The sequence below is a fragment of the Gymnogyps californianus genome, chromosome 3, assembly GCF_018139145.2.
Source record: "Gymnogyps californianus isolate 813 chromosome 3, ASM1813914v2, whole genome shotgun sequence".
NCBI lineage: Eukaryota > Metazoa > Chordata > Aves > Accipitriformes > Cathartidae > Gymnogyps > Gymnogyps californianus.
The window spans coordinates 65,899,183-66,027,920 of NC_059473.1; the positions used below are offsets into that span (position 1 = coordinate 65,899,183).

Consider the following 128,738-nt stretch of genomic DNA (forward strand, 5'->3'; position numbering starts at 1 on the left):
TTTTGTGCACAGTGTCAGGCTGTGTTTCCATCTGCTTTAGGCTGTATTTTACAATTAATTTTACCTCTAGAAAATGTTATCTGAGTGTCCTTAGTGTCTTTCTAGGATCTAACTCACTCTCTTAAAAAACATTAGTTACAAATCCAAGAAACCGGTTCCTTTCTGTTAAACCTTTGACTGCTTTCTGTAAGTAGTATTTTGGGAAATGGGCCTTGATAAACATTTTCATTTTCTCTCAGTTTTGCATGTTTATACATATCTGCAGATATGTGTATATCAATGACTTCATTGTTTATCAAGGCAAAAAAATCAACCAATCTGTGTATTAATGATCTTGTTTATTCCTACTCCTTTTTGACTTGTGATCCTGGTGGGACTTGGGTTTCTTTACTGTTTTATTTATAGATTATGTAAACATTACAATTTTCATTGTATTTGCACCAACTCCTGCAGAAGTCCCGTAAGTCTCAAAATAAATAGCTTTCTGTGTGTTGTCAAAACACTATTTAAAGCCAGGTTGGCATTTAAGAGTGGTTCACGTTTACTGTCTTTCAGTGACTTCCCATCACTTTTCCTCAGTTTAAAACCAAAAGGATGCTGGTGGTTTTAGCTGTCAGGTCAATGAGCTGTTTCTTGGTTTGAAAATAAGGTAGAGTTCTTCCTGGCTCATGTATCATCACCTCTAAACCAGTCCCAGTTGCAGTAAGACATTAATGTAGAAAATGAGGGAGATCTTGAGAAGCCCAAATGCCAGGAAAGCACCACAAGGTGCAAATCATTTATAACAACGAGGCATGTTATTTGTGGTAGGGTAAGTGGCAATGCACAGGCATAAGATTACTAGCCTCTACTTATCAACCATACACGACCCATGGGATTGAAAGAAAAACAATATTTTACCTGTAAATGGATTAAATTTTTTTAAGCCAGAAGGAGACAAAAAACATGGCCTACACCAGCATTTTTAGAGAAATACTTCAGAAGTTAGACTTCAGTCTAGCCATAAATACATCGGTCTGAGAGAAGGACTTCTCTCGCTCTTCATGAGTATCTACTACTATCTAGCAAATACAGCGAATCCATCCTTGATAACACAGTTCACTGTTATTTTCCTTTCGCTAATACATGTATCATTAGGCATCACTACATTTGTCTGTGTTCATGTAAGAGGTCTGCGTTTTAATATCTTGAGGTTTCCTGGCAAATGCTGAGGTGAAGATGGGCAAAGTAGTTCAAGCGAAATAGAAGATCTTTGCCTGTTCTTAAAATCAGTACTGCCCAAAGCTTGCCTTGCTTCCTGAAATGTTAGGTTGGTCTTTTTTACAAATGTTTTCACTTTTGTGCTTCTAGGTCTGGGATAGACATGGAAGTAAATGTCAACATTACAAAAGAAAAGCTGAAACTGTGGTAGTGCCAACTGGGACCAGAAATATTGGAAATCTGTTGAGAAAGCTTTCTATTCAAATCACTTCCTCTCCAATTTTGCAGTATCAAGACATTTGACTTATTCAGATAAGGTTTGGATAAGAGTCTGGGCTCTCCAATGTGTGTCCGAACTGAAAACAAACTAAAGTGAAGTTGCCAATATTTTGGGACAAAAATATTTGGGCACTGGGCAAGTTTAAATCTTATAGGGAGAATTTTCTAAAAGCTCCAATATCTATCTGCTGTATTGTTTGAAATTCCATCATCAGTCAACTTTTTGCTAAATGGTTGAATAAAACCTGAATGTGAAAAGAAATCTCATTAATGCAGTCCCTGTACGTACTCTGGGAGAAGTGACTGAAATCTAGGGAACACATTATGAGGAAAAGTCCTGCTCAGAGCTCTAGGGGGCATAGACTGATGCTTAGCTAGGAGTCTCTCTAGTGACTGTGTTGAATTTTAGATCGGCCCCTCAGATGTCAGTTTATGTGTACCTTGGAATATAAATGCTATATAAATGCATGTGTACACTGTGCCTCAGGATCTGCAAAAGTACAGATCAAAAAATACAGATTGGAGAGAAAGACAAATGTGATGGTAATTAAGTCAGATGAAACTAATACATTTTCCAGCCGCAGTTAAGAGCTGTTAAGCAAATGGCCGTTACATATTTCCATCTTTCTAACATGGGAATGCAAGTATTTTATAGCTGTTGAAAGACAGGCTTTATAAACCACATTGTCAAAGTATGAGCAATCAGTTTTTACTTTAATTTTCCCAAGGTTCTGCCTTTTCACAGGAACAGCATAATGGTTCTTTGGGGAAAAAAAAGAAAATAAAGAGTTCAGACTGCTCATCTAATAATGATAGCTTAGACATCAAATAATATTTTATAATTATAGATACAGAGTAGAGTTCTCATGTTAACCTACTTTGTGGAGTCAACAAAAATATCAACACTAAGTTCAGGGAAGTTAACAGAAGCCAGCATTTTAAAAAGCTTTTTTTTATAACTCAGTCCCTAGTTCTTATTATTTGCTAGTTCACAGATGAATCTAATATTGCTCCCTATTACTACTGTTGTCTGAAACGTCACATTTCAAGAACTTATTTTCTGTTAGTTAAAAGTGTATCAAACTGAACTTTTGCATATGGTATATCTTCCTCAAGATGAACGTTTCTGAAATGTTTCAGCAAAATCTATAGGGATGTTCCTGAGAATATGCAAGAACTTAGAGACACAGTGCTTTTGTTCTCCTGACCAGACTCATTTCACAACTTGGTCATGTTTCAGCTGGAAGTGGCTGTGACTCCCAAACTCAGTGCTGTGGGCATGTGCTAGGCACGCTAAGCTATTGCTTACAACATCCAGTCCCTTTGGACTTAGGCACGGGGCTGCTTAGCTTACAAAAGAGCAGAAAGAGGCCATTATCTTCAGACAAGCCAGCGAAACCCCCAGAACTGAGGCAGCTAGGGATGTTTTGTGTTGGCTGCTCAGGTGCCTGCAGACTCTGCCCCAGAAGACAGGCCACTTCTCACAAATTGCTCTGACAGCTACATGTCTCCATCCTACCTGAAGTGAAATTTAAGTCCATTTGTGCATCTGAGATGTGAATAAAGAGCAAGATGTGTAATGAACAAATACCAAATTGCTTCTTATTTAGTAAGCCCCAGCCAATCTGTGTTTCAAATGGAGCAGGACTTCTCTTGCATAACAGCATGTGAATGTCTGCTGCATCAAAATGTGGACATGACAAGGTGCTGAACTTAAAAAGAGTGTCTGGATACTTCCTAGCTTGCCCTTGACTTTGCATCTTTTGCATAATAACAAATTGTCACATTGTGGGTGTTTTCTTGGGTGGATGATGTAACTAATTCATTTCCTTGTTTAATGTTCTTTGTGTCAGTATGCTTCGAACCATTAGAAAGTCCATAGTTACTCCACAATTACTTTAGTCTGTAGAACATGAAGTGAACGTAAACAGAGAAGTGAATTGTCAGTGATGTATGTCCTTTCTTTGAATGCAATCAGGGCAGTATCCTTTCTGTCAGACTGAAAGTAGGCAAATCGTTATCCCCCCTGCACTGTTATAAGTCAGCTCAATAACATGAGGTTTATTCCCAAAGACTCATTGAAATGTGAGGCATGTGTTGCACACCTGAAGATCAAGGTCTGATTATCAGTATTTACTCCTCTATTCAGAGTAAAAACATATTAATGTCAGCATCAAGTCTGTTGAACAAGTTGCAAAAGGGTTCCAGGAGGCATATCCCCTCTCATGAAGAGCTCTAAGACCTTTGTTACAATTCCAGGAACTGCAGGAACTGCACCAGATGTAAAAAGACATATTACAACCAGGAGGTCCTGTATTACTCAGTTACAGTCCCTGAATTGTCACTTTATAATTGTCAAGCAATTGTAATAGCTTGAGTCATTTAGAAAAAAAATATTCCAGAAAATACTTCTTTTGCTTTTCCCCACATCCAGCAAACTGTACTGGTGTTAGAGTCATATGAATGTCCTGCAGATGACATAGACAAGTTGTCTTCTGCATGCAGTGGGTCTCTGAAGCACCAACATTAGCAGAAAGGTGATCCAGCTGTTCCATTTTACTTTTTGTTAGAATTCAGTTTTAAAAACAGCCCTCTACTGTTTGTTTCTTCTCCTAATTAAAATCTTGCACTGCAAAAATGTGATGACTCACCTACTTCTCCCCTTTGCTACAGTAAGATAGAAGAGGTTGGCAAGTGGCTGCAGAGCAAAATGAAATCAAGAAGAGAAGCCCATTTGCCTGTCCCATCACAAGCAGGATCTAGCAAGTGCTGCCTCTGCAGACCTTTTCTTCAGGTGACTCAATCTCCCACATTGATTGTGATCCTGGAAAAAGGGCTCATGCCAAATAACCATCCAGATAATGCTGCAAATTCCAAGCTAATCAGGGAAATTGCCTATTCACTTGAACAACAGTCACAGGCCTGGGAGACGCCAGCCTCCAACTGCAGTCATGCCTTGGCTCATTAGTCCTATGTGCCCCTGAAACTAAACTGTCAAAGGGGTGTTGAGTGCACAATGCACTGGGCAGCATCTGAATTAAATTCCTGTGCAGAACCAAAAATAGAACACTTTGAGCCCCTTTTCTGTTGTGGAGAAAAAATGCCTGGACAAAAAAATGCTTTTCTTGGTATTATTTAATGTGTTTTTCTGTCTAAAAAGCTAAAGATTTTTGGCCTCAAGGGGTGCTAGCCTGTTACCTTAGAGACTGTTTCTTTTAGAGGCAGTGGAGTGGCAGAGGGCATGCCTTTGCTGCTTACCTTGGCAACCATGAATTGCTAAATGCTGTTCCCATGAATGCAAGCCTTTCACTGCCATTAGCGCTTGCCCACAGGTATAAACATTCCTTCATGAGAAGGTCCAGGGGAATGTACACTACCTCGATAAAAATCAAGACGACAAACAAAAGCATATTATATAACAGAGCAGTTATATAAAATTAGATTTTAAAACAAGACGTGTCTTTAATGACATTGATCCTGGACGCGGTCAAATTTCCTGTTCCATTTATATTCCCTACAGCCATACCAAGCGGTGGCAGTGGGGAAGGGAGGAAAGCGAGGAAGCTCGACAGGATATTCTTGTTTCTGTAATTGCAAAATGGAAGACCACTGCGTCTGTACTCAGAATAAACGTGCTGGATGGCTTCACAGGAATAGTACGACTCCAGCGGTCTCCCTCCCTGGCACTGGGGCAGATGGAGGCAGGAGGAAAGCAGAACTCGCCGGGGCTGTGCAATGGCACTAGCTCCCCCCGGCTCACAGGAATTCTTTATGGTCTAGCTGGGCAAACACTACAGGCAACATTCTCAACATGTTTACCTGTATAAAGGCCTTGTGCTGCAAAAACAAGAGATTTGTTGTATTCTTCCTGTAAATGAGGCTGTTGAGCGTGGAGGAATTAAGTGCTAAACTTAATTCTCCCCTCCCTCCCTGCCCCCCGGTCTCCATTTTGTAAACTGATGTTTTTTAAAAAACAAGATTTTCATTCTGTTATCAGGTCAATTCACTTTCTCAGGTCTCATCTGATAGTCAGTACTTCTCACAAAACCTTGGCTCATCTGCGTTTTTAGACTGTAGTGAGGTGTATTTGAGGAGAATAATCTCTTCGAAAAATGGCTCCACTACAAGACATGTCTCTAAATGTCTGTCAAAGGGGAGCCAGAAGGCAACTGATGGCTGACGTGCACTGAAAAGCTCAGACCTCAGCAAAGCACAAGGAGGCTATGGTCTTGATCTGCCTATACAATAGCAACTTTGTGCAATGATATTGGGGTATTGTCCTACAGCAGGTTTGTTGGGCCAGGAGAAGACTCCTCTTGCTTTGAGAAAATCCATGTAGCAATGGTACTTAGCACCTCCCCTGTGAGCAGAGTGGGCTGGCCTTGCATCTCCCATGTGCTGTGACACCTGGCAGTCAAATGAGCTCTTGAAAGCTAAGCCTAATGCAAGGGCACCATTGCAGAGCTTCAGGGTCACCACTGAGCCAATGGCCACATAGCTGCATCCAGTTAGCCACATGTGTATGCAGACAGACCGCTTCTTCTGAAACCTTCGTGTGCACCCAGATGTCAGTTGAGCACCAGCTCTTAGGATACCATGTAATAGAGCGTGTCCAGGCCAAATCCTTACAGATCCCCATTGATGCCAGAAGAATGACCAAGCTATTGGTGTTGCACGCAGTGCCCTGATGCTCTGGGTGTCTCTAATCTGTTCAAAGAGTTTAATTACATTAAGAATCAGATCCCTTATTTGGTTTAGATTTAAAGCGTATCTAGATTCTCCTTTATAATGTAGTACAAGAAAAAACATGCCTTACTGTATGGGCTTTTCTTTCTTTATAGATCATGGAATCATAGAATGGTTTGGGTTGGAAGGGATCTTAAAGGTCATCTAGTTCCAACCCCCCTCCCATGGGCAGGGACACCTTCCACTAGACCAGGTTGCTCAAAGCCCCATCCAACCTGGCCTTGAACACTTCCAGGGAGGGGGCATCCACAACCTCTCTGGGCAACCTGTTCCAGTGCCTCACCACCCTCACAGTAAAGAACTTCTTCCTTACATCTAATCTAAATCTACCCTCTTTCAGTTTAAAACTGTTAGCCCTTGTCCTGTCACTACATGCCCTTGTAAAAAGTCCCTCTCCAGCTTTCTTGTAGGCCCCCTTTGGGTACTGGAAGGCTGCCATAAGGTCTCCCCAGTGCCTTCTCTTCTCCAGGCTGAACAACCCCAACTCTCTCAGCCTGTCTTCATAGGGGACATGCTCCAGCCCTCTGATCATCTTCGTGGCCCTCCTCTGGACTCTCTCCAACAGGTCCATGTCCTTCTTATGTTGGGGGCCCCAGAGCTGAATGCAGTACTCCAGGTGAGGTCTCACAAGAGCGGAGTAGAGGGGCAGAATCACCTCCCTCGACCTGCTGGTCACACTTCTTTTGATGCAGCCCAGGATGTGACTGGCTTTCTGGGCTGCAAACTCACATTGCCGGGTCATGTTGAGCTTCTCGTCAACCAACACCCCCAAGTCGTTATCCTCAGGGCTGCTCTCAATCCACTCATTGCCCAGCCTGTATTTGTGCCTGGGATTGCCCCAACCCATGTGCAGGACCTTGCACTTGGCCTTGTTGAACTTCATGAGGTTCACATGGGCCCACCTCTCAAGCCTGTCAAGGTCCCTCTGGATGGCATCCCTTCCCTCCAGCGTGTTGACTGCCACACAGCTTGGTGTCGTCGGCAAACTTGCTGAGGGTGTGCTCAATCCCACTGTCCATGTGGCTGACAAAGATGTTAAACAGCGCTGGTCCCAATACTGACCCCTGAGGAACACCACTCATCACTGCTCTCCACTTGGACATTGAGCCATTGACCGCAACACTTTGAGTGCGACCATCCAGCCAATTCCTTATCCACCAAGTGGTCCATCGGTCAAATCCATGTCTCTCCAATTTAGAGACAAGGATGTCGTGTGGGACAGCGTCAAATGCTTTGCACAAGTCCAGGCAGATGACGTCCGTTGCTCTTCCCTTATCCACCAACACTGTAACCGTGTCGTAAAAGGCCACCAAATTTGTCAGGCACGATTTGCCCTTAGTGAAGCCATGGTGGCTGTCACCAGTCACCTTCTGATTTTCCATGGGCCTTAGCATAGTTTCCAGGAGGATCTGCTCCATGATCTTGCTGGGCAGAGAGGTGAGACTGACTGGCCTGTAGTTCCCCAGGTCTTCCTTTTTACCCTTTTTAAAAATGGGGCTTATGTTTCCCCTTTTCCAGTCAGTGGGAACTTCCCCAGACTGTTACGACGTCTCAAATATGGTGGATAGTGGCTTAGCCACTTCATCCGCCAGTTCCCTCAGGACCCGCAGATGCATCTCATCAGGTCCCATGGACTTGTGCACCTTCAGGTTCCTTAGGTGGTCTCGAATCTGATCTTCTCCTACGGTGGGTGGTTCTTCATTCTCCCAGTCCCTGCCTTTGCCTTCTGCGTCTTGGGTGGTGTGGCTGGAGCACTTGCTGGTGAAGACTGAGGCAAAAAAGTCATTGAGTACCTCAGCCTTCTCCATGTCCTGGGTAACCAGGTCTCCCGTTTCCTTCCAGAGAGGGCCCACATTTTCCCTGGTCTTCCTTTTGTCACCAATGTACCTATAGAAGCTTTTCTTGTTGCCCTTGATGTCCCTGGCCAGATTTAATTCTATCAGGGCTTTGGCTTTCCTAACCTGATCCCTGGCTGCTCAGACAATTTCTCTGTATTCCTCCCAGGCTACCTGTCCTTGCTTCCACCCTCTGTAGGCTTCCCTTTTGTGTTGGAGTTTGTCCAGGAGCTCCTTGTTCATCCATGCAGGCCTCCTGGCATTTTTGCCTGACTTCCTCTTTGTTGGGATGCATCGCTCCTGAGCTTGGAGGAGGTGATCCTTGAATATTAACCAGCTTTCTTGGGCCCCTCTTCCCTCCAGGGCTTTATCCCATGGTCCTCTACCAAGCAGATCCCTGAAGAGGCCAAAGTCTGCTCTCCTGAAGTCCAGGGTAGCGAGCTTGCTGTGCACCCTCCTCGCTGCCCTAAGGATCTTGAGCTCCACCATTTCATGGTCACTGCAGCCAAGGCTGCCCTTGAGCTTCACATTCCCCACCAGCCCCTCCTTGTTGGTGAGAACAAGGTCCAGCATAGCACCTCTCCTCGTTGACTCCTCTGTCACACGGAGAAGGAAGTTGGCATCAACGCACTCCAGGAACCTCCTGGATTGCTTATGCCCTGCCATGTTGTCCCTCCAACAGATACCAGGGTGGTTGAAGTTCCCCATGAAGACCAGGGCTTGTGAACGTGAGGTTGCTCCTGTCTGTCTATAGAGGGCCTCATCCGCTCAGTCTTCCAGGTCTGGTGGCCTGTAGCAGACCCCCACTATCATGTCACCTGTCCCTGCCCTTCCTTTAATCCTGACCCATAAGCTCTCAGTCGGCTCCTCATCCATCCCCAGGCAGAGCTCCATGCACTCCAGCTGGTCAGTGACATAGAGGGTGACACCCCTTCCTTGTCTCCCCTGCCTGTCCTTCCTAAAAAGCCTGTATCCTTCCATTCCAACACTCCAGTCATAGGAGCCATCGCTTTCTTATCCCTTTTTTGGTGGAGCACAGAGAATTTTTTCTTTTGTGGTATTAGCCAAGCTCACCCCATGCATTCTCTTTCTCTCCCTCCCCTGCAGGTGATTAAACGGTGGGCTCAGCAGTGTACGAGTGGCAGGGAGGGAGACTAGCAGGGCAAGGGAATCTCTCAGTCAGCTGCAGGCCCCTTATTTATTAGATTAAATTGTTACTTTTTTCCAAAATTTCAAGTGAATCTTTCCCCTCTTTGTACAAAGGGGAAATGCCCATTGCTGCCAAACAAATGGCAGCAGGGCCAGCAGGTCGAGAGAGGTGATTCTCCCCCTCTACTCTGCTCTGGTGAGACCATACCTGGCGTGTTGCATCCAGCTCTGGAGCCCTCAGCACAGGAAAGACGTGGACCTGTTGGAGCGGATCCAGAGGAGGGCCACAAAAATGATCAGAGGGATGGAACACCTTTCCTATGAGGAAAGGCAGAGAGAGCTGGGATTGTTTAGCCTGGAGAAGAGAAGGCTCCAGGGAGACCTTACTGCAGCCTTTCAATAATTAAAGGGGACTTATAAGAAAGATGAGGACAGACTTTTTAGTAGGGCCTGTTGCGATAAGACAAGGGGTAATGGTTTTGAACTAAAAGAGGGTAGATTCAGACTAGATATGAGGAAGAAATTTTTTACGATGAGGGTGGTGAAACACTGGAACAAGTTGCCCAGAGAGATGGTAGGTGCCCCATCCCTGGAAACATTCAAGGTCAGGTTGAATGGAGCTCTGAGCAACCTGATCTAGTTGAAGATGTCCCTGCTCATTGCAGGGGCGTTGGACTAGACGACTTCTAAAAGTCCCTTCCAACCCAAACTATTCTATCATTCTATAAAAACATGAGGAGCACTTCAGCAGGCATAAGCAACAGCCACACACCAGGCAAGCACGAAGAAGACAAGCCGTCACGGGAGGAAACCAGGCCTGTTCGCCATGCTCTGCCCTTCCTGGCTCTTGGCAGGGTGACCGGAGGCTGAGTAGAGAGGACGTGCAGAACGAGAGAACCAAGCCTGACCAGGAAACCAAGAGTGGCCTTTTCCTTTGCTCCTGAAACCTGTGGGTTTGACATTTTCTCTCTCAAAAGAGGAAATGTTACACTGACAGAAAAAATATTCACAGATGTCACTTCTTAAGATACTTCTCTCCCACTTTCTCTCTCCCCCTTCTCAAGTGCCAGTCAAGTGGTTCTCAATTCTTTGCTGATAAAGTAGCTACGTTTTTATTTTCCTTTGCCCCCATGTTGTAGTACTGTCAGAGGGTGAAGCATGCAGTAGAGGCTCTTATCCTGGCAGGGCTGGCCAGTTGCCCCCAGAAGTCCTGCCTCAGCATCTCCCCTCACTCTCCGACCTCCCCATGTCCCCTCACCAGGCCTGGCATCAAGCCATGACAGCCACAACAGAGCCGGGGATGTTCCCGGCACCCTGTGAGTGCCAGCCAACAACCCAGTATCCTCTCCCACTGCAGTGGCACAAGGTTCATGCCCTCTGACCAGCTAGTGCTATAACTTTGGGCTTCTACTGGTGTTACTGGGGGAACAGCTTTGTGCTTCTTTCTGCTAATCACACCAGTGATCACACCACCACTGTCTCCTTGTAGGAATGGGGTCTTTACAGATTTAAGTCATGTGCTTCTGTGAAACCACTGCCTATTCTACTAGTTTCTACACGCACCTTTATTGACATTTCCACTCCTGGTGCAACATCAAGAGAATGAGGAACCTCCTGGTCTGATGCACCGGGCAGTGCCCGTGGGCTCCACAGCCCCAGGGGCTTTCAGAGGCGTGGTGAGGGTCTAAAGACCTCATTTTCAGAGGTTTCCTCTCAAAAGGAAACCAAAAAACTTGTAGAGTACAGGACTTAGTCCTGCTTGAATTCAAATCTCACGAGAGATTACCAGCATCCATCTGTATGCATATAAACATAAAACCAAACCAAAAGAGGCCAAGCTCACCAGGAAAAAATAAGCATTAAAAAGGACAAAACAGTACTTACACTTTTGGTCCCCAAAAAAGTAAATGTTCTTCTCAGCAGCACTAAATGCAAAAACAACAACAAAAAATGAGAGCTATTCCTTGGCTTCTTGGTAGAAACAACCTTCCTTCACAAAACAAATAGTATCGCTTTCCAGGTGTTTGTCAAGTGAGAGACAATGGTAGTTAAGGGACATTTCTACAATCCACAGCTCCCAACTGAGAAAAATGGAAAAGACATTTGCTTTATGAGACATGAAGCAGTTGTAAAGCAATGCAATTGTGAAATCCATTAGTGCAAACATCTTTCAAGGAATACTAAAAAACTGGGGATACATAGATGAAGCTTAGCAACTTTACAAACTCAGAATGTTTGCTATGTAAGAGTTATGGTGCAACTCAAGAAAACAAACAAAAAAAATTTCTTTATGATTTTTTTCCTGGTTTTTCCTGCTTTATCTACATACATGAAAATATTCCAAGTAGCAGAACATGTGTTCTGCTCAGTTCAAAGGAGCAGAATAGATAATATGTGTAAATAGAATAGATTAAGCAAAAAAGTCATAAACATTTCTGAATTGAATATGCACTTAAGGAAAATATTCTGTATTATGGTTCTGTGTTCAAAAACTGTTGCTCAGGTTGGTTTTTGAAGCCCTTAGTGTGCTGAGAAGGCCAATATGAGCTCTGGCATCTCCTTCAGGGAAAAAAAAAAAAGAAGAAGAAGAAGAAGAAGAAGAAAGAAGAAGAAGAAGAAGAAGAAGAAGAAGAAAGGAAAATAATCAGCAGGGCTGGAGTATCTGTAAGCATCCACCATCTGGCAGCTGAACTGGTAGCAAGCAGACGTTAATATTTAGAGGCAATTAAGTCTTTTAGTCAAAACCCATCAAAATTCTGTTTCCTTTTAAAAGTTTGGATGATTCAGACTTGGGGTCCCTTCCTTCCGCTACCCGAAAGGCACCCTCACCTTCCTCCCTCGCCCAACTCTGTTATGGAAGTGCAGGCCCATGGCTGCCGCTGTTTCTTTGCTGGCATGGAGCAACAATAACCATTTACATCAATGAAACATAAATCTGGGCACATAATGTCATCAGATATCAAACAAAACAAGCCAGCTATTAAACAAACCTGAAGACTTGTGGGGGAATAAAGACAAGATCAAAGGCTACAGTTACCACTTCAATGTGAGTTTTTCCACTGCTTCCCAGTCGTGCCATTACTGCTCAACGGAGTGACAACAGCCCACTGCGTTTCAGAGCTACCAAAGAAATTTCCACTACAGGAAACACACAGAATAAGGTCAGATACTTCATTATTTTAGTTTTCCACCATCTGTGTCAGGTCACATTTAGATTTGTTTAGCTGAATTTCCTGCATCTGGGCTGTAAATTCTTGACATATTCAGCAGTTCCTCCATAACTACAGCCCCCAGAATAAAATGTTCTTGCCTTGCCATGCCTTGCCTTGCCTTCCTTCTCTTCCCACAAAAACTCTCCTCTTTCTCCAAGACAGGAATTTGGTGTGGTTTGGTCACCAAGTTATGACACTTCAGGTTTTGGAGGGTGGCTTTCCCCAGGTCCGCACTGACCTCAGCCTGCCTGCAGCCGGCCAGCCGGTGGTCCTGGAAGGCAGCACAGCCCTAGCCTTGACCCAAGAGCATCTACATGATCACCAGGTCTGGCATCCCTCCCTGTGACATACAGAGCTAGCTTCCAGGGTATAATAGTCTGGGTGGGTGAAATCAAATAAACTGGTATAATTTCAGGGGAAGCAAGTAGCAGTGGCTTTGGTTCACTACACTGAATGTGTTAAAGGCTTAGAGTTGCCAGGAAAAGGACTATGCAAATTAAGGGATATTTTTTTCTGCAACATGGTGAAATTAAAGAAAAGCTAAAATTAGCACTAGCTTCACAGGTCCCAATTCTGCCATTACTGAATGAATGCGCTGAAATGTGGGGAAAAAAAGACTCTTACTTCTGGCAGGGAGCTGTGAAATGCTGTGATTATCAGGGAGTAGTGGAAAAGTTCCCTGGAATTAGCTAGCAGTCATGTACCAGGCTGTTTCAACTCATACCTGAACAGCTCATACCTACTGTGAACACACCAAGGGAGCAGCCCTCATTTCCCCCCTCCAGATTTTTGCTGTGGGCTGGATGGTCCTGATCATTTTCTTCCTCTGCTTACAGCAAACACACTCTAATTCATCCACCAACATAACTTGTCAGCTTCTCTTGTAAAACAGTGGTCACAGTTTGAAGGTATCAGTACCGGTGGCCCACAGTGATCCTCTTACATTGCTGTACCAAAGTCACCATCAAACATTCCTCATTTGAAAGCAACCATAGCTAATTGTGTTGCTGATTTATGTCACAAGTTATTGTACTACCTAGTCACCGTTAAAAACATGTCTTACTCTGAAAGTTTTGGACTAACAAGTATTTCTGATGGTAAATACCACAAGAATATGCTACTAATTTTTACTTATCCTGTGGTTTACTTTAATCACTGCCTCTATAATGAAGTCACTGCTGGGATGGTGGACAAAAAATATGTAACAGTACTCAATAATGCTATGCAAAAGTGTAGGGCACAAACTGAGGAAGAACACCATATCCAATTGAAGCGGCACAGGAATGCAGTAGGCAGAATGTAATTACTTGTATGAGAATTTGCCTAGGAAACTGAAGCGAACACCTCCGCTCCTTTGAAAAATGTACTTTTTAGCATATAATCAGCTAAGTTTCTTTGCTAGGTGAACATTGCATTGTTAGTGTCGGCAGGAAAGTTAGAGTGGAAAAAAAAAACAAATACAACAGAAGGAATGTTTCTTGAATGTCTATTAATTTCAAGCTGATAAAAGAAAAAGATGCCATAACTGTCTAAGGAAAGCAAAATGGAAATCAAGGAAAAACAAGGTTTGTTTTGAGCTTCACACATTTCTGAACTTCTGGAAGCCAGGGCCAGAGGCAGAAAGAACCTGGGATACTTCTGACCCAGGAAATGCTAAACTCCATACGAATGCCTTTTTTTCGATAGGATTTAAGACCTGGGCCTAGACTTACACTTGGAAACTATTGAAATTGGTTTGGCAATTTGCTATGGTTTTGATGAGAGCACTCAAATTTTTAAAAAAATAGCCTAGGATCTTTTGGATGCCCTTAAGTCCTGGAAGGAAGGCCTTAAGTCTATACTCATCAGTAAGAGCAAAAGTCTACATCCAGAAAGCGATTCAGAGGCGGCACCGCGGGGATGCCTGGTGTTTAGAAAGCCAGCACCCAGCCCTGCGATGCTGGGCTCCTACTACCAGGCACTGTGCAGGGGGTGGCTACGGGGAATCGCATCCACGCTGTGTGCTGCTGAGACTGAGTAGAGAGCCTCTCCGGCTAGCAAACAGGGAAACCATGAGGACAGGCACAGGTTTTAACTCTGTCCTCAATGGCTCGCTTGTACTCAGAGTTACTGGAAGGCGCCTTCCTCTCCTCGAACCAAAGTCCCAGCCTGTAGGAAAACAGCCTAAACTACAACACAGAGCAGAGGTGTGCAGCCATGCTTTGCAGAAATGACCTCAGGACAGCCTACAGTGGCCTGGTCGACATTTGCAGTTACATGGGAAGTGGCTGACTGCTACTCACCTTGGTCCTTCAAAATTGGGAGAAATGGGCGCTGCCTTTCCCTATATCTTTGGAAAACTCCCAAACCAGCCAGTAACAGGCATGTGCCCTCCCGCACGCTCAGACACCCTGTGCAACAGAAGGACAGATGCTTTTGGACAAAGGGAGAGCAAGTGGCAATTTAAACACTGTGTGCAGAGGATGAAGAGCAGTAGCTCTCCATGTTAACCTTAATCCCTTGGGCCCTGGAAGCAGCATAGCTAAAAAATCTAATTAGCTGAAGCATAGCACCATGCAGAGGAAGCAATATTCCCTTTCATCCAGAAGCTAACTTGGGAGTGCAGGGTCTACATATCCACTGTAGCCAAAGGAGAGAGGGGATAAGGATACTTGGCTTCAATCACTGCTCTGGTTATCCATTTGTTCTGCTGTCTGATTTTCCACAGGTGATAAAACCGGGGTGTTCTAGTATCTATAGGGGCTGAAGACAAACATTATACATTGAAACACAATGGTATACAGCTGCAGCAAGAAAGAAAACAGAAGAGACTGGGGAGATGAGCTTCAAATATAAAATTCACTTTAATGACGTATTTTAGGCCGGCCTCCCTTAACAATGTTCCACAAAACCAGTCTTAATAGAGACGTTTACAAGCATGGAGTATAGATTTGGAGGAAGCAAAGACCCCTTTTATTCCAGGAAATTGAGAGAAACTTTCCACGCACACATATGCACCCATGCACTCACAAAATCTCCTCGAGTGTAACTTTAAGAGAAGCAGCAGCATTGCTCAGCTCGGATCAGCCAGAACCACTTCATTTTGATTGAAGAGAGGAAAAACAACAACAGTAAAACTCAAACCGCTGGGTTCAACAACTTGGGCCAAGTCCTAAAAATAGAACTGCTTTCTTATGGAAAGAAATACCAAAAAAACCCCAATCCAAAACAAAAAAAAAAAAACTCCAGAAGATCTGAACTGTTCTCAAAATTGTCTGAATTTGGTGCCAAGCACACAGGGCAGCCTAATACTTAAGAGGCCGCCTGTGCCAGCTCTGAATCCCTCCAGTAACTAGAGACGGCATATCCAAGACTGGGAAGTGACTATGGAAAAAACCCCTGTTTTCTAGAGGGCAAGCTGTCCAGCCATTTTAACCGTTGCCTGAGTGCTTGCCTTGAGGCCTCACGATGCACCGTCTTTCCCTGGCAGACTGCCTCCAGCTGCCAGCGCTTGCGGCCTGGCATGGCACTGTGGTCAGACCAGCCTCCGGCACCCACTCTGCGGCAGCGTGTGGGGTGAAGCAGCAGCTTTACCGCTTGCGAGGAGAGGGTTCGGCCCCACTGGCAAGGCCAGCAGCTCCAGCCTTCCCCGCTGCCCGGGCCGGGCGTCTTTGGTAGCATCCGTCTGCAAGAAGGGAGGCAGTTCAGCCCGAGGCTCCAGCCGGAGGGTCCTTGCATAGGCTCACCCCGACCATGCCCACTGGGCACAGAGCAGCCTGCCAGCTTCCTCCCAGCAGGGAACAGGGCATCACTGGTGGAGAATGGATCTGCTTTTGCACAGCAAATCACTACTGTGAACTATTTGCCCAAAATTATCGTCATGGAGCAAGGCCTTGCTGTGCTTGGTGCTGTACAAACTCAGAAGTGTTTCTGTAGGACTGAAAAGGCACAGGGGATGTGCTCTCAGTGGCATGTGAAATAATTTAAGAGGAAAGGCAGTTTTCTGTTTCCCTGCCTGCACTGTTCAGAATGGGCAAAACACAAAAAATAATGTTAAGAAAATAAGTAACAAAGCAGCTTACTTTTATCCCCTGTGAGACTGCCTATTATCTTCCTAAGAACCAGGCAAAAATACAGCTCCTTATGATTTTGCTTTCATGCTTTGCCTAATCTCAAAATGTATGGTACTAAGAGAATGTATGCCCTTCAGGGACAGAATATAGGAACAAATGCTTTCTGCACATTATACTGGCAAGAAATATGGGTCTTCATTATCCATGCAGGAAGGCAGGATTCTGGATTTTCACAAATCACCTGAGAGCTTCATGCTAAACCACCTAAAATGTCACTACTGACATCTGGCAAACGAGTTATCAAGCGTTATCAAACCTGCACCACCTCCTCTTTCTCTCTAGACTGATGGCCTAACAGGTATTTGTCCAAAACACCTGAAGATGCTGCCTGCAAAGACTCTGGGAGGGCAACTCCACCATCTCCCTCTGCAATCCTCCCTGCTGTTCTTGCGAGGCATTTCACTTGTGGTCCAAGGCAGTCTCTGTTATTAGTGATTTTGACTTTTGCCTTTGGTATAAAAAAGTATTAAAAAAAAGTGTATTACAAAATTCTTAATACTACAATGTTAGTTAACCTTCATCAGTTTTATCGCTGCTAAACAGGCTCCACTGTAGCTCCACCAGTTTCCACTTGAACTCCCGATCCAGTCCTAACTTCAGTTTCCTGAAAACCTTTGTTAGGGTGGCAGGATAAGCTACTTTCTTCCACTCCACATGGCTGAAATTTGTGTAAGGAGCAAGAGAGGCCAGGACATTTAAGGAAGAAAGGTCACTTCTCTTTTCATGTAAAAAGGGTTTTTATGAAGCCAGGTTCCCAGCTGAATTTTTGAATGCCAAATACAAGAAATATAATATGAGAGAAACAGAAGTGCTATTTTGGGTCACATAAGTATCATATTCTGAATAATCCTTTTATTAGCAGGCAGCCCTTTCCTGCCTCTTCTTTCTCTCCAGCATTTACAGACCTCAGGCTCATACATCTCCATCACTGCTGTGAGGAGGGCATTTGTCAACTTCCTGTCCCTTAAAAAATATAAGTAAATCTGAACTTAAACTTAGCAAGAAGCACATCACAAAGCACAGAGCAGCAGTTCTCATAGTTGTTTAAAAATGTGTTTTCAAGGAGAAGGTCAATATTTTTTATATTAGATTTATCTTCTTTCTAAATGCCTGACCCAAATAAGTAATCAAAGAGAATGAAAGCCTAAGGCAATCAGTTCGAATTTCATCATGTGATTCTGGCCTGGTGTGTAAGAAAACACTCCATTAACTTAACAAGCAAAGTGTGCATTGGAAATATTATTCTAAGCATTTAATGGAGTTGAATAACTCTTGTGTGTTTGCTAGAGACAGTAAAAATAGTCAAGAGAAACATTTTTTTTCAATAAAAATGCTTTTTTATTTTAAAAAACAAAAGTTGCTTATGCTTTTTACAGACATTTAGTATCAAAGTGTTTCTGATAAACATTATCAAGGCTCTTCAGGTAACATGTTTAATAAAAATACACATTAAAAACCAGTCTCTTTTGAACATGGTAAAATAAGAATTGAAACTTTTTTTTGCCAAGTTTTGCTTTCCAGACAGCTATCATCACAAATACTTTCACTTCAGAGTACAGAGTGGTTAAATTTGTTTATTCAAGAGTCTGAATAATTAGGGTATTTTCTCCTACCCTGTCTTTTTAAGTTTAACCCTATGTATAAGTTTTAAAGCTTTCATGTGATTTGGACCAATTACAGAAGCCCCCTGGAACCGAAGTTATGCCTGTACTAGGCATGTCTCCGACGCCGAGGCCAACCGAGTGAGTGCAGGAGCATTTTTAATTACAGCACCACCCTATGCATTTATGATTACTTAAGTGCACTTGACCCCACCAGTTGTCTAATCCTTCCTTTTAACTTCTCCACGGTCTATTAAACATCCCCATTTACAAGACTCTCTGCTGGAATCAAACCCTTGGTGGTTGCAATGTCTGCCTTTCCCGCTTACAATGTTCTGACAGCCCTTAACATATTCCAGTCCAGATCTGACCTCTCAACGATACGTGTCTAAATTGAGTCGATCTCACGGACAAAGATCAAACTGCTACTTAAAGTGTCTCGTGGCTAGATTTCCTTCCCAGCAGACCCACAACTCCAAGCGAAGTAGACATGAAAGGCTGCATGCAGCTGCAAGCAGTGTTAGGTAGAAACAGTGCAAGCCTCACATGACCTGAGCAGCAAGTGCTCCTGTGGCAGCGGTACGGGAGAAGGGAGGGGAAATGGGCAACAGGCTCCTGGCCCTAGAGTAAATCCATGCCTAAAAAGCACGATGGTGATATACTCATCCATGCACGACGGTGATACTCACCTGCCACACTGCTCGTGCACAACGATGATACAGTCAGCACTAATAAATAGGTTCTCTGAATAGAAAGGAAAGATTTTATGCTATTCCCCTTCTTTGCAGTGTTGCTTGATTCATTTGTACTTACGGCTCAGAACTTTTCACAAATACCATCTGGAAAACCAACTTCCCTACAAATCCAGGAAATCCAGCAGTACAATATGCAGTATAGGTCTTCTGCATGGAAAAAAGATTTGCTGCTCTCAAGTGCATAGAGTAATTAACAAATGCTGTCCTGAAGGTGATTGCCAGCTGACATTAAAATAGAATAGAGAATACAATTCCTACTCTTTTCCACTGAAAAGTCACAAACAATGCAGACAAAACCACTGCTTTTGCAGGGAGATGAAGAGGCTAAGCAAAGAGCTATAGCAGCTACAGTTTTATCTGTGTTTTCCTTATTTACTTACAATCGGGCATTTCAGTTTCCTTTGAAGTTATATCCTCTTCTTTAGGACAAGTATTCTAGCAGGGAGAGAGAAGAAAGCTCTTGATTTCACTTTCCTGAAAAGGCTATTTTGCCATTAATATACTGGAAAGCAGCCAACAACTATCTTCCTGCAGGGCCTACAGAAACAGAACTAGTACAGAAAAATAAGTCTTTGAACTAATTCTTGCAATACCAATGTAAAAGAAAATCATGTGCTTGCCAGACAAGTTCTTTAGGTCTAGTACAGCCAGAATGTGTACTTTGAAAAAGAGAATCTATTTCCCAGATAATAATGTTCTTTGGAAACCGTTCCACGCTCCTAGAAATTAATCTGTGAAGTTTATTTTCTGGCTACGTGGGTGGGGGAACACAGATCCAGGAAATACACTCATCATTCTCAGTGGATTAGAAAAGTTAATGCCTGTCTCGCACAACTCTTTTAACCTTCCTTGTTCCTCTCCTTATTTTCCTAGCCATCATTTTTCCACTCGGTCCTACAGTGACTCTGATCTCACTGAATGCAAACTTGTCACTCCTGGATTTCTTTATCTATATCCCATTCTTGAAGAAACACATGGAGCTGTTATTCAAAACCTTCTTCTAGTGAGTCCAAGCACCAAGGAAAACAAAACCAGAGGCTTGATAAGATCTCACTGGGTGATTCTGAGGGGTTGGGACAACTAAGGTTTTCTCAGGTTCAAGTGCTAAAAAAAGATACCTCTTATTGTTCTAGTAATGGAAGGGAGAAATCAATTAAATTGGGGGTTTCAGAAAGCAACCCAAACAAATTACTTTAGACTTTGTTCTTATAAAACAAAAATGAAACCAAGAAATGAGTAAGATCCCAGCTATCCTGGGGTAAATAGGTGAATAATCGTTCTGTACTATATCCTAGCAGTGAGAAAACCGCCATCTCATACATATTTATATGTGAAACACATATGTAGGTATATATAGCAACCACTGATACACTATATCCCCTAAGAAATGCTTCCTTCTTCAGGTATTACACAATGGACTGAAGGGTTTTAATTATCCCCTCCCAGCTTTGTACTAGCTCTCCTCCCTGCCAGGATGAAAAACCCTGTGGCATTTCAATTCCACTCTGCAGCTAAGCATTTGCAGTACACGCTGTATGCTTCTTGCCTTGGGTAACAAAATCAATTTGTTAATTCAGTTTTTAATTCAGGGGGAGAGGAGTGCCGTTTCACAGCTTCTGTGTAATTCTCCATCCCTTAGCTATGTCTGGTTGTCTTCCAAATATACTGCGGGGTTTGGAATTTGTAGTAAAGATGAGAAATTATTCTAGGATTTGCTTTTCTTTTCAAAAGGTATTTAAGTTGAGGTATCATCTGGCTCGTACTTGGCAATTATTACTTAGAGAATGAAGTTTCTTGCTAAATCCTGTGTTGCACCTGGTGCAATACCCTCAGTCACTGTGCTGAAGGAAAGTGAGAGTATTTCTGGGGATTCCACTAGAGATGTGTGAAGACTTAAAATTTCAACGCACACCACGTAACCAGTTCCTATTGTTTCTGAACTCCACATTTCAACAATACCATTGTCTTTCCTGCCCGCTACAAAATGACACAGGGTATAATGACAGTTAGCACTTCCCCTTCTCACAGGATAAAAGGTGATGGCATCTGTCTGTAAGCACACACATAAATCTGCTGGAATTGCGTATTATGAAACATTTGAGGCAAGGTGTCCAATATCTCTAGTATGAGCATATTGTGCTGTAGAAATAAAATGCACAATAGGATTAACAGTATCTAAGACACTTAATGAAGGCAGAGATGAACTAGCATACAGATTTCTTTGCACTCAGTATGACTAAGTCTTTGACTAATTTAAGCATTTTAAAAGCATCTCATGTGTATCTCATAATTCCAGGAATACAGAAAGCCTTTTGCTGCATTGCTGTTTGGATGTTTTAAGTGGTAAATCCTGTATGCCATGTAAGCATCTGCTTCCATTACAGTTGTTCTGGTTCCCAAGAAACAAAACCCTCTGATTTAAAAGCTTCCTCTAGTTTCTTTTCAATAATTTTAATAAAACTTGTGGAATATATTTCATTTGCATAGAATTACCACATACATTTTTCTGTGCCTTCTTCCTGGGAGCATTATTTTTGACTGTGCAAAAGCAAAATATTTTTATTTTATAGTATTAAACTCAACATAAACCGTCAACATACCAGTCAATCTCTGACCTGACCTTCTTTTGTCAAAAACAGGACCACAATAATCTACAACTCAACTACTGAGCTGATCTTCAGGGATTTCATTCATTCTTTGCTGGACTCCTGGATAGGACAGAAATAATAATTAATACACACCACAAAAGCTGCTTTGATAGTTTTGACAGTTAGACCCACTGAGGGCAGAGTTTTCTGACTTGAACTTACACATCTTATCTGAGTTAGCTTTCTTCCATCTGAAGGCTGAAGAACGTTCGTGGATCTGTGAGGCAAGGCCTTTGTTGGTATGAATTTTCATAGTTCTTCCTTTTAGCTCTCACTTCTTATAATAAAGTGTTAATCGAAAGCTCTGTTCAAACCCTTTCTGCTCTTCTCAATAAGTGAGCATTCAAGTAGCTGATTGTATTGGAAAAATGGTAATTACATAGAACAGTGCAAAAACTTACTACTTTCTATTTTGATAAATACTATACATATCTATTCCTTGAAAAAAATACATTGCAAAATTTCCAGGTTCTTTGGCCAGTTCAATTTGCTGTCATTGAACTCTCTAATGATATTCTTTGCCTGGGTCTTTTTCTCCTTCCAGCCATTTTGTTCTGTTTCAAGGGCCTGTGCTGCTTTGCTCAGTTAATGTTCTCCTCTGAGGAACTCAGCTTTACCCCAGCTGCTGAAATACAAAACAAGGTAAACAAAAAGTTGTCTTGGTTCCTTCATATTTTTCTGCCGCTCTTCTCGTTTTCTCTTCAAGAGTCTTCTTCCACGCCAAGACAACAGAACTTTTCCATGTCATGAACCACAAGAAGCCCTTTTTCTTCCAACACCCCTTCTCCCTGTCCCTAAATCCCTTCTTCCTTTTGGGACAATATTCCCCTTTGAGCCTCCTGTCTATCTGCCCTGCACTGAGACTGGCACACAAAAGTTGCCTCCTGCTCACCTATGCAGTATCTCCTGTTCCAGCACAAGCCCTCCTCAGCTCCAGTGCTACTTCTTCCTACAAAAATGCTCAGTTTAACTGGTTCGCCAGGGAAGAAAACTGTCAGATATATTACCTTCAAGGTGCAGTTTTAGCACAACAGGCGCAGGGGAATCATCGGTCCTGCCTGAAGAATGAACCTTCAATATTCACATTTTCACAGGAACTTTCTTGCATGTTGTAAGTGCTTTTTATACATGTTCCCTATTTGCATTTCTGTCTAGGTCTCAAGTTTAGGATTTAGCTGAAATAAATTAGATCAAATCAATGAACAATTTGCTACGATGTGTCTCACAGTCATTCTCAAAAAAACCCCCAAAGTTTTGTCAGTGTTTTCTGCAGACATAAGAAAGTAATTTGGCCTAGGTGATTCATTGTTTATTCCTTTCCAGATTTAGTGCTCACTATGAAAAAATAAAGATCTTTCTTTTAAATGCCCTGCAAAACAACAGTAGCTGTTTTCACAGACTAAGTATTGTACTCCTAAAGAAATATTGATATAGGAATTGAATTGTTGAGACTCTCCTCAGTTTCTTGTATCGTGCACAAAACTTCAGCAAGTTCAAAATACACCATTTAAATACAGAACATTATTTAAAATGAAGCACATGCAGGAAGGAGCTCAACTGACTGAGTCTGCAGAAGCACAGCTCTGAAGAAGAATCCTGCTTTAGTGGAGATTGTGTCTTATCTTTCCTAATTATTGCTAAGGCATTAAGCACTGCAGCTTGTAAAGGCAAAGCAGAACATTTAAGACAAAACATGATCATATTACACTTACAGATCTCAGGTACCACCCTGACTTTCTTATTTCTGGTTCCACAGGATCGTGATGCTTTTTGTTAATCCTGAATATATCTATAACTGACTTCAGAAGTGGGCCTAACTGGGACAAATTCTCACAGGGCACCTTGGCAGGAAGAATGCAAGAGCAAAACCTTCAAAAAAGGTTTCTCACTGCATGTGGGGTTGTTACGTGGGACTTTCCTCTAGGATGGGATACAGATCTAAAGCAGTCTGGTTCTTAATATCCAGGCTAAATCATCGAGAACAGTACAAACCATGGTATTTAAATTAAGAAGAGTAAACAGCAATTTTCAGTCATGTTGTTGCTCTATTCTAACATGCTGTATGCTGTGGCTGAACCATCCAACATCTGGACTGTGAATATGATACTGCCAAAGCTGTACTCGGTGGCTGCCAAACTGCTGAGCCCATGTGTGGCTTCACAGCTTGACATCCAGAGAGCTCAACTATGATTCAAATTCTGAAAAATCACCAGGTCTATGGTTGCAATATGATTCAGCAGTCTGGAGGAGAGCCTTAAGGAAAAAAGAAAACAGCAGCAAAAAATCCCACAACTGACCATATATGGCATACAACTCTTAACAAAGAAGTAAACTCCTTGAACACCTTCACTTCACAGCAAAGCTCCGTAACTTGACTGGTTGGTACAAAATACGGCTCATCACAAGCATCAGGGGCCAAATTCTGCTCCCCCAACAACCGTGCAAACTTAGAACTTCACTAATTTCAATGGTACACAGCCTGTTTAAATATGAATATACAGAAGCTCCTCGACATGCTTCTTACTGGCGCTATTTGAGGTAAGCTTGAAATCATTAACCAGGTAGAGAGCAACTTCCTTACCCAAGAAAGCCTCCAGTGGTATTCCAGGAATGTAGCTAGAGAGAGGGACTCAGTCCCCACCACACAAAGATACTTGATTTGTAAATGAATTAAGGCTTGTGAACTGACAAGGAACAAAACCCCAGGTTCTGCACACATAGAATGCACTGGGAACCTCAGTCTTACACTAATTGCTCTGTGTGCTCCAGGGATGTTTACACACACATAAAAGGTGACCATAGCTTGCCAAAATGAGGTGCCTACTGGCCTGGTACATGGAAGAGTTCAGCTGCTAATTCACATTGCAAAGCCCATTCCTCAAACTTGGCTCCTTGCCTTCCTGAAGATAAAAATAGTTAAACCGTGATTTTTTCTTCATTTATTGATCGTTCAGGTGGGCCAGCACTCCACCAAGCCATGAGAGCGCTGAGCCCTCACGCTGTGCTGCTCAGCCCTGCCTGGTCAGACACTGTCCATCCATCTGTACTGCCCTCATTCTTCTGGTGACGATGCCTGCGCTTCCTTTGCCAAGCAGAGAGGCTTAACGAATATTCTCTAGTCCTTACAAAATATGTGCTTGGTCATTTGGGAAATAAAAAAAAAAAGTGGAATAAATGCTGCTCCCGTTCAAGTTGAACAACTTGTTCAGCACTACAAAATGTTGCTTTAGGAAAGCTTCCTTTTCATATAGTACATGAGACAAATGGAGCCCTTTTTTCTCATTCCCTTCTCTTTAACAGTAATTGAATGAAGTGGAGATTGTGAGGTAAAATCAAGCACATCTGGGTCAATTAGCATGGAAAGTCAATTCTTTAAAACCTGATGGATGCCTCTGGGAATCGTGCACTTCACAGCACGAATCTCAGCGCAGTGCCGCACTCTCAGCAACTCAACTCAATTAAGCCATTACGTGGTTCTTTAAATCTGGGGATCCAGGGGAATTGGTTAATTGTCTGCTTGTCATGGTTCCTCCTCAGGGAGCATGTAAACGTCTTCTGTTTCTCCTATAGATGTGTGGTGCACATAAGAACAATCCATTTTAGCTGACTTATTCAAAGCTTATTTCTCCCGTGGGAAAATTAATCTTCCTCCTCAAACACTGCCCAGAAGAACAAAGCTCTCCAGTGGAAACAAACCACGCCATCAATACAGAATAGGTTTTCATTGACTACAGTCAAATTTATATTTCCTTTTCCTTGCAAGACTCAACTATTTCTCCCTGTTTTCACTTGTTCATAGCTTTCACAACCAAACTCCTCAGGCCTGTGATGGGGTTTCACTGTTCTCCGCAGCTATGAGCAGCTCTGCCACACTCTTGGACTTACCTAATGCACCATAGGTCACCCACTGCTTTACAATCAGCAGAGCCCAAGCAAGCTGTCTAAGCATTTAAAAAGCACTTTACTCCATGGACAGAGCTGAGTGTCTCTGGAGGATAACTCATCCCACATCCGAATAGGTGGGCAGGATGACCCGTCGGGGGATGCTCATCCGTCCCCACTGAGAGCTGCTCCAGATCCACTGAACCAAGGGGTCCACTAAAGAGATCTTGAACAACCAGCCTAAGGCAGACTTCCCATTTTTAGACAGTAAAATTAGTGAGATTAATCCCACCCACATCTCCCCACTGCTGTGACTGGGACTGTGACAACCACCCATGAAAGACAGACTGCTGTCCCTGTCTCACCACACCACATCAGTGAGCTCCTCTTCACGGGCACACAAGCAGCTGCTTTCACTCTTCTTTTGCTTCATGTTTCAGCCTGCTGAACACCCAAAATCTCTAGCTGGCCTCGGCGGGAGACAGTTACTGGGTGCTCAGGATTGTGGAAAACAAGTCGCCCCATTTAGCCCCTAAATATGGATTTAGAAGGCTAACTTTAGCTTCGGATTTTTTTTAAACTTGGCATGGTATTAAAATCCATCCATGGGGCGAGTTAATTTTTTACCATCAAAGAGAAGTAAAACAACTTCTCCAAGGTCATATAGCAGGATGACTAGGATTAGAATGCCACAAATTCCGTGTGCTATAACCAGAAAATTATTCTGTTTCCTAAATGTAACATAATTGGGACATAGTCTGATAAATGGAGACTGAGTAAGCCACACTAAATCTACTGATGTGTTCTGCAATGTCTGGATGTGTCCCCAACCCTAGCTATGAAAGGAAATGTAATTATGGTAATGGGAAAGTGCAGTCCACCCATCATTTGGGTTACCACACACATACGTAACTGATTCCAAATATAGAACTGCAGTAACGTCTCTTACACTCTTATCTCCCTTGGATACCTTTTCCTTAAGTTATAAGCTTGCCATCTTTTCCTCTGACAGGAGAATGTGTTACATTCTGATGTCTGCACGCCAGCTAAAGGGCTGTCACGTCCTTCAGGACACAGGGAATGGCTGCTCGACGTTCACCAGAGAGCTGCCATTGGGGGCAGACACCTTCACTTGCCCACGTAGATGTAACCAGAGTGTTTGCTCAAGCGCGATGCTGGGGATGAAGGAGGTAAGCTAAGCCTGAGGAAGAAAGTTCAAGGAGGAGAGGAAGATCAGGAAGCCAGAAAATTTTATAAAGCACCCCTGTGTTTTGGAACCTATGCCAATTTTAAAAATGAGGCATATGTCTCTTAGTGCAGTCTCAACCGTGAATGCAGGGCAGTGTAGAGATTCACAAGCCTTATTTAAACAGCCTAGTTTGGCTCTGGAGAAGCAGAACAGCATAGCACACCATCCAGGCTAACTCACACAGCTTCTGCGACGGCAGTTTAGACCAGTCAGCTCCTCGGGTGTAAGAAGGTAAATTTACATTGGTGTCCTTAGCATGTATCATTCACTTCGTTTACATCATCTGGAGGACCTGTCTTCAGAAGTTGTGCAATACATATGCGTAACAAAAATTTCAGCTGCAGCCCCAGAGTACGTGCAAGGGATCCTGACAACAAACTTTCTGGCTCTCCTGCCTGTCTGCAATCCAGGGACACAATGCCAGACACTTTTCCTCCTGTAGCAGGCTGGCACGCAATTATTTTTGTGCACCTCAGCTTGCCTTGTTCACAGAAAAGAGAGGAAATACTTTATTAACTTTCATCTCCTAAGCCAGAGTGTGGTAGATAGCTAGACTTCCAGTTTCACCAAGTTTTTGTGGGCAAAGGAGAAATGGCTCATTGCCAGGTGTCTATAAAGGCATTCAGAGGTATCTAAAGTTGAAAGAGTTCAGACTCTAACATGAAAATGTTAGTATCTTTAGGCTGTCATGCCTAGATGTTTACCATGAGTTCAGGAGTATAATCAGAGGCAGCAGAGGCAGCAGTGAGAAGAATCAGAGAAAGGGATTGTGACCTGCACATCCCCACACAAGGCTATCTTCTTGGAAGTGCCTTGTTCTTGCGCTGAGCAACGGCATGTCGCAGCAAAGTAATCCCAGCCATGGCAGGGGCAGCCAGTCCCAGCGCGTTGGTGGCACCTCCTTCAGCGTTCAGTGCTTCTGGACAGTCACAAATCAGAGCTTCACATCGAAGGGACTCTGTTCACTTTCCACCCACAACCAAAGCAACATGACAGCTCTGTTCTCAGTGAAAATAACACTGATGCTCATGTATGTGCGTCTGGACCAATCGTCAAGCTGTTCTAGATTCAAGATACTTTAATTTCCTTTTTAGAAAAAAAGAAAAAAAATCAGCAAACTATCTCTTCTGCCTTCTGTCTTTCTTATTGCCTGGAATTCACCAAGATGGTGCCTGATCAACCATGGCTGGAAGAAGAAAAATAGGGAAGGACTAGAGTAATCACAGTAAATTCAATCCAACCACGTCAACAGCAGCTTGAAGCCTTTCTAGATGCTTCACAACCCACATGCAAGGGGTTCCCCCAGTCCACTTTCTGCTAAAACTGTATCTGCATCCCAAAGCTAATGCAGATAGAGTCCAGCAGCAGCTGAATTGCTTCCTGACCATAAGGTACAGTAGCCCCTACAGTTGAATATATGTTATATACATGTTAAGGAAGGGACAGACTATTGCATGGCAAGTGCATGTAGCATAGCCAATTCCTCACTGCCCTGCATATTCTGTGCTGTAGTCTTCTATCCCAGTTCAGAGATTGTGTAAAATGCTGCTACCATGTTTATGCTGGCTTCACTGTGATGCAAGGGACTACATGAAATGTCACAGACACAGACAATAAAGACAGGCCTTCTTCTAGAGCTGTCAGCAGCACCTTTGAAACGTTGTATATGCACCTTAAAAAAAAAAAAAAGAAAAAAGAAAAAACAAAAAGGAACCATCTGCAATGAATAAGAACTTGCTTTTCTGACCCTTCTTCAGAAACAGCTCTAGCATCCTCCAACACCCAGGGTAGCACAAAACCTGGTACGTTCACCTTGACATTATAAATACATACACACACATGAACATACATAAACATACCTACACAGACCCAAAACCTTCTCCCCAGGAACGTGGCCTTCCCTTTTCAGGTACATACCAGCAGGAATGCATACACTGAAGAAACAGAGGCGGAAAACAGTCATGTTTTTTCACACAGTCGTTTTTATTCTGCTTGCAGCAGTTCCTTCCTTTTCCAGCCACAGGCAAGGGTTGAATCCAGATGAGCCAAAGGCAGTCTAGGCGGGATGTAAATGAGACCACACCTTCCAAACACCCTCCAATCATAGGGGAAGAGCATGGATGTAAATAAAACCACACCTTTGCTGGACCAGCCTCCTCTTCTTACGTAAGAACAGTTTCCATGTAAATAAGACCACTCCCTCAGATGGCCTGCCTATTTCCATTCGTGATGAGAGGCATGTAAGCAAGGCCAATCCTTTTTACAAACTCTTAAGCAAAACTGAGAGGAGTGTAAGTAACTTTTACCCTTCTCTTGCTCAGAGAAAAGCTAGTTCCTTCTTTGGAAAGCACTTTCTTGCTGTGCGTGGGATACCATGAGCCAGCACAAATCTTTCCTCAGTCTTCCTGTCAGGCATTGAAGACTGCTTTATGAACAAATTGTTTGCCTATAGGACATGGATACACATTTTAAGATGTAACTTTTACCTTGCACTGACAAGCCTTCTCAGCCTTTATACCAACATTAGATCGGTGCCTTCCTTCCAACTGGGCAAAATTAAAAAAATACAACAATGGAAACAGTGAGATCCTCCTGCATTTTCTCTTATATCCTTCTTTCCACATGCACATCCAAAGCTGATTTCGAGATTTCCAACCCAGATCAAATGCAAGAGGCTTGTCCCAAAAGGTAAAGCACTGAACTGCAGCCAGGCTTCAGTATAACTTTTTCCAGATGTCAGAGCTCACTACAATCATCTCTAAAATCGATTCTGGTTTGGGCCAACAAGGAACATAAGTATCGGTAAAACATTACTGTCACTGAGAGTCATTTAACTACTTGGAAACACTTAAGATGTCTGGGTTAGGAAGGCAAACAACTTGAAGGCATTCTGAGAGGAAAAACACAGTTCTCATCTATGCTCCTCACAGTAAGAAAGTCCTGGCGAAACGAAATAGGCAGAACAACTTCCTAGAACAAGATATATGAGAAAGAATGAAAGTGCTTGCAATGGCACACACTTTAGCCAGAAAGGTGGTTTTTAATAGAATTGGGAAAGGGTGTACTGCATTCCCACAGAAATGGTGGAAACACAGATGTTGTCCAAGTTTAGGAAAACAAAATTGTCCACATTTTTTATGTTTGCAGCAAAGGAAAAACTACCGCTTTGAACATTTGATGGAAGACTATTAAAGGAAATCATTATTATTATCATGGCTCCCACCAGTGATACAAGAGGCCAGGATCTGTCAACATTTTCCTTATAAATCCATCTTTCAGTAGAGTCTAAATTGGCCTGAAATAGCTAGTTGGGACCAAAATCTGGATTGTGAGATCTCTGGAAGCAAAACTGCATCTGGCTGTTTACAAAATTCTAGTCTAGAGAGATCGTGAGAGTGGAAGAGGGAGCATTTTTAGTGGTTAAAGCTATCTTGTTTGTGCTGCTTTACAGTGCTCATCAGTGATCAGCAATCGAAAAGGAAGGTTGGCATCAGTGCTGATGAGCATCCAGAAGTCCGCATGCACTTTCAGCCATCTCCTCCAACATTTTCTTCTGAAACATGCAGCTGCCACATAACACTGGTCATCTCATGATATATCTGGAGCTCGCATTTCCAAGGACATCCTGGACAAAACCCAGCGAGGACCACAGCAGGAAAAGACAGATTCCCAAACATTCTTGATTTTCAGCAAAGAATCATTTTATGCCTAGGCTTAAAACTAGGCTATGTCTAAAGCACGATTATTATACTAATTTAACGAACCAGTTCATTAGGCTTAAAGGGTAGCACTCAAACCAAAGGATAAATGCAGTTTTCCTTTTTGAGCCAGCCCCCACAAAAGTGCCTACCCCAAAGCTGTACACTTTAATGGAAGACAGAGAGGAAGGAAAATGAGAAATGCAGTTATAGGGCAAGTCCGATTTGGCAGATATTTAATTTTATGGACTGAGAATACTGGTTCCCATCCACTGCTGCTGCATCACTGCACTGTTCAGTGGCCCAGGCCACTCTCACGTACATGTAGCACATCCCAGCTTTCTATTTGCTTCTACAGCTTCCTTCCACACTTCAACTTCCATAGCTGTAAAAATGAAAAGAGTCAATTGTGAAGTCCCTTGTTTCCTTGTACCAAGCTAATTAGGCGTCAGGCAGACCAGCAATGGGCCCTGGTACAAAACCTGTCACGGGCTACTCTTTCAGTCATCCCTTCATATGTTTTTCTGCTTTGCAGTTTGTTGATGTTCCTCTCAGTGTTTTCCTTTCTTGCCATTTCTGCTCCAGTTTATGCCGCACACCTCCTCTTCCTTACTCTTCCTTCTTCATAATGCTCAGCTCCTTTCCAGTCTCCATGCTCTGGCTACTATGGTCTTGCACTTAACCTCCACTCTCCTTTCAACTGCAACACCCCTAAAGTCAAATCGCCTTACCTGCATTCTCAGGAAATACCCATCCCGGGTTATCGGTTTGTCCTGGTTTCAGCTGGGATAGAGTTAATTTTCTTCCTAGTAGCTGGTATAGTGCAGTGTTTTGGATTTAGTATGAGAATAATGTTGATAACACACTGATGGTTTTAGTTGTTGCTAGGTAGTGTTTATACTAAAAGTCAAGGATTTTTCAGCTTCGCATGCCCAGCCAGCAAGAAGGCTGGAGGGGCACAAGAAGCTGGGAGGGGACACAGCCAGGACAGCTGACCCAAACTGGCCAAAGGAATATTCCATCCCATATGACGTCATGCCCAGTATATAAACTGGGGGGAGTTGGCCAGGAAGGGTGGATCACTGCTCGGGAACTAACTGGGCATCGGTTGGCGAGTGGTGAGCAATTGCATTGTGCATCACTTCTTTTGTATATTCTAATTCTTTTAGTATTATTATTGTCATTTTATTATCACAATTATTATTATTTTCTTCCTTTGTGTCCTATTAAACTGTCTTTATCTCAACCCACGAGTTTGGGCTTTTTTTCCGATTCTCTCCCCCATCCCACTGGGTGGGGGGAGTGAGCGAGTGGCTGCATGGTGCTTAGTTGCCAGCTGGGGTTAAACCACGACATGGTTCTCCCCTATTTTACCACATTTTACAAGCTCTTTTATACAAACATGCTTTTAATCTGTGCAGCACAACTGGCAAAATTGGGACCCGAGCGTGGTCTCTTCAACACACAGGCTGTGTTTTACTGTGCATTCCTGCAACACTCCGCACAACTGGTATCCTTTGCACAATAGTTTACTATTAAAAATGTATTACCCCATCAATTGTGTCTTAAATTTACTAGTTCAACAAATTATATAAATCCTTTACATTTTAATTAGCTAATTAGTTAGATCCTTTAGGAAGACCGTCACTTAAATTCCTTGGCTTACAACAGAATTATTTCGTGAACAAAATCCATATAACAGTATCTGAGAGAAACTTTGAAACAAAATATTACAAGGGAGAAACTGCAGTTGGTGAGAGACCAATAAACACACTGTAAATTCTGAGGGTTTGCACAAGAAACACTGAGTCGTGAATGACTATTCCAGAAATGGAAAAATAGAGAGTCTCTTGACATCCAAATAGGGTGAGCAGGCAGTGCTCCAACAAACAAATCAGAAGTGGAAAGAGAAAAAATGTCTTCTTGGATCCAAATAGTTTTGAAAACGAAAACAGGGATTAAAAAAGAAGAATTAAAACATGGGAAGCTGAAGCCTATTTCCATATTTTATTGCGCCACTTGAAAGAAAGCAAAATGCAGGCTCTGTCCTCATGAGAAGCAACATCCTCTTTTTTTCTGCCAATGTTAGATAAGACTCACTGATAAAGATGGGGTTTAAAATAGAATGGGATTTAAATCAGTGCACAGAAAGAGAGGTCATGCTGCTTCCCCTTCTTTTTTTAAATGCAAGGATGACTTGTGCACCTGGGAGGTGGTAGATCAGGTAGATAAGGCTCCCACATCAGCTCTTCCCCGTGCCAATCTGCAAAGCAGTGAGTCTGAAAGAGCAACTGCTGTAACGCTGACAAGTGCTGAATGCTACCGCCCTTTGCTACGAAAGGCAGGAAAACCCCTGAAAGAATAACCTGCACCAGCTCTCAGACCTGTAGGCACTGGCAATGCAGCCCACACTTGAGCCCTCTGAAAATGTCCTTGGCACGTCACCCTTCTGGGAGATGCTTGATGCTTCTGGTTATGGCAGAAACCCAACTACAACTACTTTGGAGAGCTGTTCAGTGTTAGATCCGTTCTGTAGGGCCACTTAGATGAAACCTGATAAACACAAAATGGTCATGAAGCAGCTGTGAAGGAAGGTAAGGCCCTCATGTGTGAGTGCCATCAGGGAACGGTTTAGCACCCTCAGGTCTCCAAAGGAGCTCTCACTAAACTCAATCCCTCCTGCTCTGTGTCTCAGGAACTCCCCCTGCAACCCCAGCAACAAAAAAGTACAACACGCAAGTACCACTTCTTTACAAGCGGCGAAGCTTTAGCCAACACGCCCAACTACAATGCGTACTCAAGCACAGGACTCAAGGAAAAGCACAGAAGATGCAGAATGACAGCTGAAGGTCTCCAAAGAAGTCATCACTGATAGATCCCTACCTGTTGGACTCACTGGCCTGTTATCCAACACTGAGCCTTTGAACTACCCAATCCAAGGCTCCATACTGCAGACATTCACGACAATGGGATTTGTTTTCGGAACAACTACAGCGATAGAAAACAGTAAAACTGCATTACCAAAGCTGCCTTTACACAGTAGGCTTTATTGACTCAAAACGAATCATAGAATATTTTTGAAGTATTCCCTGATGTGGGCCAGAAAATGGATATTCTGCTCCTTGAAAAATACTGGGTTTCCAAATGTCTCTTCAGCACCACTTACAGTGACAGACATTAAGAAAGTCCCTCAAAGTGAAAATTTTAAGTGTTTTTCAGGCCAATCAAGACCAGTAGGTCATTGACACAAAGTGAATTTCAAAATAAACTCCCCCAGTGTTTTTCTCTTCCAAAATCAAACCAGAACACTGACATGTTTAAAAAAAAAAAGAATTCCAATTTTTTTCTAAGCTTCATTTTGCTGGAAATTAAGGCAAGTGATGCACAGGGTCTATTTCATCAAGATGCCTCTTTCTAATGAAAACAAACTTCAATTAAAGCTTCCCAATTGCCCTAGAAATTTAAGGAGAAAAGACCAGAAATGTTCCTGGTGACTTTTTCTCTCAGTTGAGAAAATGATAGGCTGTATAAACTGTGTAAGACAGATTAATAGATAGGCAGGCAGATGCCCTCAAATTTTAACACACACCAAAAAACAAAGTCCCGGAGATCTGAAGGGGATTTTCATAGCCTGTCTGTAGTTCTGACTGGTTCCCTAAGAGGAAAACAAAAATCTGACTGCCTCTTATACTCTTGAAAAAAAAAATCCTGTCATAATTTTTAAGTGTGTTGATCATAGTTTATTTTTAGATCTGACAAACCACAGAAACATCTCCAAAAATATTCTAAAGAAACACAGTGACCTTTCCAGCTTGGAAAGCAGATATGTTTTAACAACATCATCCAAGCTACTGTACGGGCTGAACAAATCTGTAAGACCCCTCCATGGCCTACCAAAAAGCCTCCCACATTCACCTATACGCTGGCCCATAACAACTTCTCCCCTAGGCTAGCAAAGATAGTCTTAACTACCAGCTCATACTCAGAAGCAGATCGAGTCACCTATCGAAGAGGGGAGCATTACTCCGAAGACAGAAAAGGAGGTTCGTGGGAACCCGAGCTGAAGGCGATGAGGGGCGACAGCTAGCTTTACCTCTGTGCTTGAGCGGAGGCAATTCACTTAAGACCCAAGCGAAACGGCGAAAGGTGGTGAAAAGCAACTGAGACTCAGACTGCTGTAGGAATGGGAAAATAATGGTCAGGAAAAGGAGAAAGCTTCTAAAATGAACAGGGATTTGATACACAAATGATGTGAAAGTGAATACTTTGCAAGGTGCAAAGGGCAGAGGCGGGCAGGGAAGAAAGCTTCACCCCTTGTGCTCTGGTGATGACGTTACAGCTGGTCAGGCAGAATGTCACCACTGTCCTATGGTCAATCTGCTGAAGCTATCTATAGCTGGGCATTCTATTACATCTAACAATTATCTCAGCCCCTACGCTTACTGATTGATTCAAAACATACTTCCAAGCAAGAGCAGTCATTAGGCAAGAGGATCACAGACCTTGGGTCTGTTTTCACCAGAAGCATCAATACTGTGGCCCCGTATCACGCAAATTATGGGCACTGTACCGTCTTAACCTTCGGAGTTTATTTCTCTCCACCTTCCCTGTTATTCCCATCTTAGTTCTCCCCAAAACTCTAACGCATTCGTTCACTTAGTCTGGGAGTATCAAATATGCTCCAAGTCCTGCAACTATGTTCCTGCTTGGCTTTCTTGGGGACAGAACTTCTTGTTACCTTGGCTTTTTTTTGTTGCATATTAATTTTTTTTTAATAATTAAGTGATGAGAATGTACTGCTTTGTGTTGGTCTGTAGGAAAAGTAGGACAAATGAAGGAATTCTGAGCAAAAAAGTAACTTTGGCAGGATTTGCTCTGATGGCCTTCAAGAAACAAAAATTTGACGTCTCATCCATTCATCAACTAATTTGGCTTGAAACACAGCATGTGTGGTTTTCTTGCTGGAATTATATCGTAATAAAATAACCTTTTTCAAATGTCAGAAGTACATTATGAATCAGCCCTGAACATAATGTAAAATGAAGTCTCTGCAGCAACAAACCTGTGACCTCTAGCACCAGAAACACACATCTATACCTTTTCAACCAGAAGAATGATTCACTTACTTACACTACAGTAACTATGCTATCCATTCATTCTAAGCCCCGATGAAGAGTAGAAATAGAAGTGCTAACACATCTAGCCAAAGTGTTGGATGTCTTAAATCCTCAAAAAGGATTGCTGTAATTTCCCTCAAACTTCAGAATCTTTTTTTTTTCCTGAAAAGAATAAAGTGATGAAAATGGAAAAGCCATAGAAAGGGTTCTGGAATTACAAACCACATACATAATGCTTGTTTTGCTCTTGGTTTTGTCTTTGTACACGTATTGATTCTTCAAATGTTACGAAACACATACTATGTCCAGAATGAATATCTTGACACTGTACTTTGCAAAAGCGCTCTAACCAGGGTCTAGGTTTTTACATTGTTAGGTGCATGCCTTTTTATTCTCTTCTTTTACATACTCACACTTTGCTGCCAATTTCCTCAGCAAATGTTCTAGGAAAAAAGCTTCAACAAATCAAGCTGAAAGTGCTTTGGGAAGAGTGGGACAGAAGTGTAGGTATCTTTAAAAGTGATTTATGTGACACTGTGACACTGACTCAGGTCAGCGTTCTCCAGGTTTTTATCAATGCAAGAGTCCAGGTGAGTGCGATGAACTGTGGTACAACCTTCAGTATGTTTCTGACTTTAATTCCTTCTATAATGCATGCATCATTGGAATGAAGGGAAAATTTCAAAGTTGCTCTGAGTTTATTTAATTTTATCTTTTTCTGTTTGCATTTTTATCTCCGGTTAACTCCCTGAACTTGTAACAACCATCCCTAAGAAAAAACAAGAAACGTGAGGTTTAGGCACAAGTTTGCCAAATGTATAAATGTTCTTGTTATCTTAGATGTTTATTGTTGAACAAAACCAGCCTTGCATTCCTTCAGACTTTCAATATACTTAACATAGTTCCATTCAAACCTAGATACATTACCTCCCAAAAGCATAAACAAATTCCTTATGTCTTACTTGGAAACTGGACCATTAATTCTCTTTTTTTGTGTATGTTAGGCACAAGGTCGTGGAACAGGCATTGAATTTATCAATATACTATACACAAAGAATGTGGATTTCTCCCAGGTTCCTTCTGATGATAGTTCAACAGTCCAGAAATCACAGACGTACAAAAAGCACAGAAAAATTTCACCCAAAGAATTGTCTTCCTTCCCATCCTACTTTCGCCATTAAAATCAAAAGCAAAGACCTGCTTGCCATATTTTCTTCTGCATTCTGAAATAACACATTTAGCAAGTAATAGACAGCATTGTTATTTCTCATGATAGGTTACAGAAACATAAATATGATTTTTACATTTCTCCTTTAATTCTTCCTTTTTCCTCACTTACTCTATCTCATTACAGATCTGTGCACTCAGATCTGGAGGATTTTATAAAAGAAAATGTGCCTGATGATTCACTCCTTTCGGTTGCTTTCCTGATCATTAAGTAGTTCCTGAACATTACTTCATTCTTTCCCAAAAATTGTCGACTAGATTGTCCAATGATAAAACTCCCTAACACAGACCCAAAAAGCAAGAAACACATAGTCACTCCACCGTGCCCCTCAACGCAGCCGGCTCCTGAGTGCAGTGGGGCAAGCAAAAACGGAGACTGGCATCTCAAAGGTGCTCAGAACAGGAGCACCCAGACTTTGCTGCAGACACATCTCCTCTCTTCTTCTGGCAAATGAGTTCGCCCGTGGTTGAACAGACCTGTTTCTCGGTGGTAAAACGCTGTGAAGGCGGTGGGAAGGAAGCTGCCAAGCCCACCTCATCCTTGGCTGGTTCATTTACACCGCTCTCCTCACACACCATTTCCTCCGCTTCCTTCTGTGTCCTCCCCATAACCCTTCCCACACAAACACATACATGCACCTCTCTCTTCAGCCCTATTTACCTGTTCCCACTCAGCACCACGGCTGGTTGTCTCTGGGTACAGGCTCAAAGCCAGCACGTGGATGGGAAAGTGACAGGAGGGATAAGCCCCTTTCCACCCTCTTGTCATGCTGCACTACTGCAAAATGCCAGCCCACTCCTTCCGCTCTCACACCTACATCCCCATCTCTGCCCACATCCCTCCTCCTCAAAACTCCACCGGGCCCACTGGCAGGGCAGGACGGTAGCTGACAGCCGCGCTGCTACCGCAGACCACGTGCTGCAAGAGCAGCTGCGGTCAGACACGGGATGAGAGAGTAACCCCGCAGCCGGGGCCAAGGTGAGAGGAACACGTCCCCCTTCCCCATCCTCACTGCACAGGACCCGCAGAGTCCAACTACTCATGCATTAAGCAGACAGAGCAGATTTCGCCAACACTAACAGTCCCACAAGAACAATCCTTTTCTATCAAGTCGGCAAAACTTTCCTCGCTGTGTCCTCTGCCTTGCAAAGATGCCTTGCCTCTGCCTAGCATTTTCTCACTAGCAAATAGTCCTAACGTGGGAAAAGCCTTTCGTCAGAATGACAGGGATTTTGCAAGTACTGTACAACTCCCACATGTCAACTTCTCTCCTGAGGCAGGAAAACAATTCAGTCACATTCCCCTTACATCTGGACAGAAAAGCTGGCTGGAATGAATAAGAAAAACAGCGTGGTTTTGCGATGCAGTGAACCATTCAGCTTGTCCCAGCTGCAGAAACCCTCCAGCTCCTTCCTCCAACCAACCCTTTCATTCCTAGCACATCCACTCTTCTTTTGCACCCGTTCTTCTCCCCGCAAGGGACTGGCCGGGGTACGCACGTGGAATACAACACTTGCCTCGGCGGCTTCTTGGGCAGTACAGTCCTTTCCAAACTTCTACTCCCCCCTGTGGCAGCTTCATGGCAAAAAAGAAATACAACGCACGCTTCCCCAGTCATGTACTCTACTGTCACTCTTTGCAAGCCATTTATGAAGAAAAAAAAAAGATATGTGAAGGCCTAGGTGAGGTCTCACTGAATTTAAGATGGTAAAATAAGAAAGCTGTTCCCGGGGAATTTGAAATTCAACCCTCTGTATCTTGTGAGTGACATAAGGAGAAAGAAAAAGATGTGGCTAGTTCATATATGCTTTTAAAACTCATCTGAAATTTTTGTATTACAAAGTTCCTAACTCACAGGGTGAACAGTGGTTAGGACAGTTCTAGGATTTTCAAATACCTTGCAAATCTTAGGTAATGAAAAAAGGCAATTGATGAACTGTCTTTTCATCCCATGTCATAATTGAATCTTAAATAATCATACAGATCTACCATGCCATTAAGGTTAGACTTTTCCACAAGATCCATCACGGGTAACTTCCTCACAAGAAATGCACCACAAATAACTCCATAGACTCAATCTTCATAAAGACCCCATTGTCCAAAATGGTCAAAACAAACACCTAGGTACAGTAAAAACCTAACCTTGATTTCTATTTAAAACCCTTTAATAAAAGGGTTATAACTGGAATAATATGCTCAGAAACACTTGCTGTTAATGTGAGTCCTACCACTTTTACAACTTCATGCTTATTACTTAAAAGCCGCTCATCACCAAGACGTTTGTAGCAACATGGCTGTAAACTCTAGACCTGGAACCATTGCTGTTTAAAACAACTAAGTTTCCTCAATTAGTTCCTGCAGGAAATCAAAATATCTTAGAAATGTCCCCACTTCCCTAACAATGCACATTTCTTGGAGTATCTGCTTTTCTCGGCTCCATGTGAAAAATGGTCTGACAGAGAATTTCCCACCGACACCAGAGAGATTAGCATTGTAAGATGGTTTTCAGACCTGGTCCGGTAGTTGCTAAATTTCACACACATCCGCGGGTCAATAAGGAAGCCACCTTGGCTGTTGTAGGTTACATCCTAGTTTCCCCGTCTGCGTCACTTGTACAGATGTATTTACACAGGTCACATACCACACATCACTTGCTGAAAAAACAGCCAGCCAAGCTGGCCGCTGAACCATAGGGAACCATTTTCCTGAAAATCAAGCAATCTCTAAAATCCTATGTTAATACGTTAAGGACATTACGTTCCTTTGTAGGTCAGCTGATGCAGTGTGCTTATCAAGTCCTCCAGAGGCATTAGAGACCTATACAATAACCCAACTCCTCCACTTTCTCAGGAAGGCCTGTGTAAACAGAAAAGCCCATGCTACACTATACCAAGGTCAGTGAACTCAGGTTGCATCAGAAAGGGGGCAAATTTTACAGACGGTGATCTCTCTCTTTCTCTCCAAAGAAAACACTCTATTCATCATCCCTGAATGTACAAATATTGATCCTACCCTACTGGACAACATGGACAAATGTATCCCACAGGATTCTTCACAGGTCTCTACTTCTCCACAGCAGCTACAACATAAACTAAGAGATCCCATAGTTTACGGCAGAGCAAACTCCATTTGTTAAGTGAAGCCCCTAATCTGGTGAAGTCTTAATTAAACATCGATGTCTCTCAGCTTGGGGGAAAAAACCCGCAAAACCTCAAAATTTACACTGACAGCTCCTGAGAGAAGCAGGTTGAAAAACTGAAAATAAAATCACATGCATTTTAGAATAAGCAGATCTGATTCATTCCTGCCCACATAAGCCATGACAGAGTGGGAGGAAGCATTCCTCCAGCTGTTTTCCACGTGGTTCCTCTAAGAGACGGACCTCAAAGGATTTCTGGTGGATGTTCTGAATCAAGTCCCTGGCCACGTTTCCTCTCCAGCCAGTGACACTTACTTTTTATGAACTGTTAACCATTTATAGGACAATTGTCAAAGGAGTGGTTAGTGACTCACTGCAGTCCTACACTAGTTGACTTACTACTGCAAGAGGTTGCGAACCTCAGTCAAATCTGAGAAATAAACAACTAAGAGTCTCTTCCCTTCTTACTCCCCTTTGTGAGCTGTGGAAGGGCTCTGCGCTCCCCCACAAAAACTCAGGACACAGCCAACTTCTGCACAGATGTAGTGAATGCTGCTCCCTACAGTGCTGACAAGATCTATGGCAAATTTTTCAGAATAGAATCAGATAAACTGAACCTGAGGCTCCGTAGGTAAAGGACCTTTGGCTTCATGCTACTTATAATCTCTCTTTTGTACAAATAGTTTTACATGTGCTTTGAATACTCATTTACATTATTCTACTTCCAGTAATCACTTCGCTGCTTTAAGACCACACACATTCATAAAAACTCCAGTTACTTTTTAAGAATGAAGCCGAGAGCTTAAAGCAGCATTCTCAGTGACTCTAGAAGTAACAAAATACTACATGTTAGAACATGAAGAACATAAGTTCAAATAACGACGATTACGGAAAACAACAGAACTCAGATCTGCTAATGGGAATCACATCTGATGGTTTTGCTTTGCTCATACTGCTGAGTAGCTTTAGCTCAATGGACTCGGACTTCTCAAGTCCAAGTATTTTGATGGCCAACAGCGCATTCAGTGAATCTGCCCAACTGACGCTAGCAGAGAATCTGACCCAGTATCTCAAGGAACTTGGACTAGGTCCACCAGTTCAGCAGCGAACATTTCCATAGGCCCTATGCCATCCACTGCACCGCCCAGCCTTCTTATTCTGGTTCACTTTGGAGAAGAGCTAATGCCTCTCATTGGTAAGATTAGCTGACGTGAACTGTCACGGCTCCAAAGCGGAAAGCTTGCACCACGTGCCTCACTCTAACAAAGCAACACAAATGGCACAACGTGGATAACTTGCTTGACAGCTCCTGGGAAATGTAGTTTTCTATTTCGCTTTGCCTTTGTTGATTCATGAGCTCACACATCCCTCCAGAAAAGGACGAGTAAAAGTCCAGCAAGTAGTCTACTTCAGAGCACTTTCTATGCCTACAGATACATAGAATAAGTTACCAGATGACTTCTAAGAAAGACAAATACTAGGCAACCACATTCACGATGGAATAAATCTCTGTATTTCTATTCTGTGTCTATTTCTGAGCTAGCAGAGTAAGTCTTGCTTGGAATCTGCATTTTACGCAAAAGCCTACTAATGTAACTTTAACTAGATCTCTCAGGATTTTGAGATATATTTATTACAATTTTTAAGAGATAGCCTGGTAAGCATTTTGGGAAAGGAACTAATTGGCATACTAAACCTGAGGCAAGCCAGAAATGTCTGAAGCCAGTTACAAGCCTATCATGATGATAAACAGCTCAGGGTCCAGATGTCCATATATGGCAAGACTTCCTATAAGACTGACAGTACTGTATGTGCATTGCGTATGGTTGTTGGATCAGATTCACATTCCTCGGGTATGTTTCTCTGGGAGCTTTTGATTTCCGCTTTGAGGGCTGGCTCAGACCTCCAATTGCTCTTATAAAAAAATATCTGTGACTGAAAGTTGAAAATGTGCAAGATTCTTTCTTTAAGTACACAAACACTCCAAGTCTAGCCACTTTCCTGTAGTCTTGCCAGGTTTTCAGTATGTCTGATACCCGATCAAGTGACTTTTGGGGGGGAAGGAGGAAAAAAAAGAAGGAAAAACACAAGAGAGGAATGTAGCATATCCACACCTGTACACTTTACAAGACTTCACCAAAGGAACTATACCAACTGAAGCTGATGTAGACACACACATACCGTATATAGCTGTGTAAACAAGTCTGCAAGGCCGGTGTAGTGAATTCCTAGTTTCAGCAGAAAAAATATACTATCTTAAAAGCATGTGCTATAAAAACACCTGCATGGAAGTCAAAATGAGTGCATTTTAACCATTTTATGCATCAATGCTGAGATGTACTTCTCCAGCGCATGACATATTGTCATCAGAAAGGATAAGCTGAAGACCGATTGGACTCTGAAAGAACTACCTTTGCTTCCAGGTTCCCTTCGCCCCTGTGCATACATACACATGCACAAGCGAGGTACCCGATGAGTCACATCTAACAGAACAGAAACCAAAATGACCAAAAGGCAAACCTGATGGACTCTGAGTCTTACGCAATTTCATGGGCTGGTACAACTTGTAATTCAGTGGGCTAAGGCCCGATTCTCAGTGCTGCAAGACCAGAATTAGTTCTGAAGTCCAAATGCTTATTTAAGTCTTTTTTCTCAGGGCGGCAAGTGGATGGGGCTTGCTGTCCTTGGCCTGCAGTGTGAGGACTTAGGACAGATTAATCCTTTAATTTTGGATTTCCTGGCTTTCTGGTGGTTTGTTACTTTTAAACATACTTTTTTCTGTCAGTGAGATTCTTAGGTTTTGTTTAATAAAATTGTTTCTCTGAAAAAACCTCTTACATGGAAAGTTATAAAACATGTCTAGAGCCTCTCTCTCTCTGATGTTCTCTTACCATATTTAGGCATTTAAAAAAGGCATTCTGTTTACCTGGTTACATTTGCATTTTGGTATGCATGTCATACATAGTTCGGTACACAAATTATTTACCCAGCACTGAGGCCACTGGAGTCCTTCAAGTAAATACAGATTTTTGGAGGCCTCATGGGTTTGGGAACATATATTATTTACCATAACTGTTCCTCTGGGATTTTTTTTTCTTTCAGAGCCAATCTCATTTCTTTTAATGGAGAACTTCAAGTAAAAGAAATGACATCCAAACGCTTTTACCAGCCAAAGTACAGTGCTGGCAGAATATAAATAACAGTTTTACAGTACAATATATCCTACTGGGGCTTTACATGAAAACGTTTCTTTTTCCCTCAAGAATCCTGTGCATACATATTGCTGCATCATAGCGTGGAAGTACGCCTACATATGGAGGGATGGAAAGAAGGTGGGGTATGGCAGTGGGAGAAAGCCTACATGCAAAAGATGGTATCTTTCAAGACATCCATCAGATTTCAGTTTGCCTAATAAGATGCATTAAGCCAGCCTCTCATTAAACACTAACATACTTCTACAGGTCAAAAGCCAAAACGCTGGCATTCCTTGCGTTAAAGCGGAGGTCAAACAACATGACATCACTGAATATTCAAATGACACATGGGGAGGTGGGGGAAGAACCATCCTCCTGGTTAAAAAAAAAAAAAGAAAACCGTAAGAGTTATCTGCAATGATTTAATACAAGCCACAATGCTTAGGTCTTGGGTTCAGTCAAATACAAACCACAACGTTAAGGTTTTGGCTGAGTGCGGTGGCATGCCAGCCTCTTCTTGTTGTAATCCTGGGGTGGACCATCAGCAAGGTTGGAAAGCAGGGATGTGCGAGGAACGTGTTGCTCAGAAATGACAGCTGCACACAGACAGTGGGAAAATAATAGCCACTTCTTCCACGCTTCAGACTCCGTCCGCTGTGCCAAATATTTCAGAGTAAATAGGCACTCTCTCTATTCATAGAGAGCATCTATTAGGGAAGGAACACATTACAAATATTCAGTATGATTCAGTGGTACACAGAGTCAATTTATACCCGGTAGTGTAATTATACCTTTTTTTGGCGGTACCAAAGCTCCGGGACCGTTCGCCGCCGGGCACCGGGCACCCCGAGGCGAGGACCCCGCCGGCCGGCCGGCCGCCCGCCCCCGGGGAGCTCGGCTCGGCGGGCTCGGGCCACCCCCGAAACCACCCGCCTCCCGTCCCCTCTGCCCGGGGGAGGGACGAGGGGCGAGCGGGGAGAACTGAGGAAGGGAAATAACGGATTCCCCCGGCCGCCCCTGGCAACCGCCCCGCCGCCCCCCTCGCCCCTTCCCGCCGGACCCGCCGCCCGCCTCGAAATAACGCGCTGCCGGGGGATGGGGGGGCGGCCGAGAGCCGCTGGCAGCGGAGGTGACTCACATTTAAACAACATCGGGATGAAAAATAAAAAGACGTGAGGGGGGGTGGGGGGGGTGCGTTGGGGGGGGGGGGAGGTGCGCAGACGGAGGAATGCGGGAGTCAGGGGTCAGGGCCGCTCCGGGGCGGCGGCGGCGGCGCGGGGCGGGGCGGGCGGCGCGGCGCGGCGCGCAGGAATGCGCGGAATGTCGCTGTTTGTCCGCGGCCCCATTCAGCCCATTGGCGAGGCCGCGCCGCCGCCGCGTATAAAGGGGCGCCCGCCCCGGCACTCCGCAGTCACACAGCCACCCTCCCGCCGGACTCGGAAGGAGCGGAGCGGAGGAGAGCGGAGCAGCGCAGCACCGAGCAGCCACCCGCCGGCCCAGCGCCCACCGCGACAGGCCCGTCCGCGCAGCGCCGCTGAGGAGAATCGCCCGGCGGGAAACTCTCCTCGCCTCACCTCGCCTCACCTCCCCTCGCCTCTCCGCCGGGCACCCCGACGCCGCTGCCTGCCCGACGCCGCGCCGCCCGCAAGCCGCCGACTGCCGCGGGATGGCCCCCGCCAGCTTCGTCGTAGCCCTTCTCCTGGCCCTCCTCAGCCCGGTAAGTGCCGCCGCCCGCGGCGCCGCCTCCCCTGCCCCGGCCGGCGCGGTCCCGGCGGCGGCCCTGACGCCCGCGTCTCTCTCTCCCCCGCCGCTTGCAGGAGGCGCAGGGCCAGGAGTGCAGCGGGCAGTGCCAGTGCGGTGCGGGGCCCGGCCCCACCTGCCCCGCCGGCGTCTCCCTGGTGCTCGACGGCTGCGGCTGCTGCCGCGTCTGCGCCAAGCAGCTGGGCGAGCTCTGCACCGAGCGCGACCCCTGCGACCACCACAAGGGGCTCTTCTGCGACTTCGGCTCCCCCGCCAACCGCAGGATCGGCGTCTGCACCGGTGAGTGGGGGCCGGGGCTGCCGCCAGCCGGGGCCACAGGGACGGGGTCCCGCCGGGCGGGGGGCGAGGGAAGGGGGAAGCCGGGGCTGCGGCCGGGCCTCGCTGCACCTCCGCCCGCCCGCCTCACCCTCCGCCTCCTGCCCTTCGCAGCTCGCGACGGCGCCCCGTGCGTCTTCGGCGGCATGGTGTACCGGAGCGGCGAGTCCTTCCAGAGCAGCTGCAAGTACCAGTGCACCTGCCTGGACGGGGCGGTGGGCTGCGTGCCCCTCTGCAGCATGGACGTCCGCCTGCCCAGCCCGACTGCCCCTACCCACGCCGGGTGAAGCTCCCTGGAAAGTGCTGCGAGGAGTGGGTCTGCGACGAGGCCAAAGAGCAGACTGCCGTGGGACCTGCTCTCGCTGGTGAGTGGGGGTCCCTCCGTGGACGGCAGCCTGGGGGGAAGGGGCACCCTGCATGGACGTTGAAGGCAGTGGGACGGGTTGACAGAGGGCACGCCGGCAGTGGAGTGCTGCAGTAAGTGGAGTCACCCCACAGATATGTGTGGCTGCCTGAATTTATCTGGAAGGGGAAGAGAGCCTTTAGGAGGGCATGAGGTCAGGCAGTGGTCTCATCATGGTTGTCTGTCTCCTGCAGCTTACAGACTGGAAGACACTTATGGGCCAGACCCAACAATGATGCGTGCCAACTGCCTGGTGCAGACCACGGAATGGAGTGCTTGCTCCAAGACATGTGGCATGGGTATCTCAACCAGGGTCACCAATGATAATGCCTTCTGCAGACTGGAGAAACAGAGTAGACTCTGCATGGTCAGACCTTGCGAAGCAGACCTGGAGGAGAACATCAAGGTAAATAGTCTTCTCTTTATGGATGATCTACTAGGATGCTTCCATCCACTAGCAAAAACCCAGTGTCTTACCAAAAACTGTGCAGTTCTGGCAGGTAGTCAGTTTCAAGTGGTTTACCTTGAAATTTGAGTTTTGCCCCGGTGGCGAATAGTTTACAATTAAATGTCCTTAGTTTTCTCTTGCGCTGTATTATGGCACTATGTAAGACACTCTTGCCTAATGAAACTAGAATAAGGATTAGCGTGTCTGCTTGCCCTTAGCTTGCAAGCTTAGTGCTGTGTGAAAGCCTACCTTCTAAACATTTTGTATTCACTTATATCCTAACAGAAAGGCAAAAAGTGCATTCGCACCCCCAAAATCTCCAAGCCCATCAAGTTTGAGCTGTCTGGCTGCACCAGCGTGAAGACCTACAGAGCTAAGTTCTGTGGTGTCTGCACTGATGGGCGCTGCTGCACACCCCACAGAACAGCCACCCTCCCCGTGGAGTTCAAGTGCCCTGATGGGGAGATCATGAAAAGGAAAATGATGTTCATTAAGACCTGCGCGTGCCACTACAACTGCCCTGGAGACAATGACATCTTTGAGTCTCTGTACTACAGAAAGATGTATGGAGACATGGCATAAAGCCAGAAGGAGACGCTAACTAGATTCTCGACTTGAACTGATTTGCATCTCATTTTGTAAACATGATTCAATAGCACAAGGTATTTAAATCTTTTTTTTTTTTTTTTAATTTCAACAAACTGCTCCATGTGACTTAAGACAATTTTTCTACTGACCCCAAATGGTGGTTTGAAGAAGAAGGTAAAACGGACAGTGGGACCACGGCAAGACACAGCTTCAGAACACGTCGTTCGTGAGGTGGTGTGAAGGGGTTAAGGGAAATAGGCAGGAAAAGCAGATTCAAGCAAATGTTCCCTTAATGTGGTACAGCGTGCTTCACCTAGTAGTGCAATTGAGAAGGAGACGGTTAGCATGTTTGCTGGTGCTGGTTCAGTGACAGCAACAGCTGGAATGCAAACCCTTACCCAGCAAAGTGCTAAGCAGAAGGTGTTCTGTTAGTCAGGACAGTAATGTTTCAGCTCTGACACTCTGATTCGTATGGCTTGGTCAACAGGAATCAGAATCATGTCTATTAGACTGGACAGCTTGTGGCAGTTAATTTACCTGTAACAAGCTACTTTTTATTAATATTGTAAATACTGTATGTATATATATTTGTACAGTTATCTAAATTAATTTAAAGTTTTGTGCCTTTGTTTAATGCTTTGAAATTTCAATGATAGCCTTCTTTTTTGGAACAAGATAGGTAGGATTTAAAGCTTCTTTGACAATGCATTCAAAGCATGAAATAGATACTCTAGTGGAAATTGTTCAGATAGGGCCAAATGGTGAGTTGAGATCAAGATGGAGATTGTTAGAGTTGAGGTGCCTGTATCCTTACAAAGCATTCATCTGGCAAAATACATTCACTTCCACTTTATTGGACAAGTGGCTTTAAGAAAACTGGCTCTTCTGTAGCTCATCAGTCTTTCCACCCGAGCATTTGTTTCTTTCTTTGACTATGGCTCTTTTTGGACAGTTTATTTGTTGAGAAGTGTGACCAAAAGTTACATGTTTGCACCTTTTTAGTTGAAAATAAAGTATTTATATTTTTTATATAAATGGCTTGGTATTTCATTTACCTTTAGTCTTCACTGTTACTTCACATATTCCTAAAAGGGCTTGGCTTTGCACTAGATGAAAGTCAAGTAATGGGTGGTGGGCTCTTTGTCCAGAAGCACATACACTTATGAATATGCTAATGATTTATGGTTACTTATTCTGTTACTAGTGAACCAACTGTAATTTGTTATTCTTGAATTTAGAATGGACGGCAGGGCCAGGCTTGCTTTGCCAAGCCTGGTATGGCATTAGAAAGTGCAGCAGGTTCCTCATGCATCACATGTGGTGGCTTTAAAACGAGCCAGCTGGTCACCATAGTATGCAACTCCTGCAGTAATACACCATGCAACGTGCTTAATTTCATTGAAGTGTTCCACTAGTTAAGATTTGTGTTCAACTAAGGCAAGGAAAATGCTTTTGAAGTATCTGTCTGCATTGAAGTGGCTCCTGACTAGAGTCAAATCCAGAAGTCCAAAATCTGGTAAAATTCTCAGTGAAGAGCTAATGAGTTATATCATAAAAATCACAGAATAATGCAGGTTGGAAGGGGCCTCTTAAGATATTCTGATTTAACCTTCATGCAGAGTAGGGCTAACTTAGATGTGGTTTTACTTGAATTAAGACCTTAGTATGGTATGGTAGACAGAGTGCTGAACTCAGATGGCAAATACATGGGCTATCTTCCTACTTGATGACTGCGGGCAAATCATTTTACGTGACAGTTCAGTCTGTAGTGTCTATTGATTCAAACTCTTGCAGGCCCACAGATGCAAAGTGGTGTAAGAGCTACACATTTTGATAACTGTCCAAACATTCTTCTCAGATAAGCAAAAAACAGTATAAGGACAGTTGTGAGTCACTTGCCTCACCCCGCTAAAGCTAAAAGGAAAGCTTCAGTCCTGTGCTAGGTCCTACATTAATAACACACTTCTTTTGTCCCTTTATTAAGATGAGGGGATTCTTTGAATTTAAAATTAACCTTTGCACTAGAAGCATTAGTTCTTGTTTTCAGAAAAAACGCGTACTCTCCAACAAGAATCCTTTTCAGGCAAACAAGCTCAATCTGGAATTTCCTGGTGGTGAAAGAGTGTTAGCTTACAAAAATGTCCGTCCTTCCTGAGCACCTTCCAATCCCATTGATTTCAGCTAGCATTAGCGGCAAATCAGTGTAACACCAGCTTTGACTAATGATGGACAACAGAGCCCTAAACTAATGGGAAGTCAATGGGAGTCTTGCCAGTGGCCTCACCAGGCTTTGCACAAGGCTGGAGAAGCATTTCCCCTTCCTCTAAAAAATACGAGGAATTCTCCTGGCATGAGGAAGTGGCTTTCTGTGTCCCATATGAAATAGTTTTGGGTAGCCTCTGGCTCTTACACTCCTTGAGACTCTCCAGCATTTTTTCTCTCTCTATTTTTTTTTTTCCCCCCCAGGTTATGAATATGATGCAGCCATTCAGTTCACCCTGGAAACACTTCAAACACTCATACAACCACGAGGACTGGTTGTCCGACTGCTACTGTGGCTCCGCCCCCAAATAGCAAGAAAACTGTCATTTCTAGTTCCAGCAAGGACAGGACGTACGTGGACTTCATTCATAGCCATCAGTATAGAAGCTCTCAGGATCAGAAGAACAGAAAGAAGCACAATATACCTGGCAGGTTGGGATTAATGCCCTTAAGAGATGGGGTGTTTATGGTGCTGCTCAAGCCCGCTCATTAACAGCTCTGCCCTGCGTTCTTTTATGAATTGATATCAGACATAATGAATGGCCATTCCTTATAACATCGATCTCTTGAGCCTCATGACCGGCTCATGAGATTCACTCGGGTTCTGCTCCCAGTCTGCCGCAGCGTGGGCTGTATCTCAGACACCTCAGCTGCACGGCGCTGTGGCCTCCCCTGGCACGCTCCACCCGCTGTGCCTGGCATACAAGGCGGCAGGGCCAGAGAGCAGCAGCAGTGCTCTGGTTTAGGAAGGGCCATCTGTGAGCCCCTTGAGACACCCACAAAGGGGCTCCCCCAAAACAGCTTGGGACCACGACCTACCCTCTGCCTGGTAATGCATTGATGCAGCTGCTTTGCCTGCCATCTGACAAATTATCACACTGCTTCACAGGCCAGCGGAGAAGGACGGAAGAGGCCTCCTGTCAGAATATTTTAATGGTGGTTTGCTGTTGCCACTGTGAATTAAAATAAGGAAGTACGCTGCATATGCAAATCTGTTTAGCAAGTTGTTGCTCTCCCCTGAGCATATCAAGGATCATAAATCTCAGCCATCACTGCATTATAATGATTTGCACTCCTTTTTTTTCCAGGAACACATGTAGTCTTCTGACAGAAGCATGCATTTTATACCGTTTCACAGGTGTTAGATCTCTGAAGGTTTTATCTCTGAAGGTAAAGAAATTTAAATACTTTGTTGTAAGGTCTCCTAGAGGTGTAGGTAGGCATCATACTGTTTGTAAGACTTTCTTTCAAAGGTATCCTGGGAAAAAGGAGCCCTTGTGTGGAATTTATGGCATCTTAAATGATGGTTAAAATGTGGGCCTTTCAACCGTAAAGATGTTTCCTGATTTCAGTCTTTGTGCCTAAGATGCATAGATGCAAGAATAAAAACTCGAGCTGAAAAGTCCAAAGTCACTTGCATGGGAGAGAACATTGGTTCACATTCCTTCCAAAATACCTTGTTTTGGAAGTTTGCTTTTGGATTTTTGCATCCTCAGAAAATCCTATTGTGCAGATGTGCTACTGTACTTTTAAAATATTTTATTCATATATGAAAGTGTATTCATTCAAAATGACTAGCTCCTTAAAATGGATCTCCAGCAATACTACTAATAATACAGTTGGTAAAGGACCACTGTAAAGTCAATACTCATTTAATAAAGGGTACTCAATTAATCATTAGACAGGAATTCAAGGTGGCTGGAGACCAGAGTATCAAATAATTTGTGAAATAACTCTAAGCCATCGTATTTCAGATTTTTGTACCCTAACACTTTTGCATGGATTTGCAGCTTAGCTTTCTAACACAATACAGATGTGAACAACAGACACGGATTATAGCCCTTTCACATATGAAATACGCTCTACTCTCCAGATGGAAATTTGTCAGATTCCTCAGAGCTAAGAAACATCCAAAAGACACTAGTTAAGAAACTCTTCAAGAATGAGCCACTTTTAATGATCCGTAACCACACAGGAACAAATAAGTCTTTGAACAGTATCCAGTTGTTTGTCTCACAAAGACGGGGACTCAGCTGAGAAAACTGACTTTTGGACACCACTAGAAATAGCATACTCTTAACCAGATCATTTGTATTTTTTTCATGTAGCATAGCTTTTTCAGACATCGCACTTGAAGCAAGCACTCGTACTATTACACTGAAAAGGACATTAAATGTAAGAATGAACAGTAATATTCTTACCTAAACGTATAATAATTCAACCATTCTGACTTTGCATCCTACCACCAAAAACCTAAGTTCTTTAAAAACAGTGCTTAAATGTGGCTTTAACTGATGTTATACTATGCCTACATATGGAAGTAGTTAGCAAGGAGAAGTTGGGATGAAATACCAGTGTAAGGCTTTGCCCAAAACCCAAGAAGAATCCGAGAGAGGAAGTAGCTCAGTTAACTTATTTTTCCTCTCATTTTCCACTTTTTTTCCTCCCTGCAGTTCCTTTGATTCATGCCCATAAATGGACATACCAAAAGCCACCACATTCTCACAGTGTTTTTCAGCCTGCCTGGAACCAGGAAATACCAGGAATTTCTTCAAGGAACCTGTTCCCAAACTGTACTAAAGCCTTCAACACATTTAGTGTTTGAACAGAGTTTAGAAGCATGACTAAGGTCCCATCTCCACTGCACGATCCAGCATTGCTCCTGCGTCAGAGAACAACTGCTTGCAGTCATTACCGCTAGCGCTGGCTGTTTCAGCTCTTCTCTGTGCTGGTCCGAGCCCACATCCTCAGAGCAGTGAATTTGGGACGATTCTGAAAAGTCCCCCAGAAACCTCTGACTGTGCATTGTGGCAGCATTCCTCAGCTCCTGTCTGTTACTGGGGCAGTGCCAAATGCAGGAGTATTTACGTTTGCTTAATGGTAAGTAAGTAAATCCAACCCTAATAGTAGTATAATAGTGTTTATGCTGTGAGGAACAAAGCATTTTACAGCCTCGTGAGCAGGACCAAAAGGTTGCTAATGTGGTACTGCCGTGTAAACACAACCCAGTGGTGCCTCCATTCATTACTCAGCCCCATTAATTGGGCCACTGAAAGAAATGCACAATCCAAAGAAATGTTTGTTGTTTTAAATTAGTCCTATTAAAAGCAGGTATTTAACAGCTTTCAGCAGCTAGGAAATATGTTTTCCTGCTCCTGAGCTAAATGCTAAGAACCAGCTTTTCAGCCAGTTTTCAGGACTAAGGTCAGCCTAGCTAATTGACATAACTGCAGTCACACTGGTTTAGACCACCTGTGGCCCAACGTCCTGAGGCTGTACCGTGTCAGGGGAACTGCACCGGGCTGTGTGCCGGGGAGGGCTCCAAGAGGACACAGGCTGGCTCCTGTGGCATTGGCTGGGCAATAAGCACTTGCAGGAGCACAAGTTGCACAAGAAAGTATTCTGTAAACAGCTAAAAGTACAACCTACTAGGGAAGTGATAAGCCAGTGTATCTAGTAAATGAATGTGATGGACAAGGATTCAAAATAGATCTGAAATACTGTTCAAGCTTTAGACGATGTAACATCTGGGAAGGTATTAGCTATAATCTTAATACACTGTGATATGGTATGGTGTTAGTTGTGCTTTCTTAATTACATATTTCTTAAATTATGCAATTAAAAAAAAAAGTCTTTATTCTTAACCAAAGAGGACATTTGATGTCTTCTGATGGGAGATCATTTCATCACAGACTTTGTGATTTGGCACAACAGCACGCTCTGAAGGCACTTACTTTGCCCTAACTCTCAGGCTTTGGTTACACCACATGCGCCAAGCCGTTCACTGATCCAAGAACAGGGGTGGCCCAGCCAACGTCTGTAACGGCGCTCTGCTGTCACACAGCTCCAGCCCCAGGTGGAGAGCCTGGCAGGAGGAGAGGATTGGTAAAACAGCAGAAAACAGATCAGCTAAACAGATGACCATCCCTCGGGGGTTCAGCTTCACAGCCAACAAGAGCAAGACAGAAAGATAATACTGTGCAAAATTTGCACCTCCTTATCTGTGAATCAAGAGCAAGAGAGGAATGTGTATTTGATGAAAAGCATGAGAATAGTTGAGGACCACTATATGCTGTAAAGCCAGGGAGTAAAAGTACACAGTCTTGCTGAGAAAATACTTATTTTCACAAATTTCCAATTTCTGCCACCCTAAGGAAGGTCAGTGTTAGAGTTCATTGATCTCAGTGGAAAAGAGTATTTGTTTTGACTTAATTCTCAAGAACGCCATGTATGCAAGAGAGCAAATGTGCAGAACAATGGAAATACGTAAAAAGTGACATTTGGCCTTTTCCATTTATACATATTGTTCTAATTCTAGGCTTGTTCTGAGGTCAAAAAGTCCAAGGTCAATAAGTTGATCAAGCTTCTGAAATCTAACGTGGTAGGAGTTAATGAAGAAGGCCAGCTCATCTTATCTTGGGAACTGCCACGAGTGTCTCTCAATGGCGATTCCCATGAGCATCGTAGCTATAGTTGCCCATCTGGGGGAATCTGCTCAACTGAGGTTTTTCTTCTGTGTGTGACTCCAAAGATTTTTATCAGATGGCATAGAAATGAAATGTTTCTTTCCTTCCATTGATCCTTCCAGCCACAGCTCCATAGCCAATAAGTAGCCACTTTGGAAAGCACTACATAGATCAGAATGTGTCCCAGCCAGTGATCCCGAATGGATCCCAGCAGTGCTGATGCCTACGAGAAGCCACCTGGGATCAGCATCGCAAGAGAAGGCAACATTTGGCTTTGCTTGCTGTGTTATAGGCTCAGCATTGTTGCTCGTCCTTATGTTCCATAGCAGTAATAAACAGCACTGTAGAAGTGCCATTTTATTTTACAGTTGTTTGATTAGATACCCAACGAAATGCTGTTAGAGAAGAATTGGCAATGTTACCCACCTTCACTTAACAGCCAGAGTACCTGACTCTTAGAGCTAGTCAACATGGGATACATCTAGTGTAAGGATATCCTGTAAAATCTAACGTTACACACACATCCCCATTGTAGCTTTCTGTATTATGTAGTTATTCTCATGAGGATGCCGTTATAATATAAATGTGTCATCTTATACAATATTCCACTCTACAAATGTGAGCATGCTCATCTTACAGTTTGGAAAACTGTATACAACTGGGACTTTTAGTTCTGGCATTTCTGACTTCTGCAAGTATATAATGAGCATGGCAAAGCCTGGAAGTACAGCCAGCCTTTAGAGTGCAAGGATTCTCTGGGTAAAAACTTGTTTTCTGTATGAAGAATTGATAGACTTCCTACATGTAGAAAACAAGCAAGACTCTTCTATCCTTAAGAGTGCTTTAATTTCATGCAGCTGAAAAGCAAATTAGAGATTATTTATGTAATGTTTTCTTTGGCTTCTGCATGGCATTCTCCACAGACCTTATCACAAAACGATTTAGAAACAATATGTATATTTGTTAGCAACCACACACAGACATATATGATGGCCCTCTCAACAAAAATCAGAGGCAAACAAGCATGCTGGCTAATAAAATCTCCTTGTGCTGTATGGTGACCGCTGATTGTGAGAGGCAACAAGTTCTCGTTCCAAATAGTAACAGTTTTGTCTGAGATCTCTCTAAGATTATTTATTAGACTTCATTAATCCAGTTGCTGAATTTTTTTGTGCTCTGTATATCCACACCAGGACAACTTGTGGGCTAGTAGGATTGCACAGAAACAGCATGTCCTTTTAGTGAGAAAAAAAAGAACTGTGCACTGGCACCTGTATTTTGCCTGTCTGCTTCTCCAAAACAAGGAGGAGGAAAAAGTCGGTCTGTCATTTTACTTCATGAGTGCATTTAGATAAAAATTGCTTTTTTGATGAGGCAATTTTGGAGCCTGTCATTTCTGTTACACGACGCTGTTAACAGATGGTGTAGGAAGTACGGCAATATATCCTAACATTTAACCTAGCTAGCACTTAGTGCACCACCTGAACCAGTATCAGGCTAACAGCTCCTCAAACAGCGAATACATTCCGTGCTGGGTACTACACAGGCCCTGTCGGGTCCCAGTCGGCATACGGCTCTGCTGCTGAGGGCCCATCATTTCTCTGCATCACACTGACACCGTGTGGCTGCTCTGCTGCTGCTGCTGCTGCTGCTGCTGCTGCTGCTGCTGCTGCTGCTGCTGCTGCAGCAGCAGCAGCAGCAGCAGCAGCAGCAGCAGCAGCAGCAGCAGCAGCCGCCTCCACCGCCGCCTTGTGCTGCAGGTACAAACTTTGCCTCCGTGTAAATGAAGACAAACGAGTTCGTCATGCCCTTTTTGGTGCTAGGTATTTCGTTTCTCACTTGAAACAGTTTGTGCAATTTTGTTAAGAAGGATGGTGTGAGCTGAGCAGAGACTTGTTTGGAATGTAGGAAATATTTCCTGTTTTCTCACAAAATATTAAAGTAAGAGCTACATAGGTCTGTCTGAGCACCATGCATTACTTAGACATGTGATTATACATTCTCCATATCGTTGTTACCTATATTAAAGCTGCAGAAAATAAACCACCCAGGTGTGCAGTTAAGAATCCTCTGGAACCAGCTGTAAGTCACAGCATGAGGTCTCACTGATCCCTTTCTCTCCTGCTTTGGGCTGCTGCCGTGCTTTGAACAGGCAGCAAGCAGCAGAACAGGAGCCCCTTGCAGACCCTCCCTGGGCATCCTCTGACTTCCCAACAGCACCCATCCATGCTGGAGGAACGGATCACAATATGTCACAATATATCACAATAATTGTCACTAGCAGGTACCCGGAAAAATCATCCAGAACAGAAGGGAGGTTTATTTATTAGAGGTAATAATATAAAAGAGTGTATTTTAAATGTCTTGCTTTTTATTTTGCATGCCTCTTAAAAATTAATCAACCCTCTGAGGTCCAAGTTTTAGGATGAGCAAGGCTTGCTTCTCCTCCTTAGGTGGGTACGGATTCACACATAGGCGATGGGAATCTGTTAGAAATCCGTGAAATTGTCTTATGTAATTGCACCTCTTTTTCCAGCTGACTAATTATGTTACAATAAGCCTTTGAGTTAAATTGTTGAAAGGGAAACTCATTTCCCTCCTGACTTTTTCAAACATGCATAGACAACGAGTCATGTCCATTTTGTGTAGGTTTGGTCTGATGAATAGGACTTTGGGTCTGATGCTCTGGGTCTAACCCAAACCTACTGTAAAAAACCTGTGATCCAGCTCCTTACTTGAGACCCAATTCTGTGAAATGGGTTTGGACATACAAATGGGCAAGAGGGCTGCTGTGCCTTGTCCTCTGGATCCTCTCTACTGCAGCTGGCCCCCCAGCCAAAGTGCGGAGCAGAGTCTGGTGGATGGACACCTACATTACTTAGACTCAAAACAGTGGTAAGAAATGCTGGGTGTTTGTTAGGTGCATATACTTCCTTCATAAAAAAACACTTATGAAGATTTTTACAACAAACAACTTGTTTGAATGACACCTTTATTCAATAGTAGTAGTGATGGACAGGCCGTTCACTGTCTCGTTCACTCAGAACCAGAGATTCACCTGAGATCTGCTTTCATTACTCTGCTCCTTAAAAGCACTGTGCACCTGATCTTCTGCATGAGCAAAGAAAAGAGGCTTTTTAGAGATACATTTCCTCCTAGCCACCTTTCCCAGGTGAACAACTTTTAACAAGGGGTCTTCACAGAACTTCAGACCTTTGCCACTGACTTCTTAACTAACCTGGCTGGAAATGCTCAGTAAGCCTTAGACCTGGCACAGGACCCAGAGGCCTTGAGATATCAGTACCACTGGGTCAGGCAGGCGTCAGAAAAAACTCTTCACTCTCCGAGTGTCAGCCTCCTTCCTGGAAAGGCTTGTGGACAGCCCAGCTTTGTGCTCACCATCAGCCCGGTCCTAACTGACCAAATTCTTCAGCTTCTAAATCTCTCCCAAGAGTTACATCCCGTAACTACCCGTGCACAAGTACTGCTCTCAAGTTGCTGGTTTGAGAATCCAGATTAGGCAAATATTTCCTTACATAGTTTGCTTTACACAGAAATCCCTCTACCCCCTTGTTTTCATGTTAAAGGTGGTGGCTCAGCCAAGCAGGTCAAAGAACATATTCAGGTTAACTTCTCTCCTGAGCACTATATTCCCCTAGTAAGTATTTTGTATTGGGATTCAGCCTTAGCATAGCTGTTCTAGCTGTTTCAGGATGGCTTTGTAATTCTTGCCATCCATACATCTCAACAAAAGCATCACCTACATAAAGTGCCATCTCTTACACCATCAAAATCTGTCATATATATTACGTGTCTGAGAAAACCATCTTCCAAAGGGAGGGCTAAAATCAATGTATGTTCTATTTTCAAAGATGGGGCTTTAGGAAGGTGTTTGCCATCTACCAAGTCCCCAAAATTTATCTTCTTATTAATAGTGGAGAATATTTCCTTTTTACATATTTATCCAAGTCTTTTGGGCCAAAACAGGCTTCTGGTTAATTGCTTTTTCTTTTTTAAAAAGTCATGTGATTGTTCTCAACTAACAGATCCATTCCCTCCAATTCCCAAAGCACTGCCCCTCTTTTGATGTCCTTTCAGTAATGGAACAGTTGCAGTCTTGCTGAAATATCTACAGCTCAGTGATTGTTATGGACTCTGATATTAAGCTCCACATGCCATTTTCTTGTAGGTAGGTCTTTTTCTTGTAATACTTTGGATTGACTATCTTGTCTTTGATGCCAAAAATGTCCATCTTTCCTAAGCTTTATTTTGGCATGAATGACGCTTTGACAAATTGTCATTGCTTTGTGAAGGACTCATTCTGGATGTTGCAGGAGTCTCCACACTTTCTGTATTCAAGGAGCTACATGTCAAGAAGCTATGTGTGTTGAAGACAACTTTCATCAGATGCTGAATCTGAACAGCTGTCACCACCAGTTCTCCCAGAGCTACAGCTATCTATGCCCTCCGATGACAAAGTTATGAAGCCTGCAAGTCGTTTTAACAGATACTCCTGATAAGGACTTAGAGCCAGCTAGTAGGTATGTCTAACAATTGGTGCCTTCTTCCTCAAGGTGTTTTCTGACCTTCCCAAGTTTTCTTGCTTTGCCCTTTATGCATACTGAGAAGTGTCCAATCAAGCTAAAACTCTTCTCTCCTCCATGTGAACGGTGTATCAGTCCAAGTCCTGTCCTCTGGAACTTGAGATCTGCAGCCAAAATTGTTAACTTAATCAAAATACAGTCTTTACCACCCAATCCATTAGCTGACTTTCCTCTGAAGTCATGAGTGTTCACTGTCATAACACCACCCCATCTCTCCAGTTTGAATCAGGCTATTTTGGCTCCAATGTGTTCTGATCTTGCAGTATATGGGGGCAAGGGGTCTGGGATCATGTTTTTGCTGTTTTTTCCTTTTTTTGCAGAACACTATGGACAACCTGGTTTATGCTATGTCAGCTCCAAGATGACATCCATTTCTGCAAGATATCCCAAGAACAATTATTCCCCCCAGTGATGAAGTGGTTGATACGGAGTCACACTGCATTTCTGCTCTGTTGAAGCCAGCAGTGGGAGTTAGCAATGCACATTTTATGTGATTTTAGCTCATTTGTACAAGGAAAGAAAAGCGTTAACATCTGCAGTGTAATTAGTTCCACTGGCATGTCCGATACACAGGATATACAATAATTTATATGAAAAAAACCTTCCTCAGTCATAGGAAGTCATAGCATAACCTTCTTCTGCAGAATTTTTTTGATTCTGTGCACCCCAGTATTTCAGTCTTCCCAGTGCTCTCGTCTCTAAAAATTGTAGTAGGACTATTAGCTAATTACAAGAACGTGAAGTATTTCATAAAAAGCCTAGGAAAGCCCATTCTTTTCCAGGTGGTTTGCCTGGGTTTCTACTGTCCCGGGGCCATATTTCCTTAGAAAATGTACACTGAGCAAAACAGATCTTTTCCCAGTTATCTCAGATCAGACCAGAAGAGGGCCAGATATCACCAGCAAATGCAGCTGCACTCATTATTTGTTCAAAGTAAAACGCATCTATACGTGATTATCAAACTTTGCACCTCCCTAAACAATTTATTCTGAACAGCAGAACCGAGTGTATATCATTCCTTTTTCCAGTGTAAAGAGGCTAGGTACAGTTTCAAACCTAGTTACAGCACTATAACAAAGAGTACAATTAAAATTTTGTAGTGGACTGTGCCATCTTATGCAGCCAACAGGTACAAGATTTAAAAGTGAATTCATTGTCCTCAAGCAGTGCACTTTCTGCCACCCAGAAATTCAAAGCTCCGGTACAGATACAGGATGGCAAAGGCAAGGCCTCCAGCACAGATACGAAGAGACATAAACAAATTCTCTTTCAAGCCCCAGACAGAGTGCCATGAACTCAGAGCCTCATACCATCTAGACTGACTTTCAGCCACACGTATGTGCCTTATGGACATGACCAAAGGGCGCTTCCGCTGTCTTCTGGTCAGGGGCAGATCGGTCAGGAGCTTTGGGGTGACTCAAAATTTTTCCATCCCGCTGTAGTTTCTCTGCTGAAATAAAACAAAAATAGAAAGGACTAAACCTGCAATAAAGGGCAACACAAATTTAACACATGTTGTGGCTGAGAAGGAATACGGTAATTTGCAATGGCATCCTCTAAAATCTGTTGCCAGGCTTCCATAATTATTGCAAGTTTGTCCATGGTCTCCATAGCAGCCTTTCCTGAGGCTCGAGGCCGGTGTGGTGACTCACAGTGGTTCAGTGAGGGACTCGACTCCTTTCCAAGGGAGTCTGAGTCACAGGATGCCAGACCTGGACTGGTTTCCTGTAATATAGATGTTTCCAAACTATGGTAGACGTACGGCTCATGGTACACAAGGCACCTCAGTGTGGTGCTCCAACACCTCCCAGACATTGCCACAGGGTGTATGAGGGTAAGCAGAAGATGTTGCTGCTGCTGCCACTGGCAATGGTGGTACCCAAACAAAAATATTTGAAAACTTCTGCTTTAGTAAGTTGCTGGGCTCGCACTAACTCTGTCCCTGAAGTCCTCAGAAGGGTAAAAACAGTTTACCACAGCACAGCAGTAAAGAGCTGAGTATAGCCCTCACCGTGAGCCCTGGGATGGTTTCCTGACCTCATTAGTGGTGCTGCTGTGGGCACAGCACGTTACAGGAGCTGCCCTGTGACCCTGCAGTAGGAGAGGTCCCTCACAGTGCTGTCACCCCTGAGCATCCACTCCAGAGTGGTACAATGGGCAACTCATCCTGGCACAGGTGCCTCCTCAGCAACAGACTTGAGCTTTGCAGCAGATCTTGGAAGACGGGAGGTCAGAAATGAGATCTTCCCTCCCAGCTGAGCGCCGTAACCACAGAGCCACAGATTTAGGCTTTCTTTTACATTCCTTTTTGTCTTCTGGTCCCCATGAATCTCATTTTCCTGGAAAAGTGGGTGCCCTCCCATGCAGCAGAGGGGTAGCTCCTCCCAGCTTGCCGAGCCTGGTTTACAACCTTGTATTTAAAGGGATAATTTTGTACTTTGGATCTCCTCAGACTAAGGAAAGGCAGAAGCCCAGGCCACCCACTCGCTGGATGAGACAGGGCAGCCTCTGGCAGGTGCTGTTAGTGGACAGCTGTTGTGCACTGGGCTGTACGCAGTGGTTTAGTGAATGCTGGATGCATTGAGAACAGATTTGCCAGAACAGGCCCATCTCAAATACAGGCAGTCAGAGATTGCTTCATTGTCTTAAGATGCAGTGGATCCTGAGGTAAATAAGAGCAAGAAACCTGTAACATTAGTCAAGCAAATTACCTCGCAGTTACTGATGGGAGCAGCCAGCAATATAAATCTGTACCACCTGAATACCTCTGAAGGTACAGCTCTATATGCATTTTTTCATATGCAGCAAAACCATCCTGAAACGTCCTCTGGCCCACTGCTCATTCCTACCTCACCATCCCAGAGCCATCAGCTTCTCAGGTACGTTAAGGCTTGCCTGCCCAAAATCATTTCACAACTCATTTCATTCCTTAAGTAACCAGCCCACCCCACTGCTTAACTCATCCCACAGTTAGACAGCCCATGCCTAAACCAGATGTCCCCTGTTGCAACTTGAGGCCCTTTTTCCTTTCTTCCTGAATGTAACAGTCACAAGGACTAGATCAGCTCTGTCCACCCTGGAACAATCTTTACTGTCTGTGAAGGCTCCTACCACCCCCTTCCTCAGCCATCCTTTCCTTACCCTAAGCAAACATCATTGCTTAGGAGACGGAGACTGGTCAGCCACCTTCCCTGTATCAGTGAGCACCAGCTGCAGGCTACAGCATCTCCTGGTGCCTCCCCTGAGAATGCCTGGTGACACATGGCACTGCTAGGCATATGCAGACCGATGACCTTTAGTCTGTCCCTCCAGTGTCTTTTTTACCTGCAAGAAGGCCAGACTACATAGCAGCTGACGTTAAGCAGTTACACTGAATAATGCTGACAGTCATGTCACAACAGTGCTGCTGACACCTTCCAGCTTCACCTACTGAGAATGCTCAGTGGAGCTCTGATACCGTCCATCAGCTGAAGCAGAAAATATTTTACATCCAGATAGACAAAAGCTGTAGGTTTTTTGCAGACTTGTGAGTTTGATGGTGACTGCAGCATGCTCCTTGGGGCCCATCAGGCTTCAAAACCACAACCCAGTACCTGCCATCCTGGGGTATTGCCAGCCACTGGATACCACGACTAGCACCAGCATTTATTCACAATGCTCTGACACCACCATTACAGATGTTTCTAAAAAGCAAAGATGAAGAAATAAAAGAAGCAAAACTATTTACCCTAAGATTAAATCAGGATAGCTCTCTTCCTTGTCAAGTTAACTTGTCAATTTCTGGCAAAGCCACATCCCAAACCCCTCTCAGCCACTACCCTCTCTTGATGACCATAATAGCTTTCACAGCCACTCTCCCTTCCAAAATCCTCCCTAGGTCAAACCAGCACTCATCTGCTTGAAGCCTACCTTGTTCCATCTTTACCCAGGAGCTAGGCTAGGCCTGCCTCTTAACTGAAACTGGCATCGCTTCATTTTCTGAAGACATTAACATCTCTGTCATTTGCATTCAGGAGACAGTACCAGTTCTAAAAAAAATTAAGAACATCTTGACCATCTTTCTTCCTACCTTCCCCTTCCAATAATGAATGTAACTTCAACATTCCAGTTGGAGGAGAAGTTACCTTCAACTCAAAGGGCAGGGATTGAAGCAACCCCCTCCCCACCCCCCAAAAATAATGTGAAATAGTGCTCTATATCTGCACTGGTGTTTAACTAGCCAGTAGCATTTGGTACAGAAAGGGTCATGAACAGCACGCTACTTCTGATGTTTTTATTGGTCACAGGCTATGTTACAAAGCAGTTACACTGAATAATGCTGTCACAGTCATATCATAATGTGAGGTTGCTACAACACATTTAAATTTCACACAGTGAAACTACTTTAGGAAAAAAAAAAATCATGCTTGTAACAGAAGATCAAGAAAATACATTTGGTTAAAAGAAAAAAATGGTCCCAGGATTTCAGCCCGCTCACACTGAAGTTAATGGAAAAGCTTCCACCGACTTCAGCAGGCTTTGAATCCAGCCTCCAACATCCCCTGACCAAGCTGTAAGGTAAAATGCCTCTCTGCTCAGTCACAGGCTCTTCATTCTTCTAACATACTTGTGCGTGATGCATTTTCTTCTTTTTAAATGAGAAGAATATAAATGTGTAATTGACTATGCCAAACTTTATACGTAACAGAGCCAATTTTGGCTCATCAGCTTTAGAGAGAGTGGGAGAGTTACAAAGGTGATAGCATGTGTACTGGAAAAGGAGGGAGTTCCTACACTCCTGAGTGCCTGTAGCAGCTGTTTGTGTAGCCTGAAAGCTTCCAAAAAAGCTCATTACATGCTTCTTCAGAATTTGCATCTGGCAGTGTCTCCATTCAAGATGGGTAACTTACGTGAGCTGGAGTTTGGATGACGTAGCACTAAGAACAGCTACAAGTGCAGCTAGGATCTGGTCATTTGCTGCCAACCGACAACTGAATGGCCTGTGGGAATTTCCTGTAGTGGTGAGGTGTGCCATTAGAGACGATCACCTTACCAGTCTAACTAAGGCAACAATCTTTGTGCAAAATTACCTTTTCTTGACAAAAATGGGATTTCAAAACCACAGCTGACAAAATCGTGAAGCAAAGACATCTTTCTCAATTTGATGCAAGAAAGTAGAATCTTTTCATCAAATCTAAGTTTAATTTGAAGATAATTATTTCTGGGAGCTCAGAGATATTCCTGAATTAATTTCTTCTCACTTGCAGGTGACTTGATGCATCCTATACCTGCTCATTCTGAGGATGCATATACAACATGCAAATTGTGCATCAAATTCTCCTTCAGCGTTGGAGACACCAGAGGGCAGCAACATACCAAGGCTTCCCAGCTAACAGACCTTTAGCCAGTCATCTTTTCCATGTTGGGGAAGTTTCAGTTACCAGTCTTACTAACCTCAGTATAGCTTCTTGCACCATAACGCTGCAGTATTTTGAGACCCAAAGCTCAGCATGTAATTCATGCTTCAAGGAAAACTGGAGTGAGAGGTGCTGTTGTTTATACTTCAATGGTCACCAAGAATGTAGTTATTTCCCAGAACTGTATTTGCTAATTATCTGTATTTTTTAAAGTAGAATACTGATCATAACCCATGCTTTATAAACTTCTCCCTCTCCAGTGCATACAAAAGATAACATTTTTGTTCGTGTCTCAGACTATGATGATCAAATGCTAACAGCATTTAATAATGGACATGGTTCTACCACATTCAAGTGGAAATGACAGGAGCTGCCATCCTGTGTTGCATACATAGTCCATCAGGAGTCCCTGAGATACAAATATGGCACCCACTCTCCTCCCTACTGGCATTTTGGTCAAGAGTTCTCAATAAATGTTCCAGCTTACTTAAAAAAAAAAATGTTTTCATTAATTAAAAACAGTCTATTTACAAATCAGTTGTGAAATGGATAACAACATTCCACAGGAAAAAAATCAGACAGTTTCAAAAGTTGGTAAATATGTTTTTAACTGTAAAATCTCAGATACTGGCTCTTTTCTGTCTTGATAGAAGCTGAGTCCAGTAAGTAATTCTATATCTCTGATCCGAGCTGTATGAAACTTCATTCTCTCTTCAACCCACATGGACTCAGACTTGCCATCCTATTGGGACAGAGGAGGAAAAAAAAAAGTGTTTGTAAAACGTCTTTTTTTTTCCTGACATACATTTAATCAATTAGCAAAAGACATTTTGATGTTTTATAAAGGCAGAAAGCAGCAACCTTTGGCAAACATCTAACAAACAGAGAGCACTGGTTATAAGCTTGCCTGAATTTAGTACTTGCTGTTACTTCCTCAAGTACACAGAACTTGTAGCTGCACCAGTGGAAGCTGGTGGTAACAGGGAATGGCAGGTAAGGTCCAGCATCTATCCCCCATCTCTATGATAAAACTATTTCCGAGAGCTGTGCCTGACTTGGGCAGTGACTTGTGTAATTCTTCGCTGTAGGACAGGTCTACACACCTTCTACGCTTTGTTCTGGTTTATATGGAGTGTAGCTATGTGCATTCCCATCACAATGCCAAGGTACCTGAACTAGAAGCAACCAATACTCTTCAGGAACATATGTGTCTTCTCCTTTTGGGTATGCATTTGGCCTAGCACTGACCTTTCTTTGTGGATGACTCATCTTCTGCTAGAAGCTCTTCATCCTTCTCAGCTGTTGACTGGACATTTGCACTACAGAAGTCTATGTATGTATCACATTGATAGTCTCAACATACTCTGACTCTACCCCACTAGCTGTAAGTTTTGCTCTTTGAACAGGGAACTTCTATTTTCACATTTGAGCATATATACAGACTTTAACATAATTGTCTTTACAAAAATACTGTCTTCTCTCTCAAGATGATCATGGTAGACTGTACCGCTTTTACAGTCTTTACAGTCTTTAACTAGTTAATCACTGATATCCAAGCAAAACAAGCTCAAGCCTGACTTCAGATGTTTATGGGGACTGAACAGACTACTTACTGCACAGCTTTCACTGTTGTCTTCTCTGTGAGGTACAATGAAAGACAAGGCATCTAGAGACCCTTCACACTCCAGAGGAGTTTCTGAAGTATTTTTACAACTAGTCAGCACAATGAAGAAGTGAGTTGGAACTGGAACTTCTGAATTACTGGGGTGTCTGAAACACAAAAGATCTTTCTGTAAATCCACCAAATCATACTTGCTCAAAGAACAAATGACAGCAATCAGCTATATTCTGGCATATCAATTTTAGCAATCCACCTGTTTAGTCCAGAGAAAGCTTAGGCCTGGAAGGAAAATTCCAGATTACTATTTTGCAAATCAAGTAGGCTGATCTAAGTAACAAGTTTCATGAGGTATAACAACAAATTGATCATAAAAGTGTCTAAGATTCCAGAGTAGATGGAGAGTTCAGCATGACCCCAGAAAACCATCTGCCTGCTGGCTTGAATCAATTTCACTAACTAGTATATTTGTACTCACAACTTTGTAGTGGAACACTGCCAGCTCAGGAAGTGTCAACCATGACACCAGGGATAAGCCCCTGCCTTGTCCACTCCTAGAGGCAATGTCATAAGATTTCAGGCTAGCAGATATTCTTCCATGTGCAACAGCTTCTCTTACACTTCACCTTCAGGTTTTAGGATGACACATTTTAAGGGTGCATTTTCTCTTTGTGCTTGTTGCTTATTTCTTAGCTTTACACTTCTGTATCTGCTTAGGGCCATTTGACTGTCTCTCTGAACTGACATAACCTGCCAAGGGCCCATCTCTGCAAGATGCTTTCCTTGATAACAAGGATCATAATTACTTTTTCACCACTAATGGGAGGAAAGAAACAGAGGATTAGAATGTGAAAGGTTCCCACCTTTTCACCTTTTCTGGGGTATCATAGAGCCCATCAGAGTCATAATCAAACACAGGACCACTGACTACATTGACACCACTCCTGGCTGCAGCATATTCAGGTAGCAGGTATTGATGGAAGTAGTTCCATAACACTGAAACACAGTAATGGAAGTGGGAAACAATCTCCGAGGTAGAAGCTGTTAATACAACCCTGCAGAGTTTTCAGTGGAGTATAAACAGACATGATAAGCTAGGAAAATAATAAATTATACAGGTAATTACAGTTTTTAAAGGTTGCATCTAACTGAGCAGCAGAATGCACTACAGTATCTCCTGGCATTGTGGTTTCACAGTCACCCTAACTACAAACTGGACGGAGGCACAGTGATGCTGCTCCCTTGTGGCCTTGGGTTTCTTTCCTTGGAGAGGCTAGAGGAGGGAAGGCGAGAGAAGACCATGCCTGCCTGTGTCTTGCCCCACCATCAAGTTGGCCTCGCTGGCTTGTACACCCACACCTATGAGCTGGGAAGTATCTTACCAATATGATATCTTTAATTACAGTTAGGAGTTGACCACTATTCCATTACAAAGCAGGACATCTCTTTTGTCCAGAGCAAGTGCCACAGTTATCCTTCTTTTTCACCAGGGATATGCTTAATCTCCCTCAGCCAACCATCTCATGTTCCATCTCACCCAGGAAAGTCCAGGTCTTCATATCTTTTCTACTAGAGACATGATTATTTTCCTGTTTCCTTAGTGACTGAGACCCTAGATTCCTGCCTGGAAACTCATCTGAGCTTAGAAGGTATTCCTAAACTGGAAATGAATTTAACTCACATAATTATATATGGTATCTGGGTTCTCTAGAAGATATTCAGTATAAACCTGTATACCCTAAACCCTGTTTAGGGTAGGAAAACGCAAACAAAAAATGTCAGACGTTAAATGGAGACACTTAGACTATGCTCCCATGTAATGAGCCAGCTGATTAGGAATCATAAGCTCACAATGGTGGGCCTTTTTCACAAGAGTGATAATCCTACTTCAAGGAACTTTTCATTGATGTAAGAAGCCCACAGTCAGGGGAGGTCTTATTTTACTGAGGCAACTGAACCAGGAATCATTTGCATGGTTTGGAAGCAAGCAAAAAATCAGCAGTCTTTCTTATATTCAACCGTGCACACAAAATATGCATACAAATAAAATACCTTTAAATGCAGGATACATTGGCACAATGTTGCTGGTAAGCAAGGCATCATAGTGAGGTTTCTTTGCCTCTGTCATAAAATCTAAAACAAAAAAAGCAATTCATTACTTGGATTTGTTACTTTAAACTTGCATTTTCATGCTTTTAAAGATCGGTGTAATAACATCAAGGTGGAGCTGACCTAGCTTCACTTTCCAAAGCTGATGTGGGTCTAAGTGCTAACTTCAGTACATGCTGAATGCCATCCAAAATAGATAGTCTTATAAGCAGCAGCAGTAATTGCACTTGTCAGATATACAGTGGACAAATTTTTGTGAGATTTAAAAATATCAGAACAGACTTTTGAATTGTGAGGAAGGGAATAAAATTCACTTCATGAGTGTCAGACCAACTTGTTCTGACTGCAGAATCTAGGCATAAAAATAGGAGCCCTATTGGAACTTTGCAAATTACACTTGATGTGGATGTTTAAATAACCTACTACTCGGTACTTTATGCAGTAAAGTCAACGTAAAATGCTTCCAAATCAGGTCAGCAACAGTTCACAAACAATTTAACCATTTGTAAACAGCTAGGTATTTTGTAATATGTTTGATAATCAGAGCTACGTTTTTCAGACCAATGCTGAATTGCTTTACTATAGACCACATATGGCACGCAGCAGTGTAATTCAAATAAAAAATAAACTTATCAAGGCAGTTTTTTACTTAATGAAACATCCCTAAATTTTACTTTGGATAGTTCTAACTAACACCTGACAGTTCTGACTAACACAGCACTATACCAGCTATTAAGAAGAAAATTAACTCTATCCCAGCCAAAATCAGGACACATACAAAGTGAATTTGCAATTTACTAGCTTGCCAGACACGACTCAAGGTTTATGTGTTCCTTCCACTTTCTTCTATGAGATGCCACTTTAGAAACCTGACAAGTTCCAAAGCGTTCGGGAAATACTAAATGACCTTGGACAACCCACCAACTGCTGAAGTGCCTAAAATATTTTTCTTTCTCATATACCGAAGTGAACTGCAACAATTCAGCAACTACTGCTTCATACTCTAATTAGTTATCAAGAACATCTATAAAAGACTACACCTACTACATTACAAATTATTTAAATCAGATATGCTGTACAATGAAGGCAATGTAATTACTTGGAGGAGAAAGGAATCCATAAGTTAGGCGAGGATGATTGTTGTAAAACAAACATGTCTGGGTATGATTAAAAGAAATACGAACATCCTTGTGTAAACAGCTGGAGGTATCTTCTGTAGCAGAAACCCATTTGTCCTATTGAACGAGAAGAAAGTATCATTGGTAAAACGGATTGCTAACTTACAACAATTGTCTCAAGTGTGTGGGACCGCAGAACTCTAAATATTTAGCTGCAACTGCCTTTAACGGTGTGAAGGCACTTTAATATGCAAGAATTGTTCCTCTCTTGACAGTGGAAAACAAGCTCTCCCATCCATTTCATATATTTTGGAAATAAAGTGAACAGAACTGCAGCATTTTAGTTGAGTTGAGAATAACGTCTTCCAAAAGAGAACCTAGAGGTGCCCATTAAAGATAATCACCTGATCTACTGTAAATGTACTTGTTCATTCAGCCTAGGAATCAGAGGCAGCCAGATGTGTTGTTAGCCACCTCTCTCCACTGGGCCACTTGCTACAGTAACTGGTTGCTTCATGCCACTAACCTCAACACATTTAGGATCAAGCAAACCTTGCCAGAGTTTAGTCAAATTTAATTATAACAGTCATTATTTAAAACCTATGATCCCCAGATAATCAAACTAAAAAGCATCCTCTACTGTCCTAATTCCTTTTAAGCATGATGTGGCTTCTAAGTTTTCTCTGACTGGGAAAGACCAACTTGAAAAAAAAACTTTCATTCACAAGATCAGTGCTCTGCATGAACATGTGCATCTTAGCATAGGGTTCAAGGACAGCAAAGACCAAATTTATCTCTACCGACCTCTTTTTTTCCCCCAATTAGGATGATCTTCTGAGAGAAGGATCAGATCAGGGCATGAACGGTTCAAGATAGTCCAGAGATTATTTTTTCAAAAGGATGCTGCCACATTACAAACACTGCTTTAAGACCACGTGTTGAGACCAGACTTTAAGGACAGCACTGGCAGACTGCTATAGCAGACCTACAGTACCAAGCAGTAAGCCAGTGCAGACTCATAGGGCTTCTATATCAATGGCAATGGGCTCCTCACTTCCTGGTGAATCTGCTCGCTCCGGAGGCAAAACTGCAGCTCACTCCAAGAAACAGGAAAGAGTCAAAGCCAATCTTTATTAATATCGGAAAGTGAAGAAAAGCTCATACAAAATTCCTCTTTTTATCTCATGTGGTTCTACTTAGTTCCCTGGGAGACAATATCATGAGCAGATCTAAGAAGCGTTCAGAAATAACTGACATTCAAGCTTTTTACCTTTCAAGGTTGCTTCTAACCTTTCTTCGTATACTTACATCTTTTTTAACAGTGTACGCACTCCACAGAGACATCCTGTAGTCCTTGCTGTATCCACTCACATAGCGGTAATGGTAAAGGAGGCAGTAATTATGTTTCTTCTGCAGAACCCTGGGCCGTCCGTAGGGCAAAGTAAGTTTCTCTATCTTCTTAACTGCAGCAGAAATAGTGCTTGTTACATTTCAATCAATACTGGTTGTTAAGCATCTTCCTCTTTTGTACACCTAAGGTTGTTTGGCAATTGGAAATTGAGGCAGACAGAGAAGTCACAGCAATGGAACAAAAAAAATTTTCATTTTGTAGTTTCTATGCTAAGGCAATAGATTAAATGACAAAGCCAGTATAAAGCAATCATTTAAACTTATACTGTACAAATGAAGTTTGTATTTAAAGCAAAACATTTTGCCATTTAAAACAGGAGATAGATCTTATTTGCAAAGTTAAAGTCTTTGTTGACTTTGTGTTTCAATTTAAATATATAATGTGGGATCTGCTTCTATGTAACATTTAGATGGGACAGTAACCAATTGTGGTGATTTGAAATCTGCTGAGGGGACTACTGTAGTAGAAACCACAGTCATATGTAAAAGTGACACTTAAAGGACTAAGAAATATAGAGATCTAAATAAACGATACAGTGAAGTACTGGTTGGATTTTCAGATGTGTGAGAGCTCGCTTTATAATGAGCGTGATGGTCACAAAACCATCCTTCTCTCATGGACCACATCTCTTTAGAAGAGAAAGATATCTCCAAATGTTCTATGTATGATACTGCGTCGGGGTTTTGGCAGACCCTTGTCTAAGGCATTGCCTGTTTATTGGCCAACTACTGCATCCAATGGAAGAGTGAAGACTTTCCTTTAAAACTGTAACAGAAAGAAGTTATGTGGGATCAGCAGAGGGTAAGTCATTAGACAGAAGCTGAAAAGTAAAGCAGAGTTAGCAACAGAATTACTTTAGAGTCAACACCATTTATCTTAAAGAAAAAACAAAGAAGTAACAAAACAGAGTCATAAGAAACACACGCTCTTGCAATCATCTGCTGCAGTCAAATGTCAGCAGAAAGTTTCAGTTTTTAACCCCTAAGGTAGACTTCAATTTCATCAAAACATTGAATATTTAAATTTTTGCCAACTGGAAACAAACAAAAATAAGGTTTTCACATTTCGAGTTCTCTGATGTAAAATAAAAAAAATGAGGAAAACTAGCACATCATGGAAATGCTTTAAAATAACAAAAATATTACTTTGCTATTGAAAATGCAAGTATTTTCAATCATTACATGACTGGAATTATAAAGAAGACGTCAAAGTATATTTTCCATTAAATAGGTCACTACCATTCACAGATTATGCGGAACCACAATTTCAAGGCAACTGTTTTAAATGGGGAAAGAAACTGAGCAATGAATGCTGCAGCTTTTTTCCCCACAGTAACTCCACAACACAAAAAAAGGTCTAGATTATGACATTTATTTCTCCACCCATGAGGGAAAAGGCAAACAATTCACGTTTTTTTCATAAAACTAAAAATGTAGTTAATATTTTGTTGTTCTTACAGGCTGTCAAGTTATGACAATCAATGAGAGAATATACAAATTGAGGTAACTAATTAAATAGTCTTAAGGAGCATCTAGGCTGGTTACTAGAATTCTTTCATCTGTGATAATGCCTTTTATATCTAATCAGTGCTTAATTCATACAATTTATAAGGAAATTACTGCTATTAAGACCAGTGCTAAGCCAGGTCTCACTGATAATCCAAGCCAAAATCCTACTCTTTCAAAAACATAGCTTTAGAGCCTTAGGTTCCTATTTCTACAATACAGAACTGAAATAAGTTATGTGCCTGGCCTTGCTGTATTTCTTTAAAGTCAGGTTCAGCAAGGCACTCGGCATCCACCTACACATTAGCAGAGTCTGTTTCAGTGAAATCACTCCATGCTTAGGGGAAAGCACACCGTATCATACTAATTAGATTTCATTTTGTTGCTCTCATGAGTGTTACAATACTGAAAGCGTTATTTTAAAAGGTTTCTGGGACACATTTTAAAAAGATACCCTGTCGTCAGTGGAAAAGATTCAAGAAAGCTCTATCTAGTCTTTGTGCCAGGACAAACTACACAAACCAACAGAAGGCTTAAATTAGCCCTGAATAAGCAGCAAGTACTGGATCCTGCCTGTAAATGGCATTTAAGTCCAGTTCTTAATAGTGACCTACAGTGGGGTGTCGCCAAATACAGAGTTTATTTGCATAAAAAAGGTTTCATGAACACACATGAGGCAAGGTCTCTATCAGCCTATTTCTCTGACAGCCTAATCATCTTGATTTCATCTTTTAAGGTATAGCACCACAGGCTACATTCCATTTTGTCTTACAGTTTTCATGATTTATTTATTGTCTTACCTACTTCATGCTCAAAATAGTTTATTTTGTTTTACAAGTCATGAGCACATCTACAGCCTTGCGAATTGCAGCTCAAACATGGCATGTGTATGTTCAAAGAATGGAAATAAAGCATAAGTAAAACAAGCAACAGCTTAAGACCATGTAACACCTCGACCATGCAGAATACCCCTTATGCTTCATTAAAAGTATGCTGCCATCATGATGTTGGTATTTGCAGGGATTTCTTATCAGATACTTCCCCATACACTGCTTTTGCTTCCCATTCTGGAATGCTCATTACTTCAGTGCTAGAAAATTCAAAAATATCAGATATAACATGTGCCATAGAGACACATTGTCCTGGTTTTGGCTTGGACAGAGTTAACTTTCTTCTTAGTAGCTGGTACAGTGCTGTGTTTTGGATTTAGTGTGAGAATGATGTTGATAACACGCTGATGTTTTAGTTGTTGCTAAGTAGCGCTTATCTTAAGCCAAGGACTTTTCAGTTTCCCATGCTCTGCCAGCAAGCAGGTGTGCAAGAAGCTGGGAGGGAGCACAGCCGGGGCAGCTGACCTGAACTAGCCAAAGGGATATTCCATACCATGGAACGTCATGCCCAGTATATAAACAGGGGGGAGTTGGCCGGGAGGCACTGATCGTGGCTCGGGAACTAACTGGGCATCGGTCAGCAGGTGGTGAGCAATTGCATTGTGCACCACTGTTTTTTTTTTTCCTTCCCCCCCTTCCTTTTTTGTTATATTCCTTTTCATTACTATTATTATATTTCATTATTACTATTGTTAGCATTATATTTTACTTTAGTTATTAAACTGTTCTTATCTCAACCCACGAGTTTTACTTTTTTTTCCCCTTTCCTCCTCCTCACCCCACCGGGAGGGGGGAGGGGGAAGCGGCTGCGTGGTGCTGAGTTGCTGACTGGGGTTAAACCACGACACACATGTATAAGGATACACATTTATTTGAGAACAACTGGTTCAGTAGGACTGTCTTTAAAAACCTCAGAACTATAGTCCCAGTGAGTATTTAAAAGAATTTTTACCTCATGTACTTGAGTGTTGCTCAGAAGTTTAGACATCAAACACTTTATTTTATTAAGTTTTTGTTATAGTTTTATATTACTATCTATAAATTCTTACCTTCTGTTTCAGTGAGATTTAAACGCTGATGAAAGTCCCTTATTGGCAAGCCCTATAATTATAAAGCAAAACCAGTAAGATTCTACTAAGTGTTCTATAAAGCATATTATGAGCCACTACTACACTTAAAATACCGAATGTAACATCTGCCTTGCAAGTTATCCCTATACAGAACTCAGTAACAGCTACTGGAGAGGGGCTATGGAGAATTTGCAGAAACAAGTTTGGTTTGCCACAAGCAAATCTACAGCCTTGAAAACCACAGCCCAAACACAACATTCACAGAAGGGAAATTTTGACATAATTAAGTGAAGCAAACAAGAACTGAATGCTTTCCTCATCAAAGCTTGCTCCGGTGGCATCTTCCAGGCTCTTCAGAGCTGAATATGACTTTACATAAGCAAACTGCAAAAATGAATATACAAATACAGGCTAGTACTCACTAACCCCAGGCAAGATTTGATTTTGAAATCAATAGTAGGGGACTGTAAAACTAGCGGGTAAAGATAAACACTGGAGAATCCAGAGTTTCACTCTTTGAATACAACACAGACATCTGCCTCCACAACTTTAACCATTTCAGTACTTACCCCTGTCCTGCAAGAGCAGCCAAGGCTTACTGAAAAGGCTCTTTGTCCCACCACAGAGCATTCAGAAGGATGGCTTGTTTCTTTGGGATGGTAGGGCATGTAAACGGGGTTCCTTAAAAGATGGTTTAGGCGTCCATGAGTTCCGTTGTTTGGGGCTGGTTTCAAATCAAGCAAATCTGTGAAAGAATTCAAGTGATATTAACAGGAGGAGAAAGACTGTAATACACTGCTGCTTGTATTGTGATTACAAGTATGGCTGAGTCAATAAAGCTGCACTGCTTGCTGCTCATAACACCCAAAAGAGAAAGCAATGTAACCCCTTTCAAAGGAAGCACACATGTTCTTAGCTAGGGCTCAGGATAGTATTAGTCTGCTTGTAAAGAGGGACAGAACAAGCACAAAAAATGACAGAGGCTTACATCTGAAGGGAAGTGAACTTGCAGCATCCAAACTTGCAGTAGGGGACAGAATGGGAATCTCAAATACAGGAAGCTAATGACTACATAACATTGAAGCTTTGGGGAGTAAGTTTGGGAGCTTTTTGGTTTTTGTTTTAATTATCTGGAAATTAAATACATAAGCTTCAGTTAATAAGCATTTGTCTTGGTTTCAGTTGGGATAGAGTTAATTTTCTTCCTAGTAGCTGGTACAGTGCTGTGTTTTGGATTTAGTGTGAGAATAATGTTGATAACACACTGATGTTTTAGTCTTGCTAAGTAGCGCTTATCTTAAGCCAAGGACTTTTCAGTTTCCCATGCTCTGCCAGTGAGGAGGTGCACAAGAAGCTGGCAGGGAGCATAGCCAGGACAGCTGACCCAAACTAGCCAAAGGGATATTCCATACCATAGAACATCATGCCCAGTATATAAACTGGGGGGAGTTGGCCGGGAGGGGCAGATTGCTGCTCAGGCATCGGTCAATGGGTGGTGAGCAATTGCATTGTGCATCACTTGTCTTTCTTGGGTTTTAGCTCGCTCTCTTTTTGTTATCCTCCTTCTCATCACAATTGTTATTACTATTGTATTTTATTTTATTTCAATTATTAAACTGTTCTTATCTCAACCCATCAGTTTTACTTCCCCCCCCCGCCATTCTCCTACCCATGCGACTAGGAGGGCTGGGAAGTGAGAGAGTGGCTGTGTGGTCCTTAGTTGCTGACTGGGGTTAAACCACGACAGCATCACTAAAGGGTAAAGCCGTAAGAGAACCTAGATAGAACATAGGTTTCTGCTTGTCACTTAGGTCTAAAATGTTAAGCTTCAAAATTTTCACCAAAGTAGTCTAACCACAAAAACATCTCTACCCACAAACACCTAAATCTCTGCCATTAAAGTAACTCAAACAACTAAAAGCTGCCTACCACCAATACTAAGACACTTCAGACACCTTCAAAATACTAATAGATCAAGCCCTATTTCATGCTTAATCCTCGCTAGCATTCTTAGATTTGTTGTTCCTCCACTTAACTCATACTGAATCTATGAAATAAGATGTTTTTGAAACATAGCACTTGGATACAACACACTTGTATCCAAAAGTTTGGTGTCTAGGTCACTCACCTAGAGCACAAGAGTTAGAGCTGAACTTCCATTCCTACATGGGGAACTGAACACATATCTGAGTGGCACAGTGCAGGGAGAAATGTTTAATGTCATTCCCTCCAGATGAAGCTGTTTTGCTTTGGAAAGAAGATTAAAACAACCTTTCTGATCCTAGCAGTCCCTTCTCCAATGAATACATCACATAAAGCAGCGAAAAACCGAATCAGAGCCAGTCCCGGAACTCAGGTCTCCACTTCAACAGCTAAATTACATTGTTATGTTCCTATTAAGTGGAGTATCCAGGAATTCAAAACGCCCCAGAAATCCCCAAGTCTGGCAACTTGAACACCTTGGAAAACATGAGTTGAAATTCCCCAATTCAGACAAGACAGTTCGCTGGACATATCTGGTGCTCATGCTTTAAGTGCTGAGATGTTGGACAAATGGGAGAGAGTATCTCTTCTCTGGCTGCACTTTGCAAGAAAGTGCAGTCAGGCACCTCCATGAGAAACGCTAGAGCCCCAAATGACAAGTCAAAGAAGATGCCTCTCTGCAGTCCAGAAGGCACCTAAGCCCTGGGCAAGCAAAAGGTTGAGTAAGTCGCCTCACTTCATTTTCTATCTGAAAGTTAATGTGCTGTCTTTTGCACACCCTATTCTTCTAATTCTTTCTATACAGGATGGAGGAAGTCTAGACCTCCATGACTGCACTTAAAACATCTGATCTGTCACTGAACTTGCCTCACTGAGATGCCAGTAAGGACTCTACCCCTCCCACGCAGCATACACAGAACAGATCGGGGGGCACAAGAAGGTGGTTCAAGATCAACCGTGACATGAGGAGACAAAGCATACAAGGCTGTGAGAGACACGCTTCCTGACAATGGCCTGTTTCCTATTCCAGCAAAGAATTTAAACACATGGTTTAAGTGTGGTATACCTGAATATCGCCACTGATCTCAAGCATGTGCAGTGCTCCCATTAAGTGTCTTCTGGATCAAACCCTTTGGTAATACTTTGTCTCTCACAGATGCAGATGTTAGAGCAAATATAGGTCCTGCCAAGAGAGAGAAGTAGGCAGGAAATAATGGAAAACAGGTGAAGACCTCAAGGGGAATAAATGAACAGAAAGTGGTAGAATTAGTAATAGACTTTTGGAGAAACCATGAAATACAGAACAAAGAGGGGACAAAGGAACAAGGAGTCACAGTAACATTGTGTTTGAAAGGAGGGAAAAAAGGACTGCAAGGCATCTAATTTTCAGAAAGAAACACCACTTCTCTGGTGCAGAGTACTGTACGGTGTCAGAAAATAAAGCAAAGAATATCTGTATATGTAGTGAGCTGTCTGTGATCCTCAGATACAGAAGCAGACTCCATGGAACAGAAATCAAAAATGAATTGTAGAGTGACACCATAGAGCAGTGAGAAACAGGAAACCTGACTATTGCAGAGACAACTAGCTCTAGAGTGAGACTCCAAAGCAATGGGACTACAGACTAACAAGACAGTTGCAGTCCATCAAAAGACCAAAAAAACCCATATTTGAAACACCTGTTGTATTAGACTATGAGAATGGACAGGGAAACATCTAAATCTAGTATTAAAAGATACAAGACATAATTTGAACACATGACACACAATGATGAATTTGGGAGGAGGTTTATTATATGAATCAAGTAAACAAAAATAAAAAAATCTAAATTTTATCTGAATTAAAAACTTATTTATATCAAGTAACTAAAATTAAAAATATGGTAAAGGAAAACAAGAAATAAGAAAACACATGACAAAATGCAAGGAATTGTTCAAGTGCATAATAAGCAGAGGGGGTGACTGACTCAGGCCTTCTGGAAATGAGCTGCCTGGCAGCTGCACCCATACCCATTACTATGCTTGTTATTTATTATTCTGCCTGAATAAGGTCACCTGAGAGATTAATCTGACAAAGCCTCTAGTTAGATATTAGAGAAATATCCCTTCTTCCTGATGGCAGGGAGATTGTGAAGTAGTCAGTTTTAGTAGTGGTGAGGCAAACCGCCAGCTCTGGAGCAGCCAGAGGAACACACAGAGTGACCAGTGGAAAGGAGAGATACAAGGCGGCCTGACCAGTAGATCCTAAACAGCCATTAGTCGTTTAGAAGCTGGACCTTTCTCAGAAAAACAAACAGCTTTTTATTTGTGAAAATCAGCAGCAAGTCTTAAGGACAAATTTCTAAGGACACTTGAAAATCTGTTATTAGAAGATTTACAATGCCCAAAAGATGTTATATTTTACTGAACAAAGATGACCCCCACCAATTGTACTTACCACACATTAAATTATATACTTCAATGTTTTCAAATGGATCAACTTGAGTAGAAACTTGAATCCTGGTCCAAAACCAATAAAGATAGCCTAGGATTTACAGAGAAAAGTAAAGTGGAACTCTGTTTAAGACAAGTTGAAATAGAAAATATCTTCATACTCAGAGGGCATTTTCTTCCAAGACTTAATCTTTATCTTACCTACATACTATGGATCAAGTCAAAAGCATGTTTTTTCTTTAAAAAAGTAAATGTATAAGAATAATTTTAAAAAGCAGTAAAAGAGTATTAGGAAACCCGATTGTCTCGTTGCCTTTAAAAAGTTGCCTTCAGCTATTTATGAAGTCCCTTGCTCTTCTCTGCTTCTGAAGAAATTAAATTCATTTTCTTAATTGCTTTAAGAGATTTAATGAAAATGTTGAGCCAAAATAACCATCACATTTAATGTCCTGTAAACAATTTGGAAGCTTTTAACTTAAGGCTATAAAAACATCTGTTGGTAGTAACATTTTAAATGGTTTAAGCAATGGCAAGATCCTAGGCTTCTACGCTTGGTTTGCAGCTGTTCTTTCTTCTTCTTCTTCTTGCACCACTTCCTGAGCTGTACTGGCGCAAGCTATTGTGTAGCCATACAGTGAACCTGATCCAGGAATGCAGCCAGCTCAAAAAACTTTTTTTTTCCTGCTGGCTCTTTTCCTTCTGGTTCAGTTCCCCAACCTACTTAACACTGCAGCCATGCAAAGCTTACACTAGCACAGAGCCCGGTTTGCCGCAGGAATAAGAACAAGGAGGCAAGGGCAGCAAATGATTAAACTCAACTGCTGCCAAAAAGATTGTTTTTAAACTTATCCTGAGGTATTCAGCTTATTTTTAATTAAGTGAAACAGATTGCACCCATCTGTGGTATCAAGATACTGAATGAGCAATGGATGCTTTGCACTCTATAGCATCTTCCTGGGTAAGATCTCAAAGCTCTTTGCAAACAATGCAATTGTCTCAGATTTCATAGCTGTGTGGCAAAAATAGAGGCCAAAACCTCAACTCTAACTTCTTTTTTCGAGATTAAGGCATAATGCAGGCTGTCATTCTGCAACTGTTGATACGAAAATCTGTAGGCTAATAATTTACTCAACAAGCCTAATTTGAAGCAAGCGAGGCAGGAACATGCTACCTCCTTTCTACTGAACTAGGTAATTACAGAGTATGAAATTTATGCTGCTATAATGTTAGCCACAAAAGGATAAATTACATCTGTTTTAAGACTAATTAGGGATGCTATGAACTGACAATCCCAAGTCTGGCAAGAAGTTTGAATAGAGTCAACCTACTGAAAAAAAATTTACAGTCAAACTGTAGCAGAGAGAGAATATACTAAGCTGGCATTTGGCATCACGTGGCCTTGCCAGCTGTAACCCATTACTAGGTACCCTATCAACAGGTTTTCCATTGTCAAATTGGGGAAGAAAAGTAGGCCTGGAAGGGTAAACTGATACAAAATTAACACAGGTTTTGGCTAACAGCTTTTAAAAAACTGTTTGATGCCAACACTACATAATTCTACAAGACATGAAAAATAAGGCTTTTAAGATAAATCTATGCTTTACACGGACTACGTACATCTTTTCATAAAACTTGTTTTCAATAATTTTTTTAATATAAGGTTCTCTCTTTATAGATGTGTTTACACATATTCATCGTAATAGTACCAAGTACCTCACAACTGTTTGTGGATTTTGTCCTGAGAATAGCTTTTTGAAATGAAGAGTATTGCCTTTCATTTTATTGATAGCAGAAACTAAAGCAGAGGATAGGTTAAGTGACTTCCCCAAATTAGACAGAGCTGACTAAGGATCTGATTTCATGTTTCCCTATGATCCCTTCCCATTTCTCATTAAAGAGAAGAATGTTCGGGACTCTCCTTATTTTAAACATGACTGACATGCTCTCTCCTGAACAGACTACCTCAAAACAGTGATACATAATCTACCATGACACAGTAGAATTACAGAGTTGGGAGATCATTTAGTCAACTTTTGCAAAAGACAGAATCAAAAGTAATTATGTTATTTCTGAAAGATGCTTGTCTGATCAGTCGTTAGGTAATTCCTGTGGTGGAAGCTCCACAGACTTCCAGGGCAGACTACTGTACTCATTAACGGTTAAAAAAAAAGTTTTCTAATAATCAAATCAACCCTTCTTTATTGGAGTTTAAGCCTGTGACTTCTGTTCTTCGACAACCCAGAAAACAAAGAATGGACTAGCCTTACAGACCAGGGGACTGGCTGACTAGGGAACAACTTTGCTTGCAAGGGCCTGGGTGACATAGTGGACAGCAAGCCGAACATGAGCCAGCAGCAGCAAAGGTGGCCAACAGCATCCCATGCTGTATAAACAGAAGCTCAGCCAGCAGGTTGAGGGAAGGGATTATCCCTCTCTACTCAGCATTTCTTTAGGCCACATTGGGATACTGCACCTCCAACATAAGAACGACATCAATAAACAATCATCGCAAATTCAGTGGAGGGCCCCCAAGGTGGTTGGGGGCTGAAGCTCTTGCCCTGCTAAGAGGAACAGGGCTTGTTCAGCATGGAGAAGAGACTGCTTCAGGTGGACCTAACAGCAGTCTCCTAGTACCTACAACGAGGTCATCAAGGACATAGAGCCATGCTCTTCAGTGCTACACAGTAGCAGGCAGAGAGACAACAGGCATAAGTTGAGACAAGAAAGGTTCTGGCTGGCTATAACTAAACATCAGGAGGACAGTCAGGCAGTGGAATGGGTTGGTGAGAAGTTGTGGAGCTTCTGCCCTTGGCAGTTTTGAAGACACAACTGCATAAAGCCCTGAGTAACCTGGTCTGATCTCACAGCTGACTGTTTTGAGTTGGAGGTGGGACTAGAGACCTCCCAGGGTCCCTTCCAATCTGAATTCTCTTAAGATCTACAATTACTGTATTTGAGGATTTGGTGAGATAAGTTTTCTCTTTTCCTGCTTTTAACGTTACAACAAAACAACTTGGCACAACTTTATACTCTTACCAGCACAGTGAAATCTCTGGGCTAAGTCCTGTTGGATTTTTGCCCAACTCTTATGACAATAGAATCCCACCTTACGTGGGTTACCCAGCATGTCACAATAGCAATCCTACAAATCCTTGATTTCTTTAATTGCAGATGGAATAGTGTCACAGATCTTAAAAAAAAAAAAAAATCTCAACACCCAACAAACACAACATTCAGAAATAGAAGGAGCTAAAAATAAGAGCTAGCATAAGTTTAAGTCTCACCTGCATACTGGCGAAGCGATTGTCTGAGCCATGGAATCCACCTGTGCAGCTTTTAATCTCAAGTGGTTTCCTGTTAAAAATTCACAGTTTCTATAATTCATACTTTATAAATCATATCAGTATAAAATACATTCAGTGATGCATTATTTACTTGTCTATTTAAAGATTCTTAGAGGCTTGTCCATAGGGAATAGAAAGTCTTTAAGCTCTAGAAGAGAATGCCTTTAAAATCAGAACGACAGTTTTCTCTGCAAATGTTATCCCTTTGGAATTCTCAAGGGTCCAGAATCATTTAAAGTCAAATATCAGATGACATGTGAACAAAACGTTTGTTCTCAGGATAAGATTTTCACTTCACTGTCATTTGGGTAAGAGAACTTCACAGCACTTATATAAATGATTCTTAAGATTTTGTTTGTTTGTTTTTTTTAATAAAAACTCCAGTGTAATTTAGAGCATTCAGCTGGGCATCTTACAGTCTAAAAAAACCAAATCTCCAACATATGCCAGGTCCATCTGTATTATTTAAATGTGTACAGTTCTAGTAACCCAAACCTGATTTGCATGACTTGCACACATTTACGGTGTTATACAACAGGACTCACTGAATACATGGACTGAAAAACTCTTTCATGATTAAAGCCCTGCAGTATCACAGAGGTGTTCAAAATTATATTATTATAGCAGATGCCATTATTCTGCGAGTTGTAAATTTATTGGTCAGAACATGTAGGGTAATTAACAATAGTGGGCTCAGTAAGTTCAATATATGCCAGTGGATCACTCAAGACTGATTCAACTGAGTAGTTATACACACACTTAGCTTTCATGACTCACTTTGGAAATTCCTAAAAAGCATGGCAAGATGTGCTCAAGCATCTGACGAAGGGGACCTTAGTTTCTAACATTTGTGTCACAAAGCCTGCCACTACCTGCCTACTCAGCAGGGAGAGTATCTATAGCTGCCAGTTTAGAATTGAGCCTCCTCAGGCCAGCAAAACTGTAGAGAAAAGCATGCATTGTTTCTTTGCAACATCCTTTTGCTATGACAAACAAGAATACCACACTCCAAGAGCTACCATTGAACTCTAAGCATCTGGAAGAGAAAAGCTATGAGAAAACAAGAAATTATTTGCTGTATGATCAAGTACTGAAAATTGTAACTTACCTAGCAAGCTGCCATTGGGAGTCTAAATAAAAGTGCAATGGTTCAATTCGGTCGTTATAGGAATAATGGAAACGCTTGGGTAGCAGGTGTTTCATATAAGCTTTGAAAGGCTGATTTGGTTCTATGCACTGAAATGATTAAATTAAAATATAAAATGTATATTTCACCAAACTTTTGCTTATGTCATGCACAGTTCTCAAAGCACTTCAATTGCAAAGGGTCTGCAATAACTTCCACTTAGGACAACGGGACTCCATCAGGTTTGGAGTCATATGGTCTGGGACATAAGTACTAATAACTATTTAAATAACAAATACTGACTGGTTTTGCATTCAATAGTTATTAGAATATTTATGTTGGATTATGGACATAACTCACTCTTTTTTTCTTACAGCCTACAATTGTACAGAACAAAACAGTACTGCTTAGAATTAAAAGAATTACACTGAGACATGAACATCATGATACTTTCACAAGTGGCAGGAGACTATCCAGTGCAATAATTCTACAGCTGTGTAATACACAAAGTAACAGACATTCAAAGGGTTTTTACATTGGTCACTCAGGGACAAATAGATTTTTCCACCAACTAAGATCCATTAATGATTTAAAAAAAAAAAAAAAAAAAAAAAAAAAGACAACCAAAAAAACCCCAAACCAACCAAAAACCACTCCTCTACTGTAATATTGGAATTTTTGAATAGTGCAGTCATCTGTACAAACAGCATAGCTCTCACCAACAGTGGTGTCTGCACAACTGAGAGGCAAACAGATTGTGGTGCAGGGATGAGAACAGAAGCCAGGTATAGAACAGAAAAGCAAATTCCTCTAAGCTGGAACTGACCAAAAAAAAAAAAAAAAAAAAAAAAAAAATCAGTATCCTCTCTCAAAGCTGTTTGTCAAAAAGGTGTGAGCAAGAAAATCTTATGCTCGTCCAGGAAATGGAGCTGAGCTTTACACTGACTTAGCCCTCAGCCAGTATGGCCCAGATACACAAGTTCTCCAGTCTGAAGAGCAACATGATGCAGTGCCAGATAAGAGTTAGTGAAAAGAAATGAACACAAAACCTTAGTTAATGCACAACCACGGATAGCCATATGACACCTTACTCAACTTTGACCTTCCCTTCCCCTGCATACAACTACTTTTGTTGTTGTTGTTAACTGTACAGCATATGGAAGGTCACTGATTCAAAGTCCAGATGCTATGTAAGTAGCCCAGCAAACAGCTGATGCTATAAAATACCTGTAAATGTCAGCAGAAGTTAAGCTAGAACTACAGATAAGACAACACTTACTGTGAGGTTTCTGACAATGCCTTCATAATTAACTGGAAGAATCATATGTAAGAATTAGTCACCTAAGTTAAAAAAAAAATCAGATGTAAAATGAAAGCATTCCCATCACATAATATAATTAGCTTAGTTTCAAAAAATTTCTGGACATAACAAATTATTTTTCCAGAATGAAAACCATATGGAGCAAAACAATCACTAAACTGTCAAGCTATTGCTTTTCTGAAATTTTAGTTCACAGTTTCTCCTCCTCTTGCTTACTTATTTACAGCTTTAAAATTTTAAACTATATTAGCTACAGTTAGAAAAATAATCCGAGAAGTAATTTTTCACAAAAGAGGCAACTAAATGCTGTGCTAATCAAGCTGGATTTTTCCTGCTTGCCAATAAACTTCCAAGGAAAAAGAAACAAATACAACTATCAGGACAGCAGTTTTATCTGGCAAGCATCCTTAGAAAGATAGCCAATTGCAAGCTGGCTAAGATTCAGATGCTTAGACTCAAGCCGAAAGGGATCATTACATCATTTAGTTTGACATTTTGTATAACACATGCCCATTACATTTCACACAGTTACCCTGGCCTGAGTCTGATATCCAATGCTTGACTAAAGTACATAAAGGATTACACTGGCAAGCAAACCACTAATAATTCCTGCATAGATATATGCAGTGCTACAAAGACAGCTATGCTACTTCATGAAAACAGTGCACATGCCAAAAGCAGGAGATACTCTGCTTTTCTTCTTCCTGAACTTGTTTCTCCAGGGAGAACCTGGAACTGCATTTGACTCCCACATTCTCCAAGGAAACATTTATAACAGTTTAGAAGAGCATCAAGCGATGAAGTAAACAGGACTTAAAGTCACTGGGGTTGAGGCCTACAAGTTTTAAAGGGCATGGACAACAATAATCTAGATAGAAAAAAAAAACCAAACAACTATGAAACTTGAAGGAAATGCCTGCATTCAACATTAAAAAGTACCAAAAACTGCAGGCGTTAAATGTTCACCTAAAGTGAGACTGCATAACAAATCAAAGTTTAAAATTTGTAAGCATTCATTGATTTTTTTTTTTACTCCGGTTTATTATCTTATTTATGTTTATTTGCAGTTTACTCAACTGCTGTCAGGCCATTAGGCCATTTTTTAATAACTAGGAAATATATTACAATACTCAAAATAATATGTAAAAGATAGTAACAGTCTAACATTCCTTTAAGACAGAAATATAGCAAATTTATACATAAACTGGTAAATCAGGAAATGAGGTGAGACATGGGGGGGGGGGGGTTGGTGTGTCTTGAGCACCGAAGATCTGATTCAAAGGAATGCCATTCACAAGGCAAGAGCATTTGCAGTTGGTCACTCTGAGGCAGCCCGCAAAGGAAATCTGTAGGATTCAAATACACTTTCAGACCTGCAAAGTCAAATGGTCTTTAAAAACACAGGTGCACTACTCCATATTTCCTCTTCATCATCATCCAGGTTGTTCCTAGTTGACCTTCACTCAGGTTTACCAATGGAATATATGAGGACCCTAAGTTTGTATTCATAAAGTACAAAAGCATATAACCAAGTAACAAAAATTAGTTTAGCAATTACATACAAGAGAAATACTCATCTGGAACATTATTAGGTCTTAGGCGAGCTGCAGGACCAGGTACTACTATGAAATCTTGAACATCATCCAGATAGCTGTTGAGATATGCTGTTTTTCTGCAGCTCCCTGCTTCCATCCCTGCAAAAGGAAATAAGTTTTATTTAAAAATGGGAATATCAATGTAGAGTAGCCTTGCTGAGGAGACATGTAACTTAAGTTGTAGAGTCAGAAATGTAATTTCTCAGGTCTTTTTATCAGCAACCCCAAGACATCTGATTCAAGGAGATCACAATACTCATGTATGGAAGAAAACAAAACATTACATAGATACACACAATCAGCTGTTTCCTCAGCCAAGAAAGACACTCCAATCAAATAAATAGACAGATTTTCTTCTCTGAAGGGAAAGAAATCTTATGAGCCTAAGAACAGTAGTAATGGTCAGGCCAAATATTCATTTGGCCAATATCCCACCTAACAATGTTCAGTAACGTGTCTAGAGAAATACGCAATAAGCACAGCAATTATGGACTGATCTTCCTCCCAGTGTTCATTATCAGTTTCCAGAAGTCAAAGGGACTTCGAGTTGCATATTGCATCTGAATTCTTACTTTTAATAATTCTTGACAGGTTTACCCTCCATTAATTTCGCAAATATTTTTTAAACCTGTATAGATATTTGGCTTGGATCATTCCCGGTGGCAATGAGTTCTGCAAGTCAATTTTGTGCTGCATGGAAGTGTGCTTATATTCAGGAAAAGAAGCAGAAAAAAATGTATTGGTAAAATACATAACTTGTTATAGAAATAATTCCAGAAATATAGAAAAGCTATTACAGAAATAAAGTTTCATATTCACAGCCTTCTAATAATGGATAAGGGAACTGATAACTGAAAGGAAGATAGGGCTTGTATTTTTCACTTCTTCAGCGATTCAGAAAGTATTGCTGTGTAGTGTAGTTGAGACAGAATAAAATGAAATCTATTTTTTTTACAATTCACATTTTTTATTCTATTTCTTTTATTGGCTGGTAATGATCACAAGAGGAGTTAGGAATAAAATATGAAAATTATTTATTCCCTCCCTATGTTCTCCACTTCTCAACCCCCCTGCCCCCCCAAATAGTCTGATTCTCACCTACACTGATTATCTCTTACACCATCTTGATAATATAAAACGTAATTTCTAGGTATTAGCTGCTTCATTAACCTTGCCAGAAACACGCAAGTATAAACCCAGAACATTACTTTATAAAAACAGCTCTTCAAAATTCTGATATATTTTATAAAATCGAATTTACCATGATCTGATATAAAAATAATGTTCAGGCATTTATGCAAGTTCATTTGCTTGAGACCATCCATCAGCATCCCTACTATGTTGTCCACTCTCTGTAATGCCATAATGACCTGCAGGACAAAAATTGGAATGTAAAGCGTTAATCACTTCAATTAAAAAATAGAATTTATTTCTAGGGAGAGTGAATAAATTTAAACTGTAACAGTATATGCTAATAAAGAATAAGGAGCTCTTCTTATACACCATTCAAGGCTAGATGCAGTCCAGACATAAATGAAGGACACAGGGGACCTAAAACTGTGCAGTAACCCCCAAACTCATGACAGGGAGCACATGTAGCACACACTAAAAGGAGGAACTGTGAGGACAGGAGACTTACAGCATTCTCAATACCCCGTTAAACCTGCTTTTTGCCCGTTCCTACTTCTCTCAGTTGTACACCCTTCAGATGCATAGTCTTAACATCTACTGAGAATGGACTCAACAGGTACACCTATACTGCTAAATAAAAATGGGAGCCTGCAGACTGCCTAGCACCTGCACTGTTCAGGGCTACCTCCACCTACAGAAGACTGGCTATATCTACACTATACAGCTCTTGGCCCCAATTTTTTCTAGGCCCCACAACATACTAAGACACAGCTACACATTTTTATGTGTTATTTCAGTTGAAGATGTTTTAAAAAATAAATACAAAAAATAATTAAAAAAAACACACCCCCTAGATTATAGCCAGTGAGGGTGGTTTTAAAAATATGAAATTGAGGATGTTTGTTGCATTACTAGGGGCACAACCGAGGACAACAGTGAATGCCTAAGGGTGCAGATGCTGATGGGAGAATACGAGAGGGCTGAAGAGAATACAGGAAGCCAAGCCTGCGGCACTCTTCCTCAAAATCCCTGTTGGAGAGACCCCTGGAGCAAACTGTCCCTGAAATTGTGACTGGATATTAGTCTCAGAGCAAACTAGTTTAAAGGGACTGAAAAAGCCAAAGAACAAGCTACCAGTCTAGCACTGTTTGTGATCAGGGGTCTAGTGTTCAAGCTCACTTGTAAAGGTACAGCCACTGCGGCTACTTTTGAATACTTGCTAAGTAAACAAAACAAAAGAAGTATTTTTAAATTAAGTCATTCTGTTACCTCACTGAGCTGCTTGTATAAGCTGTCTTGCTTTGTGTGAACAAAGATGAGATGGTCCTGAGAAGACTATGTACAAACCCTCACGGTCTTTCTCTCCAGAGCATTCCTGACATACAGAACTTTAGATTCACTTATTAACCAAAGAAAAGAATAACCAATTTAAACACGTTCCCTATACTGCAGTTCCAATTAGTTGTCTGCTACTTCACTGGACACTTACATTCATCTTACAGTTCCTTACAGGAACAGTAACTGCTCACACCTCAAGAGAAATTGGCAAGAGCTTTTTACTGTTGTCACCACTGAGGTTAAATACCTAGTTAAGATGCCCAAATTTCCTGACCATTCAAGACTGGAGAATTTTACAATGTTCCTGAATTTCTAAGAGCTTTTTCCTTTGCATTTTTCACTTTGTTTGTTAAAATGTAAAGCTATTTAGTAAATTTGAAAACAGTAGCAGTCCCAAAGACTTCTTATTTATACAATCGCTACACCACAGACTGTGATGGGGCGAACGTCCCTTTTATCACCCTCTTTCTGAGAAGGCATAAAAATCTAACTGCAGGGAGATAAGACCAATATTCATCTAACCTTTGCACAGAAACTGGAGGAAAATGAATGACAATTATAACATGAATACTTAACCACCAAAACTTGGGACCATTGCCATAAAAATCTCTGTTCTTGCTAAATTGAAAGTATATAAGCTTTCTGTCCTCCTACCCCCCTCCAAATCAATATTAAGAATTAGTAGGAGCAGATAAAAACATACAAGACATACCCAAACATGCTTTGGCAATTTAAAAGTTATTGAAATAAAGAAAATAAAAGTTAGACTTACTAAATAGGCTGTTTATTACATGCTTTGTATCAATGTTAATTATGGATGGGCTGTCTATTCACAAGTTTTTTCCCCAATAAGCATACTGAACATGGTCTTGGTTAATCTAACATGAATTATGAAAGTTTATTACAGAGTCAGAGCAAAGCTTCAAATTAAAAAAAGAAAAAGATAAGAAACTAAACAACAACTTACTCCACTGCTTACTGGTCCAAACTTATGGCCTGAGGAATCTGGTTCTTCTAAATACAGAGTGTAAAAGTGTGGTCTATATCAAACAGTACCAAAAATGTAATATTTTACATACAAGTTGAGACAGTTTGAAGAGATTATATTTCAACAATGGATATCAAATATTGGAAACAACGCTGTTATTCAGAGGAAGGACACATTAAAGGGAAATAGAGGAATGTAACTTAATAAAAAAAGGTTTCAGTCATAGAAACAGGCTTGCATTAAATAATATTTTAACGTTGTTTAAAACGGAAGTCATATTCACAATATCTTATGCATTATTCAAACAAAGTAATTCATTGCAATAACACTTGAACAGGAACTTACACTTGCAATTGTATACCTACCTTTCACCTTCAGGTAACTGCAGCCAGCGAAGAACAGTTACCACCCTTTCTTCAAAGGGGATTGAGCTGTATCAGAACAATACAAGATCAACCAACCATGTATTTCCAAGAGCTAAAAAATTTTAGTCACACATTACAAAATCAATGTACTTTAGCAGACAAAATTGAACTCAACTGGATGCCATTAATGGCTATTTAGCAGGATGCAAGCTTATCTATGCTAATTGCCTGTGACTCTATGGGAGTTAATGGCCTGATCTAAAGCTCCCTTGAATAGTCCCCATTGACTGCAATGCGATTAGAATAAAGCTCCCAGTATTGCTTGTGTTTATTATACAAAGAGAATAATTGGCTTCAAGATGCAAAATCATGTGCAGGTTTTCATTCCTGTATTACATTTTGAAAAAGTTTTGGCTTGGGGGTGGGTTGTTTTGCTTTTTTTTTTTTTAATGTTTAAACAGCTTGAATACAAGTTCTCATACTATGTCACAAAGTAGATGCTCTATATCAATTACTGAAGTAGACCAACAGTAAGCACGTTGACCTGTAACAACACGAGGCACCCACAAAGTTAGTAATTCAGCTACTTAACACAAGTTCAAGTAACAATGTACAAGCTCCTAGAGAAAAAAGATGTAGGTAGTAAGTCAAGAATCAGAATTTCCATGCTATATGAAGGGTATAGGAAGAGAAAATGATCCTAGGAAGATAGAAATAAAAAGCCTGATTTCTTGGGTGAGATTTGAGATTATTAAATAAATAGCGATAAACAGATTTATGTAGAATTTTCATTACGCAGAAAATGTTTAATTGCAGTGAAGAGCAATCACTGACTAAAATATGACTGCCTTAATGCGAAATATTTTCAGAATTTGCAATGAAAATAATTTTACATTGGAACAGTTTAACACAGTCAACAGTAAAACCTTAGTTTTCATGGACAGTATCACATCAAGACCTGATCCATTCACCGTATGAGAGGTTTGGATTGAATGACTCTAAACACACCCACAAAAGGTTTTTATAAATAGAAACAGAAAAGCACTAAAGCTTCAAAGCTGGCTGCTCTTAAAGCTGATTTTTCCACATCTTTCCTGTAAAATGTTTGCTGAGAAATGACAAAATGGTTAGACAAAGAATCTACATTACACTGAAACAAAGTTAATTGGATCCTATCTTTTTTTCATGTTGCGTACAACTATTTAGAAAAGCAGGAAACAAATTTATGCTTTCTCTGGCGTCTGTCCCATTGCAACAGTTAAAGTAAAATATTCATCCAAGACACAGGAGTTTACATACCTATTGTATTTTTCATACAGGTTTGGAAAGGTTCCATTAACTGCTACGTCTGACCCAGGCCAAAAGAACGTACCCGCTTTTAGACCTTGGTACATAGCTGTCAGCCAAATCTGCAGGAGAACAATCGCCACCATTAGTGCAGGTCAGTGAATTAGCTGAGTAACTGCCAGATCCACTACCGCCCCCACCAACTCTGTACCTTTCAGCAAGATCAAAAACTAAAAATCTAAGCGGATTGCTCCACTCAGGCAATCTTGCATGTGATTGCTATCTGCAGTCCAGATATACCTTGCAGCCTGATTCCTTATGGCAAACACTTGCATCCCTTCTGCTGCTACACGAGGGGAGCCAGGACGGAAGTACAAACCATTAGCTCCCATGGATGGAGCAGTAATGCAATGGTAGAACTATGGCTAAACACCAGGAAGGGGAAGTGTCTCAAGAATGGTTAAGCAAGAAGGGGTGAGAATGTTCCAAGGACCTATGCCCCACATACTCTGAAATATGGGAGCAAGACTTTGGTCAACTCTTCCGATTTTACTGCTGATCTAATGATTTGCAGATTTCTGTCTGCCTTCTGTGTGTTTTCCTGCCTGATTCACACACCACTTTCTTCTCAGTGGCCCGCAAAGTCTACACTTGTGTGTTCTTTCCTCAAAAAAAAAAAAAAAAAAAAAAAAAAAATTGGTCCTCCCTACATTACTAAATAGTTGCATCTGTTCCCTTGCTATTCTTCAGGCTAGCACTCACCCAAACTTTCCCATGCCACTTCATTTTGGTGGCAGTCTCAGCAGATTTGCCATAGCTGTATGATTGAACTGAGACATTTTCTTTTAACACCGCATCTTTAGACATAGTAGTAATTTGGGCAGAGTGTAAACCTTTACTACTGCTTATTACTAAAACTAACTAGTGTGTCGATTTCCTCAGAGGAGTTAACTGCAAGTCCACTTCATATTAAAAATGAACTAATAGAGATACCAGATTTGTTATTTTAAGTTAGTTTTCTCCTTAGAGAAAATTCCATTTAAGTTCAACAAAATCTGTTACACTTGTTTCATTTGTCATTTTGCAGCTCTAGTATGGCAATTCGTAATTCCTAATGCTGAGTAATGCTTCTTGGCTGACTTAGAAGTACCCTCTGTACTCTTTCAACATCACTATGCATCCAAGCGATATTAAGTAACATAACAACACACTGATGTACATTCTCATCAGTGTATTAATACTTACAGGCTGTCCTTGGTACCACTGTGGATTAAACTTCTCTTCACTTTTAAGGGTGAAGGATGCATTTCTTTTGGGATCATACATCTTGTTATCAATTATACCATGAGATTCAGGATACAGCCCCTGTAATTGAGAGTATACCTTGTCGCAATGTTATAAAGAAAAAGAACCTTCCAGCTACACAAACAGATGTCCGTTAGACAAATATGTCCAGTGAATAATTTATATGTGACTTCTACTCCACCAGTACCTCAAGACCCAAATCTAACAGCATCACCTACCATTGCTACCAAGCCCTACCTCCCAATTCTTAATTACTTCTCAGTGAGATTAAAAAAATTAGGCAAGCAACTTGTTCTGGGATGAAACTGAAAGACATCATCTCGGTTCACACATCTGTTGTACCTTTAGTACCGATGACAAAGCAATTACCTATGCTGGACCTCCATCACATGACCAAAAACTGGGGATTTCAAAGGAGAATTGCACATCAGCGGCTGAAAGCTCTAGCTGGGGATAACCATTACATAAGCAGTGAAAGGAGTGCTCAGAGGCACCAGCTGTTAGGTAGTTTTAACAGACTTTGTGCTCTGCCTTCAAGCAGGCTAGCTCCTTTTTACATTGAAGGATATAACACCACCACCATTAGGACCCTGATAAACATCATGCCTGCTACTTTGCACAAGAATGTGGAGCTGAGACAAAGTTCTATACTGTATTTAGGGACACTCTCACATGGCTGCAGGGCATGATTAATACCTCTTAGTTGCATATTCAATCATGGATATTTGTGAGGATTACACAACTAAACTTCTCATTCCTGAACCTGTGCTCCTCACTTACCAAAAGCCTGACAAACTGAGAAGATAAGGAAGAAGGTGCAGATCCTCCAGTATTTAATTGAATTTTAGTTCTGACATGATGAAACTAAGAAGGATCTGCTGAATTCCAACCCTGCATTTGGTGTTGAAAACCTCCATTTTTCTTTTTCCCTCCTATACGCAGGAGGTGATAAATTTACAAGATAGCTTTGTGACATTCCTATCCAGGTTTGGGTACAGTCTATCAGAGAGTCAACATCAATGTTATGTTCAAATCTTTGCTTTCATTTCATACTCTCCTTTGCATCATGCCAAGCTACCTTAAAGAAGTGGAACAAGGCTGGCAGTTTAAAGGAGTCAGGCTGCTCTCACTCAGAGAGAGAGAGAGAGATGCAACTTAGTGGAAATATTTACACAAATGAGGAGTTGTAAAGTGATGTGACCTTCCACCTATATGGGAATTCTTGCAGCTAGTCTTAGAAGGATTGGATTACTTAATCAGATTAGATGTGACCACTTAACTGTAGTGTTATATAATGACTGTTAATCTAAATTAGATCAAGAGTATAATATATACGTTTTCATATTCTGGACAGAAATCCTATTATTTTAATAATCCATCAAAGAAATATACTATTCCCGTGGAGAAAACTTGATAATGAACAGTCTCTTCAGTAGTGGAAACATGTAATATACAGGAATTCTTACTGTGATGATGGAGTAATGATTGGGAAAGGTTTTTGAAGGATACACTGGTCTCATATTGGAAGTGTATGTTCCACATTTCTCTAGAGGAAGGAAGAAGAAAATCAGCAAAATTACAGAAATAAAAACCCTTGCAAGTTTCTCTCATGAAGACACATATCTATTAAAAAAAAAAAAAAAGAAAAAGAAAGAAAAACAGAAGATATTTCCAGAAAGTTTTCATTCTTCAAAATTCTGGAGTTAATACTTCATTTTTCTTCCCATGTTCATTTACAAGCTGACTCAATGGCTATTAATACAAATATATATATTCCTAATGACTGACTTCAATGGTCACATGAGCAAAACCTGCAGTCTTTATGAAAAGCATGCATAGATAAGAATGCATAATCAAAGAAATCACACCCTCCAAAGTTGCCCTGGTATGCAGTAAGTGAAGTCTACAGCTTGAGACCAACTACCTACTTCACCCTGGGCACTCCCAGAGATGAAGTAGCCACTGGCACAGTGGTGACCTGGCGCTCTCAGTCACCTGTCAAATCCCTATATTTTGCAGTCTCCTTTCTGTTTGTGGGGTTTTTTTTTAAATAAAAATAAGCTCTTATTCTAGGATGAATCTCAAAGTTTTCTTTATCTTGATATAAAAATCATAGGTTTTTAAGGAGATTAGTGCACAGTATTTGCTAGTATGAAGAGTCATTAGCCAGGTCAAAGCACTTAAGCAAACTTTACTTAAGTTAGGTGCCTAAATTTCCACAGGCAAATGTATGGGCCCTGATTTTCAGAAAAAGAAGAAAAAAAAAAGCCTTCATTAACAACTTCAAAAATACTATGTGATAACCAAAACCACTTCAACTGATGCTAAAGAGCCAAGAGTAATGACTCTATAGAAAGGCCACCACTGGGCAGTCTTCATTGGCCCTCTGAGTCATTATATATAATATAAATAAAATAGAAATGAAAGGTTTGATAACATAAAGTGTTGCATCAAGGCACTTTGAACTCATTGGATTGGGGCTTTGGATTAGATCTCAGTTGAAATAATCAATTTGAGCTAACTGAGATAAAAAGAAGCCAAGCCGGAAAAATAAATCCTCTCAAGTTACATAGACATCCCCTCCCACATTTGTGTTCTGTAGTAACAAATCATCACTTGTATCCTTTTTCCTACTGCAACATACTGGATGCATTTCAACCATTTCCAAATCTGTTGTTGAGGCTGTTTTCCAAAATTGTAGGTTTTTTGGTGGGGGGTGGGTAGAGAGGTTTGGGGTTTTTTTGTTTTATTTTTAAAGTAAGAGAAAAATACACTTAAAAACTTTTGTTTTGTCCAAAATCCTAGGGGGTTTTGCTGGAACTTTCCATAAGAGTTATCTTTCTTCTTTTTGGCTTGTCGCCTTAGTTAGTTTAAGACAATTTAAGACAAAAGGATGATTTATTTTAAAAAGTTACAATATCACAGCATAGAAGTATGTGAAAATGTCTTCTCTGAACTCCATACGCACACATTATGGCTGTGCTTGGGTTCACTGAAAACCCTCAGCTCCATGCTGAATTGCCCACCTTTCAGCAGGCAGCAGAGAGTGAGTGTATAATAAAACTCGCTAAAAGTGAAATAATGATATTGTCTTACAGGCATCTACTCTAACAGATTTCTCCAAGGAGACATGAGAATGTTGTTGTAGGCATTGCTGAATTAACAGGACTAGATAACCGGAATATTTTTATCTAACAGAATGCTGCACTTGCCATCAAGTGTTTTAAAGAAGAAAATTCAGGGATTTAGCATGGTTCTAATTTAATAAAGAACTGGGCAGTCCGATAAGTTACTTAATGTGAATAACTGTTCACTGCTTTGTAAATGTTGTCATTCATAAACTGTGTCTCTTTTTGAACATTTACTAGTCCTGTAAATGGATAACTATGAACTTCAAAAGGATTCAATACAATTTTTCAGCAACAGTCAAGCAATTTATCCATTATTGTTACTTGTCTACCACACAGGAATAGATTTCATTAACCTTTCCTGCACAGTAAAATACCGTAGCAGTATTTACACATTCATAGAAATGTTTATCTTTACAATACAACTGCTTCCACCATTTTCAGTGCCTAGACACATGGGACATGAGGCACATGGATTTGAAGCCACAGGCCCTCAGAGTGTCATGTGACATACACCCCAGTGACACCAATTTTCATTCATGAGACTATTTTTCTCTTACTGAAGAAAATTTGCCTTATCTGAGCTTTTCACCCACCACTTTACTATGAGGGGAAAGAAGCCTAGAAAGCAAGGTTTTGTAACAAGAGAAAGCTGAAGATCCTGTAATATATCATATCATAAAAGTCTTCTATCAGATTACAAAAAAAAAAATGCTCCAGAGTAATGTAGAACTGTAGACATAATGCAGAAACAATATTTTTCCCCCAGACTGTTCCTTATTTTATTGTGTCTAAAACATGTATTATTAGACATTCAGGTTTTGGAATCCTTTAAAAAAAAAAAAAAGTAAGTTTTGACCATCAAAAACTCCATAGTTCTGGAGAAGTGAAGTGACTTTGATGAAGATACTAAGATACTCTTATTTCTTAGTGGTCAGAACTTATAATGGGTTCAGTGGAAAGAGAAATAGAAGTTTATTATAGAAGATAATACTCTCTTCTATTCTCTCTTAATGAGAGAGGTTGCACTGTAGCCTATCCAGATCAAAGAATGAAGAAATTTTACATGTGGAAGTGGACATAGCAGCCTGGAAGTCCTATAGATGCTTTGTGGCACTGTTATCGTGTATCTCAGCCATGGCTATAACCATTTGTAATAGCCAGCCTCTCCTCGCAATGCCCAAGAAGTCTTCTTCAGTTGAAATTTTTTATAACTGCATCTAATGAAATTGTTTCAAACGCCTCATTTTATTCTAACATGGAACAAACCGAAAAAAGCTAAAACCTCAAATACATCTGTGAATTGTTATCCTCTGGAATAGATCAAGTTGTAACAACCACTGTACAAAAAAGCAACTATTTTTACTGATTTATTTTTAGTCAAACTGAAACCAGCCACCCCAGGTAGTAATTTATGAATGACAAGAAGATTGGCATATTTTTGAGACAAGAAATACCATCAGTTCTTTACAGACCACAGCCAAAATAGAGACAGGAAAAGTAACTAAAGTTACTTAGACACTACAAAGTTAAGTAAGACATTGCAAAAGCTAGGGAAAAATATGTACTTTTGAGGCTCTCCTTCCTTCTGAAAATGTTTGTTAAATGAAGGTTTTTCTCAGATTCAGCACATTTCTACCAGCCCTTCTGTATCATCTGTCCCTAATCTCTTCCCTCTCTATCTCCTTTTTCAAATATAATCAAATGCTTTCTACCTTGCTTTCCATTTGTCCAAGCCATTCCACCTAAATATGAGACAACATGCACTATAGAGTAAAAAGTGGGTCTACCTCTATTTTGAAGAAATAAAGTAAGCTCACAGCAAAAACCATCCACCTCCTAAACACAGGAAGGGTTACTCAATAATTTTTACGTTTCACTGAAAATCCAAAGTGCCCTTTCATCATGCCCTCCCTCTCTTTGCCCTTCCACCTTCCCACACCTCAAGTTCTCTGTGCACAGTTGTTTAGGGGAACAACTTCAATTTCCGTAGAAAAGAGTGAGGATTTTAAGGAGTAAGCATAGCTGTGTCTGTGGATTTTTCGGGTAAGACATCACTATATTGCTTAGACAAAGAAACTACTCACGTAATTTGCTAATAACAGGTAGAAGTCCACCCCAAGTCTGCAAATATTCTGCTCTGAAGCCATCCATTGAAAATAGTAACACTGGAGACTTGGTAAATCTGAACAAACAGAAATTGAAGTATTAAAAGACCAACTCTGAGAAATAATTTCCTATCACTTATTTCAAGAAAGTTTCCCCCAGATTGTGAGGATGTTCATTATGGGACTATAAACCAGGCCAAGGAAGTAAGTCTTCCTAAGCAGGAACGTTCACAGGCTGGTGCAGTGGTGAGCAGACTAGCCATCCAGTCCCTCTGCTCATAGGCTGGTGTAGCAACCCTGCCCAAAGACACTGAGGATTGCAGTATGGCATGCACAGGGAAATCATGACAAGGCCTGATTTCACAAACACCCATAAACTAAAGAACAAGCCAAGATGCTGTCCTGGTTTCGGCTGGGACAGAGTTAACTTTCTTTTTAGTAGCTGGTACAGTGCTGTGTTTTGGATTTAGTGTGAGAATGATGTTGAAAACACTCTGATGTTTTAGTTGTTGCTAAGTAGCACTTATCTTAAGCCAAGGACTTTTCAGTTTCCCATGCTCTGCCAGCAAGCAGGTGTGCAAGAAGCTGGGAGGGTGCACAGCCGGGGCAGCTGACCTGAACTAGCCAAAGGGGTATTCCATACCATGGAACGTCATGCCCAGTATATAAACAGGGGGGAGCTGGCCGGGAGGTGCAGATCGCGGTTCGGGAACTAACTGAGCATCGGTCAGCGGGTGGTGAGCAATTGCATTGTGCATCACTGGGTTTTTTTCCCCCCCCCCCCCCCCCTTTTTGTTGCATTCCTTTTCATTACTATTATTATTATATTTCATTATTACTATTGTTAGTATTATATTTCACTTTAGTTATTAAACTGTTCTTATCTCAACCCACGAGTTTTACTTTTTTTTCCTTTGCTTTCCTCCTCCTCACCCCACTGGGAGGGGGAGGGGGAATGGCTGCGTGGTGCTGAGTTGCTGACTGGGGTTAAACCACGACAGATGCCCATGTAATCCGTCCGGTGGGTTTGGTACTCCTTATCTTGATATCAGTCCCACTGGAGCAACACTCAACCGCTCCACCCACCCACTCCCACCCCAAGGGTAAGAGCAGGGAAATAGAAAAGGCAATGTGAAGCCATGGCTTTCCTTTATTCACTTTGCTCCTGAACAACTTGTAATCTAGCTGAAAAAAAAAAGGAATTTATCTTTTTACATATACAGTGCACAAAACTGTAAGAAAGTCTAAATGTACAGGATATGTTAAATCAGCAACTAACACGCATTTTTCCTTTCATCTTATAAAGATTATTTAACCAAGAACTTGGTTACTGTATCAGAAGTACTACCAATCTCCAAACTGAAAAATGTGGCCCTACAACTGGAACACTGTAACAGTATTTCTGCCTGGAGCTTCACAGATAAATTCAGAAACTGATTTCACTGGAACTAGCAAAAATAAATTCTCCCCTTCCAGTCTCCACAGGACCTATGTTTTCCAGCCTTGACTTGTTCCCAGCTTCAGGCCTGTTCAAACAATTTCTCTCCAACTGTAAGTACTTAAAACATTGCATCACAGACTTGAATAGTCATCAGTAACTTTTTCCTTGAAGAAAAAATATCCTATGTTTGACCTATAGATATGAGGGCATGCGAGACCAAAAAAAAAAAGAAAAAAAAAAAAATCACTGCAGTGCAGCAACGACTGAAAATACAGATTTGCATAAAAGAACTGAATATATTTTACATGCCAATTGCAAGCTCATTTTTCTTTTTTATGTTTACAAATTGTAAAATGAAAATGTTTTTCTAAAAACTTTGTTGCACTTTAGTTTCCCAAAATAAAGTGAGGATAGAAGACAAATATTATTTATAAAGCGTTAACAATTTCTTTAGTGAGGTACCCCACAAAAAAATCCAAACAGTCATTTACAAGTGAAACATTTATAATCCTTATTTCAGTCAAACAAACGTGACTATATGAAACGGAAGATTAGTCAGGCAACCAAAACATGTCTGTCCCAAGAAAATTTTAATCAACAGTTTGGACAACAGTTCAGCTAAAGGCATTTCATTAGTCTACCCTACACCCCAGACAGAATAAAACGTTAAGATGTATTTGTAAGATGTGTGTTTGTAGCCTGGTTTTTATTTATATGGTATATTTAATACCATCTTTTGAAAATCTTAGTAGGGGCAGTTAGTTGGGAACAAGAAATGAATGATCTTAGACCAAGACTAAAGTCCTTTGGCAGAACAGAGTAGGGAAACTTCATGTACTACCTTTGCCCATATCACAAGTATTTTTGGCACCACAGATTCTGATCTCTGCAACTTTTACCTTCTCTGCCACCCCCCCCAACAAATTGATTCCCTCCAACCCAGAGGTCTAAAAATCTTCACTGAGAAGTTTCCTGCAATGAAATATGAAATCTGAGGCAAAGACTGCTCAATATTACTTACCGACAAGTCTAACAACAAAAAAAAAACCAACCAAACACACCAAATTTAAAACAACTCCTTAGAAAAGGACTTTACGCAACTGTTTCTGGTTTGGCATTTACAAGTAAACCAACTGTTAAGTACATGTTTTGGTTGTCTGCAAATCCAGCTACTGACCCCCTTGCACATGTAAAATTAAACTTGGCAAAACAGACCATCGCCACAACTAGGGAGACTGGCCATTTCACTTCTCATATACTCTACACATGCTGAAACTCATGTAGTTAGTGATCTGCCCTGTGCTCAGGGAACCAAAGCATGACAGACCATGTTAAACTGCACTCTTTGGAACAGCTCCAGTAAAATCCCCAGACAAACTGACCTGAGCTCAGTTCTGAGATATATCAGTGATTTCCATGATTTTTTCCTGTTGATAGCCAAGGTTACACTTGCTACTTCAAAAGTGTGCTACCATGAGCAAGCAAGCCTGAGAGACTCAAGTTTTGGCCCTGCCAGTGATAAATCATGTGTCCAAGCAGTATGACAAGGGTGTTTCACAGCTCTTGGATAAATATGTACACCACAGTCATATCCTGACTCCAAACTGAAGGAAATGCAGTGGTAATTATGCCCTCCTATAAACTGGCTTCTACGGAAACATAATGCAGGCAACACAGGCTTGCTGTGGTCTAGCAGGTTCACCAGTCTGGATGATCAAGAGCCCAGAACTGCAGACCACACTGCCAAGCTGACCTGCCTCACCACAGGCAAGTTAGACCGCAATTAAAGGAAAAAAATAGAAGAAAGAAAAGAAAAAAAAAGAAAAGGAAAAAAGTCCCCTTGAAAAGTTAAACATACTACATAGAAAACTTCCTATCCCACACACACACTACTGCCTATATACAGCCATAAAGCATAGGAAGTAAAGCTTTCTTTTCTGCTAAATATACGTAAAGCCTTAACAGGAGGCGTAATAGCAATCTTCAAATATACAGGAGAGCTCTGCAAAGAGGAAAGGAATCAGCTGCTCTTCCAGCTCAATGAAGATAGAAGAAATAGTAACAGGCTTGAAGTATAGCAAAAGATACTAAGACATCAGGAAAACCATCTAGTTAAGCACTAGGATAAACTGCTTAAGTACGTTTGAATTCTCAGAGTATTATTTCACTCCTAGAACACTGGGAAGGACTAGCTCACTCCTGAAATCTTGTAGCCCATTAACTTTATAATCCTATTAAATAACATAGAACTTAGTCTTGGAAAGACTTAGGTGTGTACTTAATTTTAAGCATTTGATCAGTCTCATTGAAATCAGTGGGACTTCTCAGATTAAGCACTTCATTGAACACTGCATTGTCTTTTGTCTATTCTGCACAACAGCAAACCCAACTAAAACCAAAACAGAATAAAACCAGCAATTTGAACCCACAAAACATGCTGTATTAATATGCACAGAATCAGAATTGATATCCTGAGGACTCAAAATGAGCACCGAGCTAAAGTCACCTGCACTTCTGCGTACCCCACCATAGGAAGAAGTAGATTGTTTACAGAGTTGTTAGTTTTGGGAGAGGCTTGTGTGCTAATAGTCTGAGATGAGCCATCAGTCAACACTGTTTGATTCAACCTGGACCACACATCACCCTTTCCTGGGCTAGGTTTTATTGCAACATTTCTGGTTTTGCCAAGATTAAAACAATTTTAGTAGAGTAACCACGTATCCCTTTCATGTGCTGAGTAACAAACAAAAAGCCCTAAAAACAAGTTAACCAACAGGAGCTGCCCTACGGCATTTACGCCATTAACTTTGACTGTGGATCTGCACAAGGCTCTTGCTTGTTTATCCACCCCTTGGGGGTAATACTTCCTAATCTTGCATTAAGGAAATCAGCATCCTAGAGTCAGTTCCCAGCACACAGTCCTAAATGGCCTCTGACCTCAGAACAGGAGTTAATGACAAAAGCTTCCAGAACTGCCTGGCTACCACCCTCCTAACATGGGGGCTAATCGGGGACTTGGACTCCGAGCTGGACAGAAGCTCCAATTTCTGTCTTGATGAAGGTTCTGAAGCGTCAGTGTTTGTTATTGCTCTGAATGAAGAGTACTCGTTCGTTATAAAAATATTCCAAAAGGAAATATATTTTGTTTGACAGTATTAACTCCAATGAATAAATACAGCATGATTTAAATATCTTAAGTCAAAAAAAGTAATGACATAAGAACAAAGAGAAATGTTTTTACTTTACTAGAAATATCCTCAGCACACCATAATTTCAAAATCATCAAAATGAAAATAGTTTTAATTTTGTTTTGACACTCTTTAGACAAGAACATAACTGAATTCAACTCATCCCCACAACATATCTACAAACTATTCTCCAGTGGAACACTTTTCAATCAAGAATATTTAAGTCACTTCTATTAATAACTTATACAATCACAGTTTGCAGTCAACTTCAGCTTTAAAGTTAATTTGAAGATCCCACAGCAAAAACAGTACAAGAAATGCAGGCTTTTTTCCTGGCTGGGAGCTTGGCTGTACTATTTGAGCCTGAGTGCTGATGCCATAAACTACATGAGTCATTCCTCACACAGTGCATACATAACTTGCAGGAGCAGACCCAATGTGGAGCTGAGCCAGAGAATACAAGGAACCCATGGCATTTTACACCCTTTAAAAGAAAGTAGTTCAAATAGCTTGCAAATAATGCTGTCCCACTGCTGGTGAAACTGGGACAGTGATCTGCCCACATTTTGCAGCTCTGGGGCTGGAACAGGCAAGGAAATGGAAAGGTCTTTAGAAGTGACTGGGGAGGGAGGCAGTCTTAGGAGCCTGAGATTGCTGGATGGGTCCCAAAATATTTGGGACAGCAGGTATTGTAGCACACGTAGAACAACAATGAGGCTGGCACAAGGCAGAGCTGCCCAGAACACACACATCTGTGAGAGACTGCAGGGTTCAGGAATAGGCATGTCTTGCAAGTCAAGCAAGTGCTGGGATACAAGAGTGCTGCTGGGACAGAGCAACCTGATCTGTTAGTAAGCACTACCAAATGCTGGCTGAGCAGGTGTCCTTCTCTGTCTGTGTCTGGCAGCTGCTCTTACTGTGGATAGCAAAGGCAAGCAGGCCCCAGGAAGGCACAGTAAGGAAAACAATCTCAAAAATGAAACGTAAGCAAAGAGCAGAGCTATGCAAATATACAATATCCTCACCCTTTTGGACACTGAGGTTCAGTAATGTCCTCACACTCTTCTTCAACCCAGCTTGCCTCTCCTTAAAACAAATGAGTGCAATTTATTTTTTAAGACAGTACATTCTTATTGATAAATGCAAGTTTTTTCATTTTACTGGATGCTTTTAAAGTTATATTATGTCCTTGCTCCTTTCATACAAATATGGGTACATATAAGAGAGACTGTAGGAACTTATTGAGGATGTTTACCTTTACAAACAGCATGATAATTGACACAGCAATCTTTATTTTCCACACAATCATCTGAACAGGAACAATGATATTCTGGTCGCCTCTTCTCTCCACACCTGAATTTATTGCAGGTCCATATGTGGGCTAAAAAACAGATGAGAGAGAAGGACAGCACAATGATTAATACCAGTGTAAGTGCAGAATTAATTAACTGAGTGTTAAGCTCCGTCTCAAAAGCGTACTCACTGAAAAACAGTCCTGAGGTATCTCATGCATGCATAATATTGCAAGCTTTGGCACTTTGGAAAATAGAAACACTCATGGCTAAATAATCCAAGTGCATAGCCATCTGAATAGAATTATGCAGCATATGATTACAAATATCACAGATCAGAAAGAATCCTTTTTACAGACCTCCTTAAATATGGTAATTTATGTGGGTTTAATCTGGTAAATGAATACTATAAAGAAGCTCCCAAACAACTCCCCCAGAAAGCCCCCAAACTTGAGTCTGAATTTGGAATGCCTAGAAAACACCGAGCAGCAGTAACTTATTCTGACTTGCACTGAAGTTGCAATGGATTTTACCAGTCACCATCAGGCACTCCAGCTTCTTTCAGCACCTCTTAGGTATAGGCATCACTCTGCCACTATTTGAGACTATATAAATAAGCTCACCGGAAGACCTACTGACTTCAGCTTCATTGCTGGTTTTAGCAGATTTTTTTTCCTGAATCATATTGATTTTTCTGAATGGAATATTCCAATTCCATTTGGAATTGGAGATCCTTTGCAGTCAATGAGGATAAACATGAATGAATTTACCAACTGAGCAAGTACTTAAGTGAAGGTCTTGAGAGACACGGAAACCAAATCTAAATGTTTGAGTAGAGGACAGTCAGTGATCTTCATACATGACTAGCAATTAGAAATCCCTAAAAGCATTCTCAGGAGGTTAATCTCACTTTCAGGAATACTGAACTTCAGTAACTCCACCAATATCAGTAGATCTTTACTTCTGAGAGACAGAAGAATCTATTATGGTTCTAGTTACATGGTACTATTTGGAAATTAGAATTTGATTCTTCACTGATGTTAAGGCCAATTAATTTAAAAAACAACATCAAGCAATGAATTCCCATTCTTAGTGCCAAGACAGACTCTCCAGTTTGTTTTTAAAGAATTCTTTAAACTGAGGGAGAGTGGTGTAATGAAACAAAGTGGAGAGTAAATCCCATGCAACTATTCTATAAGCAAAAGCTTTATGCAATTTACAGGACCTTTCAGTAACAGTCAGTTAAAGCAGGGATCTAAGCTCAGTTTAATCATTTGGTTTTAAAAGTCAACGTTGGAATTTCAGGGTGAGACTACATCAATAAATTTTACAAATACACATAAAGAGGAGTGAAAAGAAAAATAGTTAACTGAAAAGAATGCTGTATATGAAGCATTAAGGCAAAACTAAATTAGAGAAAATAGTCAAGTTCCATCCTTAGTGTTACTACCCGCACTAACATCTTTCCCTGTAAAATTTCTCTGTGGTACTTTTCACACCTTTGCCTATGTGACCTTTGCTTTCTAGCAAATCGTGAGAACTGCTTCTCACTTTGCAATCATTCTCCACCAGTGCAATCTGTTTTGTCATCCTGCCTTGTCCCAAAGGCCAGCACATGACCCTTGCTTCACACTCAAGCTGAGGAGTAACGAGGCAGAGGGTCCGAGCAGCTGGGTGAGGAGAGACAGCAGCTTTCACAGAGCTGCTCTGTCCTTGCCCTTTTTCACAATGGCGATGACAGAAAGATACAATATGCAGAATGCACTCCTATTCCTGGCTTGCCTGAGAACGTAGGAGTCGTCCCTGATGCCAGGGACAATGCAGGTCACTGTTCTCTCACCCCCAGACAGAGAACAAAAGGCTGGCTGAGACCTCAAGTTGCAGTTGTTCCTCCTTTTTCCAAGGGGGAGGGCAGCAGCACAGTCCCTCGCAGCCTCCCTCCCCACAGGAGCTATGGGAAAGCCAGCCTACTGGCTATGTCAGCTCCTATGTAGTCCAGCTGGGTGAAATACAAGCTTTGTTTGTGTACAACAGCTGCACCAGAGCCCTGATGTTTCCACAGGAGTCCCCAGTACCACCATCACCACTGCAACTCCACCCATGGTTGCAATGGAGGGAGCACAAAGAGGGGGAGACCACTTGCATCAGAACCACCCTGCTATTCCGCAGCCCCCCATTGTACTCGCAGACCATCTGAAAAGTCAGGGGTTACAGCCACCTGACCGTAACAGTACTCACATATGCAGAGCTGTCCTGCATCACAGGAGACTTTGCCCCCACAGCTTTTTTCCATCCTTACCTGGTTGTATACATGCTTCCTGGTAATCTAAGCAGCAGTTTCCAAGCTTGACACAATCTCTATCACAACGGCAGCTTCCAAAGGTCCTTTCAAAGCAACGACCTTTGCAGGTTTTCACTGTAATATTGGATAGTGTTAGATGTCAGTGGCTGAGCCCAAATCAGTCAACATGCAAAAGAAATTAATAAGGTCAGCATGTGGAATGACACAGCTGGTCATTCCACAACTTACAGAATGGCTGCAAAAATAGTGACAGCCAAAGGAAAAGGAAGGTCTTGATCCAACTAAATATTTATTTTCTCTTATTGAACAAAAAAATTTTTTCTCATATTGAACAAAGAGTTCTGTTCTGTTTTAGCAGGAACATAGTGTTTCATTATTGGCAGAAACAAGTGAAACAAAAGACTACAATTCTAGTTGTGACTGTCCCTGCCTTTCTGTATCACCAGAAGATACCCATAGTCATTCAGAATATGGAAGAACTCTATCGGAGGAAATCTGAACATAGGCTTTCAATAAGGGTGCCCTAAACAGTGAAATGCTTTTGCAGAGGACACTGATCTTCATTTTCACATCTGACAATGTTCCATTTGCTATAAATAATTAAACATTTATTAGAATCTAGACTGCATTGGCTATGCTTGCAACTCTCCCCACGCTCATGCCCTGTTTGAATGACTGTCTTCACACATATCAGAGGAACTGAAAAAGCCCCAGTTCCACATTCAGCTGTACCATGGTTAAGGTACTATCTCAAGACACAGGAAGGGCTGTTCCAAACCAGACACAGGAGATATGAACTTGAGCGTACTGCTTATTGGCTTAATTTTTGTTTGGTTTTAATGTAAAAAAAGGCATAGCATTCTTCCACTAGACTGGAGTTGCCTGGGGAAAAAAAGAAACTGGTGATGTGAAGCCTTAACAACACTTAAGTAGTTGGTCAGTCTGTCTCATCCTGTGCAATCACCAGAAGGGAGGGAGGTAAATCCTTCATCATTTGGCCCCTCTTCTCAAGAATCTTGAGGTGTGTGATATTAGGAAAATGAGATAATAATGAGCCAATATTGCAAAGCTGTAACAAAATGAGAAAAAACTTAAACAGATTCTAGTGGGAAATTAATAATCTAAGTTTTAGTTAAAACCATTGTAGGACTGTTTGTTAAATGGCTCAAATTTGAAATTATTCTAGATAGTTGTTCCCAAAGTGAAGCTTGATTTCTTAAAATATCTTTCATAACCTTCTACCTGAAGAAACTTCACCATTGAAAAAAACATATTTTTCAGGACAGAAAACAGCCAGAGGAATTCCACAGGGAACATTTTCAGACTACAGTTCTAACCAGTAAAAAAATAACTTTTTTTTCCCCCCCATAATTGACTGGAAAAGATGAAAAACAAATGTTCCAGGACAACATGAAATAGAAATTGTTGGGTTTTTTTTATAGTGAACTGAGAAAAGCCAGCCATGTGACATCACCACAATGACAGTTGGGATACATGGAAGCTGCCAGACCAGACACTGAGTGCCACGATCAGTTTACCTCTCAAGTGAGTGCACGCAAGTACTGAGTACACCTGAGGTTTATTTCCCAGTATTTTCATGCCCCTTTAACTGAAACTGCTTCAAGCAATGCATCCATTCCTCCTCCTGCAGCAAGAAAGGGTGGTATTCTGATAATATCAAAATTAATTTACAAAAAGAAAAAAAACCACAAAAAGGAATTCCTTTGAAATATGACTAAATAAAAGGCATATTAGTTACCATCTTTTGAACAGCTAGGCTTCAGGCCAAATATACATCCTAGGATTGTCGTTAACATGCAGACACAGAGTACCTGTGGGACAGGAAGGAAAAGAAAGTAATCTTAAATGACCACTGAATGGATTTGAAAGCCTTCATTTTCTCTAATGCTATTTAATTGTACTAAATTGATAAACATGCAGATTGGGAGGCTCATTTCACAAGCAGTTTTCACTCACCCAAGTAGTTATGTTGTTTGCCATTAATTACTGGTGCATGAACATGAATATTCTCAAGACTGGGCCTGTGTATTTAATTTCTTATCAAGTAATTTAACGTAGACATGACAATATATTTTTTTGTTTGTGAGAAAGAAATAAGATGTTTATGGTTACACATATATCAATTTTATAGAAAACTTTGTTCCACTTCTTCCTTTCTCCGAGGTTGTTCTAAGAAGGTAAAGCAAAGTTTTGCCATTGACCACAGACTACAAACAGAAGGCATGGCCCTTAAGTGATACCTATAATTTTCTTAGGCAGGAAAACCTTTTCCCACTTCCTAGTATCCAGTTCATACTAGATATTGGTCCATACCATGGTAAGCAACTGTGGGATGTCACATTACACTGACCACAGTGTCTTACACTGACCAGAAACTATGGCCATGTTTATTTTGGATTCTGAATGCATTGAAGTTATCAAACAAGCACCATATTGTCCTTGCCCAGCATTTTAGGGCAAGATCTAATGCCTACTCAAATACAGAGAAAGATTCCTTTTAACCTCATCAAGTATTGGATTTGGTCCATAAACTCTTTAGGAAAAGTTTATATATTATCAATGCGTATACAGTAATTAAACAGTCCAGGAAAGCCAACAATGCACTTATGATGGCTATTCTACTCAAGTGTAGAATGTAATAAGGTAGTTTGCTAAAAGTCCTGAAAGAGAAGGCACTGTAATAACACAGACTTTCTTATTCAGAAGTATTTGGGGAGGAGGTAAGGGTAGGAGAGAATGTACATGTCACCTTTCCGGTCACTGTTTTCTGAGGAAAAATTGCTTTCAGGCAATACTTCAATAACTTTATGTACATGCCTACACAAAGACTCTCCCTTTTTTCCTCCTCCCCCATCAGCAAAACCTGCCAAGTCAGTCTTTTCAGTATGATGCCTGAATCATGTTGTGATGTGGCAAAAATTCATCCCATTTTAAAATGCACCTAATTATTTCTCAAGCTTACTTTTTTAAAAACTGTGAGCACTTGAGTAAATAAAAACTATTTGTGTTGTTTTTAACAAATATACAGTTCACTATACAATTTTGTTCACTAAGCAGTTAATAAAGACAGTAAGAAAGCAATTTCTGGAATGTGTAGCATTGAAATTCAGATATTATTCTGGATTTGTGAAGTGCAAATTATCATAAATCGTATTAATCAATATCAAAAAAATTACATATATAGCATTCATGAAAAAAGGGAATTATAGACTGGACCTGATGAAACTTTGGCCTACAGTTCTGAACCAGGCAAGTCCAGAATCTTAGATTATTCAACACAATGTCTAGCAGAGAAATAAGTACTTTTTGAGTTCAAATCTATCTTTGAATTGACAGGGAAAGAAGGAAAATAATAAAAGAATGAAGGAAAAAAAAATCTGGCATTATCAATGCACCCAAATACACTACAACTGATAGAAAGGTGCAAGTCTCCATTAACCCAGCTGTCAAGAATGAACACAACTGCAGAGCTCTGTACTTGCCTTTTTTTTTTTTTAAAAACATACTAACATGTGCAGTATCAATGACATTTTCTGTTAAGTCAGTATCAACAGTATTATCTTCCATGTAAATTGTTTTAGACCTTTGAAATCTTCCATATGAAATATCACCTAGATAAGAGCACGTGCACAGCTAAGTAGGTAGCACGTCAGATGCAAGATGTCAAAGCCCAGCAAAATCAGTGGAGAGAGCAAAACCTGTTATTGTCCTTTTAACTTAGATATTATTATTTGGAAATTACAAATTGATTCATTTGTTCTTAAAAAGCCAACTTGAGAACATTTTATTTCAGGGTGACGATATATTGCATCTCTACTCCCACCAGGCCCTGCTACTAAGATCAAAGACTAGAATGTCCTCTGATATGTAACCACAAACATGCTATAAAACAAACAGAAACCACACCTACTCTATCTGTAAGAGCTTTATTCCCATATCTTCAAACAGTTACAGGACCTATGGGACTTGGGCCACCTAAGGCATCCTTGTAACAAAAACACATTGCAGTGCCACTAAATGGACTATTAATATCCCCTTATGGAGTTTCAGTGTAGGTAATGCATGTTTAAAAACCATGAATTTAATTGTGACACCAAATTAACGTAAAAATAAAATCTAAATAAAACCCACTCCAAAGTGGTAGCATTATAATACTTCCCAACTAAAACTGGTAAATCCTCACTAAAGTTCTCACAAATAATTCCTGAGATTTTGGCACCAAATGTTACAAAATCACAGTTTTGTATTGTATTCCAGATTTTCAGTCTTACACTTCTATGAACATAATTAATTCCAACATGCAAAAAAATGAAAGCATTATGTTCACTGAGGCGTATGAATGTTCTTTTGGGTAGGAAATACTAGAAAATGGTAATGCTACTTGATGCAATAGTGCAACCTGTGTTTCCTGCAAGCAGTACTCTGGAAACCTCATAGCATCACAAACCACAGCATACTACAACTGCTCTCTGTGTCTCTACTACAAACCAGTTCTGATCTCAAATTTCTTATATATATACAAGGGAAAACATGGTCCAGGTCCTCACCTGGTGTACTACGTCCATCTATAAACGAAGATCCATGAACTTCTATTGACTCATTACATTCAAGCCTTTGCTTTCTTAACATTAGTCCCACTAGCTTAAATTTTAGTCTTAAAAATATTTTACTGCAAAATACTAAAGCTTCCCCCCCCCTTTTTTTTTTTCTTTCTTTCTTCAACACTTAATAAAGAACCTTCACAAAAATGGTAAGCTTAAAGGTAAAGCATTTGACAGTGTTCTGGGACAGCCAACTCTAATCTAGTAGACTATACCATGCAATTGCAGCTTAGTATTTAAGGCTTTGAATCAAAGCTTTATCTTGAGCCTGAATGACTTCAGTCATGTGGATATTATCCACGCAAAAGGCACAATTGTTCAGCTGGAACGATGTGGGGCAACTAATACTGGCCAACAGCAGCAGTAGTCCTGACCAGGCACAGCAAGAGATGTTACACTAGTAGTTGACCTATTGTCAACTGGAAAGATTGTCAGCTCTGCAGATGACGAGGAATATTCAAGCTAGCTTTAAAGGTCATCCAGGTACAGAAAGTCATCTCACTGCTGCAGCCCAAGTGTGGACTAATTTACTTTGCTTCTTACTATATGGGATCTCACTGCAGCAGATAGGTTACTAATATGACTTGAACTATTTTACATACAGGTAGCTCAGGTTTGGGATGCTGCAGTCTGCTGTGTAAAGATTATATATTTTTTTTAATCTATATAAAGACAAGTAGCTGCACATGTAGTTTAAGGTTTACTGTCAAGAACCTCATTAGAACCCTGCAGCATCCTGCTGCAAGCACCAGACTCAAATCTCTAGCGACTACCACACTATCAACCTAACGCCTGCCTTCAAGGTTTAGTCTGTCTTTTTAAACAAAAGGAGAAAATCTTACCTGTTCTCTCTCTCTCCCATATTCTTCCCCTCAAAACAGAAAGCAAGAATTGAGAAAAAGGTGCAATTAAGAAGGAACATGGGAATCCAACATTTAGTAGGAAGGCAAATAAAATTAAAGAACCTGGCCTTGTTATACACAAAAGTAGCACATGAACTTTTTATGGTCTGTAACTTGAGAGACTGCTAGGACAAAACGTCAGATTTGGTTTTAATATAGTATCTCAGAAAAGTTTTTAAACCAACACAGTAACAACTGCAGAGAAGAAAGTGTCCTTCTTTGTTTTAAAAATATTATTTTAGAAAGTTTGGTTTAGAATCAAAAAACATTGTCATCTAGGGATGAATCTGTCCCATCACTGCTTCCTTTACGTGGGAGGAAGCAATAAAAGCTTTGTTTTGTAAACAGTACAGTGGTTGGGAATAGGTGGTTGAGTGTCTGGAAAACTGCAATCCCGAGAACATTTCAAAAGCCTTTTATTTTGAGCTGGGCAGATGGAAATATGATAACATGGTTAGAGAGCAGAACCATTTCCGTCACTCATCTCTAGAACTGCAGCTGTAGAGAATTTCTCAGCAGTGATTTCGGGGAGCTGGTGGAAGGGCTCTGTCCATCTCCCCTACTCCCCCTCTACTCTTCTATTCTGCATTTTCTTTGGCAAAGAATGCATTGATATTTCTTCTAAGGAATAATCATTCCGAATTAAGTTTCTGTGTTGATCTTCCTCACTCTTTGCCTACCACGTACTCAGTTGCTTTCCATCTTCCTTTCTTCATCCCTGGTGTTCCATGGCCAACAAAACTTGTCACTCCAAGGTTTGAGGCACATCCATTAACAACTACGCAATTAACAAAGCAGCAATGCAAAGTAGTGGTTTTCCATTCTAATCTCCATGATTGACTCTCACAGTTGTGTCATGTCTATCCATGAAGGGAGAACATCTAGACTGGGTCTGTAATGCCAGTATTACAAAAACTCATGGAATTTTCCAAAACCATTGGGATCCGTGAAGGGCATACTATGTTTTCACTGTTTTGTGGGCCTAGAATAGATGACTAACGACCTGGATCTTAAACACTGAAATATGTTTGAGAAAGAATTTAGTCTGCAAAAGCGTAAAGAACACAGTAATAAATAATGAATTTCACGTAAGAACAGTGTCACCTTCTGTCTTTAAAAGGGCATTGTTAAAAATGCAGAAAGCATACTATACAGAGAAAAAAACCTTATCTACACTTGCCAGGGCAGTGGAACACTTACTCATGCTTGTAAAAGTTATTTTTAAACAGAGATAAACCCCCAACAGCTCAGTTTTATTCAAAAGCAGGGGATACTTAATAAAGTTTACTAAACTGAAAGGAGGTGGATACTTCACTCACACCAGCACAGCTACATAACTTTTTTTTTTTGTTGGTGATTTATTTAGGTATCAGCACTGAAACAAGTGCACCACCTCCTTCTTGTACCACTCATCTCTTCTTTCCATATTTGTAAATATTTTTATGCTCTTCAAAGACTTGCTTCTGTTGATCCACATGCCACACCTAGAGCCCAGGAAGAGGAGAGCTGCTGATGTTCTCAGGTCCTGGTTGTCCTGAAACACTGAAGGCGACCGAATTATTCTGAAGTCAGTGGATGGAAAAGCTGGAGCTTACACCCAAAACCTTTTCAGAGCTAAAAAGATGATTTACTCTAAAAATGTACAGGGATTATTGTTTTTCTTCTCAAAGCAGCACGCAGGTGGTCTACTCTCGCTGTTTCTATTGAATGTTCTCAAGACTGTTATTACATACTGTTGCAACCTAAGGTCATTCAAAGGACAAGAATATTTTAAAGGTAGCTTGAGCCACTGTAAGATATTATAAAAGCCTTCACGGAGCTTACCGAAGAGTGATAACTGTTCATTCAGCAGGGAATTATCAGCAGAAGACATTATCGTACTATAGCTCTCTAGATACCTTCCAAAACTATTCAAGCATCTGATTTTTAACAAGAAAGAGACAAAAAGATAGAACAGAGTTAGCATCTGTCAGCTAGGATCTAAAATATTTTTCTCATTTGTTGCTTGTCCAACTGTATAGGTACATATTCTCCTGGAAGGCATTAACACATGAGCTGTTATCAAAGCACACACATTTTACACCTGGCTGTTTTGTTTTTCAATGCAGTTTACATCATGGGAGAATTTAGAGAGAAACTAAAATGCAACTATATGCTAGCCAAAAAGAAGAGGAAATAAAACTTCCGGTTAAATTCCCAGAAAACAGATAGTAGCTGACTCTGCTATTTAATCAGCAGGTAGGTTTTTGTAAAAACCCTAAGGATAAACAGGACTGAAAAATGATCCTGATTTAAATAAATATTGTACTTTCAAACACAATTCTTTTATTCAGCACAGCAGACTATGAACACAGAACGAAGACCACCACATGCCATCTGCTTTAGTGGCAACCACATATGAATGCATGGTTACATAGAAAGAGAAGAAACTGTCAGTATTATGCCAACTCAAAACTGTTGTCCAAACAAGCTGCACTTGACCCATGAATAAAAGCAAAACTGGAGAAGAAAATATGGCCTTGAGCCATCTTCATGCTCTTCTTATTCCAAAAATCCCTTTTCAAGAATAAAGCTAAAGCTGTTCCAGTTTGTAGTACTGTCACGAGACTTGTAACAAGAACAGCGTAAAAAGGGGGCTGCTTCTACTGGGTACTGATATTACCACCGAATATATCAAGTAAACCTATATTCACCTCCATTTTTCCATGGCAGATGCTGTTGCTACTGCCACCATGACAGCAACATTAGGCTGAGCAGGAAGACATGGCGACCTTAAAGAGCAAGTGAAGAAATCCTGTAAAACACTATAAGAATGTAAGGAGTGTCAGAAATTGCAGAACCACAAAGCAGTACAGGAAGAAGATGGGACAAATAAGGTTTCAAAGCTATTCACTATGGGTCTTTACTAAGCACACTGATATTGATCACAGGCACATCTTTAGCCCTGCATCCTTTGGCCATTTTCCTAAAACGAAGGCCAGGGCTGACCGAGAGGCCATTATTTACCTCTGCACCCTTTGAATATAGCCCCTCAAAAAAAACAAAAGGCAGACTATCAAATTTTGATGCTTCACAACATGGAAATGTATTTCAACCAGAAGAGGACTCAAGAACTGGCCCACTTGATCGTGCCAGAGAGAAACAGCACAATGGAAGATAAATGGCTGGGTTTGATTATTGACTTTTGTGCAAGTAGCTATAACAACATTATATTTCTTGTTATTCTATGAACAACAAACAACTAACCAACCTTTAACACAAATTGTACCCAAATACTACCACATATTAGAAGGCATTTATATAGATTGATTTGCCTATATGCTATTACACAGCAGAACCGGGACAAAGTTCACGCTCACCTGAGTTTCTTCAGAAATGCAAATATTTCGTCTTTTCTCATTACTTCCCATTTCTTCTTAGCTAACTTATTCAGTGTTGAACAGTTAAACAATAGCCTATTTGCCAAAAGTCCTTACTTATACTGCTTTCCTTTGCCCTCCACCACATCCTGTTTACAATAAAATCCACTGCTGTCTTGTAAGTACCCTTAAAGGAAACTTTTTATACAGCTGACCTGTGTGACACCTGTGCAGAAGAGTATTTTTTGCTTTTCAGTGCAGAAAGTATATTTTTTACATTGTTTTGACATATTCCTGTCCTATTTTCAAAACACCATTCCAATATTGATCATTATAAAATAGCTTCTCTGAAAAATCATATATACTACTGTTTCATTCAAATGGGACACTACTGCGATGCAGCACATTGCCAAATTCTGTCAGACAGAACATTCTTTAAAACAAGTATTTATCCACTGCCCATAGCATATGGTCACAGTGATGTTTGCCAATAATTTCTAATACTGGCTCCAAGGTGAGAAACTTTTCATACCTTTCATGTTTTCAAAGCCTTTAATTTGCTCCACTCCTCCTTTCAGCTGAAAGCAACAGAAACATAGCTTCCATGGCAAGTGAAATCAGAACAATTCACTCCTTGTGTAATTCTACTGATATTAGTGGAAGAATGTCAAGGAAAAATTTTGAAGAGCAGGAACTGGAAGGAAGCCTTGCATAATTTTTCTATCTTTGGCCTTGCCTGAAATCTAACAGTTTAAGCACAGTAACTTAAGTTGTTCTGAATTTAAGTTAATAATTATCTCTACAGAAAGTCTACCCATTTAAACTATTAATGCGTTAAAGTCTTCCTTGAAAAATGAGTTGACTGACTAGAAACATTAAAAGTTCTCATGATCTTAAAATTCACCAAAACCCAAATTTTCTTTTGATGGATTAAATTGGATAAAAATGTGTTTATTGTATGTATTTATAGTTACAACTGTATTGTAATTAGATGCATTTAAGCAATCTCAACAGCAAATGCAATAAAAAAATCTTTTGTCAAACACCAGTTTTTACTGTGTCTTCAGAATTCAAAACAAGACACCATTGGAGCTGGAGAGCTGTAATGTTGATGGAAGACAGGCAAGACACTGTAAAACACCCTTGTTTCCAAACATCGGAATAGAGTTTCCTAGAAAACATTAAAATATTGGAAATTGGCCAAGAACTGGTTTAATATTTCTGAACCAAAAGTGGTTCAAAGTCTATTTAAACCATGGTCATCCTGTCACTGTCATTTTTTACTTCATATTTCACCAAATTATGTTTGATGCTAAAAAAATTAAATTGCCTAACAGTCAGCCACTTTAATATCACTGTTAAGCTGGGTGGAGTTTCCTGGAACACAAAAGTCCCATCTAAGTTCAATCCAGCACTCTCACAGGAGCAAGTAATTTCAGCAAGGACTACTTTTCCTTACTGAAAAAGGAAAACAAGCCAAGGTACATAAAGCAAAACAGTACAAAAAAGGCTGAAATGGAATGATTTGCTGAGGGCCAAAAAAAGATTAGAGGAAAGACTGAACATGGTGCCCAGATCTCCCAAACTCAGGCACAAAGTACAGTGTCCTTGAATCCAGTGCTTAAAAACTGACTGATACCCATAAAAATACCCACGCCAAAGTTGGCTGAAGTCAATAACCATGTTCCAAATCACAAGGTTTGGGCACGAACACTTTCCTGTCATTGTCTTTCCTCTCCTCACATGAGTTACATTAATTCCCAAGCCTGTATGATGAGCACAAAGCGAAAATCCACGAGTTTGGAACCAGCTTTCTACGCAGTCCTTCCTCTGAGACTCAAGGCCACATTGCAGCATCACAGCAGCAAAGGCAGAAGACAGAGAAGTTCATCCAGTGATCACATCCCTCTCAGGAGCCCAAACCTGAGAGCAGAACAAGCTTTTGAAGGGTCTGGGCCAACACACTACTTCAACAAGTCCAACTCATTTCCCACCTGCTCTCTCACTAACTGCTCCCCATCCTTCCTTCTCCAACAGCAGATGTAGAAGAGAAAGTAAGATTAAGTTGACAAGTATATTAAATAAATAGCTATTTTGCATCTTTTCTGGAGAAAGAATATAGAAATGCATTATTCCAGAAAAGTACTAACCGATACAAAGGTTTAGGCATCCTCAAACATATTTAGGAGGAAAACCATCAGCATTAAAACAACTGTCGTGGTTTAACCCCAGTCAGCAACTCAGCACCATGCAGCCACTTCCCCCTCCCAGTGGGGTGGGGAGGAGGAAAGGAAAAAAGTAAAACTCATGGGTTGAGATAAGAACAGTTTAATAAGTAAAAATAAAAATACACTACTAACTAATAATAATAGTAATGAAAAAGAATACAACAAAAAAAAAAGAAATAAGAAGAGACAAGTGATGCACAATGCATCATACCTACCAGTGTAAATGCAGGCAAAGGGAGTTTACCTATGTCTAGTCCCTTTTGTAGTTTCACATTGCCCAACCCAAAACACCAAGCAGATAAGTCTACTCACTTCTTTTCTACATCGGGATGGTATCATCAATGCATTATAAATGCACTGGCTTGTGAGAAAGAACAAACTTGCATTTCCAACTCCAGTTTTCCGCTTTCTAACATGATGTTTAGGTCAAATATATTCTTGTTTTACTCAATCCAGTATCACCTGCAGTATTTAGAAAGTTTTTCAAGTTCTCTCTGCATATTCTAAGTTACCTCAGTGTCTGCAATAGCCAAAACAATACTGCATAGTCATTTTTACTTAGAAGTTTTAAATTATTTCTATATAGATCACATATATTTCACTCTGACACTTCAGTCAGCACAGGATGAACATTTTGCCAGTTCTCAGGGAACAGCTACAGTTTGGAAAATAAGGACTTAATTCAGAAGAGTAAGTACCTGCAAACATTTTAACTTGTGTTGAGACTCTAGTCTTTAAGTGGCTATGTATCTCTAATAATTTCGTTGTATTAGAGCCTAAAAAGCTCAGCGCAACAACATTAGGTTTTGAATAGTGTATGATTATTTTCCATTATTACTACCTATTTCTAAGTCTGAAAAAAGCTGAGCTGTTTTCAACATCCAACTGCAATACCTTTTATGGCACAACCCAACCTCCCCAGAAAACAAAGTAACAAAACAAGCTACAAACCACTCCCCTTATTTAAGAGGACTTTTCATCAGAATAGTTGCCAAAAAAAACTTCTACATGGAAACTACCATAGACCCTTACATGAATTTTGATATTTTTCTTATAACCTTCTGACAAACTTGGAAATGCAACTTACCACCCATTATGTCAGAAAGTACGACCAACACGTAGTTGCTATGATATTGTGGACGGCTCATTTGAAACAGTAACCAGATTACAAAGCTATAGGTAAGTTTGGAAAGGCATCTTGATCCTTATGCTTTAACACACTGAAAGAGGACTACTTACGGATATATATATAAAATAAAGTCTGCTGCAGTTCCACTGAAGCTTCCTTCCAAGAATGCCACAGTTCTTTCACCTTGATAATGATTTTAGCCTCATAATGATCACTCCAGGCAGTCTGGAAGGTCTTATTTTCACATCTCTACAGGGAGGATAATTATAATACAGCAGCATGGCTAAAACTGGAAAGTGACCTACCTGCTAACAATGGCTTTGGCCACCAGGGCCTCCGAACCGGGGCTGAAAGCGGCTCCAAGCAGCCCTTGGAGACAAGCTTTCAATCCACAGTACTTCAAATTCAGTGAAAAGCAAGTTTTTATACTTCCTCTGTCCTTTCAGCTCTTGAACTCTTTTTAAGTTTTCCAGGCATATTTTCCTGGTTTAACCTGGGTTTTTTTGTCTTCCCTGGTGCGTCCCCCACACCAAAACAGCTAAAACTACATGATGGAAGATGGGACAACCATTAACACTACAAAAGAATCGAGACGATTCAACCCTGAGCGCTGTCAAAAGAGTAAAATAAATCAACTGAAAAATCATGAATCCCCCTTTCAGGCAGGTTGCCGTCTGCAAGCAGTGACATACGCGCAAGCGCCACACTTCTGCCCGAAGCTAACTCCTAACTCCTGAGGCGGGAAGGAAGGAGCCGTCCCGCAGCACTGCTGCCCTGGGCATCCTGAGGGGCCGCTGGTGCCGAGGGCGGTTTCCCTCTCCCGACGCCGCTCCAGACCGGCGGGACAGACCCCCCGGGAGGCTGTGAAGGCCCCGCCACGGGGCTTGTCCGTCCCCAGCCCCGCGGGCCGCAACACCTGCCCTCAGCCGCGCCGCTTCCTCACGCACCCGCCGGCGAGGTGAGCCCCAGGGAAGGCCGCCGGCCTCCCGGCCCTTACCAGGGAAAGCACTTTGTAGGTGTTGGGGTCCTTGCTCTTGCCGCCCGGAGCTTTCTCCGGCTCCTCGGCCACTTCCATGGCCGGCAGCATAGGCATGGCCGCAGCCTGCAGCCCGCCGTCAGCCGCCCCTATCCCGCCGAGGTGGTCCTCATGGCCCTTCCCCGCCGCCGCCTGCTGCCCGTTGCCCTGCATGGTCCCCGCGGCTCTACCCTCCGCCCGCCGCGGCCACGGCTATTAATAGCGTGGCGGCCCGGCCTCGCCCCGCCCCGCCCGGGAGCGCGGCCGCCGGCGGCCCCCGCACCCCCACCGGCACCCCCGCCGGGCGCGGCGCGGAGAAGGGAGCGGTCTGTTCCCCTCCTTCCCTCCCTCACTCACTCCCTCCCTGCCCGCCCCGCTCGGCCGCCCTCCGCTTTCCGCCCCCTCCCTCCAGGTGAGGGCGGGCCGCGGCCGCTCCTCCCTGCCGGCAGAGGCGGCGGCGGGGCAGAGCCGCGGGGCCCGGGGCCGGCGGCGGTGGCGCGGCAGCTCGCCGTGACATCACGCCGCTCCGAAATAGCGGCCGGGGGAGGGCGCCGGGCCGTGTTTACGAGGGAGCAAGGAGAAAGTTTCCGCTGCCCGACCCCCTCCGCGCGAAGCGGGCGGAGGCGGTGGCGCGGCCTTCCCCGAAGGCGCCCGGCGGCCCCGGCGGCGGCACAGGTGTGCGCGGCGGCGGGGGCGGGGGGTGCCGGTCCCGCTGCCGCCAGAGGCACGCAGCCAGCCCCCGGTGCGTGTTTGCAACCCCAGCTCTGCTCGCCGGCGCTTTATTGCCGGCTGCTGGTCTCCTCCGCAGGCTGAAGGTGCTTTTCTCCCCGCCTGCTAGTCCTCGCCCCTTGCCGGGGAGGGTTTCCCCTCCCGTCCACCGAGTGCCCGCGAGGCGCCCACGGAAACCCCCCCACGCGGGGCATCAGGCCAGCCGGCTGCCCGCACACCCGGAGCGGGCGCTCAGCAGGCGGCTTCAGTGCTCTGCCAGGGGACATTTCTTCTCGTTTGGGGTGACTTCGGGTTCAGTGACCGCCGCCAGGCCAGGCCGTGCTCAGAGGGTGCCGCGGCGTTAGGGTGAAACCCTTCTGGGTCTTCTGTTCGCACAAGGCACCGCGTTGCTCCATGGTACCGCTTCCCAGGGATTTCTCACTAAATTCGGCCCTGCTGTTGGGCAAGGGAGAGGTGCGCTGTTAGCGTTTTTACCGACCCTGTCTGCCCGTGGGGAAAGCCGGTTCGGTCCGCGCGTGTAAGGTATGGCTCTTACTGCAGGGACTGTGAGCGTACCGCATGCCTGCTGGCTCCGGGGAATGTATTACTCTTCGTTTGTCTCGGAGATGTGGGAGTGTTCAGTAGCATCAAGACTCGCAAACTATGCTTACGCTTAAAATTGCTAAAAGTATCTCATTTTCCATTGTTTCTTAAGTTATCATGTATAGCTGTGTATATTGACATTAGACTTAGTCTTTCAGTTCCAATGTGATGATGGTTTTGATTTCCTAGGGCTTGAGGAGTCTATGGTAGATTTATTTTAACTGTCAATGTACTCAGAAAAGAGTGGCACTTGCGTAGTTTCTGACAGAATCCATATTTTCTGAAAAATAGCTACAGTGAAATGAAAATTTCCTTTGGAAGTGATTTTGATCCCTGTCAAAATATGGTTGCTCTGTTTTCTTTTTCAGCTGAGTTGCACAGTCAAGCTGCCGCTACAATTTTCCTTTAAAAATAGTTGTAAAGATACAGCATTTACATAACTGCTGGTCTGTGGTGCTACTGCAGCTCACAGCGTATTGAAGGTTACTGCAGGGCTGCCTGCATATGCCTGCTGTCATGTAATGAGGTTCCATAGGTGCAGTCTTGAGAATTTCTATGCTAATATTTCACTTGATCGCAAAGAAAAAGGCAACAGAAGCTGTGAGAACTAAGCTCCTGAGCCTACAGTAAAAGTCTCCTTTATTCCATTAATGTGGCATTTCAGACAACTGTCCCGCTGAGCAGCCGACTTATTATACGTTCAAGGATTTTGACATCTGAACTATTAAAAAAATGTAAACTGAACACTGATTGATAATTTTAAAACACTCACGAAAACTGACATAGCCAAATTGTTTTTTTTTTTCAGTGAATGTGGTTTTAATAACTAGCGCAAAAAGAGGCAGTAACAACCTCACTTTTTTTTTTTTCCTAAAAATGAAAAGATACTGCTATCACATAGTTTTAAGTTAAAATCTTGTTTTTCTTTCTGTTCCCAGTCACACTGGCAGGAAAGAAAATGCCTTCCCCTTCAAAAAAATAATCAGAGAAAATTAAAAACTTTCAGGTGTTTTTTTACAAATAATTAAAACTTCATTTTTCATTTTCATGTTTTTGTATGTAGAAAGATATGTTCTGATTAATTTTAAGAATAAGTCAAATAGAAATCTCCTTTCTTGTCCTGTGTAAGTCATCCACTCAAAAGTTGGAATAGCACATGCTGTGTACTGATGATTTAATGGAAATTATGTATAACTACATTGCAGACAAAAATGTATCTTTTTTTTCCATAGAAAGAAAGGATATTCTGCAGCTGGAGCTAACTTCTGAGTTGTTCATTCAGTAGCTATTCATTAATGGTTACTTTCCTATGTACAAATACTCATGAAGCACCCTCAATTTTGTAATTTCATTCTGTGTCAATACAGTTGAGGTCCTTCAGGCTAAACATGGAAAATAATTAAACAGCATGGAAAATAATTAACCTAACCAGTGAGAAGTACGCTCATTTCAGCTGACTGACAAGGTGTCAGGGTACTCTAGACAAGAGGAGAATGGAAAACCAAAAAGGACTAAGTTTTGACACTGAAGAAATCAGGTGAAAAGTCTTTTCTGTTGAATACCGGGAAAAGAGACGAAACATTTCCAGTGTTAAACCTTCAGAAATCTACAGCTGCTTGATCTCTTTGGGAGGAGATTGTTAAATAGCAGTCAATACCATTTTAACAAATCTGTGACAAAAGACATCATTGTGCAATGAATTAATTGCAAGGATTACTGAGGTTGCAAATCCAAATTCCAAAGAATTGGCTGTGGCCATTTCAACAGAGACCGAGGAAGCTTTTGAGGAAGCCAGGGCTGCTGCCAGCGCAGCTGCCAGCTCCAGCTGTGACTGAGTCAAGCTGCCTCACCAAATATCAAGGGACAACAGCAGCAACACCAGCTTCGTGTTTCCAGGCCTTGTCTGTAAAGGGAGTCATCAGAGATTATCAATTTTAATTTGTTATTCAGCCGTTAGCGGCTGCAGGGAAGACAAACGAACATAAATGGTGTATTAGGAGAGAAAGGTAAACATAGGGAGTTTTCCACGCTGCTGCATCTCAGAGCTTGTCATACTTGTCACTTGCATTTTTTTACCTCAATAAAATCTCCACCAAATGTCTGTTTCTTAGAAAGGCTGGAGCAAATGCCAAGTACCCACATAACCCTCATCTGACCCCAGCTTGTGAGGTGGCTATGGCACAAATAGGAACTATGGGCTTAGCAACAGAGGGTGTAAATTGCACCTCGTTGCATGAGTGGACTATCCGCTCACTCCAGCCAGAGCGTGGAGACCCTTGCTGCTGTTGCAGCAGGGGGACAGACTGAGCTTGCAGGCAGAGGAGTGCCATCATGCGAGGTTGCCTGCGATAATCAGCTCCAGGCTGGCTGCGTCTTGACCCTTAAATTGCAGCATAAACCTTCTCCTGGTGGTTGGTGGTTGTGGCAACTATTTCGTGTTGCATTGTCTGTCATCCTCAGCAAAATTTCTGTAGCCATAAAAAAGGCCAGGAGCTCCAGCCTGAAGCTGGTTGTTAAAGAACGTTGCTGCTCAGTATAACACTGCACTCTCCACATTACGGGAGCTAATGAAGCTCTGTTTCTCAGCTCCTGCTGTGAGGACTTCTCTGGCGTTGTTGCACAAGAGCTGCATTGTAAACTATTCTAAAAATCAATGAAAAATTAGCAATTATCTTAGTTTCTGAGATACCCTTGTGGGGAGTTTTATTTAGCACTCAAAGTATGTCTAAAACTTTACAAAAGTGGAAAAATCCTTAATAAAAGGGATAAATAAAACTGGAGGTATATCTGAAACTGTTTTATTGTGTCTGGCAGTAATGCCTAAGATGAAGTCAGAAATCCCCTGGCATTTATGGGCATATCAAACCATGTGGACTGAACTGTGTTTTTCAGATTTATATCTGTAAAACCAGCATCAAGGGATGGTACGTAGCTGAGCAAAGATCCAAGACACAAGGGCAAGGTAAAGTTTCAGGACACGTGTTGCAAGACTCAGGTTCTGAACTTTCCATCACAATGTCTCTTTGTCAGGAAAAAATGACTTAGTCCTTTATAACTACTTGTTTCAGAATCTTGTTAATTTTACTCTCCAACATGCCCCCTTTTTGATAAGTACACAAAGAAACTTGTTTTTGCAAAGAATTACCCATTTTTTGGCTGTTTTACTGGTCTTCAAGAAAAATATGATCTAAGGGTAATATGATCACCTATTATTTATTTCCTGTATCATTGAAAAATGGCATAATCCTGCCTGCTTTCGGTCTTAGTTTGGCATATATTATTGCAACTTTGTTAATCTAACAGTTGTTAGGTTGCTGGCAAAAATACAAGCAAACTATGAAAAGCCTTTATTTTAGCAATAGGAAATACTTGCTTGACAGTGATTGCCTGTCTCTAAGCTATATACGAATGCCTTTATTTGATTTCGGAAAAAATGCCTAAACACTTTTAAACTATAAAATCCTGACATGATGACAATGTATTGGTAGTATTTGGTGGGAAGCACATTATAAGATGTTTGAATACTTTAATGCTACCCAAGCAGCCATTCATTATGCTGTTATCAGTGTAATCTCTCTAGCAAACACAGTTTTAATACCTAATCTGCCAACCCTATCTGAGTGGTCTGCACAAGCAAGCCTATTACCAGGAAGAATACTTCTGTACTTACAGTGGAAAAATTGTAGGATGTTCACCAACAAGAAGAAAAAAAAAGGAAAAATACTGTATTAGAGTAACTAGTCCAGTGGTTTCTTGAAGACCTGAAGGGTTAATTCAGTGCTGCTTCTAGCGAGATTAAAAGCAGTGTTTATCAATCTGAGCGGAGTCCAGAACAAAGCAATAGTGTAGGTACTGTAACATCCACTGCAGCTAGCTGGTGATTTAAAGATAAAACATTCTTTCACAAGTTAAATGTTGTTATGATTTAACCTAGATAAATAAACAGAAGGTGTATTTGTGTTCTCATCCATGTTGGTCTCTGCATGATATACAACCAACTCCTCTTTCAGTTCCTGCCTTAAAAACCATTTCTTCTAAGACATCTATAACAACTTTGTGATCCAGAAGGTAACATATAGAAAGGCCGTTGTGAAATTACATTGACTAACTCTCCTCTGAATCTGTTAGATGTATTCCTACGGCCCAGCCTCACCATGCTAAATCACATTGAGAAATCCCCTTACATCTCATTGATTTTTGACAACTTGAAGTGAACAAGATTCAATACAAAAAGGGATGGGGGAAAAAAAAGGCTTTCAAAATAGGTCAACTGGGGGCAGAGATTTGAAAAAATGCCTAAGGAATTTAGGAATGCACATCCTGCATCTCCAGACAGATTTATATTCCTAAATCATATAAACAGTTTTGAAATCCACCTTTATTTCATGCCTAAGAGTACAAGAACTGCTGTATTAAATCAGGTTAAACAGCGGTCAAAGATCTGCAGCTGAGAAGATTTTTGAGCCAGAGGGAAGGTCTGCGAAATACTGGTTGAGATAATTTTTTATCATGTCTAACCACTTTTTGAACACATGCACACTTTTAGCATCTACCCCATTCTGCAGTAGGAATTTTTGCGGTTTAATTCTTGGTGCCTGAAGAAGTACTTCTTTAAGTTTTAGTATTTATTGTCATCATGTAAAATATATAGGTCAATGTAATTTGAGAAAGTCCTATGCACTGTATAGTAGCGTTACCATTCAGATGCTCCATGTCTCCTTTTCAACAGCTACAGCCATTGGCATTCACTAGCTTTTTACTGGAAGCAAGCACATGGAATGCCAAGTTTGTATTTCACTGCTGGAACAACATTTATTTCATATGAACATACTAAAATGTCATCAAAACAAGATTCTGGAAAACATCTTTACTTTTGAAAAGTACCCAGAATGATGCTTTAAGACTGGCTGCACTGAATGATCATGGAAAAAAAAAAAAGTTCATGATTTTCACAATGCAAGTTGTTTCTTCCAGTGTTTTAACAGACCACAAATGATCCAGGAACTTGTTGCACATTTAAGGAAACATCTGGTATTGTAAAATATGATATTACTCAATAAAATCCACACAAAATTAAAATACTATGTGCAAGCATAATGAGAGAAGTATGGTTTGTTATTCCTTTCAGAAAAAAACTGATAAAGGCATAAGACAGGAGTTTAAACATTATTAACATTAACATTAAAATTATACTTGACAAGTATAATGTTAAGACCAACTGGAAAACTCAAGAGATAAAACTCAAAGATCTCCAGAAAGGAGGAGAGGAGAGGAGCACCTGGGAGGAAAGAGAGGGGAGGTTGTATCTTTAGTTTTTAATGATGCAGACGCTGTTTCTGATTCATCTGAATTTCAGTGCTGTATATGCAAGCATTATAAGTCTAGGAGATGATCAGATTCAATAGAACAAAACACCTAATGAAAAAGTTGTGTTGTTTGGATCAAATTTCCCCTCCGTAAAAGGACATCCATAAAGCCTCCAAGTAGTTTGAATAGCTGTGGCATTTCTGTGCTTCAGAGTAACGACAACAAAAAATACTCCATGTTTCTGGAGTCTTGACCGTCACAGCCTTCACTGGACATCTGATTTTGCAATCCTGACAGGTCTGTGCACAAACACTTTTGAAAGCTTAAACACTGTTTAAGAACAACATCTGTATATAAACTTTAATCAACCATGAATTGTGGAGCTCTCTAATGCTCTAAGTAAGCTGCCTAGAATCCTGTTTTCTCAGGAGGACTATAACTCTTTTCCGATGGAAACAACTATCTAACGTTAGGGTCTAACATGTTGCTACTGTCAGGAATAAATGCCTGTCCTTGCACTGCCATGTCAGCCTATGCCCGAGTTGCTCGCTGGCGCACATCTCCTGCTCACCTGTTCTGCTTCTGTGCTTCTTCTGGCTTGATGCGAGCATGCACACACAGAAAAATTCACCAAGCAGGGAAACCCTGTCTCCTGGTAGGAAATATTCACACTCTTGTCTCCAGACAGTGTGAGTGGATGTGGCCAGCACCTGAGCTCACCCCAATACTCCTTCAACTCTAGAGTCTTCAACTCTGCCCTGTCACCCAGCTAACCCATGCCGCTTCCTCTTAGCCTCCCACAACAAAAAACTACCTAGGGGAATTCCTGGAGAACATTTTAGTATTATTCTTCTGGGCTCCATAGTTTGCCTCCTCTGCATTTATGAAAACAGATCTTTAGAAATATTAAAGTACAAGAGGATGCACAACATTGCTTCTGCTAAAACTGCTTCAGAGTGATAAAATGAAACCATTTTCTGCGACATGGCCCAGGCGAGACACCCACCAGGAAAGGGAAAAAATGCATGTTTAAATAATTGTTAAAAAAAAAAAAAAAATCCTTCAGGATGACGTCTCAAGGATGCAGTAGGTATTCTGGGGCAGGGCACTGCACCTACCCCTTTTTCTGAGAACCAGGATGAAGTCTCTAGCAGGATGCCTACTGCTGAATCCCTGCTACTTTATGGCCTGGGCATATTATGCCTGACCTGTGCATCACGAAAAGACTGTCCAGAGATTCACTGGAGCCAGGGGTCGGGAACAATAGCTAGTTCAGGCTTCGGGGAATGCCAGGAAGCGCATTCTTCCAAGTTTGATTCAAGGTTCAACACAAGGTGCTCTAGGCATGATCTTCAGGAGCCCAGAAGATCACAAGGGATATCTTGTCATCCAAACTCAACCCACTGCCCTACTTTCAGAGCAGAATTTGAGTATGTTGATGTGAGTCATAATTTTGTTGGTGAACAAAGAGAAATGGAGTCTGCAGGTGAGGCTGACAGACCCCATCTAGGGAACATGTGCTAAACCAGTCCTAAAGGGACATAGGTGAGTTAGTCAATACTGGCTCCACAACCAGGATGAAGGAATAGTAACGTAAGTCTTCCAGTCTCTACTATTCTCCTTTCATACCTTCTTGTAGCCCATAAAAGAAGTGAAGCAACACTCCTGAATCTATTCATGAAGCACAACACCAAAAAGCAGGTCTTTTGCAAACAGAGCAGCCACTCCTCTGCTGACTCCAAGCCTTCACTGGGTATTTCAGGCAGCAGACTCTCAGCCCGTTCACTACTCAACCCACTCTTTGTTCCAGCTTAATTTGCAAATGAGTCTTCTGAGGAGTAGAGTTAAGTATCCTTTATAAAACTCCGAAATCATTTATGTCAAGTTTGTTAACAAACTTTTTTTTGCAGATGTCTACATTAAACTAATTCAGCAATTCCCTTATATGGACATGCCACAACCAGATTATCTTCAGATGTCAGAGACAGATTTGCTCATTCCATATTTGCTTCCCTTGCCTAAACTTGTTTGTCCCCAGTTTCTCAGTAGTCCACCACTTATGAGAAAGTCTGTATTACTCAGGAAATCTTGGCTAAGCATCACTCGCTGTCGGATATATAATGCAGAGACTCTGTGCAAGTGTTGCCTTCTCATATGAGCTCTTCCTGCTAGAACTAAGCTGGAAAAAAGGAAAATATCTCAAAGGCAGGTGTATGAAATTTACCTGACAAAGAACTCCTCCAGAGAAAAGCTTAAAAGCTCATTTTTTCTATTAATTTTTCTATTAATTTGTGTTTTTGTAAGAAGATATGAAGAAAAAAACCCCCACTTTTATTGTCAGCTCTTGTAGGGATGTTTCTTTAGACTGTCACCATTTAAAAACTAATATGTTCAACCAAACCCAACTATGTATTTTAAGGGAGGTTGAATTGACTCAACCAGGATGTTAGTGGTGTCTAAAAGTCATTTTACCCTCACCCCAGAAAGAAACATGGTGTATTTTTAGTGAATGTTTATTTTTGTCTGGGGTTCCTTTTTCATGGAAAGTTCCAAGATCTCTGTGTACCAGATACCTTGGCCACATAGTTTACAAGTTATTGGTAAATGAGTTTGTCTCAGACTAGCCATTTAAGCTTCTGAAGAATTGCTTGGCTTCGGAACGTATCTTACTATAACACTTCAGGATGTTAACTCACCACAGGGTCGTTGCACTTAGTCACCCTGGTACTTACTCTTATCTTCTGAATTGCAGCATAATTCACAGAGAAAGCATCTGAACAGTAGTGATAGCTGACATTTTGAAGATGGCAAAGCATTTGTGCTAAGGCACTTCTTTGTTAGTTACCCCTTTAGACTTGCTTAGTGTTGATAATCATGATAGCATTCATTGACAGCAAGTTGACTCGTAGTGATGCCCTGTGACACATGGTTAGAACCGTTAATCAAACAGCTAGACAAGATCTTCATATATTTTTAATCTCAAATCATGTTTTTAATCTAGCCTATTTAGAAAAAGGTCCAGAGTTTAATTGCTCTCCATGGAGGAGAGGGGTAGGGCAAGCAATTCCTTGAGGTGAAGTAATGATGTGCTTTAATTGACAGTCAGAAGTCATTGCCCATATTCTTCTGGCTTAGCAATCCACCATGCCCCATGGGCTTTCAGAGCACGTACAAACAATTGTAAAACAAGAAAAACTTTGGGCATAGCTCCATGTTCTTCTTGGCATTCTTAGAGAGCAATGGGAGTGTCTAAGAGGATTCTGTAAATGCAGATTAGCTTTTCCACAGAAACAACACAGACTATTTCCCCATGTAGAAAAGCCGTAGTTTCTTTGCCTGATGCCTCACAGAGACACTTCCTCTCGCTTTTGTCACAGCCCTCTTTACTAGTACAATTTATAGTACAGGAGCCCCAAGCCTGTCTCTTTCCATGACTCGCATCTCTCTAACATCAGGAAATCCAGCTCAACAACTCTGAGATCGGTCAGGAAGACTGACCTGATAAGGAGGCCTCCTTACACAGGATCAACAACTGGGGCTCCCACCATGACCTAGTCTCTCACCACAACCACCAGTCTCAAACTACTCAGTTGGCACCAGGTAATAAGGTGGGATGAATCCGAAACACTGATGGCCAGTCCCAGCAGTGCTGCTGCCCTTGTACTCCATTCAGTCTGTATTTTGTTTACAAACAAAAGCCTACATGTTAGCAAATATTATTATTGTTTAGCTTCTCCACTAATTATTGGGAGATAGATATTAATGGAGTGAGTTTTGAGGATGCAAGGAAAATACTACTATACTCCTTTCTGTGTGTGAGCTTAAAGTCTCAAAGTACATGCCAGATGTCTATCCTTTTAGAAGTTTTATGCGAAGAGCAGAGATAAGTAAGCATTAATTGTACCCTACGAACTACGTAAATACTGAATCGTTGCAAGGCTTACATGAAAAGTATTTGGAATAACCTTTTTATAAAAGCTACAAGGCAGTAAATCTGCTCATTCTTCCCCTTTATGGTATAAAAATCCAAAGCTCCAGCAATCAGTTTTAGCTCATGCACCGGCTCAAGCATATAAACCAATTTCCATCTGATCTTCTTTCTGAGGTTATTTCTCAGCCATTGGTGTTTATCTTGTACACTGTGTGTCCCCTAGATAATTGAAAGGTGGACAGAAAGGTAGAA

At 41.5% G+C, this 128,738-nt stretch overlaps 2 protein-coding genes across 2 annotated transcripts; one reads left to right on the top strand and one right to left on the bottom strand.

The window, feature by feature from the left end:
- The first annotated feature begins 44,646 nt into the window (after nucleotides 1-44,646).
- CCN2 (cellular communication network factor 2) lies at nucleotides 44,647-47,594 on the top strand. The gene is given in 6 exon segments (XM_050894541.1): nucleotides 44,647-44,761; nucleotides 44,862-45,084; nucleotides 45,235-45,375; nucleotides 45,378-45,485; nucleotides 45,718-45,929; nucleotides 46,257-47,594. Coding segments are annotated over 6 exon segments (1,032 nt in total). The 5' UTR covers nucleotides 44,647-44,710; the 3' UTR covers nucleotides 46,554-47,594.
- Nucleotides 47,595-62,150: 14,556 nt separating this feature from the next.
- Nucleotides 62,151-118,111, bottom strand: ENPP1 (ectonucleotide pyrophosphatase/phosphodiesterase 1). Its single transcript, XM_050894663.1, is given in 26 exon segments — nucleotides 62,151-64,029; nucleotides 64,901-65,057; nucleotides 65,769-65,901; nucleotides 66,958-67,038; nucleotides 68,114-68,249; nucleotides 69,441-69,595; nucleotides 72,988-73,039; nucleotides 73,578-73,753; nucleotides 77,428-77,478; nucleotides 77,481-77,514; nucleotides 80,708-80,777; nucleotides 81,876-82,003; nucleotides 83,173-83,204; nucleotides 84,777-84,908; nucleotides 86,071-86,179; nucleotides 88,246-88,318; nucleotides 88,632-88,697; nucleotides 89,931-90,040; nucleotides 91,164-91,283; nucleotides 92,690-92,769; nucleotides 96,439-96,536; nucleotides 102,114-102,174; nucleotides 102,344-102,469; nucleotides 104,680-104,796; nucleotides 106,442-106,514; nucleotides 117,920-118,111. Coding segments are annotated over 26 exon segments (2,730 nt in total). The 3' UTR covers nucleotides 62,151-63,861.
- Nucleotides 118,112-128,738: the final 10,627 nt, after the last annotated feature.